This window comes from Phasianus colchicus, chromosome 6, assembly GCF_987193195.1.
Source record: "Phasianus colchicus chromosome 6, bPhaCol1.hap1.1, whole genome shotgun sequence".
NCBI lineage: Eukaryota > Metazoa > Chordata > Aves > Galliformes > Phasianidae > Phasianus > Phasianus colchicus.
This window is the reverse complement of record NC_143441.1, coordinates 3,315,379-3,459,557: the sequence shown is the minus strand read 5'-3', so window position 1 is coordinate 3,459,557 and position 144,179 is coordinate 3,315,379. Positions and strand designations below refer to the sequence as shown.

Sequence of the window (144,179 nt, the reverse complement as noted above, 5' to 3'; positions counted from 1 at the left end):
TTAGCCAAAACCAGCTTATTAAAAAAATAAGTCTACAAATTGTTTTTGAGTTCTCAGATTCATGAAACAGGGTATTTGCAATGCAAAGTCTTGTCTTCACTTACTGTATTGCAAAATAAATGTCTGGCAGGAAGTGAAATGAGCCGCCTATGGTTTCCAATCTCTACATGCCCAGTGTGCTACACCAGCTGATAACATTTGGACAGCTTCTTGGCCACTGCAGCTGGTTACTATGCTCTAAGCTATATGGAAAGTGTTTTACCTTTGGGTCAGCTCTATGCTGAGGGCTGCTTCTTCAAGACTATGTGTTGCAGCCAGGCAGCTGCAGCACTGCAGAGCAATGCCACTCACTCCCTGTCCTGGCAGAGCCTCGTGGAGGTGGTGAGGAGCATAATTGCATTTACTATAGCTTACAGCTGTGTCTTGCTTGGTGACTGTGGCACTTGCCTGCAAGATATGCTGTTCCCCTTCTCCTCCCATCCTGCTAGCTGTGGCCACAAGGGATTTTCTTGTACATAAAGATCTCAGATAGGCCTTGGAGGCTTTTTGCTCTGAGATGGTGTTACCGTAAAGTTGATACAAAGCACATTTAACTGTCAGGACTCTGTGCTTCACTTCTTAAAAAGGGCAACTATACAGTGGGATTTCTTTAGGCTCAAGTAACATTGTTTAAGGTAAGCAGACTCATGGAGGCAGTAATTTCACAGTGGTGACGAGTTGCTCCCTGCATTGCTAAACAACATTGGTCTGTACAAGAGAGAGTGTTGCCTGGCCTGGTTATGGGTAGCCATGCATTCCAGCTGCTGGTATTCGCGTGTCCCAGCCAGTGCCTCAAGGTATCTCTGCCCTGATTCTTACTTAACCCATGGGGTGGCAAAGTTCAGTGTTGCCTACGAAACTGAGAAGCTTGCAGCTGCCTTTTTGTTGCAGATGCACATGTTCAGGCAGCAGATTTTGGAAAGAAGGTGAAGAAAAAGTATTTCAAGTGCCTGCAAGGTGTACTGTAGCTTTGCTTAAGCCAGGTCAGGTTGAGGGTGGACTTCACAGTCATGGCTCATGCCAAGACTGTTTGTCATAATGATGGTGGAGGGAACAAGTACAGTGTTGTCAGTTATTTTAGGAATTTAATCAGTGGCCATATGCTGACTCAGTCATATGTGGATAACATAGATGTCTTCAGTTTTAATCTCACAGAAATTGCTCTCATTCCCTCTATCCTCATATTTTATTGTATATTCCTTTTATATGCATTTCTCTCTGTGCACTGATTGCATTCTAAAGGTTTTTTTTTTTTCTCCCTCCATGTTGTCTTGGTTCTCTCATTCTTATATGATCTCTCAATCATGATTAGAAATCAATAATTTTATTCAAAATAGTGGTGTCAGGGGGTTTGCAAAAACATCTATGGTGAATTCACACATCTCTTACTCAAAGAAAGAGATGTCAAATGCCAAAATTACATAATTTCTGGATTTCAGAAAACTTTAGCATTTCAGATTTCTGTATTTTAGTGGTCACCATCAGAGTAAGACAGCAATTAATGACCATAGAGGTTCTGTGAGTTGGCCTCAGGATCAACACTAGCAGCTGAAGTACACTTTATCCAGCTCCTCACTCCTTTGTCGTAATGGTGGACTACTTGGTATTTTCTTATAAAGCTTTATTTAACTTGCTGTTTAACTTGCATTGAGTTTCCAGTGCCAAAACCTCTGTTTTCAAAACATACATGGTAAGATAAACAGTATTTGTCTACTGAGGAAGGTGAAATCGCTTGTCGCTTGCTTTATGTCTTATCCATAGCTTAATATGAGATAGAGGCAGATTAACAGATTAGAAATATCACAAGTTTATTTTTGTGGAAGGCATATTGTTGGAATTTTAAAACAATAAATAGTCTAGGGTGAAGGCTGTTGATTTTTTTTTCTGTCTATTTCTCTGGCTTCCACCATGCTTTCTGTAAAAGTCTCTGAAAACAGACCCTGGGCTTCTGTTATATTGAGCCCATTCTCCCATGCACCAGACGTGTGCCCAACAGGCAAGAGACTCCTTATGAGGAGTTGTGATTTCATACGTCAGTACACTCTGATGAGCAGAAAACCAGTGTGGAGAGCTCTGCCACCATTATACAAAAGTGCAGTAAGCTGGAAAATCAGGTATATCTGGTGATTGTTTACTACGCATGTGTTCCCTGCTATAGAATCTCAGAATCGCCAAGGCTGGAAAAGACCTACAAGATCATCCAGTCCAACAGTCCACCCATCACCAATAGTTCTCACTAAACCACGTCCCTCAACATAATGTCCAAATGTTCCTTGAACACCTTCAGGGTTGGTGACTCCACCACCTCTCTGGGCAGCCCATTCCAGCACCTAATCACTCTTTCAGAGTAGTATTTCCTAACGTCCAGCCTGAATCTCCCCTGGCGCGGCTTGAAGCCATTCCCTCTAGTCCTATCACCAGTTACATGAGAGAACAGGCCGGCCCCCAGCTCACCACAACCTCCCTTCAGGTAGTTATATAGAGCAATAAGGTCTCCCCTGGGCCTCCTCTTCTCCAGGCTTAATCCCAGCTCCTTCAGCCGCTCCTCATAAGCCCTGTGCTCCAGACCTCTCGTCAGTTTCACTGCCCTTCTCTGAATCCACGCCAGGGCCTCAATGTCTTTCTTGCAGTGAGGGGCCCAAAACTGGACACAGCACTCGAGGTGCGGCCTCACCAGTGCTGAGTACAGGGGGACAGTCACTTCCCTGCTCCTGCTGGCAATACTGTTTTTGATGCATTGGCCTTCTTGGCCACCTGGGCACACTGCTGGCTCATGTTCAGCCGAGCATCAACCAATATGCCCAGGTCCATTTCCTCTATGCAGTCTTCCAGCCACTCCGCCCCAAGCCTGTAGCGTTGCCTGGGGTTGCTGTGGCCAAAGTACAGGACCCAGCATTTGGCCTTGTCAATCCTCATCCCATTGGCTTCAGCCCAGCTATCCAGCCTGTCCAGATCTCTCTGTAAGGCCTCGCTACATCCAGGCAGATTAACACTTCCAGCCAACTTTGTGTCATCTGCAAACTTACTGAGGGTGCACTCGATGCCCTCATCCAGGTCAACAGTAAATATATTGAAGAGGGCAGGCTCCAATACTGACCCCTGGAGAACACCACTCAGCTGGATTTAACTCCATTCACCACCACTCTCTGGGCCCAGCCCACCAGCCAGTTCTCAAGTGCCTCTCCAGAATGGTATTATATTAAAAAAAGATTTGTGTTGAATATTGCAAATCCAGGACATGCACTGTTGTGAAGTTTCTGTTTGGAATGGAGGGCTGGAACTTTTCATCCAGTGCAAAAGAAACTAGCATTTATGTTCACAAGACAGTATGCACCACCGTTTGGATTTTTTCATCTTTGTGAAACTGATAAACAAAATTAGTTCTGGAGGATACTGTGCACTTTCCTTGTTGAAAGGTACGACATGAGTACTATTGGGAAAACTGGGCCATCAAGTCCAACAGTGAATGGTTAAATTTCATTTAGAAAAAAACAACAACCGAAAAACAGCAACAACAAAAAGCAGAAAACATCACAACAAACAAAAAAAAATGAAAACACAAACAAAAGAGAACCATGCATCTCTCTGTTGATAATTGATCATTTCTAGTCTGCAGTTTCAAAACATTTAATAGAGCTTTGTCCTTACCCTGGCAAAAATCAAGTTTTTACTTTGTATATCTCACATTCATTTATTGCATTGCAACTATTGTAGCTTGGCATGTATGTAGCTGAAGGCCATGTTTAGAATTATAGTGTTTAAATGTTTTTGTTTTAGTTAATTTTTTGCTAAGATCATTTAGTATTATTTGGTCTGGATGCCTTTGTGACAAAAAAAAAAAACAAAAACAAAAAAAAAAAACAAAACAAAAAAAAAAAACCAACTCATTTGTCCTTGATATTTCCTGGTAAAAGAATAGTTAGATAAATAAGAAAACAATAACAGAAAAAAAAAAAAAGAAGAAGAAAAAAATCCAAGCACCAGCTAAGTTTTCATGCTGGTATTCCTTTCAAAGTTCTCATCACCTTCAGACATCCCCTCAAGCCCTACCATGGTATTATTGATTTTGTGTTATGAGAACAAGACAGGTGCCGGGAGGTGCTGCAGATACCATAGCTGGATTAAGGAAGCCTTCAAATTGTGGCAGTAATTTCCATTAAAGGGTTTTTAATTACCATATGGGTCATGCCAAGAAATGATTGCAAAATATGGGTAGTTGGATTTCTGCTTCATGTCTCCAGGGTCTGTTGTAAAATTAGATTCTAGACTTACTACCTTTGAAAAAGAGTAACTGTCATAGACTAACCATGGGCATTTGCAGTGCCAGGGGTATTTTATTTGGCCAAGAAATGGCTGTTGGGACCTTAAAAGAGTCTTATTCTCTTTCAGAATCCACATTTTGAAGTCTTCGCTGTAGCAAGCAACCTTTTTTTGAGGTGTCCACTGTATCACTGCTTCACTTTACAAGAAAAACGTAATACAGGACACTTTCAAGGGGAGTTGGTCTCCACCCTAGACTGAAGAACAGGCATATTAGCAGGGACGTGGCTGAGATTTCCCAGAAACCTATCCATATATATCATCTCCTCCTCCAGTATATGTGGGCAAATATGGCTGGGAAGTTGAGGCATTTTTTAAATTGCATCTTAAAAACTTTTATTGTTCAAAACGAGTTCATAGAGACATTTGCCTCACTGACCATTAGATGAGTCATGCTCTGTGTTTTTTTTTTCAGTGAGAGAATTTTGATTAATCAAGATTTTTTTATCCTGTTAGGATCTTTTGAAATGCTAGGGATGTAAATTTAGGGATTATGTTGTTAGGGTTTTGTCATTTAGCCTTAGGTTGGGTCCTGTTGAGAGATTTTAAATGTTTCACATCTGCTTTGCCACGGCAGAAGAAAACAGAACCATGCCTGGAGTATAAAGTGTGGTTACAGACAGAAATGTGACTGTGTGAAAATGGCATGTTCTTAGTCAACAGATCTGTTCCCTATGTGTATTACTACTTTCATATGTATGTTTCCCTTGCAAAAGTAAAGTCTGTCATTACTTTTCAGCCCTCTTGCTAGCGAAGTGCCATCGGGGCTATGGGAAGGCAAAATACACACTGTCCTGTCTCTCGTGTCAGAAATGGAGTTGTTAGTGAAATCCCCATTGTAAAATCTTTCTTGTGGGTGATGGAGAGAAGGCAGGAGTCAGCCTGACTACCAGAGGCATGGCCGACAGCGTAACACTGGTTAGTCTTGCTTCCGTCCATGTTCCATTGCACACACCCATAACAAAACAAAACAAACCCTAGCCCAAAACCAAGCATACGTACCAACTTTTTGGTTTCAAACCAAATAAATTTGATCTGGAAGTCATTGAAAACAGTAAACACGAAACCCTACTGTGACATATTTACGGAGTGATATATTCAGAAGATGACCGCACTTAAATAAAATAAGTTCAAAGACCAGTAATCAAAAACAAATTTGGTCAATCCATCTTCCGGGGAAAAAAGTAAAGATAGTTGAAACTTGCATTTTTGTAGGGTTAGATGGATACTGATATATAAGTGGTAGTGAACAGATGGCAAGGTGATATGAATGAGTATGAAACAGAAAAAAATAGTATTAGAAGAACAAAACCTTTACATGAGCAAAAAGCCCAAAGCAAAGTTTTTTCTTTCGGCATTCACTGTTCAAATTACTACTGTCTTGGGAAACTGAAGCAGAGAGGCTCTCCTCTCCTCTTTTCTTCTCCTTAGTCTGCTTTAGGAGTTCACAGCACAGTACTGAACAAATCATAACGCCAGAATTCAACACTAGTGTTTTCCACTGCTGCAAATGGCCAGCCAAGCTGATGTTGGAAACTACTTTTTCATAAGGCATTTTTCAGTCTACATATTTCTGACCTGCTCTGTCACACTGGGCAGGGTGCATGGGCACACGTTCCTGCAGTCCCAAAGGCAAGTAGATGTGCTCCATTTGGGGCTGTCTACAGTTACCAGTGTCAGGTCAGGGTTTGGTCCTACACCTTCCTGTGACATGTAGGAGGGTGAAAATTCTGTCTCTGGAAATTTGTAAGTGTATTTCCACATGTGGAAAGGCTGGAAGAAGCTGTAAAGTGGAGAAACTTGCATTCACCTAAACCCTTTTAAACTTTCTTCTAAATCAATTTCTGTATCCTATTAGGTGATAAAATTTGAAAGCCTGTTCCCTGTGATGCTATGCTACTAGTTTATCAACAAGTGTATTTTGGAGTGGATGAGGAACGAGACTAACTAGCAACTTTGATTAATAACTTTCATCTTTCTTGCTTTTGAAATTATTACTTTTCAGCTGCCATGTGTTCATTTCTACAGTATTTCACTTGCACTTATTCTGCTTTCTTCTTGGGATGGGAGACTCAGTGGGAACCACTATGTCATGTAAATAATATACACATGACAGTTTGTTATTTTGTACGGTTATTAATCTCCATGGAGTTGAGAGCTTTCTGGTTTGCCTTAATATCAAATCTGTAACCATGTTCACTTAGAAAAAGAAGTCCATATTTTTAAATCTACATTCATAAGGCTTAGAAAAGATCTCTCTTGAGATTGCCTATAAAGCTTGCTGATAACCTTTGAGATGCAGATTAAGATTCAGATGTGCAGGCTTATCTTTTTAACCCTCTGAGCAGTACTCAGAGATATTAAATCACGCATTAAACTGTGCTGTTTCTAAGCTGGTGTGTGTTAATGAAGGCTTGAAGAAATCAGCTTCAATTGGAGATGACCCCAAAACAATTGTCCTTCTCAACAACAGAGAAATATCAGGATGGGGAACTGGACTCATGCCATCTTGTACTACAAAGAAGGAGTTTCCAAGGCCTCAGATCTACTCATAGGTAATACTTATTTCCTGCCTCCTTTACCATATAGCCATACTAAATTCTTCACAAAGCTGCCAAATTAGAAATACACATGTGTGAGTGTGTGTGTGTACAGTCAGGGTTTATCTGGACTTGGAGTTTTCCTAAGAGGCCAAAGTGACACTTATTTTACTGTATATGCACAAAATAGGATTTTCAAATCATTGTGATTAGGCCAAATCAAACCAAAAAGTCATTGATCAGAGGACTTTGATGGGAACACCTTTCAGCTTAGGCTTCTATTTTCTAGCTGCTTCCAGAAAGCTTATGTTGTAAGACATAAATGAGTTTAGGATTTAGGTGAATTTATTTTTTTTTATCTTTCTTTTTGGGTGGATTTTTTTTTCTTTCCCCCTGTGCTTCCTCTCCCCTGCATTTACAATGGCTGAATCATTCAGGCTAAACATTTTTTCAGAGCCTCAGAAAACGTAACCCAAGTGATAGCTGTCTGAGAAATCTATCACTGACTGAAACAAGAAGCTGTGCCATTGACTTCAGTTATCAATCTTGAAACATTTTCCTTTTCTGCAGGAAAGAATCACAAAGTTTTCAACAAGGATTATTAGATAAGCTTGATAATATCTCAATGAAAGAGATAACTTGGAAGAAGGACAGTGAGGAGACTGAAAAACAGAAAACTACACAGACCACTTATGGTCACTGAAAAAACAGAGAATGACTGCCATAAAGTTGAACAGGGAAAGCCAGTGAGTATGCAGGGTGTGCAATTTTTCTACTTCTATCCTTAATTCTTATTTTGCGAACACAAAAGTGGAAAGTCTTGAGATCCCCTCTGTCTCTACAGTCCCATGCAGCCCTATGTTCCCTATAGCTAGGGAGGAGCAGAACGGATATGAAGTGCTCAGCCCACTGTTAAGCAGCCTTTTTGCTTTGACTCCAGTTAATTTGGATGAAATGGGCATCAGAGACCAACAACAACTCTTCTGTTCCCCCACAGATTATTCCTGGGGCAGTCACAGTCTCTCTTGTGGGTACCTGCCCAGTTCTCCTGTGTCCAACAGACAGGTAAATTGGCTCGGGGCTATTGTATCATCAGGACTTGACAAGCTCCCCTGAACATAGTTGGCAATCTGCTCCGTACCACTTCTACACCATGCTGAATACAGCCCAAGAAAATAAGCTGGGAAGTTGAGCACCAAACACATTCTCAGGACTGCAGGACCAGGGGCCAAACACCTGAGTGCAAGAAGCGTCTCATTTCCCAGAAATAAGAATGGGAAAGCCGTGTCCAGGCTGCTGGCCATGGTCTGTGTAAACACTGCATTTTGCATCCTTGGGTTTCACAAAGATCACACAGTAACCAACACCACAGTAAATCTTAAAGACCAAATAAATGTGCGGTTTACCTCCCAAGGTCTCTCTCCTAGTCTTATTATCACCAACAATGGGGCCAGTGTTACAAAAACAGTTGATGTTGGCTAAGTCACTTGAGTGCCATTAAGAAAAGTGTCTCCCTCCCTGGATTATAACTGAAAGAGTTTGGGAGATCTGAGTGTTCAGTTACTTTTATTAAAATTCTGATAAAATTATAAATGGCTTTTACAGTAGCAGTAGCCCCTATGTGAAAACAAATAAGCCACTAGCTGTGAACAAACAAAACGAGACCAAAAAAATTTTAGAATATTTTGTGTTCTTATCATCAGGCTTTTAAATGTTTGTTTGTTTTTCATTCACACTGTTTAACTTATCTTATGAGGGGGTAGATGGTTTGAAAATACCAGTGTAGCACTTGCTCTGAGATAAGTGTACGTCCCCTGCCCATGGACAAGTATTCACATTTCTATTGGCAAGAACAGCATGAATTCTGCACTGATCCTCTGGAATTTTGCAATTTTCTTGTTAGCAGCAGCATGAGATCTTCAGGAAAGCCCTGTTGGGGAATATTTTTCCCTTTTCTCCTTCCCTCTTTTTCTACTTCTGACACCATCTGGTAAATTGGATTTTGGTATTTTTGCATAGCCACTCCTCTCATACTCTTGCTTCATGCTCTCAGTTTTTTCATTCCAACATCCCCATGCTCACTGCTCTCCAATGCTCATGCAAACAGGCTGGAATTATTCTTTTTTTTATTGGGTTACTAAGCACACCACTGAGGATGTTTACCAAGGAAGAAAAGCCTGATGTGAACCTAACAGACAAAGAGAGAACTGGTCCCAGATTATTTAAGAGAGTCTGGAGGAGTTTATATGCCAGAATTTCATCTCTGGTGAACAGTGCACTGAACTTAATTGGTTCCTGCACAGTGTGTTAGGATTATGAAAAGGACACTTCCCAAAGAAAAGCTGCCATCACGGGTTTCACATACGTATGCACAAACAGCCTTGGAATTATTGCAGCGAGATTTCAGATCATGCCCCAATTCCATGTTGAACTCCAATTAACTCTTTTTACCAAATCCCGTCTCCCATGATACTCATTACATCAGTCAGCTACATCCTGATTAATATTCCTTACCACAAGCTGTATCTGAAACAGGTTCAAGTCTGAAGGTGTTTCAAAGTAATACTGAAATCCTTTATTAGTATCTTAAAACAAAATCATGGAAAGCTAACTTTTAGGGCTGCCTTCTTATTGAACCAGATAGCAAGGAATTACCTTATATTCACACTTATTTTTTATTTTGTTAGATGGGGACGAGGGCTTATTAAATGTGTTTCATTTCTGCTCTGTTACAGCTATGTACCCATAGGACTATGATCTGAGTAAAATGTATTACAGCATCTTCTGATTCACTCCCTCACTGTTCTAGATTTTTGATTTTTATTTTAATTTGCTTATCCTTGGGAGAAGACAAGAATTAAGTACATGGTCTGTCTGTATCTGTCAGTCTTCAAATTTCTCCACTTCTTGCTCCCCTATGCTTTATCTTTCCTGTACATCTGGCCAGACTGGGCAGGGAAATTGAGTTCTCAGAGATTGAACTGTCTATGCAGATTTGGGAGCATGATCAGCTGAGTTGAGCAGCCAGCCCTGAAGACAGGCACAATGAGGATGAAGCAGGAGGAGCAGGCACTGCAGGCCTGGACTACAGGGCTCTCAGGCCTTGCCAACATGCTGGACAGGCAGTAGGACATGACATCTCTGTCGGATGGGCTGCACCATCTGGGTTGGAAGAGAGAAAATGGGAGGGAAGTGGGTTAATGCAGTGAAGGAACTTACAGGGGACAAAAGGAGCACATCTGTAGTAAGCAGGATTCATTAGTTCAGATGCATGAGAACGACTTAAATGTACCTCTCAAACTGACTTCAGTCCTACATACTTCAAAGAAATCTTTTTCACAAGGCACTTAATTGCTGTTTATGTCTTGTGCACAGATTTTAATTAATTGTCATTTACCCAAATGGAAATTATTGGTCTTTTGCTCAGCATCTCCACCTCAGTCCTACATTTTGCTATTAACAGGAAAACTAGTAGAACTCAAAACAGATCAGGTTTTTCAGGATTACATTAAAAAAAAAAAAAAAAGATAAGCTTTTGAGTTTTAAGAGTGAAACACATTTGCCAAAATGCCATTTTAAAAGCAGCAAGTTGCTTTTGGTTTTGGGAAACAGGTCAGGTTGACAATTTTTGGAAAATAATTCTAAGCTTTAATCAGGCAGTTTTAACCCAGATGATTAGCATCCATATTCATGGAAATCCAAGCAGTAACCTGTCCTGTATCATTCATTCAGACCCTTCCTTTTCTGGTACCAAGAAAACAAAACAAAAAACAAAACAAAACAAGTAACACAGCCTTGTGATGTCAAGAGCACTGACATATTGTCATCTCAGGAACAATGTGATGAGCTATTTTCATAGCAATCAATCATCAATTGCCATTGGCCATTAGTTTTGTCAGTAAAACTGATTCAAATTTATTCCTACAGACAGAAATCTTTGCAACTGATTCTGTTAGTAATGTCTTTATTTACATCTCTTTCTAGGTCTTTATTCTTCAGAACCACAATAAAAGGAAGAGATTTTCATCCAGAACAATTTTTCATGTTTCCATTATACTTAAGTTAATGATTTTACACTCAGGACATGAGAAAGGTATTGTCAGTTATGAACCTGTCTCCTTGCGTAGTGACCAGTTGTTCAGCCAGTGCTAGTTTACAAGACTGGACCTGATGGAGCAGAGTGTGGTTAGTCAAGAATCTGGTGTTTGCTGTAATGCAGAAATTCATTTATCTACCTGAAACTTTCAGAGCTTCCTGACATTTCTAGCAATGATAAAATAGCATATGTTTTCTTCTTTCTTTTCTGGCAAAAATCTTAATGAATTTACTTCCTTGTACATTAGGAAGCACATTATGCAGTGAAAATACTTTTCAAAAAATAGCTCACACTTCATATTTGCTGCTTTCCTAATGTAGTCATGACATGATTTACTTCATTAAAAAAAAAAAAAAGAAAGAAAGAAAAAGAAAAAAAAAGAAATTCCTTAGCTGCAAGGGATCTTTTTGTTCTTTGTTTGTTTTTACTGACTCATTGTACAAGTTTTAAGATTCACTGATGAAGATACAAAAATCTTTGTGTTTCCAAGTGATTATAAGAAAGCAACTGAAGTTTTAAAAGCAGACCAGTTATGCGAAGACAGATATCGTATCTGTTGTACCAGTCCAAAGCATTCTCAAACAAACAGGCCTTTTTGGAAGGTACTGAAGTGTAGTACGGTGTTATTCTTTGCATTGTGATTGTGTGGTGTTTATTCAATCCCTGTGTGTCCACACGAGTTTGACGCTGATCAGGTGTAATTGCATAATTTCCCAATGGGTACCAAGAAATCCTCTACTGATCCTTTGCATTGCTGGGCTCTGCAGTTTCAGGCCATCACTCTTGCAGTCCTTAGCCTTTCACAATTCCATCAGTTTGGCAAATGCCCAAAAGGTATTTAGTCATGAACTCATTACTGATACAACAAGCAACACAGTGCATGAAGCACCATACTGCCCACAGAATTCCTAAATAATATGTTCTGGAATGCTTATCTTAAATTCCATCTTGTTATTACTTTGGCACATTAAATTAAGCGGACTTATCAACAAATAACAATCAGAAGCAACGGGCAATGTTTTGTTCAAGTTATGTCATGGCCCTCCGGATTTCATCGTCCATATGTGAAAAGCATTCCATTCTGTCAGAAATATGAAAGATGGGGGGGGGGAGAAGGCATTTTTATCGTATTTGACACCAATTCGTGTTTTTGATGACTAAGCAGCGATACCAATCTAACACAACAGGATTATTGTAGTCAAGACCAGTAGTTTCTACCCTATATATCACCCATGAATCACAGCCTGATCTTACCCAAGATGCTGCTTGCCACCATTTCCTTGACCCCAGCTTGTCAAAATCACTTGCAAAATCAGCAAGAAGTGGCCTGGCCCTCCACGATTTCAGAGGCAGACATTAAGAAGCAGTCATGAAAAATATGGTTATGACACCTCTGTGCTTTTTTGTATCCTTTCGTGAGACAGAGAAAAAAAAAATCTTCTGCCACCATTTTGAAACCTGCGTTGTTAATTGGAAATTACTTGAAGCGCAAGAACGAATGTTCTCCACCAATACATTGCTAAACAAGTTGAGTATTGAAGGAATGCTTATTCTCCTTCTGTGGGAAAAGCCGCAGACATATACATAGGTTGCTCCAAAAGTAATGCCTTTCTATTTAATTATGTGGAAACTACATCAGATACAGAGAGTGCATTAGCTCTGAGAGCAAATTCTCAGCTACAAAACACTGTTATTTAATGATCACCACCATGAGCAATGCATTTTCACCAGCAATGAACAAGAGCCTACCTGCTTTGCTACCTGAAATCTGACAGAGGTCAATGTTGCCACTGCTGAAATGCACCATCCACTGCCTCAGTGTGCTCACATCCACTCTCTGGTCTCCATTAATGTTCAGCAAGCATCAATGAATGTGAATAGATGCCATTATTAATGCATGGAGGAATTCATTGATATTGCTTCATAGCCCCGACTCCCATGTCAGACACCATTTTGTCAGATTGCCCCTCTGCTGCCATCTGTCACACAGCAACAAAATGTCAAGAAACATTTGTGGAAAAGTTCACCCCTTACTGCCATACCACCAACATTCACCTCTGATGGGAACATGATAAAAATAGGAGGCATTACTTTCGGAGCGCGCCTCGTGTGTTGCGAAATGTGATCATGACATTTTAATAGGATTTAGAGATGTAAAGATTTAAGTGAGATTAATGATCTAAGATTTAAAAAGAGCCTTCATAATATTTCATGCTTTAGGAAGCAGCTATTCCTGTCATACAATCTGTGTGTGGGAAGAGTGTGGGAGGGAAGTGTGCATAGCTGAGGGTCTTCTAAAAAGAGCAAGAGCTCTTCCCTGATTTACGGAGTTTTAAAGAATACAGCGTGGTTTTAAGGTTTTGCTTTTGAATTCAGGCAGAATCATCTATTCTGGGCAATAGGAAAGGCACGGGAAGAGTTAATTAAAAATGATGTTGAGAATGGTGTGGTGAAAGAGAAGGCATGAGTGGGTAGTAGATAAGGCAGAGGCAACATTACTGATTGTGTGATGTGGAGTGTCATCAGTTATAAAATAAATAAAGAAAGTGGGCAATCCGTGAGCTCTCCCTTTTGTTCTGTGTTTTGGAGTTATCTCCTAGTTCACGCATATTAGAAACAGGGACCATTTTGGTACATTCAAATAGATGCTGTATTCTGATATCTCCAAATACACTCTTCAGAAATAAAAGACAGCGTAATTAAATATTTTATTGCTAACATGGTGCTGTTGCTATTCACAGAGGCAATCACATGCTTTGTCTTGGACTGTAAGTATTCCTTTGTTGATGCACTTGAAGCTCTGCTTCCAAGTGATACCAATTTTGCTCCACTGAATCTCTATTTATGGCCAGTTCACTGCTGAAAGGAAGATTGACATTTTCAGTTATGCTGGGTATTTCCCATTGTAACAGCCTACTGTTTCCATAGAAATCCTTCAAAGTGTTTTAATAGAATGTGGGTAAAAAAGGAGTTTTGTTGACACATTTATTCTGCCAGGTTTTTAACAATCTGATTAACGTCTCATCAATATTCTCTTCTTAAAAAAAAAAAAAAAATGTGGAGCAAACATACATGCTGTTTCCAGGGCACTTTCACTGTCCATTTCCAGGACCCTTGAATTTATTTCTTCCCTCTCACTTTTCTCCTCTCCACCGCCCATCCCATCATTCTGTCCCTGAAAGCCCTTTTCTACAGAAAATTATTGCTACAGTGGTAACAGAAAGCCCTTAAATGAGATACTGAGCATTTTATGATTCATCAGAAAGTCTCCATGTCTCTGAATCAAGTTACTTACTAAATGGTGGCTGCATTATGGGCAGAGTGAGATGTGAGTAACCTGTGCCACGCATTGTCAGAACTTTTGGAGCCCGCTGGAGATACCCACGTTGAGCTGAATACATTTTGTTTTAAGGGGGTGTTGATTTAAATGTTGGATGATTCACTGCCTCCTGCTGTCTCCTGCAGTGTGGGCATAATACTTGTACATTTGAATGCAGTGCTTTTTAATCTGTTTCGTTTAATGTCCATCCTCCTCCTCTTTGCCACCGCACGCTATCAGTTACCCTGTGAAACGATCAAACAATTCTATCATCTCTTACTTCATCCTAATCAGGCTCCCAGGTTGTACTCCAGCCTTACCAAAGAGTCATAATTCTAGCCTTAAGCATCCTTGTAATTCTTGTAGGGTTATCATTACATATAGCTGTGTGAATCCCTCGCTTGCCTTGCCTGGGTTTGCTCAGTTCACCAACAAACAAACAACCAAACAGATTATTTGCTTGTCCCTGTTTGGTATGAACAGAAATAGATAATGCTGGCAATGTGACTTCTTAACTTATTCTATACTGACAACTTCTGACATTTGAAAAGATGTCTTTAGTGTATCCGATGAGACTTCCTTAAGAGCAACCATCAGAACAGGCCTGTTTTTTAACCAAAGCTACAAAACTACTGAGTTTGTTCATAAACCTGGAAGGTAATTCGAGTTCTCCTAGCTCAGAGTGAGTGGGCTCTCATTTTTTGTACCATTATGTAACTTGAGGGAATTCAAGCTGCTAAGCAGAAATTGCTTGGCCTGCCAGGCCCTACAGCGGTGAGCCCTACAGTCAGTGAAACAGGAGGAGATTCCTTATCTAAGCATGTCTTTGTTTGCCCTAAAACACCTTTTTTAACAAAACTTTTTCCTGATTTCTGACTGCCTTCAATCACTGCTTTCTGTGTGTTTAGGTATCTCCTGTAGGTCCTGTGTTATATCCCCCAGCTCACTGCAAATGTCTCAGGCAGCACAGTGTATCTAAAATGGCACTGAATGCCTTACACATCTGAATCCCATCCCTTAATACTCTTCAGTAAAATAAAGTTTCCCTCACTGAACACTTTCTAATTTAGATAAATACAGGACTCCACTGCAACTTCAAATGATTCATGGTATGAAGCTGCCTCTGGTACTCAGATTCCATTTCCCCCAGAGTGAATAAGGCCCTTTTTATAGCATGAATGTCACTGGATCACAAATGCTTTGGATCCTGAACACTTCTTTGACTATCCTGTATTATTTTCAATGTTATCAGAATGAATTGGTGCAATTAGAACATAAACCCTTCTGGCTAGGGAGATTGGCTTCTGCCTATCAGTTGCTAAATTCTGTACAGTGTATGTCAGAGACCAAAACTGCAGCTGACACACAGTGATGAGGAATACTCTCTGCTTGCCCCTGGAAAGAGAGGATTTTCATGTCTGTCTGTCACTTGGCTAAGGGGAAGCTATTGCCAGGGGAATTCCACAGCAGTAACAAGCAGGAAGATATGATGTGATCATTGTGCAAATAGCACCTTCATAGAACTCCTCTAGGGTTTTTTCCATGTGGCTTGCTTCAAGTGCTCAACAGCAGCAAGTAAATGTATGGACTGCTGTTTAATTGCAGGTAAACTAAACAGATAGATTTATGGGGTGGAAAAATAAGAGAAAGTGCAAAGTAGCAAAGCCTAAAAAGACGTGGAGGAAAACTGAGAGTGGAAATTCAATGGAGGAGACTAATGCAGTTCTGGAGAAGGAATAATTTGTTGTGATTTCTTACCAGGCCAATCCAGCAAAACTCTACAACTTTTACATTAAGGAGGAGAAAATTAGTAGGCAAATGATAGGCAACTAGAATATAGCATCTCTGTTCTTGTTAAAGTGATTGTTCCCCATTTAAGTAACAACCAGCACACTCTTGTCTGCTACAGGAACCCCAGCATGCAACCTTTTAAAGCTCTTACATCACATAAAATGATCAATGAATAGCAGCAAAATGAATGGTACAGTATGTATGGGTGTTTATGAGAGCTTTCAAAAGCCCTTCTAGGGTCTTCTGAGTTCCCTTACAGTTTATCTGCTGCCAAAATTCTTTGCTTAGGTGATAGAAACAGCTTGTTAAATCAAATGCAGCTTTGTCAAGATGTGACAGAGTATAATGAAGTTAATAGTGATTTGGATTAAGGAAATTTTGATACTGATATTTTTGCTCTGACTGTTGGCATATATTGAATGACTGGATAATTCCTTTGCAATGAATAATGGATCATTTTGTCTAGCATACTGTAACATTATGCAAATAGATCAAGTGCAGCAGCAGTACAAACTTTGCTATTCCTTCTTGTTACGTTGGGCCTGTGCTGAAGTGAAAAATGTTAAATTCAGGGATGAGAGAATAAGATTGCTTTGGGACAAGAATTTTTTAACAGCTTTGCCACTAAAAGCATATGCAGAAGTTGGATGACTTGTTAGATTTTCTACATTTAGTCAGAACAGCATGGTGTGCAAGTTTTGCTTGCCTTTCGTTGTTCAAGCAGAATTAAGCTCATGTTTTCATCATCAAAGGGCAAAGTTGGTTCAGCTGACCTACAAGCACAGTGAGAGATATGGAAGTCTAATGGCTCTTAACACAGACTGTAAATCTGAACATACCATTAATTTTGCTATGCCTCAGTTAATATCTCTGCAGAACTTACTCTATAGTGCTTACCAGCATGATTACTGAAAAGTGTTTTCATATTCTCAAGTGAAAACACACAGTGGCAATGTGGAGGATTGTTGAATTGTACAAAAACATTGGGAGAAGGGAACGTATTGATTTATCTGTGTTGCCTGAGGAAATATGATTTTGCACAATTTCAAAAGATCCATCCAGAAATGAATAGAAGGAAATAAAGACTGTCCTCAAAAAGCCTGCAGATGAAAGCTGTAATTCAGAAGCTCTGAAGAATGTCAGTAGTGAGTATACTGTGAAAGTGCAAAACTTTCAGGCCTCTTCCCTCCTATTCACAGTGTGGGAACTCAAGCTCAGTGGAAGCTATTCCCCACAGAAAGGAAGAAGAATGGATCCAACCACTAACTTGGATAATTAGATCCTTCCCTACACTGTTTTATTGACTTACACATTTGACTGACCACATAAGTAAATTTTGCCAAATATGAAAAAGTGGCTTTGCCTGTGAATTTGGTGGTAAGCTAAACTATGCTGACTTCAAGCTAAAAGCAGCATATACATTTTCCACTGCAAAATTCTGAGGGCTGTGCACAGAAGTACTTCAATGTGGGACACACAGCACCCTACCATCCCAATCAAGGTGCTAGATGTGTGGCACAATGAGCACAGGTATGTCAAGTATGTATGTGACCTTCAGCCTGTGCTAAGAATGGCAGTGGTAGCTGAGCTGAAGACTCAGCAGCTGGAAGAAATATAGCCAAAAAATCCTTTGGGGAAGGAGGAACAAGAGAAAGGACAAGAAGATGGGAGCCAGGAAATTGTACTGCTTTCTGGTGCAAAGGATATGCATGTTTGCATAGAGCAGGTATGATCATTCTCTGGCAGGAATCGATCATTCTCTGGTTCATCCTCAAGCAGCTCAGTAAAACTCAGTTTAATATTCACAACTGTAAGAGATGTGAATCCTGTACCCACTGCCCTGGGAATCATGAGTGTCTCTTCCTCTGGGAAGGGTACCAGAGGACAGGCAAGGGCAATCCATAGAAAGGGTCATTAGTTGTGCCCAAAGGCACCATCTCTTCAGAGGGGCTACCTGAGAGATCCTTCAAGGGCTTTATTCCTTTCAGACACTATTGTCCACAGGATCATAGAATCATTAAACTTGGAAAGACCACTAAGATCATCTAGTCCAACCATCAGCCCACACCTATGACAACTCTAGACTATGTCACTCAGTGTGACATCCGCCGTTTCCTTAAAAACCTCCAGGGATGGTGACTACACCATCTCCCATGGCAGCCTATTCCAATGCCTCACCACGCTTTTTGAGAATATTTTTTTCTTCTGAGAAGAAACTACCTTTCAGGTAGTTGTAGAGAATGATAAGGTCTCCCCCGAGCCTCCTCTTTTCCAGACTGAACAATCCCACTTCCCCTCAGCTGCCCTACTGTGGACACGCTCTGAGGCCTCTATGTCTTTCTTGTAGTAAAGGGCCCAAATCTGAACACAGTACTCAAGGTGTGGATGCCTCTAACCTCACTCTTTAGCACACCTCTGCCCCTTACAGACATGACTAAGTCCTCACCAGGTTTGTGTACTACAAGTTCATAGTACTTTTAGCTTTGAATCCCAGCTTCAGTCTGGATGCAGCAACTCCGTGGCTGTTTCTGAGTGCACACCAGCTTCATGCTCCCAACTCCTGTAATCATCTCTGAGATCAACACAGCCTACTACTAAGCATTGCTGCAAGCAGTTATTTAAAATTTGTCTGACATGGAGAGCAGCACAAAGTTATAGTAGATTATATTTTCCACATTTATTGTGGGTTACTGCAGATGGACTAGCTTTCCTCTCTTAGTACGAAATATATGCATGAGTTTTACTTGCAACTCGTTTTATTTCTTTTGCTTGCCTTAAAGTGAATGATTTGTGTGTTTGAAAATACTGTAGACAAATGCAGTGCCTGAGACCTTCAGCAGTACTTGTGAAACCCCTCCCAAGTCCATCTCTCCTTTGCAGTAGTTCCAAGCCACAAAAAGGGCTGTGTTTAAAAAAGGGTACGAGCTTGTGTGCAGATAAAAAAAATATATATAGTTTAATAATGTATGCTTGTATTCTAACCATGGAATTGTACTGGAAAATCCTCATTCTAAACATTCTTAAATTTCTCCCTAAAAATTAAAAATGAGGCTTCATGTGCGTGGTTTTGTGAAGAACATCTGAAGTGGATAGCTTGAGCGAATGCAGTGCTTCTTGAAATGAATTAATTTATGGGAAAGAAAGGAAAATAAACAAGGACTGAAAATTGGGCAACACCTCCTTTTTGTTTTGCATTAACTCATGATGTCAGAAAATCATAACAAGGGCTCCTTCTTACCCTCTCGACCTTCCTCTCCTCCCCCTCTATATGCGTCCCCTAAATATGCCACCTACAAAGGTTTTTAGGCATTTATAATTCAGCAAATGAGCAAATTCATCTTTACAATGTGACAGACTTGTTTGGAAAACAGGGAAAACTTATCACTTCGAAAATTCCTGGTTTCATACTAAAATTCGTAATTTCAGTAGCAAAGTCTCCTCAGTATTTCAAATATTTAAATCAGAGTTGCAACTGTGATTAAACATTTATGGAAAATGTGGTCCTTTTCCCTGCTGAAATTTTAATACTGATGAAAAGATTTACCACTTTTTATTCAGCAGACCTATTGCCATTTTATTCAAAATGAAATGAAACAGAAGATTCATGACTACTTGGTGGATGGTTAAAAATGATGGGCTATCTCAGCTAATCGGATTTTGAAGTTTGGATTTTTTTCTTCTGTATGCATATGCGTGCATGTGTTTTTTTGGTATCATCATATCAGACACCTATTAAGGCCTTGTGTTTCTACAACTAGTGGTGTTATGGGGATGGGATCTGTCATTGCTGTGGATGAGGCAGCATTCCTAAATACATTCGTCCATAACTAAGTTGAATTGTGTACTTGTATGATGCTACGAGTACTGCTCCAAAAGTAAAGCCTCCTATTTTATTGTGTTGGCTGGCAACCTCAGAAGCAGATGTTGGTAATATGGCAGTAGGTATTGCATCTTCCCACTAATATTCCATTACATTTTGTTTCTGCGTGACAGATGGCAGCAGAGGGACAGTGACAAAATGGCGTCTGACATGGAAGTGTGTATGAAGCAAAGAGGTGTCACTGCGTTCCTCCGTGCTGAAAAAATGGCAACCACTGGCATTCATTAACACTTGCTGAATATTTATGGAGACCAAAGAGTGGATGTGAGCACAGTGAGGTGATGGGTGCTTTGTATCAGCAGTGGTGACGGTGACATGAAAAACGAGCCATGTTCCAAACAGCCATGAATATTTTTACAGATGAGGCATGCAGGCTCTTGCTGATCACTGGCAAAAGACCATAGATAATGGTTGTGACTATGTTGATAAACAGTGTTTTGTAGCTGAGAATGTGCTGTATCAAATGATGTTAATGTGTTCATTGTATCCATTGTAGCTAACGTAGAATTAAATAGGAGGCATTACTTTTGGAGGCACCTACATATAATACTGGTTCTTTACCTACCACCTATGAAGTGACATTTCAGTACTTACATGTGCATTAGCTAACAGTTTGTTCCTCCTGTATGTTCAAAGATGTGATGTGTAAGGTTATCTGAGGCTTAAGTATTGATAAGAATTTAGAACAACTTAATTGAACTACTGTAATAAGTTTATGGGGACAGTTTCTTGATGTTTCTTTATGCCTAAATAGCATTTTACGAACTGTAGTCACGTTTCTCTCAAGATAAATGACAGAAAAGCAAATAAAAACATAAGGAATTTTGGTTTTTTTAAACAAGTCTTTGTAGTACTCTCTCTGTTCTGCAAATTTCTTGTTAAGGTGATTTAAGTGATACTTGTGGTTTCACTTTTTATCACACAGCGCTATAATTGAAGGACACTTGGAAATGTGGAGGGAGCATTACAAGAATTATATAAATAAGTAAAGAGATGAAGAGCAGAAAAATGTTAACAACACTTTAAAGTCTCCAAAGTGAAAAAAAAAATCTGCAGTCAGTCTGATTGCTAAGGTGAGATATTCATCTCTTCTTAATTTATCCACACTAATACAACCTTCTCTATTCAACTCATCATATCTTGATGAATAATACATGAATAAATATTGCTACATATATGCACTGTGCATGCAAAAGTAGTTTATAATTCCCCAGAAAGGTATATTAATAGTACAGTGTTAACCTCCTTGGTTTGAGTCATAGTTAATTGTTACTGTATATTTGTGAAACTCAGGGGAATGAAGACGAGAGGAGGCAGAAAATGGGGGGAAAAAAGAGGTAGTTGCATTAGAAGAATAAATTCCTCTTAGTCTGAGCAGGAAGCTGATAATACTTGCTAATGTAGTCATTCTTTAAAATAGTCTTTCATATGATTCAGTTAGATTCTTCATTGTGCTTTCGCTATTAACAGAAGCCACCTGAATTCCTGGATGAAAGTCCACTGTGTAGAGAGATATAATGTTGAGAAGCCTCTGTAATGGCATCCTAAGTTTACCACTGATAGGTTTCAACCCTCATATTCCCTTTTCATTTTTAAAATCTATTTACTGCTAGGGAGGGGTTAGGGAGTAGGTGGGTTTGACATATTACCCATTTGTTGCTTTACAACCTATTAAACACAAATATGTCACTTAGTTTAAAAAACCATAATCTCATCCATAACATCAAGTTGTGTGATGCACACCTCATTAACCTTCAGGCTGTCTCCAAAGAGCCTGCATAGAAACATGGGCACGGGAGGTCAGTAACAGGACCAGGAGTGAAACCTGAATCTGCAAAATACCACTCAGAGTCCCAGTATTCCTCCATCACAGCACAAACTCTGTGGGCAATAAAACCGAGGGGGAGCTCTGGCAGCAAAGCAAAGGGAATTCTCCTCTGAGGATAAAGCTGCATGGACTGGGCAGGGGAAAAATCTGGTGAACAGTGGAAAGCACCAGTAAATAAATACTAATGTAATGCTTGCTCTGAACTCTTCTGAACTCTGACAGTGGCAATTAATTCCCAAAGAATACCTATTTGTTATTCCACCCACTGCTGTGCTATAGCCGACACTGAAAACATATTAGGAAAGTGTATGTAATGTTCAAGGCATCTTCAGAAGTAGGAAAATCCAGACTGGGTTGCTCAACCACCTTTTCTACCAAAACACCAGCTGGAGAGGAGCTTCTATTTATTTGGAACTCAGTGTGCTAGTATGAGCTTGAACAGATGAAGACCACAGAGAGCCAAATTGCCCTTTCACACCACCTTTACACTTGTATAACATCACCAGCTTCCACACCATGACATGACAGATGAGTGGGTCTGCATTTCTGCACATAGGGAAATAAAAACTTTTCCACTGATACGTGGGAACTGCTGTGGGCAGGGGAAAAAAAGAGGAAACACAATGTACAAATAGTCTGGAAGCAAGCAAGCATCAGGAGAGGAGGCTTACAAGGGGGAAGGTTCTTATGTCAAGAGACCTCAGTTCTTGGTGTGCATTTCTTACATATTGTCATGTCTCTAGTATGCAACAAACATGCATTTGTAGTTGGTGATTTACCATTCCTGTGCTCTGTTATGTCCAGTTTAGGATGTGTGAGCACAAAAGCACAAGTTATTTGCTCATGATGCTGCAAAGGTTTTGGCAGTCATTTCAAAATTAACATAGATACTTGAAACTCATTTGGAGCTGGGCTTTTTTTGTGTGTGTGTGTGTGTGAATGGCACTTATGGTTATCTTTCAGTGTTGTGAAGTGATGTTTGCAAGTATTTTCATGGAGTCTACACAGGTTCATCCAAAAGTAATGCCTCCTACTTATCTCCACAAAATTTTCCACTAAACAGCAAGAGATACAGAGACCACAATAAAACTATTTGATAGAGGAAATTTTCAACTACTAAGCAGTATTTTTCAATATAAACAATGGGTGCAGTCCTTTCTACAAGGAGGAATTCAATTACACCCTTTAACTTCATATGAGCTCCCATGTCAGTCACCATTTGGTCAGACTGCCCCTCTGCTGCCATCTTTCACATGGCAACAACATGCAATGAGATATCGGCAGGGAGGCTCAACCCCTACTGCCATACCACCAAGATGCACCTCTGATGTCACAGGCCAACATAACAAAATAGGAGGCACTGCTTTCAGCAGCCCTTGTACTTATGGAAATAGGAAATAAGGAATGTATCTTTCACAAACAACGATACCACCACGTTCACTTTTCCTTTATGCACCTCTAGCACAGGACTGTCTGGATTGTACCACTTCACAAGATTCATTTTGCTCTCTAGGAAAATGTCAGTTAGAGGATATTTACATTACACCTTAAACTCCTGATAATGAAATTAGCACGGCCTATCAGCCTTCATATTTCCAGCCAGAAAAGCACACAGCATCAGACCACTTCACTAGCGAAACACGGTTATGAATTTCTGAAGCACAAATTAAATCTCTCCTTGCTGCCTTTACCTGGCCCTTCAAGCTACAGAGGAAACATTACTGAACTACTGCTTTGCTCTGCAGAGCAGCCCTGCTCTTTGGAAGATCTCCAGCAGATGCAGAATCAGGCTCCTGGGGGTGGCTCTGCAGCTCTTGCTGCTCTCCTCCAAGTGACGCAGTGGCAAAGCAGCGTGCCACATGTAGGCATGGCTGGGTTTACGTCTGTGCAAAGCCTTAAAGCTCCCCTGGGAGCTTCTCTTCTCTAAGATCCCTAAGAATGAAAGCCTCAGTTCAGTCATGGTTGTTAAATCCCTGCCCCACTAATGGAAAGCTGAAAGAATGGGCAGAATAAATAAATATTCATCAGCCTGTAATTTAGAATATAATCCCAGTGCTATAGCCTTGACAGCATTATTCAGTGCACTAGCTGACTTACATAGAAACAGTATAGACAACTCACTGAATACCCCATTCAGGGCTTAGATTTTCATCCGTTGGGAACTTATGGCCCCATACATGCCATGAAAAAGGTAATATTGTAAACAGGTCTACAAGGAAGCTTGTATTATCAAACAGACAATAGCATGTCATGTATTTCAGTTTGTAAAACTTGCATTTTTAGTAAAAGAAGTCACTTTAATTTAGAGCTTATGCAGAGGACATAGGCAAATATTTTCCAATTCATTAGGTCACAGGCCCAAAGCATGGAAATAAATTCTTCTGATGAGTCCTGTCACCACGTTGTTATTCCAACACTGCCATTTTTTTGAAATGAAGCAGACCTATGCCACCCTTTGCTCTGCCAGTGCAACTCCAAATGCTTCCTGAGACTTTCCCAGGGCTGTCTGCAAGGCTGCACCATGGTGGGAACCGTGGCACATGGGAGAATGCAAGGGGTGCTGTGCCCTGAGTATCCAGTGAGAGTTATGAGCTGATGAATCAGGAAAACAAGCTATTTTCAGTTCATGCCCTCTCCCTGGTTCTCTTCTTGATGGCCGCTCGGATAAATAGAATAATTCTGCTTTTATAGCTCTGGAAAAAGAGCAACGTTTGAAGATGTGAATATGAAATGTAAGTATCAAAAAAGAGGAAAATCACAAAATAAGTACTGCAGCTTCTGACTTTAGGAGGGAGGAGTTCTATCATGTGCTGCCTGTTGGAGGGGTTTCCCTTCCTCACTGTGCCAACTGGCAAACCTCTTACTGAAACTTCAGGGTCAGTTTTCAATATTACTACCAAAAATCAGTTGGCTGTGGTAATCCTTTTGTTTAGATAATTACAATCCACGGTAGAACAAAAGATTTACATCATCTGCCAAAGTGTGCCAGTTTGTAGAAAGTGCCCGGAGGTTGATTTTTTGCTGCTGTTGTTGACATTTTGCTTTCAGACATTCATTGCTATAAAGGAGCAAAATCTCATTATGAAGCTTACCTGGTGACTGCGTTCAAGTTGGACATTTAGAACCAAATATTGCTAAGCTCTAGCACAGTTGTTAATAGTAGCTGGGGGTTATCTGGTCACAGGGGTGGGTGCATACTTTCTGCATTTTTCCTCTGTTTTCATGAAACAATGCATTATGAATTTGAGAACAATTTGTTTAGCATAAATTGTGCAATAAACGGCTCGCCTAAGAGAATGGAGCACACAGCTTCAACCACAAAGATTAAGAATATTCTTGCTGTTTTTTAGGTCTGACTAATAATTACACAATGAATAGTGTCTTTGTTTCGGTCTCTCATAGATACAGTGTCTGCAGGCAGGTGTTTGGTAAAGTCAGAATTCTTGTTCTTTTATTTCTGCCCAGATATTAGATCAAAAGGGAAACCCATGCGATACAAAACTGTACACAGTAATCTTCCCTTCTGCTGTCCAGCTGCCTTGGCCTCAGTGTCAGTTCAGTCATTTTCTAGTAATGGTCTAGAAATGATCTTCATTTCATTTTAACAAAGCACTAAAATAAAGTGGAAATAAGAATCTTTGGTGCAACAAAGAAAGTGTCCTGGAGAGTGAATTTGGTAAACATGTACTGTGTCCATAAAAAGAAAACGCCATATACACACTTTTTTTTTTTTTCCTTTTTTTTTTTTTTTTCCAATTTAGTGTATTTTAGAGTTAATATTATAAAAAGATTTTGCAAAAACTCAGGTGCTTGTTGCATGTAATTTCTCTCCTCTCCTTAGGAAATGAACATAAGCTGATGTGTAGAAGTATTGTTTCCCACTATCATTTAATAATGCTGGTCAAAATTTGCAGACCAACAGTACTGTGAGTAGTTCTGTCTTTATTTCCCTTAAGGGAGGCTTTTTCTAAGGGCATGTTCCAAGATTTTTAAAATTCTCTCCTTGATTTCAGTGGTAGGACAATACAGACATAAGCAGCGAGGCTGTGTTGCAGTAGATACCTAGGCTGTATGAAATAATACAGTTATTATCCTCATAACTACTTTAACTTCTCTTCTGACAATACAGACCTAAGTATAAGCACAACCCCACTAGATCCTTCAGTATGTATTGAAAATACAATAAATCAGAATGCTTTGACTAGACCCCAGTAGAATAGCTACTGAACTTTACCTCAGTCAGTCCAGTATTCTTACTAGTTGCTTATTGATATAGAAACAATTCTCCTCTGCTTATCTTTAGATTTTGTGTTGTGCTTATTCAACACAAGAGAATTCTTCCCTATGACTTCTGGTTAGCAGGATTCATGTTTGCATCCTAACTCTTGTCATCTATATTCTCTTTACAATCTGTAAAAGTATACAAATACTTAAAGCTTTGCACATTGGATGCTGTGTCAGATCTGTACACTTCAAACCAATGAAATATTTTCACTGATGCTAGTAAGAAGTGGATGACAAAGTATGGCAATATGTATATTTTTCTAGGCAGTGATATGTTGGGGATCCAAATTTGTTTTAAATGTGTGTGACCTGAATATGCCTGTATTTTTGATTTTGTTCAACTCTTTTGCAAAATATATGGGTTAGCTGTGCTAATATATTTTTTGTGGAAACATTTTCAAGGAAGGAGATCTACTTTAATTGTTCCCTTTTAAAGCAGCAAATAGGTACTTGCATTTGGAGCAAGGAATGTCTGGTTTGGGTTGGTTATATTTTTCTGTCCTTTGGTCAACAAGCAACCTCAAATATGCATATGTATTATGTAGAGTCATTAGGGTTTACTTGGTAGAAAGCATGGTTGTATATTCAGTTTTGCCACAAAATACAACTCCTGTCTTTCAAAGGAATGTCCACATTTCTTCTGTGCTGATCTGGTTAAAAAGGCACATGATTTCCTGTAAATTATGCATTTTGTTGTTTCTTTTTCTTTCATCTTTCTTTGATAATTTGTTGGGGGACCTTTCCATTTTCTAATTTTAAATACTACTTGGGATAAACAAACGGGATGCAAAAAGGAAGTTTGTCTTTATTCAGTAGCCACAAATAAACATAACTGGAAGTTTGTGGAAGGACATCTTGTTGGTCTGAGTCTGGATCCAGAATTATAGTTGTCAGTGTGTCGGTGTTTCCTACAGTATAAAGAATGAAGCAGGTGATGTAGCTAATTGCCTTAGTGTTTATCACATCTTGCATGAGGGTTTTTATTATATCAAGACAGGATCATTATGAGTTTGGCAAGAGGGATTTGTGGGAAGAGCAGCCTATAAGGAATACCACTGTAATAAGCACAACACAAAATCTAAAGATAAGCAGAAGAGAGAGCTTACAATGTCAAAACATACTATTTGTTTCAGATTAAACTCCTGAACTTGTAGTTTGCAGAGCTGAGAGCAGTCATTACTACCTGTCTGGGATCTGCTTGGGTCAATGAAATCTTTTACCAACAGTTTAGTCCATGTGCAGACAAAATTGTCACTGCATTTCATCAAATAGGCAGCAGAACAGAAATTTTAGGCCACCACAGTTTAGTTGGCTTGGTTATATTCACTGAGGTGATCTTCCATCATGTGATGTGAAATGGCTGATAATTTCATCTACTTTTTACTCTCCTCTCATTAATACTAGTAAATGAAGAGATGATTCCCTCATTTTAAGGACTTAATCTTCAAAGATTTTTGCATATTTTGAAGTTGTTTCTCAGTTTTGTTTATATCTTTGCACAAGTGGCATAGAAGCATCCAACAAAAACTGCTTTTAGAAATCATCTTCAGGATGTTGCAGATGCATCTGGAAATCACCAGGGACACAAAATCTGGCAGAACCTAACAGTGGATCCTCCCCTCATGCCCAGATACCCATTCATGCACTTCCCATTAGCCTCCACCAAGTACCTGTTTGTTCCAGAGGCAACACATATTCATTCCACAGCTTCTGCTAGGAATGGACTGCTTAAACATTTTCTCAGATGGGTGGCCTACATTTTCCCATTTTTAGGGAAGTGATTTTTATACCATGGTTCTAAAGAAGATTGGACAAACAAAAAGTTTGGACTTTTTTTTTTAAAACATTCTTAATAAATTCTGCTTGAGCTCTTCACGAGCAACTCCTTCCTTACCCAGAAGATCTTAAACTGTGCTGAAATTATTTTTTTTTTAGCTTTATAGTCATCTGCTTCTTATAGTTGGCATTCTTACTCAAACACAGTACAATTTAGAGCAGTGAACACTCTCAGTTCCAATTATCATAAATCCTGCTTCTCAAGTACTTCTCAATCAGTTTTAAGGTTACATGACCAGTATGTGAACTGTCATACAGTTGGGCTGAATATCTTGTCCACTGAGCTGCTGGCTACCCACAAATACTTAGGATGTTTAGGTCTCTCTGCCCATCCACCTCTTCTCCCTCTTTACAGTCACCAACTCACCTCTTCTAGTTTCGTTTTTCACTAATCATTTCTCTGGAAGACCTAAGTTTCAACTCTGCTGTTGACACGTGTTCTATTTGTAGCCATCTACTTAACTTTATATTATTTTAATGAAACCATCTTGCACAGCTACACAAGGAATCTCCAGCATTTATAAAATTCTGACTTATGGAGATGATGAACAGTAACAGAGGCGGTAGAAGAATCACAGCCCGAAAGAAAACAATTGGAAATAGGAGTGAAAACACGTAGTGAGCTGACCATCTCCTCCACTCCCTGACCCAACCTGAGCACTTAGACAAGGAAAAGCAGAGCTAATTCAAAATTGCAGTTGAACAAATAAGCTGGGAAAGATAAAAAGCAGCCCTTTGAAGTTATAAAATATAACTTATGTTCTCTTGTTTTCCTTTTCTGGCTCTCTTGGAGACGGTTCTCTCTGTTCATTGGAAATGGCCAGTCTGCATTTTTTGGTATATGAATTACTGGCATGTACGTCCTACATAGTTATCTAATGGGAGGTAAAGGTTAACTGAGTAATAGAATGTAATAAAGCTCTTCAGTGACAGTAAACACAGTGGTCTATAGGCCCCACTTAAGAGGAAGAATCAACCTTAAAAACTATTTTACAGAATTGGCATGAACGCACAGTCTAGCAGACGTTGGGATTTGCTTCTTGTGGTCAGATGAGGAGAAACAGTGAAGTGTCTTGTTATCTGGTGTGAAGATTGTCTAATTCCATTTAACTCAGAAAAGCATGATTCTAGTGAACAGAAGTCAGGTCAGATCAATTTGAGATCAAAAATTGTTTCACAAGCCCACCGAAAAATGTTAAAGCTGCCTTGGCCCTCACAAGGGTATTTTGAGGATTAATGTCCTGTCAGCACTTTGAAAATGTAAAGTGCTAAGTATATATTATTATAACCTTTTCCATTTATTACTTTTATTGATGGTCTCTCGGTTTCCATGACGCTATGTTGATTTGCACGGGATTTTCCTGCAGTGTGCATTTCATCTCATGAAGAGTGAAAAAACAAATAGCTCTTTTTAGGCCCTGTGTCTTGTTGGATATCCTCCAGTTACTGGGGGACTTGTTTATGACCCACTATCTCTTTGCCGTGAAAGACTTAGTGCAATACATTATGCAGCTGTTTGTTTTCAACTTTGTTTTCTCAACTGTAGAAGCCTCTGCCGCTACTGAGAGCAGCATGCTGCTCCTGACTGACTCCTCGGAGGTGCCTTTGTAAGAAGCAGGCTTGTACCACTCACCAAACTCCCCACAGATTTACTGTAGGTGTCTTTTTCTGATAACTGCTTCAGTCAGTTCAAAGAGAGAGGCTGAAGCCAGGCTTGTCAATATCTGGCAATCAGGGAATGTCTTGCTTGCTGAAGTTCAGTCCAGTTTTTTCTGCCTCTTCTGGCACTGACCTCACAGTCAGACCTCCTGGTGGCCAAGCTTTTCTGAGGAAAATTCCAAACTTTATTTCAAAATTTTAGATTTACAGTTTGGCTCAGTAACATGTCTGTCTAATTCTCAGCCAAGTCTCCAGGCGGCATTTACTTTTGGAGAAGTTTGTCTCCTCAGCTCTTCTTTCCTGCAAGCTTTGGAGATCAAGTTAGTCCAAGAAAAGCCAAAGGCATATGAAACCACGTATGCCTTTCGCTTCCTTCTCTATTGAGACTCTCAGCAGGGAGGTCAGCCCTGGTCTGTCAACAGTGCTCTGTGCCAACAACCTCAGCCAGGTGGGTTTTCCTTGGCCTCCGTCCCCTGCTAAGAAAAGAACAAAGAGAGCTGGAAGCCATGGCTGCAGGACAGTCAGCCCCTCTCACACGGATGGTCACAGCAGGTTGTGCCCACATGCTTGGATGGATCACAGCACAGTGCGCAGACACCAAACTACCCTGTCATGTTTTCACACTTCAGACATCATCATTTGGGTCTTCATCAGCTGCTCTGCCTTTAAGCGTACCTCTCCCTGAGCTTGCTCTTGCAGGTCCAGTGTGTGTGGGGCTGGATACAGGCATAATATGTTGCAAGAGGCTTGGAGCTGCCATCTTTTGTAAGCATTCTTATCCCTGGCTGAGTCATATCCCAGAGTGACACCTCCACGGGAAACACAGACTCACCCATCTTTCATGAAATGCAGAGGTTTTCATGTCACAAAGAGCAGAGAATTAATGTAGGTTGGAAGGATCTCTGGAACATCATCTAGTCTGACCTCCTGCTCGAAGCAGGGCTACCGTGGGAGCTAGGTGTGATTGCTGAAGGCTGTCTCCAGGTAGCTGTTGAATATCCTCCAAGACAGAGTTTCCCTAGACTTTCTGAGCACCTGTTCAACCTTCACCTCATCACAATGAGGAATTCTTTTCTTACATCCAGGCCAAATTTCCCTGACTGGATTTTGCAGCTGCTGGCACTTGTCCTTTTGCTTTGCATCTCTGAGAAGCATCTAACTTCATCTTCTCTATAATCATCCACTAATTAGTATACAACCCTGTCTCTTACATCCCTTTAGAATTGTTGTTTCCACAGTTTATCCAAAAAAGTGCCCTGTGGAACACGCAACATAGGTTCTTTGCCATAAACCAATCCTTGGTATTTTTCTAGACCCTTTTCTCAGTTTAATTTTGGTTTCACGTTCAACCTGAAGTGGCAGAGAGGAGAAAAAAAAAATCCTGTTAATGATGCAGTCAACAATGTTTTGTTTACCACCTTCATGGAATGAAGCAGGAGAGATCAGTATTGAAACAGCAAGCCTACAAGTATGCTGATTCCTGTAGACACTCAGGTCTCCAGTTCTACCAAAGCAATTCCTTCTTTTAGTGGTAGAAAAAGCAATTGTCCAAACTGCAGATAAGAAAAAAAATATTCTAGCTTCTTAAAATGCTGGTAAAAATAGTCAAGTGGCAGAAGGCATGAACGTTAAGCAACTAACTGTAGAAGTCTGTAGTTGCTTCAGCTCTACAGGAAATAACAGTAGGGTTTCTCTGACACACCTGAAAGATTAAAAATGTCCCTGTTATGTGCCTAGTAGCTGTTGTTTGCCCTTCTGAAACTGTTATTTCATGTTACTCAGAACTTGTGCTCGCATTATTGGTCCCAGATTGCTGCCATAACCAGTTCCCGTAGCATGTCCCCCTCCTGCGCTCACTCCATATGCTGGTGATGTTAGGAGGGACAGAAACCCAAAGTGCAGGCAGAAAGAAGCCTCTTTGGCAGAGCTTTTTTGGTATCAGAAGGAGATGGCAGTCAGTGGCAGTGGCTGTTCAAAGTGATTCATTGTGATCCTTGGGCAGCATCCCATCCACAGAAATCTGGTATCATGTCAGGACATTCAGAGTGCCTGGCACAGTTCTCATCCCAAGCCAGACAACCACAATCAGTTTATCTTCAAGAGGAACTGCCCTGTTTTTGATGCAGAAAATGTCCTATCTCTGTGTGTGCTGTCTGTCACAAGTGAAGATAAGCACCAAGACTTATACAAAAGAATTGCATGCTTGCACAGCTTCATGGGCTGGTGATTGACCTCTTTGGTTAATAGGGTGGCTAACAATCATGCAACCTGTCTGCACCTTGTGACCTCAGATATGAGTTACTGAATGATGCAAACTTCAGGGAGTTTCTTGGTCTATGTTCATAGACAATGTTTTCCATCATTCCTCAGAATAATGCTGAAATTGGAAAGAAGCACAGAGACACAGATGCTGTGTATGCCATGCTGCCTCTGGTGATGTGACTCTCAGGTCAGATGAAAGAAATACAACTTAGAGGGCCAAATAAAAAAAAAAAGAAAACCCATATTCCCTTCAGGACCAGATAGACTTAACATTAATTTGTAAATGAATTAACTATTTCTCTATTGATTCCTAAAGAAAAATCAAGGAGTAGAAGGAGTTTTTGTCTTTGTTTTTGTGTTTGTTTTTGTTTTTGTGGGTTTTCTTGTTTGTCTGATTCTTAGGTTTTCCTTAGTTAGCATATTGGTGAAACCAAACTACTGGGATGAATTCTACATGAGCAAATACAAATTCTCAAACAGGAATCTCAAATCTCTGTAACAGTTCTGTTACCACGTTCAAGAAAAGTGAAATATCTACTACTTACAACATGAAAGGTGGTATCTTTATGACGTTGTGTGCATTATCAAATCCTGCTCTGTCAGAAAACAGCATTTTAAGTTTCTATACTACCTAGAGTTCTACCTCACAACAAATAATACTATATTTCTTGTGCTCTAAGAGCACCTTATCTAATAAGACTGTCATATACTTTTAATTCTGATGCCTTCACTTTCATAGCATTCATACATTAACTACAGATAGATATTTTTTGAATTTATTAGAATATCCAAATTCAGTGGATCACTGAACTGTAAATTTGAGGGCAGCTATGTCTGACAGCTTAGGATGTGATAGGTAGTCAGCTGTTCATCAGCACATTTAGTACTTTTAATACCACACAAAGGTCAAGACCACTTAAAATTTTTAACATTATTACTTGTTCATATATATTTTTTTCCTCTATAGATTTCCATATAATCTATCCTGCTTCAATATCTGCATATAAAAACTTTTCTCATTTCTATCCTAGCAATGTGTGAAAATACAATTGCTAAGATCTGTGCAACCTAGCAAAAAAGAGAATAGAATTATTTATCCATGCACATTTTAGCAGTCTGTTTTAAGAAAAAAGGTTCTCAAATCTTACCTTCTGCTGGAAACAAATATAATCCTAAATGGAAGTAGACATCGATGTTCAAGGGTTGAATTTTGTTCTGGAGCAGAAGGTAGCGCTTTGTGCTTTTTCCTTTTCTTGCTGAAGTATGGTTGACATGATTCATGATCTGAGAAAATATATCTGTTATCCCGACCGTGAGGATGACATCAACCAGGGGAAACTTTGGGAGGAAGGGAATACTCTGTGTCAGTGTCTGAAAGGTCAAATTTTGTGCCTACGCTTCTAGTGGGTTGAAAAAACCATTGGAAGGAACTTGTATGCCATATTATTTAACTGAAATACATTTCAATTCAATGACCAAACCATCATATGCAGTGTTACTTAGTTTGCTACTTCGTTCTCAAGGGAATCCAGGCAGTGCAGCAGTACACAATGTCAGATCTGGATTATAAGATAAAAGAAAGAAGGGTAACATTGGCCATTATTTCTGCTTCATTGTATTTGTCCAGTCTCTGGAAAGTGATCAGATCTCCTTCCAAATGTAAAATGTTTCAAATGAAATAGCTTCACCGTTTGTGCCTCTGCATGCCAAGATTGATCAAATGCTTTATGAAAGTGACGCAGAAGTTCAATATATCTTTCATTTTGCCTTATACTTTGGAATGGCCCCAAGTTATAGGATCATAGAGATGGAAAGGACCTATTAAATTATGCATTTCCTTGCCAATGAAAGTGTGCTCTCAGTGTATAGTATTTTCCATCTCAGGCTATTAGGCATCCATCCCTTCATTTGAGGACTCTATTTCATGGCAGAATAAAATCACTGTTAGGAGTTTTCCCTATTGTGCAGCCTAAAAATGGATTAGCTCATTTATACTGCCTTATTCACACCTGTAAGCCACCAATTTCTGTCCCCCCTCCTTCAAATTCTTGTTAATTGTCACCACATATAATCAAAGCTCTGCAAAGTCAACCAAGTGCCAAAGGAAAGTGGGACATCTGTTTCTAAGCTGAACTTACAAACAGCCTGTTACATTTACTAGAGGTGACTTTCTCATTGTGTCTGAAGTCTTCTTCTATGTGGAATGAATTCTTTTTGCAAAATTACTCAATTATATCAGTTCACAGCTGTTTGGCCCAGTTGTTATCTTTCTTACTGTTTTCCCCAACCCTTAGGTGACTCAGATGAGAAGGGCAATTTCACCAGTACAGTTCTTCTACACCTGAGTTTATTTCAATAAGATTGCATATTTGGCTTTAGAGATTACTCAAGAGGTGTGTTTCTTTCATGGAAGTATGCTACCTCATTTAACATCAGCTCCACTTCCTCTGCTCATGGGGGTGTAATTAACTTAGCAAGCAGGAGCACTAGTGATAGAGTTAAGCTGGAAGAAATGCCCCTACGACTCCATCTGGTATATGTAGTTTCATGGGCTTTATAATTTGTCTCTCAAATAGTGCCTTCACTCTCTTGTTCTTTCTTTTCATACTTGAATTTAATCTATACTTCCTTCTTACTTAATCTATACTTCTAGCTTTCCCTTAAGCTCTTCGTGGTAGGTAAAATGTACTGTAAGCAAGCAGTAAAAAAAGACATTTGAAAGGTGCAAAGAAGAGAGATGCAAGCGCTCTGAATCCCCTCACTGGAGAAGGGCTCTGCAGCTACTTTAAAAACAACAACAACAATAACAACAAAACAGAGAGGAAGCCACCACTCTTGCATGAGAACTTGTGGGATGACTGCCCATTGTTAAATTAAGTTCATCTATTCATTTCCAAGTATTTTCACCACACTACTTGCTCTACTTTTTGCAGTGGATACCAGCCAGGTTAAGGATTTACAGCCTCCTATGGCTGCTCTTGCCAACACATAGATCTTGAGGAGGTGTTCAGCACATATAATGACGCTTTAAAATAAAATTTGTTTGCTGTAGGCATTCACTGCTCTCTCTGGCTCTCTTTTCTCTCTCCCTGCTCCCTCCTCTGCTCCCCCCCACCTTAATTTGTCTACAGACTTGGCTTCTTTGTGCTTTCATGACTAATATTACCATCTGTGACATTACATATCAAGATAGCAATGCAACATATTAAGCACAGGAAAACCCGAAATGTTTGAGCTCCTCCAGGCATTTGTTGCTTAAAGCTCCAGTGTTATTTGTAGCCACCTGAAGCATCCCAAACTATCTGAAAACACACTGCAATTAATCAGTAGGTTGCTGTGTTGTTATTGAAAAGGAGATATAAGGCCTTAGTGGAGCTATCCTATTGAGAGCAGTCTCGGCAATTTGCTTGTAGTTTTATTTCTCACAAAGGGCTCATAAAACGAGCTTTCACATTTAGGGAGTTACCCTCACTGCCAATGAGAGTAGATCACTTCAGGAACTCCCCATTGCACTTTTCTGTCAAGATCTCAAATGCTACAGACAAAACTCCAGAGCTGTGACCAGTGCCCACGCAAACCCTTCATGCAAAGGGGCTCAGCCACCAGCCGGGATCATAAGCAAGTTCATTTCTTCCAGACTCTGCTCTTCTGAGAATGGGGAAGCAGGTGGGAAAAGAAATGCAACAAGTGAAAAACATCTTGAAACAGGCACATCCCAAAACACAGATCAAAATCAGAGCGGAGGTCTCCTTCTTTTGCTTCCTGTATAGCTCTAGACAGATACAAATCTTATTTGCCTAGAAATGATTGCAGTAACCACCAGGATCAGATATTCTGAGAGACAGTTCTTTCCCCTCCCTCTGCTGATTCTTCAGACAATTAGTTGCTTCACTGCTTATCTCAAAACCTACACTCATCTACAGACATCAACCTGTCCAGCTTTTCTGCATATTCATAATTTTCCATTTCAGTTTTTGCCATGGGCCTGCAATCAACCTTGTAGGGGTAAAGCATTTGCTAGTTGTGAAAGCACTGGCCTGTGTTTCACATGAGTACTGGGTCATTCATGACCACTGTGTTGACACATTGCATAGCATATGGTTCATCTCTATTGTAGGATAAATAGTCCTCCTCTAAAGACAAATTTAAGGATAAAAGACGTGTACATTAGACATGCACGCATGCACACTTGTAGGTATACTCAGCATTCACACGTGACATTATATAAGAAAATGTGTCCATAAAGAAACCAGTAGAGATGAAGCTGAAGCTGCCAACCTAAGCACGGTTCTCTTTTGAGTCTGTAGTGCACATATAGTTGTATATTGCATGTACATGTATTGAAATATGCCTGTAGTTTACTGTACTCCCTCTCACTGCTGTGAGAGAGGATGATGTAGGGAAGGGCTTCAATATTCAGTTTATTATATTTTTCACATCCTATTTGTTACTTGTAGCTGATGGTTTTAAAATTCGGCTGAAAGGAAAATGCTGATGGATGGTTAATGATGCACAGTTAACTTCTGGTACCTACCTGTGTGACCCCAATACAGCTTTGGGCACAGGCCCAAGGTTAAGGATGACGATGACTCCTATTTCCGTGCTGTCTTGGGTCAAGGTGCTGGGACCCCAGCAGCTGGGATCTCCCCAAGTAGAGGGGACTAGATGCTTTTCCTGACAGGGCTATCAGAGAACCCCAGCACCAACCCCTTTGTGCCACCTTCCCTTGGGCCCTTTTCCCCCTGTCCCACAGACACGGGTGCTGGGGGGCCCCTGGCAGGGGATGGCAGCAGAGCCCCGAGGGGTTGTGCTGGGCTGCACAGCTCCCGGGGCGAGGAGTCAGGCTGCGGAAGGCAGGTGCTGTTCCCACAGCCAGACCTAGATCCCGTGGGGAGAAAGTGGGGGTCAGGAAGTTAACAAAGGTCGGCCAAGTCCCTCTGGCTCTTCCTAATCCTCTTTTTCACTCACAGCCCCTTGAAACTCCCCTGATTCCTCCCAGAGCGGTGGCTGGGGGAGTTACTTTACTGCTGCAGAATTGAACTTATTTTGCTTGCTTCCAAAGTATGCTTCTGCAGAGTCTCTAGTCCGCTTTGTTTCAGCTGGTTTTGAGCAACGCACAGGAGAGATGTGGCTGTGTTACATTGGTTTGTTTTTCTTTTCTCTTTCCTTTTTCTCTTTCCTTTTCCCTTTTCCTTTTTCCCCTTTCCCTTTTCCCTTCTTTTCCCTTCCCTTTCTTTCCCTTTTCCCTTTTCCCTTTTCCCTTTTCCCTTTTCCCTTTTCCCTTTTCCCTTTTCCCTTTTCCTTTTTCCCTTTTCCCTTCCCTTCCCTTCCCTTCCCTTCCCTTCCCTTCCCTTCCCTTCCCTTCCCTTCCCTTCCCTTCCCTTCCCTTCCCTTCCCTTCCCTTCCCTTCCCTTCCCTTCCCTTCCCTTCCCTTCCCTTCCCTTCCCTTCCCTTCCCTTCCCTTCCCTTCCTTCCTCCTCCCCCTCCCCTTTCCCTTCCCCCTTCCTCTTCCCCTTCCCCTTTTTTTTCATTTTACTATTTTGACAGGAAATCTTGCTCCCTTTTCTCTTGCATAAGTATGAAGTATATCTGTGAAAACAAATAGGGTTACTTGTTGTTTACATGTGTAAAACTGAAACAACAATCTTGCTGATCAATTTAGTTATTTCTAATCAGAAGACTAGAGCTGTGTAAAGAATTTATTTATTTGTGTTTGCATGCAGGCCAAACCCAAAAATCAACAACAATAAAACGATTTCTTTTGGTCCACCCAGAGTGAAAATTTATCAGTTTTCTTGCCAAAACAGCAACAAACATACAAATTTGAAAGACATGTCATTTCAGGCCAGAAGACATTTCATTTGGGCTTTTTAACCTTCACTGAAACTGAATATAGGTAAATTTCGAAAGAAATCCTGATTGCAAAATGAGAAGTGGAAAGTTTGTTTTGAAAACATCAATATGATCCTTTTGGACATTCCATAATGTTTGTTTTGACCCCAGAATTTCATTCTGCTCTCACAAAGACTGTTCCACATAAGGAAATGAGGGTAGTCTTTTTGTCACTGGTGATACTTCTTTGCAGAGGACAGGAAAGGTTAAAAAGTGGTTAACAAGCAATCCTCTCAGATATAGCTGGAGAATGTAGTTCTTGTTTTTGGCTCTACACAAAGATCTAGGCATTAAACCAAATTAAAATACGTAGACTACAGTGTCAAGGGAAAATTTTATCCAAACAAAATTTAAATAAATACATGCATCTCACTAGGTTAAAAAATCAAATAAACAGATAATTTTGCACATATGTAATTGTCTCAACATTTTGTCATTTCTCTTCCGCTTTTAAAACAATAAAACCCAAATGTGGATAAAATCATCTTACTCTTCCCACTCAAAGTGAACAAGTTTTTCCAAGTTCTTATGCTGAAAAAATGTGTTTCTTAGGAATAAATGATTAAAACTATATAGAATAAGTGTTTTAGTGCTCTAGTTAAGGAAAAATAAACAACTGCATTAGCTAATCTGAGTTCAAATAAACAGATACATAAGCTGGGCTATTTCAAAGCAATGCAGGACTGAACAGAGACCATTAACACTCAAAACACTTCATAAGGTTGAGGCATGATTAACCTCTTCAAAACAAAATGTGCCCAGGTCTTGTATGGCTGCACAAAAGGAGTGAGGAGTAACACTCCCACATATTACAACTGCAGGCTCTCTGAGCACATACACCGGGACGGAAGGCAGCTCATATGAACCTCATTTGAAAGAGATGAAAAGAAAGAAAAATACGGTCTCATTTATTGCTCACTGACCGTTTACTGCAATGCTGACCAGACCTGGCATTGGCCAATGAACTTTGAGTCTTAACAAAGAATCTAAATGTCCAGCAGCTTTAGCTCGTATACGCCAGAGAAATCCCACAAGTTTCATGACAGTTGCTTATTTATGGTTGTGGTTAAGTGGTATGAAGATATTCATGGTTTGCAGGAAAATCTTGACTACGTAGACAGCTTGGTATCAGAAGGAAAAAGCACAAAATCTGCGCTTTGATGCATCATGGATTTTAAAGAAGATCTCTTCAGGTTGGCCCAGAGACTGTTTCCACAAGAAAATCACAAAATCTGAGGCTGGTATCCCAGTGGGTTTTGTTTTCTGTTTTTTTTTGCTTTTGTTTTTGATTTTGGAGGAGTTAAATTCAAGACCATTTGAATTAGCATAGGACTAAAAGTGTTGCACATAGGTCTGAGAACTTGCAACAAATAAAAGGGCTTCACTGGATGCACTGGAGTTGATATTCAGATAGGAAAACAAAGATTTGCCAAAATCTTCATTCAAACACTGTTTTGCAAATGTTTTAAATTCAAAACATGGATTACTTTGCATGTATTTTTAATGGAATCAGATTTCTTCATAGCTCTATAAAATAATTCAGACTCAAATTGTCCATCTTCTAAAATCTTAGTGTCCTGAAGTGTAGAGGGGAGACATTTAATACTTTCTGAAAAGCAACCAAATGAGAAATTTTTCCTCAAGAGTTCACCCTAGATCTTACTCAGAATTCAGGACAAGCCAAGGTAGGGTTTTGTTTCTTTAGTTAGAATTATGGGATTACACGTAGGAGTGTAGACAAGGTCAGTAATAGTTACAGAGGTCCCTATTTAAACCTTTACAATTGCCATTTACACGTAATTAACATTACCCTATGGTTTACAGTGTTCCCCATGCTATGAATGCTGCTGTGAAGATAATTAGGCAGAAGTTAAAATTGTAAGGATTTTAATGTGTGTATTCCTTAATATGGAGTCTCAGTGCTATTAAAGAATTCCCCATAACTGCAGAAGCAGCTGGGGGTTTTGCATGGGAAAGGAAGAGGAAGAATATTTCTTTTAAGAACTCCATAAAGCTTTGTTAAGCTGCAGAAATCCTCTGTAGTCTGATCTATTATAGCCTAAATGATCTACACTTATACTAGGTTTAACTTATGTTTTCTCTGTATAAAAATGGTTGTTCTTTGTTTAGAAGGATTCCACTTGGAAATTTCAATTTCATCCACGTATCAAGATAGCTGTAAGAAATCCTGGCGTTTCTGGAGTCAGAGGTGTTGAGCAGAGTTTTGCATTTGCCGTTTTTTACTGCTAGTTTTAAAACTATGGTCTTGTGTCAGAGAAATCAAGCTGTGCTGAAATCATAAACGTGAACTGGGAAGTCTCTGGCTGTGAACAACCTCTGCAGAAAACAACAGCAAGGTTTGGTTTTTTTCACTGCTCCCTGAGCCACTCCTGGAGGGTACAAACTTGGTCCCAAAGCACAGGACATGGATGCATCTCACAGCAAGGCTGTGATGCTGCGTTTCCATGTCACCCCACAGTCTGTGGCATAGTCAACTCCTTAGTGCATTTGAGCTGTATAAACATAACCACAAGCTAGATAGTCCCATTGTTCAGTAAAGATTTCCACTGTGCTTGGAAACCGAATTATAAAAGCCTTTCCATAAAAACTTCCTAGGGGTAATGGATGCCTAAAATACATCAGCTCCATTATCAAGGAGCAGATTATCCCAGCTGAACACACAGTATCGGAGTTCCCTGATTTGTATATAATCTACATTCTTGACATTCTCCTGGAGTGCTGTTAGTTTGGGCTAGAAGGACTTATTGTACTCTCAGCGTTGAAAGACGAATAGGCCTATCAGCTGAACTGCATAATAAATTTGTTAGGCTGCGTATGTTATGCTCCACCTCTCCCTCATTCTTCATCGTGTATAATGTAGCCTAATGCAATATGACAGCTGCTAGCAGAAAAATGGTGCAGCAGCCATAAAAAAGTGATTTATGCCTTATTACTGAAGCAGCTAAAATTAAGAAGCTGGTGTTTGGGAGAGCAGCAAATAAGTGAAATGTGAAACACAGCGTATATATATACTCGTGAAATATAGGAAGCTGTGAAATGCTTAGACTGACAGTGAAATTCTCCCTGGGTATCCACCGCAATGTCGACCTAATAAAGGGGGTAATTGGTGGTGATGTTTGTGGATGTTCAGAATTGCCTGCATGTCACAGCCGCTTATGCTGGAGTATCAGAAACGTGTTAAATGCATCTCCTGACTTGAACCCAAATATCCTTCCTACCAAAGGACGTACGAGAGCCTAATTTAAGGTGGCAGCTGGCAGAAAGAACAACATATCAAACAGGAAAGTTATTGTTAGCAGCCTCAACGCAGAGAGGAAACAGTGAGGTCAGAGAAATAATGTGGGCCTGATTCCCTGCTTCGCTCTTCTGCCCATGCAAATTCACCTGTTTAAGGCTACAGTTACAGATTAGGGATTTCTCCCTGGATGCCAAAGCTCTGAGCATGAGGAAAAATTCTGTATTTGGCTTACAACATACCAAGTAAGTAAATGTGATTGTGTAACATCTTCTGCCACTGAACGATGTAGCACATTACTCTGAGACACAAATGAGAGCCGTGTCAGATCCCTCATTGGTTTCTGTTCACCATACAGTGTGTATATACACTATAAACACACATATGTCTCTGTATGTACATACTCAGGCTGCTGTTAAGTGGGATGGTTTTGATTCAGTGGGTGGCAATCTTTTTCTGAGTCAGTGCTAAGCGAGTTCTTCCCCCATGGGGTTTGATGATTAGTGGAATATGGTCAGGTCAGGGAGGTTAATAGCCTGACTTTTGTGGAAAGTGCAGGGAATCTTAGCGAGAGTGAGAGTCTCCTGCTAAATACCATCTGAAAGGGAGCCTGTGCCCTGCTCAGAGTCAGGCTGGGGTGTTTCAGTAATGCAGAAATTTGGGGGAACTGTTAACTGACTGAGCTATCCTGCTCCCATATATATTTATTGGATGCAGTGAAACTGCTTATGCAGAATAACAAACTGATGACCAAAGACAGTGTGGCTGGAAGGATAATAGGGCCTATTTTGGGCATTTTGTTTTGAAGAAATATTAGAGAAGCTTTTACCTAGAAGTGTGTTCATGTTGTCAGCTAATCCAGGTTGGGATCTCTTAGCCCTCTTGTTATCTTATGGGTTGAATAAGGCAAAGCAAGTAACCATGCTTTGTGCTGTTGCCGGAGGCCTTGCCTTGGACAGCAATTGCACACTCCAGGGGATGGCCTATGGAGTTCTGGTTCTAATGCATTAGATGCCCTGAATGGTTTACTAGCCACTGGGTACTCAGGACAGAGGCTGTTTTAACAAGATTAAGTATGTCTGCATCTTTTCCATGGCAAAAGGAAACAAATAGGAGGCATTTTGTGAAGCTGTTGAGCTCTCTATTGCTACCACGAGTAACTAGAAGCTTAGAGGCTACATACTGGCAGAGGTATGAGCTGCCTCCTGTGAGATGACAACCACTAAAATTTAGCCATCCAAGAAGTTTGGATGACTACAGGATTAGGTTACAACTTTCGCAAATGCCAGCAATGCCTCCAGATTACACTAGAGAGGTATTTGTAACCACTGAATACTTCTGTACCTAAGACGCCCATTGGGTTTTTCATTTACAATTCAAACCACACTCAGGTCCTCCAGTAACCAGTTTCAAAGGGCATTTAGGACACACCATGCTCTTATGTGCTGCTGACCAGTTTTGTCAGGGTACAGTTTTGAGCGTGGCTCCTTTCTGTCTGGCATTTCTCTCCCTACAGAGGAGCCCAATCCCAGTTAGCCTACTGCTGGTGGCTTCTGCCTCCGAAACCACTTGGGGGTTAAAGTGCCATTCATCCCTTTTTACTGCAACCATTTTCATGAGCTACATGATTTGTGTAATTAGGACACTTTACTATGAAACATAAACTTTTTCATAGTTTTTCTGCTTTTTCTCTATTAGAAAATACAAAATACTGCATTTAGACTTTTGGTTAAAAAAAAATATGATATCATAAGTTCTCCTGTTAGACAGTACTGAAATAATATTATTACATTTGTCTTAAACAGTGTTCCCTCATTAGTTATCTCCTGCAAATTGATTGTTTCAGATGTCCAAACAAAATGTTCAGATTATTTCCAGGCATACAGTAGTTTGTCAGATAATAAGATCTTACATTTGCAAACCATGTTAGGAATCACTTCAGCTGTCATTGCTTAGTGGTACTTAAGGTGAAATGAGGCAACTTTTAAATAGCACAAAGAAAGATTGCATAATAATTTAGGTCAAAAAGTGAATAACATCACGTAACCAAGATGTTAGGTGAACAAATCTAGAACAGCAAATGCCATGCATTACTGTCATCATTCAAAATACTTTTAGTTTTGTTGCAGTCCAAGTAAAGTAAAATGTTAGCATTTCTACCAGCAAGGGCTTCTGCAAGGAGGGATTTTGATGGCTTCATACACTTCATATTTTGATGGGCACTGTTTAAAACACACTTAGAGATAAAAAGAGCGATGACTGTAGATGGATCGGAAAATTAAAGAACTATTTCATGAAGTGCAACAGCTTTAATAACTTCAGTAGAAAGAAGTGATTCTTGCCCACTGAAGGAAAATTTTAGCCCTATTAGAATAGGACATGATATTGAAGCAGGGCAGGTAACTGGAAGCAGGCTGTACTTCTTTGTCTTTTCTTTTCAGAACGGTTTTGAAGAATGCATGGATCAAAGCAAAGGCTCCTGTATGTGGCTGCAATCTCTGTCATTTCTTTTTGTTATGCCAGATCATGCACAAGTGTTCCAAAACCAAACAAATTCTGCCAAATACTCCTAATCGTAAGGAATTGTGGTGAACTTCTTATTCTATATAATGATTTTACCAAGTCATCTTTTTTTTTTTTTTTTTTAATTAAGTGGGTGCTACATACCAGCTTGGCCATGTGTGCTGCTGAAAGAGCACATGCCTACCTATCTCTTGCTTTTAGTGAGAATCTGTGCTTGGATTCTGTGTCCTTTCAGCCTTTCAACAACTGCCTTAGAGAATGCAAGGTGCCCTTTGAGGGAAGCACTGAAGCTGCCTTGTTTACAAAGACAGCTCATAGGACAACACATAATTTTGCATCTAGGCAGGTAATTTTATATGCAGCTTCAGTTCCAGTTCAGAATTGTTGCCACAGTCTTCAAAATCTTTATTTTTTTTCTTGCTGTATCTTACTTCTCCAGCCTCTTTCATGATGACTTTACATAAAAGTCTTACCAGGATCAGCCTGAGAAATAGCTTTAAGTGTTCCTTGACTCCCAAACTTTTCCTCAACATCCCCCTAACAGCCTTGCAGCATCTCAAAATTAGGGAATTTAATCAACAGACAGATCTGAGATGTAGTTCTCTGCTGACTGAAAGTACTCAGACTTTGGTTTGGACTCCAGAAAGCTTTTTGAAGTATGCCCCACCTGCACTCAGTTTGTGCCTGACTTCAGGTCCCCCACAGCAGAGCATATTTCTGCTTCTGGTTGTTCTGGGTTTGGTAGGTCCACATTTCAGTTGTACTTGCCTACATCAGAAGTGCTCCTCATGCAGTAATTCCAAATTGCCTCTGGTGTCCCTGAGATCAGGTCTGACTCAGTTCCATATGTAGCCTTTAAAATCAGATCTGTTCTTTTTCTCTTTAAAACTGTCATTGTGCTGCACTGTACTTTAAAAGCGTTGCATTACTTTGAAAAGGGAGCGTAAAAAAATGTCATTTCAGGGTTCTATATTTGTCTGACAGTTGTTTCTTGTTGCAGAAGTACTCATTTGCTAAGTTAAAAAGCTGTCTTTCCTAACACCCAGCACAAGGTGCTCGAGCTGCTGGCACACGCTGTGGGGTTCTACAGCTGTGAGGTGCTGTGAGGCCTCTGCCTGCCTTTGCCAACCTGTCTTCTGTCACTCGCGCCCTCGGTGACACCGCCAGGCTCTCTGTGTTGTGTGGGCTGAATTCATCCTGTGCAGGAGAAACAGGCTGACCAGTCCCAGGTCTCTCAGCCTTTTCTCATAAGGGAGATGCTCCAGGCCCCGATTACCTCTGTAGCTCTTCCCTGCACTCCCTCAGCAGGCACAGAGACACGCTGTGTGTTACTCTTTAGAGGCCGAGCACTTCTAACACAGAGATCTGCTCACCATTCTGTGAAACGCACCAGGAAAGTCTTAATTTGATCTCAAAGGAGCACCTAAGGAACTTAAGTACCTCTCAGCACTGGTGCTCACTCAGCTGCTGTGACAGGAAACTGTGGCTGAGGGTGCACAGGCAGCAGCTGGCCCAGGAAAGGGGTGGACTGAAATGGCGGATGTAGCACATTATGGCACCGAGCAAACTTCCACATCTTGCCGTCAAAGGTCTGTCTTTCATTTTCTTTTTCAAAATGTATCAAACTATTTGGCATAAAAAGTACAACTTTTGTCATATTGAGAATAACAACGTGTTACAAGACGAGGGAACAAAGGCTGGAAGTTGAGGGAAATTAAAAAAAGGGAAGAAACAAAGAAAAAATGAAGATGTGAAACAGTTGTGTTTAGTTTGGGGGAAAAAAAAAAAAAAAAAAGACTCCATCATTCCTCTCCCTTCTTGTCTTTTTTTTAATACTTCAAAACACAATATTTGGAAAAATCTGCATGAGTCTAAATTTAGGTTCTGTGTTACTTTACTCTGCATTTCTTTATCACACTTTAGTCATCGATATATCATTTTGTAGAAAGTGTATGTGACAGACTGGTGTATGCCTTATTTTAGAAGTATTTATTGCCCACTGGTGTGCTCCTATCTTTGAAGTTATGTCCTTTTTAGTCTATGGTCCCTCCTTTCCCCTCCTAAGAAAACTCTCGTCAAACAGTTGTGTTCATGTGGAAATAGTATGAAGACTATTCTAATGTTGTTTTTAGCTTCATTTTTATTTTACTTTCTCTTTCTGTCCCTCCACCTTACTTTTCTTTTTAGATGCGAATGATAACGTGAAAATTTGTATTGCTTCTGCACTGCATGCACAGGAGGGAAAACCTGGAGGTTCATAGCCCACCAGGCTGTCTCACAGGGTGCAGGAAGCTTGTGCAACTGAAGCAGACTGGAACTTGAAGGAAATAGTGACTGGCCCTTGAAGAAGGCTGAGGAATAATCATCACAGGCTGTAGCAGCTCATCCACGAGGATTATAACGCTTTGTGTTTTAACTGGAAATGAGCTTAAAAAAGATGGATTAAAGGAATCAAAACAACTGGCTGCACCAGAAGGATATCCGAGCTGTCTGATTTGCTGCAGCATAGTTGTATTTTTGTCTTGTGGTATTGGGTAACCTCTCTCTGCATACCCAGGATCAATGCCTGCTGTGACCTGATCCTCCAGAAGGAGCGTGGGATTATACTGAGGCAAAAGTGACAGAACTAATGGGGAGTCAACAACAAGCTTTTCCAATCAGCAACACAATGACATTCAAATAATGTCTTATTCTTCTCGCCTCACTCTGTCCCTGTGAGAGACATGTATGGGGAGACTTTGACTTCTTTCTCAGAGCTGGACTTTCTCAGCCTGGAAGAGAGAAGCCGAAAAGGAGGCCCAAACTGCTGCCTTCAGCAGTCTAATGGGAGTTCCTGTTTCACCCCAAAGCCTGACATTCTCTTTCAATACCCAAAACTATGCCTGCATTTTCCAGGTATACCAAGGATCTAATAAGCAACAAACCTTGTCTTGCCTAGTAATCCCTAGTGTTCACTTTACTTTCCTTACTGACGTTAAAACTGTGTTATAGCGCTCAAGTCCCCTTCCTGAGGGGCAGCTCACTTCTGTTCATGTAAAATCAGGACTGTTTCCTCCTGTATGTGTCATATGTTACCTGTGTTACTTTATATTCACCAATGCTGAATTCCAGCTGCTATTTCATTATTTTGTGAAGTTCTTCTGCAGTTCCTTTCAGTCAGCCATATTCTTTGCTATTTTGGTTAATTTCATATTGTCAGAAAACTTTGTCATTTGGCTTTTCATACTGATTTTCAGATTTTGAAGCTCATAGCACAGACCCAAATTCAGAGCCAGACACTGATGACATCTCTCCATTTCTTTCATCTCTTCTCATAAAAACCCTTTGTGGTATCTGTGTGGCCTTTTTAATCTCATGATGGGTTGGTTTACTCGGGGAAATACAAGTGGGAGTCTTTGTAAATTCTTCTTGTAAACTCCAAGCTGACTATATCAGTGTCATTTCCTTTCCATGAACTTGTTGATTTCTTCAAGGAAATAGAAACAGGTTTTCCATCTATAAAGCACACACTGCTTTTAACTCAGCTGATATGGATTTTGCAGAGTACTAGATTCTTTGCTAAATTTCTGTATTGTGCTTTTAGAATTAACTTACCAGTCCTTTTGTTCTTTTCTATTTTTCTCTCTTAAATGACTTTATCCTGCTTACTCATCGTACTGGATCTTTTTCCAGTGCCATGTCTCTAACACACAGTATCCTGAAACAGTCTGCAAGCAGCTTTTTCAGCCGCTCTTTTTAGATCCCTGCAGTTCTTCCAATCTTGTCCAGGAGCTTCAGACCTTCTTGGTAGTGGGCTGGGTGGCTGGCAGGGCAGGTCTTGTGTAGAGCTTCTCCTGTTTGGGCCTGGAGTTTCTTTCCATAGGGAATGTCTCTTACTGGTTGATGTAATTAACTTACTTATCAGATTCCTGTCCTTCCTGCCCAGACATGTGGGGGTGGTATAGAACTCCTGTGCCTGAGAGTATTTTCTTAGGCTATGGAAATATGAATGGAGAAGGGAAGCTTGAAGCCTAAGCCAAGAGCGAATTTCACCACAACAGCTGTGTACAAATGACCAGGCTGTCCACTGCAAGCGTGAGAAAGGAGTAGGATTTGCATTAAAAGGTATGCATTTGAAAACATGACAAATTTAAACCTGATTCATACCAAGGTAACTTGCCAGTGCTGAGACAGGCCTGATTTACTTCTGAGAGTTGTGTCATGTGGTAGAAAACGAAAAAAAAAAAAAAATTGAAATAGTTTGATTTATCACTTCTTAACCAATCTGTCTGCTAAGACTTTAGATAGACTTGTGACTGCTGTACAGTCCCAGACTGGAAAAAGGAGTGAGTGTCTGTCTGATGCCTGGCCCTGGTGCTGCAGCTTCTTGCTTCATTGCCCCATTTCTGAAGCTGGCATGTCCCCAGAAAAGATGGTATCAGTGAAGTGGAAGACACAATTCATTTGAGAAGAGAAGATTTAGACCTTAAAACGGGCTCCTTACGTATAAGGATGCTATAAAGCTAAATTCTGTAACTCGAAAATTTTCTACCAATTTAGGTTATCTTTAGAGTTTTCAAAGGCACGCAATTCTGATCACTCTCAAACACAATTTGTTAAAGTGCCAGCGTCATCTACCATGTTACTCTTTGCACTTTTATACTCAGTGATTTTTTTCTCAAACAATAAGACTTCATTTGACTTTCAGCTAAGCCATCCAGGTCTGTAATACCCTGCTGACTTCATTAAAATCATGCCAATGTCTATAAACTGCATCCTAATGCAGCAATAAGAGGCATTCTTGTGAATGCATAGCTTGTGGAGGAGCAGTCATCTCAAAAGCCCCTCTAGGGACCTCTGCTCTGCCAACTTTCCAACTTTTTTCCATTGAATGCTTTTCTTCTTTGAATAAACCTGCAATGTTGTTTTTGTCTTCTGTTATATGAAATTCTGGAGGTCATAACTCTGGTGATACACATTTCTGTCTTCTGAGGTAGAATGACTTTCTAATGCAGTAGAGACTGGATGATTCAGACATATAAAATAATTGTTATGCTGCTTCCTGATGTGGTGTTGTAATGCATGCATTAAATTTGCCACTGCAGCTATATGCTGCAGTGTCCCTCTTCAAAGATAAAATAAACCCATGCTCTCACAGCCCACACACAGAATCACAGAATGGTTGAAGTTGGAAGGGACCACTTGGGATCATCTAGTCCAACCACCTTGCATCAAGGAAGGTCACTTAGCACACATTGCCCAGGATCACATCCAGGTGGATTTTGAATATCTCCAGAGAAAGGAGATTCAGCAATGTCTGTGGGCAACCTGTTCCAGTGCTCAGTCACCCCCACACTGAAGAAGCTTTTTCTCATCCGCAGAAGCCATAAGAAAATGGTCATAAGAAAGTGATACATAGACAGCACCTATTCACGTGGAGTTTTCTTCTAACCCTTCCACTTCAGGTGTTTGGAGTTTCTGGTTGTCAGAAGGAAAAGGGAAACCTTGCCATTCACTTAGCTGTCTTACAGAAGTGATTTAAGATGTTCTAGCTGCTGGTGGTTTTCTGCACTTTTTTTCCAGCCAATGCAGTTCTAACAAAGATGATGAGAAGCAATGGTAGTCAGGAGAACAGTGATCAAGTGGTGACAGTGTGCGAGATAACCAGATAACTCTTTTGAAACCATGTTACACCCAGAGACAGAAGCTGGGCAGCAAATGTCTATGAGCCAACGGGTTCAATATCTGTGCAATGTTACTGTCAGCAGTATGAGAGAGGACAGAAACCCTGAGCAGTGGTTTAAGCCAGTCTGTGGTATTTCAGAGAGGCAGACAAAGTTAAGTAAAAAAGGGAGCACAGAGGGCAGCCTCTGATACTACCTGAAACACAGGCTCTGTTAGTCCTGTGAGAAGTATGGAGAAAAATTCTGATATACGGTGAAACTGGCACAGTGAATCAACAGCCCAAGTTGTAGCATGAAAATCTTCCTCTGTGGTAGGAAATCCACACTACCTATTCTGAGATTTTTTTGGTGTTATCTGCCTGTGTATTACTAGCATGGTCCAATTTCTTTGGGATAATTATTTCGGATTTAACAGATCGCTTGGTTTATGCAAAAGGCAGCTCTTAGCTCTCCACTGTTGTTTTTGAGCAGGGGCATTTCAACAAGCCCAAGCATTAGCAACAGTTTTCAATAGTATTCTTAAAATAAAAAGAATATCAAACAGCTGGAGAAAATGGAAAAAATCTGGATTACACCATCCAGTGCTATACTTTATGTTGTGCCAAAGAAAGGCTAACTCCCTGTTTTACACCTGAAGTGTAAGCCTCATTTATACAAGGTTAATATGATAGCAGTTTGAATCAAGTAGCCCACATGATTTTATTTTGCTTGTGCAACTTCCAAAGCCAGTTGGATTTATCCTTAACAGCAGTAGTAACGGTAGTGATCATAACAAAGGAAAGAAAGCAAATATTCAATCATATTTTAATTTTCTCTGAAACAAAGACGTTCTGTAACCGTGATTGCACTGATCTGTTGAAAACTTGTTCTCAGGAAGAGGAAGGAAACTCACTTCTCCAGCCTTTGCAAAACAACTTGCAGTGCGTGACTATTAAAAGGCCTGCTAATGGCTGTGGTGGCTTGTGTTTGAGCACCGTGCAAATAATCCATTTAAAGATCAACCTCAGAATTCTTGTTCCCTGATTCTCAGCCCACTGGAATGTAGCAGGAGTCCATTTATCACCCTAGGAATGCAGTGACTGGTAAAAATCCCTCATAAGTACACTTTACTTTCAAATACGGGGGTATTCAGATGATTTCTCACTCAGGCCAGAGATCGCTGCCTGTGAGCAGGCTTCTTTGATCACTTCATCTGCCTACTGATCAATTTATAAACTAGTGCATGTGAGCCGGTATCCTTGCAGTTTTGTCAAACACAGGTTCTCCTTTTATGTGTGTAAGCATCTAGTTCTGGCTTATTCAAGGGAATTGTGGTGATAGCTGAAGACCTAACAGCCCATGGGCAGAGGGAAGCTGTCACTGACTGTAGTTTTCATAGTGGCTGCATTTCATAAGAAATGAACAGCCTAAGATTGCATTACGTGTAGGACTAGAGTCTGAAGAGTTAGCATGGTCACACTGGAGACCAAGGCATTACACAGCTGCATCTGAAGAGGCACCCCTATGAGTCCCCTCTAAGGTTATATTTTTCTGGTATTTTTCAAACTCCCATGTATTTCCCAACCAGGAATGTGTATTAAGGGACGATTACACAACGGTTGGTGAAACTCCCTTTATTTATTTCACTTGTGTTGTTGCTGTCATTGTATAAGAAAGAGCAAAATAACAAAAAGAACCAAGTAAAATAGTAGCTGACCCAAACATTTTTAATACATTGAAATCCCATTCCAAATGCAAAGACTCTTTCTTTCCTTCTTTCTTTCTCACTTTCTCTCTGTCCTTTCTTTGCATTGATTTGCACAAGCGTTTTCTCGGTGAGCCAAAGACATCTCTGTTGTAACTTCACTGAAGTCACCGGACTTACACCAGAGGTGGTTTTGGTCCTCTGTCCTGGGTAAATACAGCAGGAATAAATTGGTCACGCAGGCAGGGTATCTGGCAGTAAGTGCACTGAGTGCTCCTGGCAAACCAATAAGAAAGATCTAAAATAAAAATCCCAAACAGGTCTTTTATTTAACATAGGGCCTAAAGATCTACCGGGAGCTGCTGAATACTGCCCACTAACTGTACAAAGGATAGGTAGCATGCCTTCCAAATATCAAAATACCAGACGGAATGCCGTGAAAATAAATAACTTCTAATATAAACAAATGAGAACATATCAAACTGTTACCTCTTTAAACATAATGTAAATAAAAAAAAATACCAGTCCTTCTACACAATAAATATTAAGAAACCATTGACATAGTTGAAATGTACTCATATAAATTAACAACTTTAATTACATTAGCCAAACAGACATTGGTTAAAGCACTGCATGTAGTATGCAAAATAATAATAATAACAATAATAATAATAATATCAACAACAAAACACAAAATGATAAAAACAAAATAGGCTTCATAATATCTTGGCTTTCATAATTTATATATATATATATGTATATACATATATATGGTTGTGTGTGTATATATATATTGTAGATATATATATATATTATATGTATATATACATACATACATATATATATCTTCAACCCATCGTCAATGTATTGTTTTTGAAAGTATTTAAATACAAAGAAACCCATTGATAATTAACACCGATTCACCGTATCTCAAAAAATAAATAGCTATATAACCCAGAAGTGTTGCTTGTTTCTGCCCATGATAATTATTCACGAAAGGTCAAATCATGATTTTCATTACTCAGACTGAAAACTTTTTTACTCCATGTGTAAGGCAGTGAGAGTAGGTTGGGAGTAAAGTTCATTCAGTGTCGGGAACGTGATTAGCATCTGATTCTTACACTGATGCATGGTATTGACATGAGGCTTAACTTAAGGAAATTACTAATTTCAGTCACATCTCTTCTACCTACACTCCAGAAATAGATTTCTCTCATGTTATTCATACTGACGGTAACTTTCTAGGGCAGGAGACACTCTGAAATCAACAGCATTACTTACAGAGTAAGGCACTATTCCACATAAGTAACGATAGTCCGTAAAAATTCTCCTTTTGCACACAGACATTACAGGTGCCTGAATTTCTCTAACTCAGAGATATTGCTGCTAGCCTCTGTGTGGCCTTGTGGTGTCACAGTTAAACGAACCTGATGGCTTGAACCTTAACTAAAGACAAAGAAGTAGGTATTTGTAACAGAGTCCTACTTTGCAGTGGTGGGATAAGGGACTGTTTCTATTAAAATCAATGACAAAACTCCCATTTCAATCAGTTCTGCAGTTTTGGGCCCTAGATCTGTATTCTGCTGTGACATGTAAGTGCAGAATAATCATAAGCTTCTGTAAACAACATTTCCTTTTGCTAAACCCCGAGAATACAAATACATTCATCCCTCCCAAAGAAATACCTTAATGTGTAATCCTGCTAGTTTTGTTGGCTTGTGTATACAGTGAGCATCTGACATGGAGAGGGGGGAAAGACCACCAAATGTCAGCCCTGGAGCAGGAAGATCGTGGAGGTACTAAACAAGTACATTCTGTGATCAAATATATACTGAAAATACATTTTCAGTATAAACAGGAAACGGGTTATACAGAAAGGAATGTGTTAGTAGTTAAAAGCCTTTTTTTTTTTTTTCCCTATAGTAATACCTGAAAGGAAAAGTAATTTTTGAGACTGCACCCCCCCTGGAAAACTGTTTAAATATGGTAACAATTTCTAATGCTGTTGTAAATACATGCAGATGTAATTAAACCAAATTATCGGGAGTAGGGAGTTTTGCTGGAATCAGTCAGTCTTGACTAACATCAAAATTTCTTATTTTATCATATAGTTTTTCATTCTCCTCTGCTTTAAACAACTTTGCTCACAAATCAAGACTCCGTGACTGAGATTGGAGGGAGAAACCTTTTCAATTTGTGAATAGTATACACACACAAACGAGAGCTAAAAAGCTGGGTTTAGGAATAGTTACTTTTTGCTTTGAAAAAGCTGCTTCTGATTTTGGTGTACCTATTATGAAATACACTCACCACATGTAAAATCCTCCTTTCTTTTCTCACATGGAAATTGTCTCAAGCCAGTTTTGTGCTTTCCAGGGCCAGCCCTAGCGCACCATACAGAAGGTATCAAACTCAGACTTCATTTTAAAGGCTCTGTCAGCTTTGGGTAAGAAGACAACAAGCCTCAACTTACTTTGTTTGCAGCCAATGGGAGTTTTGTCATAGTCCTTTTGGGGAAGGTGCTGGGGTTTCAGAACTCCGATGCTCTCTAACTAATCACGCTTGAGAATAATTTTTGCCAACATGAGCCATCTCATCTGCTTCCCTTGCCACTACATACAGAGAACAACCCATGATGCAAGCAGCATAGTTTTAACAGTTAGTTGAATTAAATGGTGTTGGATATGGTACCACTCATTCAAAATCCATTCTCTCCCTTCACACTGTTTACAGCACAAGGAATCCGTGGTTCAGCCTGGCTAACCTTTACTCATATAAGCAGCGTTACTGCTCTTGTAAGGAGATGTCAGTGAGCCTGTTGACATCAGTGAGTGTGGAGAGATGATCTGCACCTAATTTTAAGTCCTGGTCCAAAGCTCAGTGAAATAAAAGGTGCTCTCCTCAGATGTCACAGGCTACATCCCTGCTCCTGCTGTTCCAGAGCCTAGCTCTCCTTCTACAAAACAAAATAGCCATTCTGTTACTTACTTCAAATGAAACAGAGTCAGGAACTTGGTTTAAGTTATAAGGATAAATTAGTTGTGCATCTTTTTTTTTTTTTCCTACTCCCTCCCAGAAAGAAACCTCCTCAAAACAAACAACTAACCAAACCAGAAAAACCAAACCAAACAAAAATACACCTTCTGTAAATAATTTAAATCAGAAAGCCTTGATATTTTACAGAATAATTTAGTGACAAATTTAGTGTTTACCCAATTGTTACAATTTTTTTGAATTTTTTTTTGTATTTTTTGTATTTTTTTTTTGTATTTTTTTTGCAAACTGCGAATAGGTCTGTAAAAATGCACTGTATAAAAAGTACATACATGTATAATCGATTAGCTGAACTATGCAATCTAAATACTGTGGAATAAATTAGAAAACTTAGCTATAAGCATGTATGTTGATATCTATTCAACTGAGGAAAGGGCTTTTTTTTTTTTCTTTTCCTTTTTCTTTCGTTTTTTTCTTTTTTTTTCCTTTTTTTTTTAAGTTTCTATCAGTACATACAAACAGGGACACACACCCACACACCTACACACACACAGACATGGAGTGCACCCACACACCACACACACACACAAGCAGTTTTGGCTGACAACAAATGAAGGCCCTGATTATACTGCTTAGACATGGGTCCCTCCACGAAGGTGCTAACACACTATCCCTAGCCAATGTGACTGGGTTAAATTGTGCTATCTTTTTCTTTTTCCTTTTTTTTTTTTTTTTTTTTTTTAATATTTTTACAAACTCTGCTCTCAGCAATGAGGGGAGCCGTGTTAGAGCTGCTTTTGCTGGGAGGCCTTTGAAAGCCCATCCTATCAGAAGGCAGTGAACAGGGGCTTGGTCCTGCAAACCTGTAAGAGTCCAAAAGTTCAGGCTCAGGTTTATCAAATTCAGTGTAAACAGGGCCGAAAGGTTTCTCCCATTCCCTCTTCTCATCTCCCCTACTCAAAGACACAAGTTATAACTTCAACATTCTTTTAAATATGACAGCAATAGAATTCTTTTTAAACCTATCTACCTACAGGTTGGACCCTTCAGGTTAGGTGTTGATACTGAAAATTAAATTACATTTTACAGGCAATGCGCAAACCCATGAAGAGTTGTCGTGCTAGAGGGTGGTGGTTGAGACTGCCAGCCTTTTGCTGAAGACTGCATTTCAAGCAGAAATCCGATCACAACTGCCATTCTTTTTGTATTTGCAGGGGTGAAGGTGGGCAGGGCCCAAAGCTGCTTGCAGTTTTACATCAATACTTTCCAAGTGTACACCACCAATTTAGGTTCCTCTCACACAAATACCATTCTGAATGTGCTCCCTCCTGCTCGTTAGTAACAAACAAACAAGTTTGTAACATACTGTGCTTTGCACACAAACATTCATTGTTTTAAGAACGCTAAAGTGAAGCCAGAAGTGCTTATACCTTGTGTATACACACATATATACATATAGAAATATATACATATATATATGCATATCCCTTGTATAAAATTGTTTCCCGGTGATGCAGTTTCTGTGCATCAGGGATAAGTCTAAGTGTTGTACATGCAAAACAGGTATAATTAGGCTTAGACGGACTGTGGATCCAAGCGCCTTGCATCCAGAGCGCTTTTCTGAGCTTACTCCAAATTGCAGTTTCCTGTTTAGGGTAGAATTTTAATTTAACTGGTTAGCAGATGTACTACCCTGAATGTAATCAACCAACTGACCCCTAATTCAAACTGTAACTTATTACAGGTGAATGGTACCAACCACAAATAGACTTTTTAGAGGCTCGCACAAATGTCTTTGGTGTATATGTCTATTCACTTTAAGGTACAAAATAATAATAATAATTATAATAATAAAAATAGCTATTTTGTGTGCTGTAGCAGTTCTTGTATAGCTCACAATAAGTGCAGCTCTCAACCCCTCCCACACCCAACCACCCTCCCTTGCAAATGTTTGTTAAATAAGGATTAGACAGGTCAGACACCATTGTAGTGCAAATAGTAAACGATTAAAAATTTTTTTTACAAAATATAGAAATGTTTGGCTCCAGTAACTGGACAAACATATTCCTTTCAAGTATCTCTCACTGAAGAATGTTTTTTTTTTTTTTTTTTATAACAAGTTACTTCCATTTATAAAAAAGTCTTTCTGTTTTTTTTGTGGTTTTTTTTTTTTCTTTCTCTTGCAGGTAAACAGTTTCAAACCAACTAGGTTGCATAGTTCTAACATTGTAAGCACCTTTACAAAATGTAACTTTTATTCTTTCATTCATTCTTTTTAAATCTTTTTTCTTCATTTTTCTTTTTTCTTTTTTTCCTTTTTTCTCTTTTCTTTTTGTAAATGTAGTGCAGAAGATGAAGGTGTATACACCTGCACAATTTCGTCCCTTTATCAAAGTAAATATATGTAAGTGTGTAGTGTCTGTATGTATAAAGATATGTACATAAATACGTAGATACATATATATCCACACAAACACTACACACCTACTCAGTTCCTCGGTAAATTTGGGAGGAAAGTGCCAGTGAATGTAGTGTTCATACACATGGCTTTTCAAGGAATTTCAATGACGTTTTGGACTCAGTCCAAACTGCTGCAGGTTACATGAGCTGCTACCAAGGCTTGAACTGATGGGTAACCAGAAGAGGGAACACAACTCCTCTAGTAATAACTAATGCTTAATATGCTATCTAATAAGATAAGGAGCGTACTGAAAGGAAGGAGAAACTCCCCAACCCATACCGCCATTCAAACGTAGCTCATTCAAGCCTGGGTTCATGAAGCTTTCTTCCTCTTAATAGCTGTACTCCTTTTCTCTCCTCCGTAAGTCTTTTTTTTAAAAAAAAAAAATTCCCCCTCTTTTTTTTTTTTTTTTAAATTTTCTTTTCCTTTTCTTTTTTCTTTTTCTTTTTTTCTTTTTTTTTCTTTTCTTTTGTTTTGTATTTCAGATGATTGTTTCATTCAGAAAGGTTATAAATCATGCCAGGTCTTTTCTCTTCTTGGGCTTTTAAAACATTTTCTTCTCAACATAAAGAGAAGGGTCTTGTGCACACACGTGTCTATGAACAGCCACACTCCTCCACGATCATGTTCTGTATATCTTTCTTGATGATGTTCTGGCCGTCGTCGTAGTACAGCATGGACATGGGCCGCAGTTTGGTGGGCACACAACATGACTTGAGGTTGGCAAAGGGGCTATGGCCCCGCATGCGGTAATGGTTGATTACAGTGGAGTGGAAAGATAATGATGAACCAGATGTGCCTGCTATATGGCTGGGGCACTCTCCTTCACAGTAATTAGCGTGATAACCTGTAGGTGCAATGATCCAGTCACTCCATCCTATGTCCTTGAAGCTGACAAAGAACTGCTTCTTGCAGCAGATGTTAACCTTGCCATCACACTCCAGGCCTCGCCTCCGCCGCCTGTGCTGGCGGTCCTCTGAGTGCCGGGCAAGCATCATTAGGAAGGGCCTATGCGATTGCTCCTTCTCTTCTTCTCCTGTGAGTTCTCCAGCATCCTTTTCTTTCCCTTCCCCGTCATCTTCCTTTTTCTTTTTCTTGCCTAGTAACACCAGGCTGGCCCCGGTCTCTTGGCACAAGTCACAGGCAATCCGCACATCCAAGGAGCTCTTGCCTTGGTCCAGGAGTCGCTGGACACTGCTGGAGATGGGAAAGATGTGCCAAGTGCTCTTTCGAGTGTCTACTGCTTTTTCTGAAATCAGAGTTTCACTCCTTTCCCCTTTTAGCCCCCCCTCCTCCATATCTTCTGCTCCTTCAGAGTTGCCTTTCGGCTGCCGCTGCTGTTGAAACAGGCGGATGGTGACTTTTGTCCTGCTCCGGTTGGCCTTGGAGACCTTCAAGAAGAGCCATACTTCAGCATGCTCAACCACTGATAATTCGCTGCCTTCCTTGGAAATCTCAAAGTGCAACGTTTTCTTGGGCGTTCCTGATTTGGTAAATGAAAATAGACAGGAAGAGCTAGTTAGTATGTCGATTTACATTCTATTAGACTTCACTGTCACTGCAGGCATGGAGCTCCCTAGGTTTCCTATTTGACTCCACATCTTTATGATTCTTCTGTTCTAATCTTCCCTCACCTAATCCCCTCCTCAGTTTCTTTTGTGCAAATTCTCCCTTTAGAAAGCTATTAGTTTGTCTGTTGTTTCTCAGAATCATATTTTCACATTTCCAGTAGCATATTTTAAGCATTTTGTTTAGCAGCGAGATCTTTATGTTCATTTACACAAAGCATTTCATGGCAAATAAGATCCAGTAGCTGCTAAGAATTGCCTTTGTGATCACTGTTAGCTGAAAGGCAAAAACATATTTGTGATGACAGTCTATGACTATATGTACCATACACATACAAATCTGAGCCTAATTACTAAAGCTGGGGAGTGGGTTCCAGTCCTGCCAATTCTTTGACAATTCTTTTGAAAATGAGGTGGGAGTGAGGGCTGTCCTTTCTCCCTCTGTAAAACACCACCTTCATGTGCATCTTAAAATGAGTAGTAAATGTCAATTTTCTCAAAAACAAAGAAATACCAAAATATGAGCTTTGAGAGGTTAGCAGCTAAATTGTAAAGAATTACAGAATTGCAGCAGGCAGACTCTTCATCCTGTGAGATGTTAGCTGTGGTTTCTGTTCTTAATTTAACACACTGTACTTGCAGTGATTATAGTAATGGTGAATACACTGAAAAAAAATGAGCTAAAGAACTGTATAATTATGAGGATGGTTCTCTGGCATAATTGTATCAACTTGCTGAGATGTCATGATGATGATTATGATGGTGAGGGGGTGTTTCTCTGATACAGAGCTCATATCCTTGGCAGAACTTGGAATGAATAATGAAGGCTGTTTAATGATTTGATCACTAGAGCATAAGAAAGTTAAGAAAGAATGAATTTGCTGGGGGGAAGGGATATTATTTGTTAAGAGAGGAACTTCTCTGTTTTCGTAACAAAAGGAAAGGCCCTGATAGCATCTTCTGTTCTTTCTCTTTACAGAGGCCAGAGGTCCCAGATTTGAAATGCACAGATACCTCACCTTAGCTAGACAGAAGCAATATTCACAATTATCAGTTTTTCACTGATACTATTCTTGAACAACTCATGACTGTTGACCTGTTTCACTGTGCAATGGTTCTGCTTGTCTAGGAAGCAGAAGTTTGTACCTTGCAAAGGAAAAGTAGTGAACAAAGAAGTGGTTGGAAGCATAAAGTAAAAACTGCTCCTGTGGCAGCAGGGCTCTGCTCCTCATTTCCCATTGCCTCTGAACTCCTCCAGTATGAGCTCCCTGACTATTCTGGTTTCTGAAGTGTGTATGTAGGCTGTACTGCCCCTTGAGCTACCTGTTGCTTTCCTCCACTGTGAAGTCCTGGCACTGACACGTTCAGCTTTCCCTGGTGGCATTCCCAGGTCAAAGAGACAGACGTGTCTGAATTAGAATGGCCAAAGGGCGGGCACAGTGTTTTGTTTGTGTTTTCCCTCTAGATGAGAGTGTGAAATTGTAGACTCTGTTCTGTCAACGAGATAGGAAAACACATGGTTTGTGTTAACTGCTTCTCACACATCAGACTTTGCTGATGTACATCTCCAAAGTTAGCTCCATTAACTTCCAAGGCAGATAGGTGATCCCATGAGACTGTGACTTAGAAAAGGAAATAGAGTGTAGAAAAGACAGAGTAAATTCTGGAGAGTATTGGAGATACTATTTTTGTAGTATTTTTTTAAATGAGATTTGTTCAGTAATGACTGAAATTTCATTAGTTAGCTATCGGAGGGTAACACTAGTTTTTCCATTCTGAATATGCAACTGTGGCAAAGCTGCCAGCTGCACTGGATTAAAGGTTAGCTGATTAGACACTAATCCCCACCCGCCTGGGTTCAGGAGCATGTGGAGGTGTATAGTGACATTCCGCCAGTCCAAAGCAAACCTGCTCCTAGAGATTGGCTGCATTCTACATAGGGATGTTATACTTCTGTATAACATGTGGGCTATCAGAATGGACACTTCTAAAGCCTGTGAGGGCCGCTTATCCAGCCTGCATCTTCAGCTCACAGAGCAAGCTGCTGCTTTCAAGCACATCTCTTTCCTTAACACAGTGCGAATGAACCCTTTCTGAGGGGAGCGGGCTACTCCAGGAGTTCCTCTTTCCCTAGAGCAAATCAGACCAGGGCACCAAAGAGCTATATACACAAACACGGCCACAATGAGAAATGCAAAACTTACTTTTATATTCCTGGGGTGCCACAATGAGCACAGACAGCAGTTCTGGTGCTAGGAGGCATCCTGGACACAAGTAGACCAGCTGTACTGGACATGGACACCAATAATGGGCCCTCTCATGTGCTGGGACAAGGGCAGCTGGGCTGTGCATGCTGGCTTGACTGGGGAAGAAGCTGCATCGCCCAGGAGACCAGAAAAGCTGGAGAGCCCCGTGTTACTGAATAACTTAATGCTGTTAAGCGTTAATGCATGGAATTTCATATTTTGTAATTTCCATTCTAGTGGGAACTGAAAATAGTTACAAAGTGACATATCTTCAACAGTAAAGATTCCTATTAACTTAGGCAGTGGTCCAGAAGTGTACCAATGCAATCATTCTTTCTGACAGATGTTACATGAAAAAAAAAACACCAAGATTCCTATGTTCCTGTACGTGTGAAAGTTGTTTTTTTCTCATTACTAAAGATGTTAGAAAGTGAAGGCATGGGAGCATATTTGCAACACTTATTTTTTCACTGCAGGGAAGTAACCTAGAGCAAGGGAGCATATGACCTGTCCTTATTCAGGGATAACAGCCTCCCTGTAGGTTGTTACCTACAATAATGGATTCCCTGGATGTGGTTAGCTGCATTTTCACACACAAATGGTTGATTCAGCTCCTGAATAGAGAAGTTCCAGGAAGCTGATATGAACCTAGTATTACTGCATGGTATGAAATACTCTGTCCTCACACCTGCATAGCTAATGAAAGGTTTAATAACAATTTAAAATATCATTCCTTTTCTCAGATCTTTTTACAAGGAGACTGGGAATGGTCCAGAGCTGGGGACAGGAAGCATGCTTTCACATCAGGAAAAAAACCTCAGCTTTTCTGAGTTCTCTCCACATTCAGTATTAGTGTATTGCAATCACACAGCACAAATGTATGAATCCTGCAGTCTTTGCAAGGTTACTGAAGCTCAGACAGCTCATTTTGAAGTCCAGGTTTGATCTGTAGTAGAATTGAATGGAGATCTACAAATCTGGCTTACTATGATTATATACTCGCTTTATAACAGGATCTTTATATTTCCAAAAGGTTCTGTACTACAATAAACTATATTCTTCAGGTGTTCCAAGACCAAAAATCTGCTGAATTTCATTTTATCCACATTTTGCATAGGGATTTATCAGTCTTTTCCTTCTGGTCTGAGTTAACAACCCTGTTCAAACCATTAGAGATATATACTGTTCATTTACCTGAAAGGAAAAAGGAGACCCTCCTGAAAATTGGGTTTGGTATCACTTTCATAATTATACTTGTTTTATCCTTTTGTCCTGACTTTTCATCTGCCACAGCTGATTTACAGGGGTGTTTTTCCATTTGTAATCATCCTGCTCTTCCTGCCTTACTCCTGCAGAAAGACCCCTAGACCAACAGCGGTAATGCCTTCAACACTTCAGCACTCCTATAAACAGCAGAGTGAACAGGCTGGACTGTTACTGCTGAAGAAAGCAGCTGAAAAAGGAAACGAGGGATTACATTGGGCCCCCTGTGATTGCTTTTCTTCATCTCCGCTTCCCAATGTCCTGGAGAGAACACTGGGCTAAAGTGTCTTCCAGGAGGAAGGCTGGGATACTGATGGAACCACCCAGCAGCACCAGGAACACGGCAAAAGCCGTGAAAAATGGTTAAAAACACAAGCCCTATGACATAGTGCATTTATGGTAAAAGGTTTAATGGAAGGAGTTACTGAATGGAAAGAGTGCCGCATCACTATATAAGCATGAGGGTTTGCTCGTATGTGTGTTTCTCTTCAGTGCTCACACATCATTTTAGGACCCAAACGTGGTGCCTGCGCAGGTACTTCACTCACAAGAGCCTCCAGGAGGGCTGTCAGGGCCCAAGCCAGAGGCTTGGCCTGCTCGCAGGCACAGCCAAGTGTGGGTATGGCACAGGGCAGCGTGGAGGGCCTGAGGCCAGGCCCAGCAAGCAGGGCTCAGTCTTTGGAGCTAAGGATCCCTCCTGCAGGACCACTGGGTGTAAACATGTAGTCAAAACCACTGATTTGCAGTTTGAAACCTGCCTCAAGGTCATGCCTGCTTAGCTTGAGCTATGTGTTCAAGGGAGGGCCTGAGCTATACAATTAAGAGGTTTTTGTTTGTTTGAATAAAATGCTGATACTTTAAATTACTTTTTCCCCCAGAACTGCATGCTGTTAAATGATTAAGGCTGATTTTTTTTCAGAATGAAAGTGATTGTGCTTCCCAACGCTGTCATGTGACTTATTCTTAATTTCTCTTAATATGCAGCATTTAAATTTTCCATTGAAAAATGCTGTGAGGAAGAAGGTGCTGCTGTTACTTTAAATTTCCATTCTTCACCACTGCTTAATTTTGAACCATTTTTATATTTATACTGTATGTGAGCTGTTTTTCCATACAAAGCAAGCTTTTTTTTTCCTTTTTTAGTTGCTAACTTTACTACTGCCTATGTTTAGATTTGGGGGAATTTGTGCTGCGTACCAATGTGTAATTACATTCAAAAGCATCCTTCTCTTCACTTCTCATTTCCGTTCCCCAGGAGACAGAAAAAAAAAATAGGTTACTAGAAAGGTTCCTCTAAAGAGAGTGAAGAGAGGAGCACGGTTATTGAGAGATAATTGCTCAAAATGTTTACTAATGAGTGACCACTGGAGTTGGATGAATTGTTCACGGTACAGAATTTATTCAGTGAATTTAGCACTGTTATCGTCTGACAGGAGATAATCCTGGGCAGGCTGATTATTACGAATGTGTTATTACTGTGATTAGGCTGTGGCTGTTTCTATGAATGCATTTCAGCCTATGGATCACTGACAAATGATTTATTCTAACTATTCAACACCTCGGGTATGTGACTGGTCATCTGGGTTGCGCAGTTTTGTTTCTGCTCCCTGTCCGGGTGACTGTTGCCTCTAGAAAAGGGAGGGGGAATTATGACACAAATAAACACTTTAGCGTTATGTTCACATACTCTTGTCTGCAAGCAAAATGGGATTTTTGTTGTGAGAAAAAAAAAACAGAAGAAACAAGAAGAAGAACTTATTTCCCAAGTATTTGTGGAAGAAAAAACAGCAGCAACCTTATTTAAATAACTTTTCTTGAAAAATTAACCCAAAGGGGCACTGACAAGGTCATTCAGAATGTGAAATAATTCAGTTCTGGTGAACCTTGACTCTCCTTTGCTATTTTGTCAAGAGGGAAACACTTTACATCCACAGTCTAAAGCACCTTCCAAATTGAAAGCCCTTCCCCCAAATGGTCTTCAATGTTTAGAAATAAAAAAGGTGCTTGTTCGGTTGAGATTTTTTGTTATTTAATTTTTACATTTACATCTAAAATAGCCAAAGGAAAGTTTAGGGTCACTTGCACCAATAACATATTTCAAGATACAAATAATTCCTTTCAGAAAAGAGAGATTTTTTTTTTTTTTTTTGTACACACTTGTAGTGCTTTGTTTTAAATTCTAAGATGAAATGCATCAGAAGCCTCTCTTTTCATTAGAATGCTTAATTTCTGTGTGCTAAGGTCTGAGTCATGAGGTCACTGAAATGAATAGCAAAATTTCCAACTACTTTCAGTATACGAAGGCTCACTTCTGAATTACATCTTGCAGAACTCTGCTGCATGGCAGGAGATTGTTTTTTCATATTCATATCGATATAACTGCTCAGCATAAATTCACAGGTGTGCACTGTAGGTATATCCTGCATTCAGGAGGTCACATCAATGCACATACTTGTATGTAGGAATCTATTCCCATTCCAGTGGTGCAGGTTCAGCTACATAGGTATGTAAGTGTGTCTTCTCTGGCATATTCATGCCACACAAATACAAGCAAATACATACTCATGTATTTCCAGCTACATTTGTGTACCAGACACTATGCATGGCTAACCACAGACAGGGACCCATGCAGAACTTTCATTCTCTCTCCCTTTCTCAGGTATCTTTTTATAAACTGGTTCCCACCTTCTCAGATTCATCCATGCTTTCTCAAATTGTTCTCAAGCTCACCGGCCTCCCTGAATTCTCACATTTTCTTACAATGAAGCAGATTAATACAGAATGGCATTCTTCTTCTGGAAGTAACTTGCTTTCATTTGCTAAACTTGAAATCTTTGACAAAGTATGCTAAAGGAGGAAAAAAAAATCAACTGAAGGGAAAGAGACTTGTTTTCTAAAAGCTACTTTAAAAAAAGATATGAGAAAATCAGCTCAGATGATGATTCACGGTCACATTTCACAGAATCTGGTAAAAAATAATAATGAACATTTCTGATCTTTTCAGATTTGCAGAACTTCTAGCTTCCATCATTTAATCAGTTTTATCTTTTTCCTCCAGTGCATTATTTTACTTGCAGTCTTCCACTGCAGTGAATCTCTGCCTTATAAATAACCGAGAAGAGAGAAACAAGAGCTCCACTCAGAGAAGCTACACATAAGCATAAAGATCTCTGGGATTCAGGATTCAGTTAGGTACAATAGGAGTTTGCAGGAAGGTTGCCTACACGGAGCAAAAAGCCTTTGGATTGTGCCCTCTCGTGGCCATTCCTTATTCAGCACAGATAGCCATACCGTTAAATATACTGCCTTCCAAACGCAAACTGATGAAATGATTTAAAGAGTCATGAGAGGCCCATCCTTTTCCTCCTCCTGATCTGCCAGCCTGGCTTTATAGGAGTAGGCATCTTCCTAGGAAAAGCTGTGAGTGTGTGCACCTACGCATAGCTGAAAATAAAAGTAGGTATTACATGATCAAGGCAGTTCACCTGCAACTGTGTGAAGGGGTACAAAAAAGCAGAAGCAATGTAAATAGCTGTCACACTTTTCTTTCTTTTCTTTTTTTTATTTCATCCTAGATCACAGTTCACCTAATGATAAGCCTTTGGATTTCCATGTTTCTACACAGTAACTCCATCAACTTTTCAGGGGCTGACGTTAGCAACCCATTTCATTGGCAGTTCAGTTGCCAGGATCAAATTTACTTGGAAAAATCCCAGGTCTGCTTAATCAGCTATCTATTTAAAATAATGAAGGATTTAGTAGACAACCATATTTTATGAGTGTAGGCTATCTCAGTTATAGAACCTGTTGGATTGTTTGTCGCTAATACAGATGACTCCTCTCCTCAAAATAATGTTTAAGTCCTTGAAGGAACCCACAGAGCTCTGGCACAGCGACCCTCAAAGCAGAACTAATCGAGGTTAGTAATTGTAGTTTGATATGCAAGTAGAAAATCATTTTTCATGTTTAACTTGTAAGAGTGCCAAAGGACAGTAGGGTGCATTTGCAAACTTTTGCCCAATACAGTCATTAGTTTTGCAAAGATTTGCCTGGATTTGTTAGCTGTGAAAACTACCTGCCAACTATTTTGCTGATTTCCTGGCCGTAAGTACACCTGTGCTTCAGACAAGCTCACTGCACATAGTTTCTCCCCTAATTGTCTGTAGCCTATGCTCACCTGAATTTTAGTCTCTTTTATAAAATAGCCAGAGCCACATGCACAAGGTATTGTCTCTTCATTCACTCAATTTCATTGTATGTCTGAGGATACAGCTGATGAAGGATAGAAATACTTTTTTATTAAGGCAAGCAGTAAACATGGCTTCTGAAAAGTAAGGGGAATGGCTGGTCTATGTCAAGTTATACCTAAAGGAGCAAAAAGCCTCAAGTCTCACTTCTCTTTCCGTAGACACTTATTTGATATAAGGCGATGTGCTTCCATTCATTGTCATTGATTTCCTATCCCCTCGCTGGAGACAGAGCAAGTTTCATATTAAAAGCAGGAAAAACTTTAATCTACCTGTGAGAGTAACACGCTCAGTTTTCCTCCTTGGTGCTTTCAACTTATTCCAGTTTCTACAGAATGAACACTGGTAACTGCTCATGTGGCTGTATTATGTTCCTGTTTTTTTTTCCTAATAATTCCTATCTGACACACCACTTGCCATCTTCTTGCCTCAATTTCCTCAAAAGAATAAATAATATTGCTTTAATATTTGAGACACAATACCGCTGGTGGGGAAGTGAAAGAAAGCCCAGGAAAAGTTTGCTCAAGTTATTGCAGCACTGGAACCTGCAAGGCACGGTGGGTTGACCAGTTCTAGTGGGGCTCCAACTACAAACAGCTACCGATGAAAAGTAATGTTTCAACAGTCTGAAGACTCTCTACAGACTGGAGTTAACATTTCCGTGAAACCTAGAAACTCAGTTTCTAGATTGTTTCTTCCAGATAAAAGCTTAGCAGGTATGGGATGCGGGGCTGGAGTAGCCTTCCAGGACAGGTTTGGAGGGGAGCTGGAGAGGACAGCAAGGAAGGAAAGGCATAGGAACATAGCATATGTCCCAGACATGCTCCATAACATAAGTCTTCTTAAATGAATTTGGCTAGCAGTGATGGGACAATACTATGTAAATCAAATTCAGTGACGCACTGGTGTGGGGTTGTTGCAGCAGGGGGATCAGTGGCTGAACTATTGGCCAGCCTGTGGGCTTGGGCATGATTTTCACTGCTCACGTGGCCCTGAGAGCCAATGGCTTCAAGAGCCGCCGTTGGAGGGTGTCGTACTGAGTGGGCATATATCAAATTCCAAATTCCTTTGTGTGAGAGCTCAGGAGAGACAATAATGTGTTTACAAATGATTGGGACTCACACAGGGAAGAGAAACCACTGCTCATGCCATATGTGTTTCAGAACGAGCTGCTGAATACCAGGTGGGGAATCTGACTCGTAGGGATTTCATTGCTTTTAAAAGCTCATTTCTAAACTAAGGTTGAGCCACCCCTGCTTCTAGGGACCACTAGGCACTGATGTCTGCCTGCTTTCTGAAGTGGAGGGGATGGAAAAAAAAAAAAAAAAGCCCCCCAAAAGGCCTGAACTTGCATGCTGAAGGAACTGATAATGTGTGTATTGACAAGGACGCCAAAGGCGAGGGCTCCCTGTACAGTTGGAAATTGGACAGGCAGCAGGAATGTCTGCTCTTAAAAGCATGCACACTTCTTATGCATGGCTTCCCTGCAAACAGAACATCTGAGTCAACAGGTTTTCAGGACTGGAAACTCTGAGTGTTGTCTTAATTGTTTATACTGCTGCAGCAAACTTTTAAACAAAAATGCTTGGTGTTCCTTTGCATACTTTGCCTACCATATGCTGTACCAAACAAAACAATGACATTCTTTTAAAACTGTCTTGGCAACAGGAAAAATGCTTTGGCTAGACAGCATCATAAAAAGTTGCTGTTAGTTAGATGATAGAGTTATTGCAGGATAATGACATTGTTGCATGTATAAACATACATATGCAAACAGATACATATGCACATACACTGATTTAAAATGAGTTTTTGTCCTATTCATGTAGGAACAAGACAGTAAACTACAACTTTAAAGCTGCTTCCGATAGTTGATGTGAGCCTTAGCCATTAGTTAGTAAATATCTACATTCTTAGCCCTTGCTATATAAGAGTTAGGGAAAAACAGAACTGTGAAAAAGTTCAAAATATAACCTATCAAGGTTGCTTTTTTTTTTTTTTTTTTTTTTTTTTTTTTTGGCAAAAACAGTTTAGGAGCAGAATTTTTTTTTTTACAGCGTGCAGAAGTCTGCATTACAAATTGGATCAGCTACAGCAACTTGTCCAATTCTATTGAAGTCATCTGACAGTCCCTGCAACTCTTTATTGCCGAAGATGCTGTGTTAAATTAGAAAACAAAAATGCCCTAAAAGTTAAAGCTGTTTCATCTGATTTTATAACTTCCACTATAATTTTTAAAAGAAAGGGCAGCTTTTCAAGTAGTTTGCAGTTCACTTTTCTGTCCTTAGAAAATCCCCAAATGCCTTGAGCCCTTTTTCTTTCACCATCAGCACTGCAATCCAGTACTTTAGTGCAAGTACTTTGGTTTCAGAAGCAGTTTGGAGCACCCCTTTGCAGCCTGACTTTCTGCTTGAGATTGGTTAAAGAGCTTCTTCCCTGTGTGTCTGCCTGTGCCTAGCAAGTGTAATGTGTAGGCAAGACTAAATCAGAAAAATCAAATTCCTCCAGAGTGCCCCCCACCCCCCCCACCCCATCCCATCCGTCCTTCTCCCTTCCCCCAGGTCTCATCTCACAACCTCGCAGAAAGCAGTACTGCTGCAGAGGAGAAAAGAAGTTAATTGCAGTTCTGGCAAATAGGCTATTTTACAGCTTTGTTTTTAAGCACTCACCTGATTCTGCAAAAGTGATGATTTCAGAGGTTTGCTCCACAACTTCATTCATTTCTGCTCTTCTTCCAACATCATCCTCTATTTCCACATAGCCATCGTCTCCCACCTTTCCCACGTGGAGTTTCTTGATGGCATTTAAAAGTGCTGCCTTGGGCACAGGCTGGGTGATGTTAGGTCTGTCCCTCAAGTGCAACATGTTCAGTATGTGCTTCTTTACTGCTTCCACCATCTCAGGCTGTGAGCTGGGCACATCCTTCGAGAGCGTGGTGAGGGCACATGATGGACAGTCAGTGACTGAACTGTGCCCCTCGGATCCTGGGGTTGGGGAACTCCTCACTATAATCCAGCAAATCACCAACAAAAATCCTCTCTTCCAAAGCAAAGGCATCCTGGCAGCAAAAGTTGTTGTGATTCCCTTTTTAAAAGGCCCTGCTTTTCCTCCCCCTTCACGCACAGTTTTTTTGGGGGCTGGTTTGTGTTGTTTGTTTGTTTGTTTGTTTTTCTTTCTCTTCAGCAAATTCTCTGGAACAAGAACCAAAAGTTTTCTGTGAAGTTTTGTTTGCAGGTTCCCTCTCTGAATGCAATAAGTGCTGTAGATGTTAGTGGCTGTCAGGGAGAAGAGTTCTGACTCTGTCTCAGAGTAGGAGAGAGACACAGAGAGAGGGAGAGAGAGGGAGAGGACGGATTGGCCTAAAGTGAGTGAGTGAATGGGAGAGGGAGGGAGTTTTGTCTGTGAGTAAAGGCTATGATTAGGAAGGGGGAGGAACAGGCAGGCTGGCTTCCTTATGCTCATTGCTCCCCTAACACACACCTCTCTTCAAATATCACTACTCAGGCTTTCTGCCCTCCTCTCTAAAATCTCTCTTAATTCCTGTAAATTTACTCTTCTTTTTTTTCCCAGTTTGACCCTTCTGGCTCCCTCCTGGCTGTCATATCCCCCTCCTTTTTGCTGTTTTTTTCTTTTTCTTTTTCTTTTTCTTTTTTTTTTCCTCATTTGTTTTATTCCTACAACAGTATCACTGGCTTAACTAAACAGAGGAAACATGAATGAATGAAGAGTGAAACCTTTTATTAATGAGCACCTTGCTCTTGTTCTGTCCGGTACTGTTAGGGTTAGCAGGAGATCTTAAATAGCTTGTGAACAAGATGGGGATGACGGCAGGGGCTGAAAGTATTTTGGGCAGTACGCTGTTCTGCCTTGAGTGGAAGAGAAAAGATCTTTTCTGCTCACTTGTAAATGCTGGAGGTTATCAACACTGGCAGGAGATCTGACAGAAGCAAAATAATCCTGTTGTTTGGAGGGCTCTATTATACTTGATACGCTCTCCAGCTGCAGAATGCAAGCTAGGCACTGAGAGCATGAGCAGGAGGAGCTGGTAGGGCACAGGTCTGTGACATGCAAAGGTACTACTTGGGAACCAGAAACATCCCTGCTGCTATGCTGGTCTGTGCCTAGAAGTTCCTATTTAGGTTTGGGATTAATCAAGTAATGTCTGAAAAATGCTTTGAAGACGGAACATATTACATGTCATCTGGCCAAATCGTACTTGCTCCTGACTCAAGCAAATCCCTCATCAGTGCCAATAATTCTGTCTGAGTGAAGACTGAGTAAGATCTTCTACATTTGGCCCATTGTTATTCGAAGGAACTTTTTGTTTCATTCATTTAAACCACAGAATCATAATATTAGAATAAGACATAATGAGTGAAAAGCAATCTTAAAGCACTGCTAGGAGCCAGAGTTCCAGTCCATGTCAGCAGAACCTTAGCAGTTTATTCCAATGAGGCTTCTGCCTTGCAATGGGAAGTTTCTCTTAGAGCTTCATACTGCCTTTAACTTCAGCAGCATCTCTGTGCTGCACCTTACTTAGCAAGGGCGAAGCTAGCAAACTCCCTCACATTTGGACTTCGTAACAGAAACAGAGAAAACTACAGTGATGGAGTTTAACTTCTGAGGTTCTTTCACACTGGACTTAAACTTGTACTGATTTTCTCAAAGCTTCTGCTTCTTTGGCATTTACCTTCTTTCATCCTCTCTCTCTCACACACACACCTCTGTCTTCTTCTCAGGTGTGCTTACCTCCTTCCAAGCAAACATTTCACTTTCAGTATATTACCATCAAGCATTGTATTTTAGTGGGAAAGAATAATTTATAAAGATAAGCATTGTAAGGTCAGTCGTTTCTGTGAGATAGCTACAGGCACGCGGGCAGAGAGACAGGCAAGGGATTATAGTCAGAGTAAGCGAAACATACAGAAGTAATTGAAAAATTTACAAATGTTATATATTGCAAGTCCTTTTCAATTAAGGTATTTTATAAGTCTTTCACTGTTAGAAGGCATTCACAGTACACCCTCATCTGCGTTTTACTGACCTCAGTTGCTATACTGTTATATACTGTTACACTTACAGGTCTGTCAGCATTATAAACCCTGCAGCCATTCTTATAAACACATCTTTGTAACACAAACCTCGCTATAATACATCTAAATTTCTTGGATCTTGTGAACAGCCCAAAGTCTGTTGTAATTATATGAAGTCTGAAAGTCAGCTTGAAATAGAACTAAAAGTTTAATTGGACATAGAAAAAAAAAAAAAATCAGATGAAAATACGCATTCATGATAAAATGTACTAACAGATGACATAATTAAAGGAGTTATTTATAGTTCTAATACAGTATCTATCCCAAAAGTGTCTGATGAAAAGTAAGGGATAGGCATCTTTCAGTTTAAAAGACAGACAGAGCACTTGAGTTCTTGCTGTGCGGCGCGCGTTGCTTGCCTATGTAACAGGTACATCTATTACACACAGGTATAGTGTAGCATACCTGCATGCCATGGTGATGACAGATTTAATGTTAAAGCATAACTTTCTAAAAGCATTGTTTCCTGAAGGCGATTTTGCTGGTACCACTGATAGAGAGTTCATTCATACTTCCAAATATGCATGCACACATACATATATGTTCATGTCTAAAAATACAGTGTTTGAATAAATACAGAAACGATGGTTCAGAATCTTTCCATAAAATTACCTGAGCTGCAAAGCTCTGCATATACATTCATCCAGCATCGCCCTAGCAATATGCAACAGCATGCACATGAATTAAAAAGTTTTAGTTTTAAAAGAAAAAAAAAAAAAGCTGGTTTAAAGTTTTACCTCTCTAGTCCTCACTCTGAGAAGGAGACTGCTGTATTGTGCATTAAGAACTGCTGAAGTTCCTCTTTGTGGTACTTATAATGCGAAGCTTTATACTGTACTTCTCGTGTGTACACTCACATATAGTGTCTGTCAAAAGTAAGTGGGCCGGATCAGTGTGCTGGATTGGTTAATCCTGTTACATCAGCAATTGACTGTTTTTCCTGTATGAGACATACTTCTGGTAATTATCTAATGGAAACTCCTAATTGTCTAGCATGACAAAATATCGTGGATTCAACTTGTAGTGGTGATCTCTGTATCCATTTAAAGAATAGAACTTAAAATCAGACTGAATGCAAACACTATGAGTCAGGAAGACACTCTCCAACTTGTTTTATTGCATAGCTAGATATAGATATTATTAGATGTAGATAACACTGATTTAGTTCAAATGCAGTATTTGCCAGATATTTAATTACTAGTTAGCAAATTGTTTTAGTCTGCTATCGTGCTAAGGATATACCAGATAATCTATCTGCAAATTTGGATTATTTTCAAATTCAGGAAAATGCATCTGGTTAAGAATCCTTTTGCAGAGGATATAATTTTTAGTTCACTCTTTGTACAAATATGTCCTTCTGTTAACTTAGGCATACTTTTAAAGTTCTTCAAAAATGAATCATATTGCTCATGTCCAAGTCTCACGGCTTCTTGACGTGCAGATTACATCACTATTAAAAACTATTTAGACATCTAAAAATAAGCTGCAATGAATTACAGGTGAAATAAAATCAACTTCAATTTTCATTTCAGGTTACATTAGTGAAACTCAAAAATTACCGTATGCCAATTAGGCAGTACAAAATTAATATATATACATAAGGTCAAAAGTAAATTGAAAATCAATCTCCTTTCTTAAACACACATAATAACTGGTTTTATGTGGTACCGTTTATGACAAATGGCATGATCATGCAGTCTTTACTCATTCAAAACACCCACTGATTACCAGAAAATCCCCATCCTTCAGATTTTTTTTTTTTTTTTGGCCTGAATCGTACTTACAATTGTATTTTTATGTCCTGTTGGTAATGTGAATTTAATCTGTCTCAGAATATGACTGCTGTGGATCAGGCAAGACAGATTTAAAATTTTCAACTCCCTGATACCAGGGAGAACTCAGAGCAGCACTGATTCCAAGCGAAGTATGTGCTCTATTCACACAACAGCTTTAGTAGAATGAGCAAAAAATCGGGAGTTAATGGGAAACATATGACCAGATAGGTTGTTTTGTTTCCCAGTTTTAACATGCATATAATAAGTTTTCAGGCTGTAACGTGCTGTGGATTGAAGCCTCTTGAAACAGGTCTCATTCGTTTTCCTGCAGTCTGACACTGAGGGTTCCAGTTGTTGCAAAGAACATTTTATTTTTATTTTTCCTCCTTGAAGGACAGCGAGAGAGACACGCTTGAAGAAACAAATCGTGAGCATGCACGTACCTACTTCTGTGCAGGACAGTCACTTTTGTGGGGATCCTAAAGCCAAGCTTTGACAGAGGGCTCAGCACTCTGTTTTTCTCAGGACCAAACTGAATTTGGTTCTAACCGGCGTCCTCAACCCCTCTGAAATTAGTTACATACTGGTGGCACAGTGACTGCTGTCATTTGGCAGCAGACGGGCGCTCAGCAAGAGATCTTGTACTGCCTTGGTTTTATAGAGAGTGGAAAATCTGCCCCACGAGCACCAGAGCTCTGTACCCAAGCATCAGGCTGGGGGCTGCCGAGGGCTGGGGTCCGGGGAGGGTGTGTGGTCTGTGGCAGAACCAGAGGGCTACAACGCAGAGCACAGCAACCGTGTGCGTGATTTATAGCCAGGATAATTTCTGAGAGGAGATTAGGAGAAGTGAAAAGCATTATTCATTTCAGAGCATGCTCCTTGTTGCCTCGGGGAATTCGTGTATAGCTTTACCAAAGGCCTAATGAAAGCTTTACTCAGTGACTAATTTTTTTTTCACACCTATTTCTCTCTTTATAAATATTTTTCTCCCCACCCCTCCACTTCTTCTCATTTTGTTGAACACAGCAACACCTGCTGGCAGCGGTCCGGGAGTACTGCTGGAAAGGCCCACTGATCTGGCTCTTCAGACCAGCTGCCATTAAGCACTGCCAAGCCATATTAATGAGCTGCCTCTATTTTTACCCCTTCCTGCCAGAAAGGGCAATTGCTCTTGGGAAAGACTTTAGCTGGTTTTTTTTTTTTTCTTTTTTTTTTTTTTTTTGTCTGCCTTTTTTTTTTTCTTTCCTAGCAGATTCAGAATCCAGATAATCACTGTTCATTTAGTGAAGCTGGGATTTCTAATGTCAGTTCTGATGCCGCCAGTTGAGACCACATACAGCATCAGAGTGAGACCAAGCCTATCTAGCTGGCTTGTAGGCATGCTTCTGTTCCTTGCTGAATCAGAAATAACTAAAGGAGTGGGACAGAGAGAAAGGTTAGCGTAGCAGCAACCTGCTTCTTATTTCCTAATTGTGGATTTTATCCTACATACCATTAAAAAGGATGGCCCAGTGCCACTTCATTATTCACCTAGTGGAGGTTGTGTGATTTACTGGCTATTTTGGAATTCCAAATTGCACACAATAGCATTTGTGTGCCTCCATTCCTGCTTTGAAGAGCAGTCACTAGAAAACACTTTGGCACAGATTTCTGTGCAAATCAGCTGGAATTTCACTCTGGTGTACCTTATTTTACTGTAATAGCAACAAAAGATGTGCCAGAAACTTATATTTAGAAGTTTTATGTTTCCACTTTTATGTATAAAGACCAATTAAGCCTTGTCTTTTTGCTGCAAACTCTAATACTTATGTGCTGTTTGGAGGGGCCAGTGTTTTCAATCATAATTAGTGAGCTGGTCAAAAAATAAAGTTCATTTGAGGATAAGAACTCAATCTAGAGGGTGGGGTAAATAATAGCTTTCAACTTCTTGCCCTTTTTTTTTTGTACTAATGGATGACACTTTTCTCAGGGGGGCAGAATAAGTAAAAATGTTCTGATTGAAGTGATTCTTGTATAAAGTCAGTCTGGCTGACAAAAGCAAGTATGTTTTCTTTCTGTCTGAACTATACCTACATCTTCTGCTATGCAATTCACTGATCTTTCTTTCCAATCCCTGAACAGTGAGTTATTTCTTTAAAAGGGATATTTTATGTCTGTGTTATTTTAGCATATGTGTAGCCATTTCACACTTAAAAACAAAAAGCAGGAGATACATAATATATAATACATAATACATAAGCCAGATGATGATATTGGTATGAGATGATATAATACAAATTGTGTGTTCCGTGACCAGTGCTTGTTTAAAGCATTTCATGTGAGGTAAAATCTATGCACAAAGAGAATTTTCTCAAATCTACACAGAAAATGGAGTTATAATGGAGACTATAATGTGTCTTGAGTGATACTGTCTTTGAAGTTATTTCCAGAGGATGTGATTAGAGTCACGTCAGTGATTTAAATCACACAGGGAGGAAGCCCCAGATGCCCCATCGTGTTTGGTATCAAGGTGGGTGAAAAATCTATGGCTAAAATTGAAGCAGCATTTAACATTTATAGGTAAGTTAAAGCTAATAATGAAAAGTAGATTGCACTAAATTAAGTTGCACAATGAATAATACAGCACAATCATTCCTAATAACAATTGTTCTTAGACCAGCAGAGTTTTGTCAAGAATAATGGATGTCTATTTCTCTCACAAGCTCTGAATTCTCTGTTCTGTATTCTTTTTACTGCAGCTAATCACAGCACATTGAATGCAAACTCTTATCTTTCAGCTTTTAGAGCCAGTTCTCAATGCCACTGTCTATGGGACCAGAAGTCAGCTGAATTGAACTTTGACTTTGAAGATTAATATTAACCATTGAGAGATGGAAAGAGAGACTAGAAATCAAGGCTTAGACAAAACCTTTTCAGCTGATGTGCTTCTTAAAGTAATATTGCCTGTGGGTTTCAGAAAAACTTGCAACTTTTTATATAAAAGGAGGGCTTTTAGTTAATGTAGGCTACATTAACTACATTAACTAACATTACATTAATGCTTAGTTAATGTAAATTGGAGTAGCCCTCCTCAGAGGGCTTCAGAGACAGAAAATCTGAAGTCTTTTTTTTGTTTAACTTCCACGTATTAATGTGTATTTTTTGGCTTGTTCTTTAAAACATAGATCCCAATGGTTGTATTGTAAGAAAGGTACGATTTCATCTCGCTTTAGCTCCCTATACGACAGGGATGCATTTTTTACTGTTTAGTGTGCTTCTAAATCTGCAGATGAGTGGGAGAGAGAATTGAAGGAAGCTCATGAGCTGGCCATTTGCTTTGAGTTGAACTCAACAAGAGATTACTGTGGCAAATCTTCCAAAGTAGTCATCATGCACAGGCCATTGGGAAAAGTCGTAGTGTCCCACATTGATGGATATTCCCTCTTCGTGAGAGTGACAGGTAGAGAACTGGCATAAGTGAAACACTGAGAACACCAATACATGCCTTGAAGAGGACATGCTGATCTTGTGCATCACTGCAGCTTTTCCCACTGTGAATCCCCTGTAGAACAGATCACCACGGAAAAGTCAACATATCCAGAAGTGAAAATGGTAAGGGGAAGCCTGACTGCTTACAACTTTTCTGAGCAGAGTATTAGATGGGGACCTGGGAAGTCTGGATTCTCTAGCTCTGCTCTTAATTGCTGGGCCTTCAGGACAAGTCCCTTAGAACAAGTCCATAACTTCCCCATCTGCAAAATGGAAACAAAATGATGGGGAGTGCTGAGATCAGTGGATCAGAAATAGCAAAAAAATCATTGCAGTTGTTTGGTTTTTCAAAGAGTTTTGGGATCTGAAGGAAGGAAACTGCAGATGGAAGCAGGGTGTGGATAAGTGCACAAGCTCAGCTGATGTCAAGTGAAGTGCAGTCAGTGCTCCCAGGTGTTTTGCACTTCCTTGGTATGTTTGGAAGTATCCACCAGTGCTGCTTTCTCAGGCAGCAGTGACCTTCTAAGGGAGGCAGTTTCAAGCCCTGTGAGCCTGCAATGCTTTCACAGAGCAAGAACGCACAAATACCTGTTTATCTATTGGGAATCTCAATTTGCCATTAACCACCAAATTCAGAAGCTCCCTAACTTGAAATGATGTTCAGCTAAAGCACATAATATGCAGTGAGCAATGCTGTGCTGTATCCTTACTACCAGCACCAGATTCAATTTTGGTAATTTAAGATCACTTTCAGACTCACGTCCAGCACAGGCATGTAACCTCTGAGGGATGGGATTCAGTGATTATTTTCATTAGAAATTAGGAAATTTCTGAGAGTGTTTCACATATGCCAAGTGAGAGGAGTAAAATAAACACACATCGCTTGCTAATGTAATTAAGTTGCCCCCCTTCCCTGTAAGTACACATACCTTTTATAAGTCAGAATTTCCACATTAAGATGAAAATTTAAGTTCTGAGAACTTATTTCAGAATTTTCCCCATATCTAGGAGTAATAACACTTGAGATTTGCCTTGGTAGCACTAAGGCTAATCCTTTGGAGTGGATGCAGTGTCCCCAGATCTTAATTCCCTACTCCACTTCCACTAACTTTTCTCATGTGATTTCATGTTTTGTAGTTGAACCACTATGCTTGTATTTCAGTGCAGGTGGGAGGGATAGCATCTAATTCAGCACCTGCTTGCCCAGCGTCCTTGTCTACAAACTACAGTGTGCACACAAAACATGGGGCAAGCATGTTTATCAGAGCACACAAAATTGTACCTGCCAAGCTCAGAGATCTCTTACAACTGCTTTTAAAATGGGCTTTAAAATCATCCTGTAATCACTGGGAGAACAACGGGCTGATATGCAGCAGTGATGGCCAGTTGCCTAGAATATCATTTCCTCTTCAATAACTTTCGTATGCCAACGATGAACTTATAAACAGTTATTTTCTTTATTCATTGTCTGCTTATTGGTGTCATGCCCTCGTGATGACTCCTGCTAAAAGGGGTGACATAAGGTAGCTCAGAATAAAGTTTTTGTGTGCAAACAGGGCTCATCTGTGTGTCCATGCACACATTTTTTAATTGCTCCTTTGAAGCTGTCCATTCAGAGGCAGTAACCAAGCATCTAGGAAGTATAAAAACAACAAAGAAGTGTTCAGATATTTCTCATGAAGCGGATTTTTTAGTTAGTTCTCATTCTTTTTTTCTTCCCGCTTAAACTGAATTTAGCTCCTCTGATCAGAGCCAAATTGACAGCTTTGAATACTAAAGTAATCTGCTTGCTCACGGGAGAATTACAGCAGGGAGAGCCACAGGACAGCTTTCCTCACCCACTCGAAGAAGCTAGTTCATCCCCACGGTCCAGCAAGCTAATGCGACACTCAGCAGAGCTGCCTGATGCTGTGACTTGTTCCGAGTGGGGACTGATGTGAGAGAAAGGAATCCTTTCATACCAGTCAGCACATAGTCTGGAAGTGACGCTCAGGTGTGGAGAGTAAGACAGAAGGCACTATTTTGCATTGGTACATACAGCCTTGGTGCACCTCTGACACAGATGTTGTGTGCAGTTCTGCTTTCCCCATCTCAAGAAGAACATAGTGGAGTTAGCAAAGAGACATTAAAATGATAATGGTTGTGGAGCAGCTGCCTAATTAAAAAGAGTAAAAGGCAGAAGCTCTTCAGTTTGGAGAGAAGGCTGAGGAAGGCATGCTTGGGATTTAGAAAGTCATGAAGATGGCAGATAAGGTGAATGTAGAACTGTTATCCACCAAACCCTGCAGTGCTAGAACCAGGGGGAACTCGTTGAAACTAGCAGGAAAAGATTTAAAACAGATACAGTGCTTACACAATGGAGACTGAACTTCTGGGATTTGTTGCCACAGGAGGCTGTGGGGCAGACAGTATCAGCAGACTCAAAAAGGTCCATAAATAACTACCAGAGGGAATAGGCAGGGACATATCCTTTAACATCCTTAATACAACAATTGCAGATGCTGGGGAGTTTGAAGAGAAAGACCCACAGAAAGTGGCCAGGCTCACATTCTCTCTGCACAGAGCATTTGTTGTTGGCGTGAGAAAAAGAGGGTTAGATGGACTACTGGCAGGACCATGCAAGAAGCTTCCTCATGTGGGACTGAGGCTCCTGTCTCCATACCAGGAGAAGAGAAGAACGCTCCTGAAGGTGATTCAGAGCAGAACCTACCTTTTCCTGCCCTGAATCATCTGTTAGAAAAGCCTATCTCTCACCATCAATTTCACAGGAAATCTACCCTAGACAAAAGTTAGTCCTGTGAATAACCATCTTAGTCACATCTGACACAGGTTGAATTTGAACTGCTAATCTGGAACTGAAAAAAGTGTCATATACCAAACACCAGTTGTTCCACACACCCCCACCTCTGGTCAGTTCGTTGAGGGTTTTTAAGAGGAAAAAAAAGTATCAGAGTTCAGTACTATTCGAAAGATTATTGGTTGACTGTGATCACATGCAATTGGAAGCATTTCCTCAGCCAGTGATGCTGAAACAGTACGTCAAACTCTGATTAAGATGAAAAGTTAAAAAAACATCTTTTGTATATGTTAGACTGCTTTCTCATAGTCTCAAATCTGAATCACTGGGAAAGACTGCTTCTGCTGTCTAGCTGTGAAGCTATTCTGAATTGCCCAGGTATGGCTGGATGTCTCAATGTTTATGGGAAGCCTGCTGCATGTCACCATCTGGAAACAGAAACAGGAGGTGAGGCTGGAATTGCAGTAGGACATCTGAATCAGAATAGGGAGGTGAAAGTCAGGAGGTGAGTGTTCCACACAAAGCTACTTCAGTAGCTTTCTTTGACCACTCCATCTCATAAAAATGAAATATCTGCTTGTACAACAGTTTGGTATCTCATTACAAAATATCCACACAGAATAAGCTGCTTCAACAATCAAACACAGACATTTTTGTATTACTGCAGTTGGAGATGCTGGGAGACATTTTTAGTCATCAGCTGAAAAGGAAAAGGAAAGTCCCAAGGCATATTCTGGGATTCAGAAACAGACTAAAATACAATAATAAAATTTAAACTTGTCTTTTAAAATATGTTTGAACTTCAAAGTATCAGAGCCTCTGGTAGCATGAATTCCTGGTACTCAGATAGTACATGATAGGCAAAAATCTTTTCAGAAATCTACTGATTAATCTCCGGTATAGGTAAGTGTTGAAATTGGTATTTGTTGTCTATCTTTTTTAACTTGGAAGATACAAAGTGGAAGTTTGCTCATAGCATTTGGTTGGCTGCCCAGGGCTTCCAAAGAAATCCATGGTTGGAAGGACGGAAATGGGAACCTGCCATGGTTTCCAAGCTTTTCTTCCTGCTGGCTAAAATACGTTGCTACCTGCTTAGGAACTGAAAAACCACTCCATGCTGTGCAAAACCTCCAACAGAAAATGTTTAGAATATGGTTAACTGTTTTATGATAGAACATTTCTGGAACCTGGAGAAGCCTCCGTGGTAACCTGACAGCAGCTTTCAGTATCTAAAGAGGGGCTACAAGAAAGAAGGGGACAGACTATATAGCAGGGTCTGCGGTGACAGGACAAGGGGAAAGAGTTTCAAATTGAGAGGAGATTTAGGTTGGATATAAGGAAGAAGTTTTTATAATAAGGGTAGTGAGGCACTGGCACTGGTTGCCCAGAGAGGTGGTGCATGCTCCATCTCTGGAGATGCTCAAGGTCAGGATGGAGGTGGCTCAGAGCAACTGTCTGAGCTGTAGGTGTCTCTGTCCACTGCAGGGGAGTTGAACTAGATGGCCTTTAAGGGTCCCTTCCAACTCAAACAGTTCTATGATTCTATGATTTCAATATCTACATACTTTGCATCTCAGTTTCTGGCTGAGCCTGCACATATTACTATTGGGACCATTATTCACTGTTTAGTTCAGAAAATTCCTTTTGTTTCTCTCACAAGATGTCTATGTGAAAATGAGAAGCACGGTGTTATTAGTGTTTGGACAAATAAATTGTTGGCTTGCACACTCCATCTTTTGTTTATTTCTTTTTGTTGTTCAGAAAGGGTGTTTGAATAGTATCAGCTCAGGAAGGTTTTAGCAATATGTTGTCAAACCTCTAGCTCCTGTTTGGAACTGTTTTCTTAGTGCACGCAACACAGAAGTTGAAAGCGGTGTCATATGCCTTTTATATTGTCAGTGCAAACGCTGTTCACCTCATGTGAAAAAGTTAACATGATAGAAAGAGTCCAAAGTATCTGACCTTCTCTCAGAGTACCTCACAGTTACATTCAGGGCTGCACAATGCAAGTGCTGTTACTTTACAGGGGTAAGAATTCAATTTACACTGGCAGTGCTTTCACAAGAGTATTTCAGTTCAGTTAGTAAATATTTCCAGGTGGCCAGGTCTAATTTTAGGGAGGGCAAATTTACAAAGGCTAAGTGGTGGGCAGGGTTTCTATAAGTCTCTATCAGTTTGGAAAAAGAAAATGTAATTAAACACAGCATTCTTCACAAGATTAATTTGATGCTCAGCATTCTACATTTCATGTCTAAACTTTTTATGCTGTTGCTGTTAAAATCCATGCTCCAAGAACGTATAAGTTCCTCTTATAATGACATTCTGGAATTAGTAATGAAAAAAAAAGTTGTTACATGTCAGCAGACAAGGTAGAAGATGGAGACCATGCATACAGATCTATGTTGGAAAGGCAGAGGGGTAGTTTTTGAGTTTGCTTGTGAGTACAGTTAATGAACAGAGAAAGTTAAGAGCTTGCTGGCAGGTCAGCCAAAAAGTCTTTCACCTGTAAAATGAAGCAGAAAAGCAAAATGGTGGTTGTCATTGCAAAGCTCCACCAGAAGCTTCCTTTCAGTTCCAAGGGCTCTTTGTGCCCTGGGATGCTGTTAGCCCCTTGTTAGTCATTGCTAGCAAAAAAACTCAACGACACACAACTAAGTTTGGTCAGTTTGCTCAGCTGCTGTTGATGTCACTCCTTGCCCACTAAGAGTAAGTTACTGTAATAATCCTCCCTGTTTATTAATCATAGCTCTGGAGAAAGCAAAAGTTGGCTGACATCACTTCTCAAGAGGACTGGCTAACTCATGCTCAGCTTTAGTCAGCTTTGCTATAGCATCTCTTGCATGTCATATGAAAATAATTACCACCTCACACTTTCCATGTCTGACCAATCATCCTCTTTTTTTCCTCTTTATGAGGTTACAGGCCTTTGCCTATTTCAAACACCTGCTGAAGGTGTCATCTATTTAGAGATGAAGGAGGACTTTTTTAACTGGAAGCAGAGACATTCCAGGAGATCCTCACAGTATGACGCCACTTGCCATATAAAACATTAGTGACATATATTATAGTGAAAACATCATCTTCCAAAGTATATTAAAATGCTTCAGACATAGGCCATCATAGTCTGAATTCAGAGTATTCATTACGCTAGGCAATTTGCGCTCTACTTTTGCTTTGCATAGCATAAAATGTTTGCCTGCCTGCCTATGTATCTTTATAAGAAGGCTGATAAGCCAAATTTCAAGGGTAATTTCTTCATTGTTGATTTTCTGAAGGATATTTAATTAGCGATTTGCTAAGAAGCCAATGTCCTTCTGTCTTGCTGACCTTGCTGTATGCCACCCAACATTGAGGAAGAGATAGAGTCTAACCTTGGCTTTTAACTCCATATTTCAGTGATTTGGAGGCCAAAATATACCTTCCCACCTCAAAAGAAGTTAAGTAGGGAAGAAGTTCTTAGCCAGAAAGGGAGAGTTGTTTCACTACAGCAAGTGACTCTTTCTCACTGGGGAAGGAAATACAGATAAGACATTGAGTTAAACAACTGTCATCTGTTATGGGTCAGGGAAAAAGGCAAAAAGGGACAGTCATTTTTATCTCAACAAGTTACTTGTCTCTCTTGAACTTTTCAGAAGTGTTTCAGCTTATGTGAAATAACAATGGTGCTGGTCTGTCTGGAAATTTCTTAAAGAAAGCATCACATCATGATACAATTGCAGAAGAACAGATTTAACCTTATATGATACAGTTTCATCTCTTATATGATAAAAGATGCAGAATTTCAGTCACCGATACCTATGTTCCCATCTTTCCTATGAGACTTCTACAAATATGTCCACTCACTTACAAGGATCCTAAAGACCAGATTCAATAGCATTAAAAAGTTCCTAAATTCTCAGCAGAATTATTTGTTGAATCTGATTAAAAGAAATGGAAAATCAGGTAGTTTTCTTGGTAAATTACTTGGACTTCATTTGTAGGTAAATGCACCTCAGGCCCAAATTACATTTAGCTAATGTCAGCTTCCAGGCACTGTATGTTTTCATGAATTTGTCTTCTTATTAGATGTGTCATTACTGTCTGATAACCTATTCTTCCTATAAGGATTGTGAAACCGTCATTAAAATAGCATCTTAATATTCTCTTTGGAAGGTTGATAAGTTTGAGCTTCTTAAGATTACTGATTAAAGAATGTCAGTCTTCTATTTTTCCTGAAACTTTTCTGATTTCATGCTCTTGCTTCAAAAATGCTTCTTTTTTCTTTTTTCTTCTTTCCTTTTTCTTTTTTCCTCTTTCTTTTTTCTTTTTCTTTTTTTCCTTTTCCTTTTTTGTGTGTGTGTGCATAGTGCCATAGGTTGAGGAAACACTGGTTTCTTACTGCTTTGCAGCACAGTATAAAAAGCTTTGCTCATTTCCTCTATTTACTGTAACCTCTGAATTTGTTCCACTGCAGTAAAATGCCACATCCTGTGAGTATGGTATGTACTCTTTGTTGAAAGGTGTACAGTATTGCTCTCCATAATACTAATACACCTGTTATGTGCTTTAACAGAACATAGGAGCTGTGGCAGCCTGTAGGATGGGTCACTTGTATAGAACATTGTCATCTGAGCACTCTGCCTAAGTGATCTGCTGATATTGTTATTTACTGCACCAAACTTTCATTATTTCTAGCTGTGGCCAGTAGTGATTTCATTTTTATATTCTGTATTGTGTATCCAAATCACTGTACTGAATAACACTGAGCCTTCCTGAGATCCAGTGGAATTGAAATTCCACTAATGCCCTACTCTGTGCAATTCTTCATGAATAGTTCTGTTTCTCAACTGTTAGATATAAACCCACTTAATGTCTCCTCTGTTGATTTTAGCACACTGATTTTGCATTCCAAATATTAATCAGTATTCCACGAAATCATGCAGATTGGTGTTTCATACTGGTTTTGTGTGTGTTTTGTTGTTGTTTTTGTTCTTTAACTTAAGAAATCCGGAATCGGTTATTTTGCCTTGTGCAGTGCCAAAGTGTCCAATGTGCAGTGACAATTTTCATCCCATGTACTTGTTTAAAACTGGACAAACCTAGCATGAATTAGGCAGATCTTTAAGAAGGAGACAGACTGCAATGAATCTAAGCTTTTTTTTTTCCTAAAAAAACTGAATATTCTCTTTATTTTACAAATATACACACACTAAGTGAAAAATGAGCACTGGATCCAACTCCTTTAAAATTGCTGGGAAGAAAATGCATTTGACTGGAAATGTTAACACAAATAGATCATGGAGAACAACTTCTGTAGTTATCGCTGAAATACAAAGTTGTCCATTACGACATAGGCATGCAGTCTCCCATTTTCTTTTTATGGAAAAATAAAGGACAGAAATATTTGTCATGCACATCTGCCCTTTTATTATTGCTGACAGAAAAACATTCTTAACAGAATTTGAACTGCTGTATTGCAGGTGTTCCATTTTTGCCTGATTTACATACTACTTGGGACAAGAAGTATATATTGTTGCAATTAACACTTACTGATCATGATGTTTCATTAATACTTTTACCTTTCTTTATTAATTATTTGCATTTCTTTTTTTCTAATTTATTTTCATGGAAATAGCATGCTGCTTCATATTTCAATATATCAGGTTTTAATAGATAATAAGGGCTTCTGGGGGGGGAGGAGTGAAACTTATGACTAAAGAACACCTATAAAATACAGCAATTTAGAGGAATGCACATTACTATAGATAAGGGCCACTTAATATCATGTCAAGCTGATCATACCTAATCTACAGTCTGCTTAGGTTAACCAAAGGCTGCCACAATGCTTAAATGTCAATCTTGTTCAAGGCCATTTGAATAATATTTAACATCAAGTTATTTGTCATATATACAGGAATTTGCCTAATATTCTAGTCCAGTTTGTCTTAAAATACACATAAAATATTGAACAAGGGTGAGCTGGTAAGCCTGCCCCAGTATTACCTTGCATCTTCCTCATGGTGGTAATAAAAGAACAGAGCAATAAGCAAAGAAACATCGTGTTGTAGTGTCTTGGTAGATGAGGCAGTATTGATTTGTTTCATTTAGCCACCTGGTATAATTACAGAATATCAAGACTGCCTTTTTAATTAAGATGCACAAGGCTAGTAACAGCAGCCATCAGTTTGTACAGTGTCTTGTTGGACATTCCATGGTCACACATTTGTTTTAAGCATCCCCTTGCCTAGGGCCTTGTGTCTCCTGTTAGTTTCATCCTGTGACATCCATTCTTAGATCACTTTTGAGGGAGCAGCCCTTGTGGAGCATCTTCACCTGAGACCCTTCTTTCTAACACAGGTCAAGGCAGGGCTCCTCTATGTCTACCAGAAGTACTGGTGCTAAAGTGCAGACTGCCACTTTGGGTCTCTGAGATGAGCCAGCTGTGCTCAGATACCCCACATTTCCATTCCAGTGGCTGCATGCTCATTGCCTTTCAATATGGTGTGCTTCAAACACAGCAATGGATGGATGGCTCCTCTACCTGCTAAAGTACTATTTCAGTCCTCTCTCTTTCAGGGCTCTCTAACTTTGCCAAGCAAGTTATCACTCCTACTCAGCATCTTTGTTCTTGGTTATTTCTTCTTAATAAGACCTAAAGTTTCTTCTGATGACAGATCAAATTGCTGGTAATAAAAATATAATTTAAAAATAAAGTAAAAATATTGCAGACATCATCTCTGGCCTTTGTAGATGCCTTTCAAAGGATTTTTATTTTTTCTTTCTAGTTTTTAGTTCCTTTTTCAGTCCTAACTATTCACAGGTCCCATTTTCACCCATCTTTTTATCATATTCTCTTGGAGTTCCTGAAGACTTTCAGTAAGATGTCTTATTCTCCAGCTTTTGTTGAGAAAGAAGCTTTTGTAGAAGGGAGAAGTTCTCCTCATTAGAGAGGATAAGATTTGAAAATAACAAGAAACTCCCCGTACTTTGTTTTGGGGCAACACTGATCCTTAGAGTTCCTAGCAGTTTCTGTTGTAGCATCATAACAAATGTTTTACTGCAACACAAACTGTCTAATCCTTCTTAGGAAAATTGTGTTAATATGAAACAAAGATATGTAGGTATTCTGGCACAGAGTACCTCCAGTGAAACCCTGTGTGCTTTTTACCTGTTTTGTATGCAAATGCATGTAGCTGTGTAATCTCACTTGTTCCTTTTTCAAAATACTCCTGAAACCAGCCAGAAGCCTTTTTTTTTTGCCTGAATCACATTTGCTTCCATTATTTATGGCTGCCGTATTCAAAAATTGCCAGTAATTGAGTGCTCTCACAGCCTGACAGATTTACTAACAGGCTGGTACCAGGCTTACTATTTAATGGGACAATTCTATAAAATCTTTGGCAGGGCAGCTACCATATGATTCGAGCATGTTTAGCAATTTTAGTTTTGCTTTTATTTCACATACGTCCATTCCATTTCCAAATTTTCCTTTACTTTCATTCTATAACCTTTGTTTCTACACTTAACTGCTGTATCTTAACTGAAAATGGAGGCAACATATTCACTTCATCCTGGGGGTTATTTCTCAAGTCCTATCCCACCCTTCTGCACAACAATAATTCTTGCTGTTTTGTTATTTCTGTTGTACAAAGGATCTTTTGTTGTTTGTTTTCAAAAAAGTCAGGAAATTCACAGTCTGTGTGGCTCAATCTAACTTTTAACAATTTTCACACTCTTCTTGACCTCTGAAATGCAGTTCTACTCATGTATACTTAGTTCCTCCTATATCAATCAATCTCTGCAAAATCCTAGTTTTCTCCTGACATCCTTGTCCACCCAGTCAGACCTGGTGCCTTTTTCAGATGTCTTTTCATATTTTATGGAATACAAGTCTGCAGTTAAAGAAAAGTAAGTTTTGTGTGCATTGGAGTCCTCAGGTTTGACAGAAGATGTATGGCATGAAAGCCTTTTTTGTTGTTTTTGTTGTTGTTTTAATCCCAAGCTGTAAGAGAATAAGCAATCAAACTGAAAGTCAAAAAAAAAATTTTTTTTTTTAAAAAAAAGGATAAAATATACAGTTTGGGTATTCTCTATCTATTTCAGCCATTTTCATTTTTTCTAAATGTTCATACCAGTATTATTTGTGAATGTCATTTGGAATGTGTCTTAAACCTCATTTCCAAATGACTGACACTTTTACCAGGGCAGAAACTGCCTGTATTTTTCCTGGTTTTGTTTTCCAGTACAGAAATTCAGCAAAACTGCCCTACTAATCTTCACTTTATACAAACAAACAAACAAACAAGGAAAAAAAAAACCAAGAAAAAAACCCCACAAACTTGCCTATGATCAAATTTTTTTCATCCAAATAATTTCTCCTGAATTTTATTCCCCGGAGCTACATTATAATGCAGTGTCATATTATGCCAGTACCTTCTGTCACTTGGCTGTCCCTTTCACTTGACATAATGCAAGTTCGTTATACACTGCAGTGTTCTGATTCTAAAAGACTTAATCATATAAGCCAAGGTATAAGGAGTGTAGCAGTTTGGCTTCCGGCAGCCCCACCATTCTGCATTGTATCCTGCTAAAGTGATGTGGATGGCTCAGCATTAGATGAAAGGTAATGTAATGTGAATGGAGGAGGACAGAGAAAAATAGTTTCTTTCTCTTGCAAGACAGTATGTACCTGTGTGTCAGCTGCTGCAAGGATTAATACTGAGATCGAGGTAATGTATTTGGATGAAAAGCAAGACCAAATTTCTAGCTAGTTGTAGTCATTAAGGTTCCCAGCTCAAAGGCAATTTCTACAAATGATCATCTTCAGTCTTTCTGCTTTGATCAGTTCTAACGTAGCAGTTGTATTCCATTGAATTAACTTTCCATCATAGTTCTTCCTGCATGGTCCTCTTCCCAAAGCCCTTCTGCACAGCAAAGGTGTGATGGTTAGAATTTGACATCCTTCACTTCAGAGCTAAAAGAACCCAACCAATGTGAAAAAGATTGTGCAGTCAGTGATATGCATAAGAGTCCGTTTCATTTGAGGCTGTAGAAGACTCAAAACATTCTTACAAACTTTGAGTATGAGTTCTTAATGCCTAATTTTAGTGCATGGATTTTTAACAGTTTCTTAGTTTTCTGGGTTATTTTTACACCGCAGTGGGGAAAAAAATAAAAGTGCAATTCAAAGTGAAATTTAAAATACATCCATTTTCCGTGGAACATGCGATCAACACAGTACAGAAGTTCTTCCATATACGATCAACATGCCTTATTGGTTGTGAGCCTAGCACACTGTGCAACGTAAAGTCCTGCCAGACCTTCTCAATGGAAGCTGTAAGTGTTCTGAGAATAGTGGCTTAGCAAATGGAGTACTTGCCTTTTTACTACTGTAAATAAAGTTTACCCCTAAAAAAAATCAATTTATAGATTTTGCTTCCTGTCAGACAGTAATATATACCTTGAGACCTAAGACTGATAACTCATAATTTACACCACTTGGCCATTCCTGATCAGAAAAGTCTTAAGCATGAAGTCACACAGAGGCTGAATTATCTCTGGCCTCACAAGTAGTTCCACCAGATCATGGCTGTGGCCATTACTAAACTGTCTTCTAAAAGCTTGTCAGTATTCAGAGCATATTGTTTGCTTGTTCTTGGGGGATTTAACCCTGCAGTGTGCTGTGCACTTCTGACAGTTACTAAGCACCACCACTAAGCACCACTGAATTGTTCAATTTGGATTTTAATAGCTCTTTCTAAATCAGTAAAAATAAATTATTTAAATCTCATTTAGTACAGATGTAATTAAAATGTACTTTGTATGAAAGACAGCACATGCAGAAATTGTTGGCTCTCTCGTGTACTTCAGGGGAAAAAAAGACACTGGGCTTAGGAGCTCTTATAAAAAGTCTAGTGAGAGCTTAACGTTTCTGTGCACTCCTTGAAATCAGAGATAACCAAATGATGAGATAAGTGGATAGCTCTTTTTTTCCTGTTGTTTTTAATTCAGTGAAGGCCTCCCGTTGCATATTCCTGTTGAAGTTGATGAATAGCTCCTCTGGGATGCTGTAGGCTCCACTCAATGTATTTATGGAATACCTTCCATTTACAGAGGCCACATATTTCTTCATCAGCCCATGAGGATCAAGGGAAACTAAAAGATGTGGTAAGCTCTTTTTTTTTTTTTTCACTTCTGCACAGTTGTTTTATATTCTGTTTTATGACTGTGGCTAACTGAAACCCCTCAGATTCAGCCTGGCCCTAGTGCTAGAAGATAACAGCACCTCAAACCCTAAAGCCATCTAATAAAAAGGTCCATTAGCCATTATTTTTCCTTTTTAGATTAAGCAGTCACACCATACAAGGAAGACTTACTCAGAATGAATAGAAAGAAAGGCTATCTTTCAGACCAATACAAAAAACTACAGTATTTTTGATGCATTTTTTCATCTATAGATTTAATATAACCTCAAATGATGCTTGTTTTCCTTACAAGGCCATTGGCAGCAGACCAGTGCACTGCAAAGACACCCCTAAATCTTTATAGAACAGAATCAGACCATGAAAATTAGCCAGGAGTTGCACTTCTGCGTGGACATCTGTAGATTTTTCTAACCTACCTAATGGCTGAAGAGCAGTGGATGTATGGTGAAAGCCATCTATAGCTGGTGAGAAGGGGATGTAGGCTGGAGTTGCTAAACTGAAGGCACCTTTTCTTGCCCTGTCTTCACATTCTCCACTGACCATACCACTGCCCCGGGTGGATGCTTATCATCAGAAGTCAAATGACCTATGGGATCAGATGCTGTAGATCTTCATAGACTTTATGCCCACAGAAAGATATCTCCCTGGAAAGTATCACAAGATCAAACTACATAGCATTTGCTATTTGTAAAGTTAGAGGAGAAGGGAAAAATGTTGTCTGTTCTTCACCCAATTGGTATTCAGTAAACCACAGTAATACTGAAAATCAAGATACATTTCCTGTAAAAATGTTCTCAGCAACTATCATAACACTGCATTGTCCTGCACAGGAGATGCACAGTGTCTGTCAAAATGTATTCACAAGGAACAATTCCTAGAATGTTTCATGTGGCTTCAGAGTAATTTGTAAACATTTTGTCTCAGATTTAATTTAATAGTGGCATGCCATTTTACAGGAGACATGTATTCATAGAGGTCTGCATACATTGTAATAGAGCTAGCTAACCAAGTGCACGTAAGTCAGCAGTACTTACTACTGTGTTAGAACATCAGAGTATGTTGCTCAGATTAGAGTGTGGTACTACCAGTGGGGGAAAATGAAAATGAGATGAACATACACTTCCATCATGAACTCCACTCCAGCAAGTGAGTGGGAGGCGAATCTGGGTCACATAGTCCAAGCTAAGTGGATTGCAAGGTTTGAGGTAATGAAGAAATCTCCCGGGTCACAGTAACGGAAGCTGTTTTGGTTTTATTTTTGCCTCCTTACAGCAAAACTCACACTTTATCTCTTAAGATCATTCTACCCCCAAATTATATATTCTCCGGTTCTCAGAAGTTGATGGGGCTTGATGCTGTGTTCTTTTTATGGCACATTACAGTTCTGGATGTTCATTATTAATCATCATCTTTCTTAATTGTGTTACACGCGAATTGTTTTATGGCCCGTGTCATGTGGAGAAGATGTTCTATGCACTGTTTGTGATTAAATGTCTAATTTATAGTAGCCCACAGTGCTAGGAACGGCTTACAGATGGTTCCAGATGGTCCTTTCCAGTTCTGTGTTCTAACATTTCTATTAGAGTTGATGGGTATCAGCAGCAAAAGGTAACTGACAATCTCTATAATAACATCTCTTCTGTCAATTAACAATGCTCTTTGATATCCATTTCCTTTGAAAGAAAGGGGGGAAAATATGTTATTTGAAATCAAATGCAGAAATGAAGAGTAAAACACAAAGTCAAAAAGAAGTAGTGGGAGAAAGAAGGAAATTATTTTGTCATAGTCGGTTAGAAGGTTCTCACCATTGTATTTTTATCATTTTGCTTTGAATAGCAGTACTTTGTTCTGGATACCAGACCAAGAGCTCACCAAATGTTTTCAAACATAATCTAAGAACAATATCTCACCTTCTCTCTGATATTAATAGGTTTAAATTTCATTACCCCATGCATAGGAAAGTGCCAACATTTTCCAAGATTATACACATGTGCATCAATATCTGTCTTTATCAGTATCTACATCTAATTAATGACTTGCATATGAAACATTCCATATCTTGCAAAACAGACACAACATTTTTGTTGCTGCATAAATACTCCACATTAATGCTCTTACGTGCTTTATGTATCACATGCGTGTCCTCTGACGCAGAGAAATGAAGCAACCTGTTAGGAGGAAGCTTCAGACCAAAGGGGCTCACTGAAATGCAGAAGTGAAAGAACACCAGATCTGCTCCAGGAAAGATTCCAGGCCTTCTCTGCAAAAATTAACTCATGAATAATTAACAACATTAATTGATTATGCTGAATGTACAGTTTGTCCACATTGGACAGACACACAAAAAATATCCTGGTTAACAAGGCTAAGGTAATACTGAAGAGTTCATTTTCCACACAGTGCATAGCACTGAGTTTCATTTAGTTGTTAGTTATGGGGATAAGGATATAATTAAGCCCATGCAAGTTTAAATCTCTCACTTGGGAAAGGCAGTCTGTGTTTCTGTGAATATGGTTCTGTAGTTAATACTCTTCATACTAGAACTGAGGTTTGACACAACTCTAACTCTGGGATTCGGGAGCTGCAGGGTGGACTCTGGACTCAGGCTCATCTTTGCTCTAAAAGTTTGTATGGTTGTGGGTGAATTATGTTCCTTATTCATGTCAGTGCACATGACTGTAAGAGTTTGAAACAAGAGCCAAGGAGGCAACAGGACCCATTTTGTGCCACTGCCAGATCAGAATTTCCTTTTGTTCAAAACTCTGCAAGTGTCACTCCAGCATATTTAAAGAAAATTATTTCCTGTGTGCCAGTATTTACAAAGAAAATCTCTATCCAGAAGGTTAAGAATTAAAGCTAGCCTTGTAATTTCTCAGTTTCAACTAAGCCACTGTCTCAGAGCTGATAAAGAAAGGGCAAATCATGAGACATTTATCTTCTGACACTCCAACAATATGTAGCAAGAGTGCAGTCAAGTTTAACTGAGTTTCCTCTGAAGAAACTCCTCAAAGTATCTCAGGAAAGCTAGATTTGAACTTGCTGTACGTAAACTTATTCTCCCTGTTTCAGTGTGCAAGAGTATTTGACTGGAGGTAAAGGGCTGGATTTTTTTCCCCATTTGAATAAGTGGTGAGGAAAGAAGCTTTAATCTTGCATCTTTTTCTGTCATGGTTTTCATGCATTGGATTTTTTATTTTCTTCTCAGTCTGTCAAGGTCTCAAAAGTGACCTTGACAAGTGAAATCTCCCACTTCTTCTGAGTGTGAATAAGCCCAGTTATTTCTATGTTGATGGTTTGTTTTTATTATGGATTTCCTTGAGCCTAAGAAGCTTGAAATAGCAGCTTTTATCTTAAGATGTTTAAACTTGATTGAGTCACAATAAGTCTGCAGCTGTCTGGATATGTAGATACATATCTGTTCTTGGCACTTATGTGGCCATCACTGGTGCTGTTTTTAAGCATCTTGCAATCCTTACAGGGCTTTACTCACAGTGCCCCTGCCCAGCAGGGAAGCTTTAGCTGCATTTTGCAGACAGGAGACTGAAGTACAGCACAGGGTGAGTGGCCTGTTCAAGGACTCCCGGGAAGTCCAAAGTGCAAGTTCACAGCAATGTCCACCAGGTCAAGCTTATGTCTCCTCACACCATATAATCAGAGCGGTTGCAGGAACAAAGAAAAATGACCTTGCTTATAATATGTTAACCCACTTTTAAGTTAAGTTTGGCCCCTTGGTGATGACTTACAAAAAAAAAAAAAAAAGGATTAAACAAGGAGAATGATCTTCTTGAAAAAATACACCTCTACAATCAATTTGTTAGCTAAGGGCAATTCCTCTTACCAAGCTGTTTTAAAAGCAGGCTGATTAAGCCTCAGGGACTTGAATAAAGCCGTTCTGTATTTACAGTGGTGGAGTGACTGACACAGTAGATTCACATCAGTGAGCGGCTGCAGTGCGAAACAGTGGCAATCTTTCACCTGCAAGAACTGAAAGAAAATTTCTTAGTTCAAATGAGACATATTTCTACTGGCTCATCAATCAATGCCATGTTATCCTATGAAATGGATATACACCATCAGTTAAGTTGTTGATGTTCACATGTGCAGTGAATCCAGGAGAGTGACCCATATAAAGTCTGATAAAACCGATTTGTTTACAGAGTTATTAGAAGATGGAGCAGGATTGATGAGACAGCATGAGGAGAAAGGCAGTGACCTGCTGGAGCCTCAGCCTGCTGGTCCTGTTACAGGTGGCTCCATCTGAAACCAAATGATTTGGTAAACATGAAGTTACCTGTCTATATATTTTTCTTCTGTGCTGTGTAATGAAGGTAAGGGTGCTTTATTCATACTTACATAGCATTTCAGGCAAGGAACCTTTTGGTTTAGAAGCAGCTCTGGAGGCCACTGCCCGATGTTGTGTGCAGAGCAGGGCCCACTTCGAAGTCAGACCCAGCTTCAGGGGTCGACTGTGTTGCCCAGGGTATCTGTGGCCACTGGATGGGAAATGATCATAGAATCATCGAATCACAGAATGGCCTGGGTTGAAAAGGCCCACAGTGCTCATCCAGTTCCAACCCCCTGCTATGTGCAGGGTCACCAACCAGAGGACCAGGCTGCCCAGAGCCACATCCAGCCTGGCCTTGAATGCCTGCAGGGATGGGGCAGCCACAGCCTCCTTGTCCTAAGCAATCCCTGCTGCAAGTCCTCATGCTTCAGCGTTGGGACAGGGGAGGAGGACAGGGGTGCCTGTGGGGCTGGGTCTTCTGACGTTAGTCCTGCTGTAGGCGTTAGGGGGAAGACAGATATTTCCTTTCGGCAAAGAACTAGGCCTGCACGGTCACAAATGAACGGTAAAAGGGAAGCTTGTACAACCAGAGCTCAAACTCCCAGCTCTCTGCCCGGCAGCCGCCCACCCGCCGACCGCAGCAGGCCGCCCCGCGCAGCCCCAGCGAGCGGGAAAGGGCCGAGCGCCGGCTCCCCGCCGTTAGCCGGTGCTGGAGCGCCCTCTGCTGGGCTGGGGATCCCCGCTGCTGAGGAACGGGGTGGAGAGCCCAGCTCGTGGGTCCGAAGGCACAGACGTTGCCCCACGTACCGCCCCCAGACTCCCCAAAAATCCCTTTCGCCGTGTTGCGCACTACCTGGGGAAGAGGTGGAGTTATCTTGCACCTCCTCCACCTCTGGCTGCTCTGATGGTGTGTGTTAGTCTGGATTCGCCTCCTCGGTCTTGCTAAATCTCCGTGCCTGTGAGGAGCGCGTAGTTTGGAACCGTCAGTTCTTATCTCTTCCAAACACCTGATTCTAACAGTCTGCGGTGTTTCAGAGATGCCCCACACCAGTTAAGAAGAGGAATTTGATTCTGGTTACATACATGGAGATTGTTCTAGAGTAGCGTTATTGCTGATGTCTCGGCCAAGTGTGTGTCTCAGCTTTGACATCATGTTTGTTATAAGAGGATGCATAATGCAGAAGGACACCGTAGCTAAAATAAAGACCTTGTACAACAGTCAGGGCATAAGTACTATTTTCATTCATTTGAATACCTGTCATGGGCTGTAGGGCTCAATGAAACTCAACGATCAGGTGGAGACTTTTTTCCTTGAAAACATTCTACGAGGGATTATTCAACCTCTTGTGGGATGAATTCCAGCAAGATAGGAAGTGTGTAAAGAACCACAGTCATTTGCTACAGGGACCAATGAGGAGTGAATGCATTAGCAAAGTGAGAAATTGCTCTCTTCCTGGGCACACTTTGCTGTCACATATGCAGGAGGTTTGGGAAAGCTGGATCATCAGGGCAGGAAAGCTCTTCAGAGTCAGAGCAGCCTGCACACTCTCATTCAAATGTCTCAGATCAAATGATCTGTCTGTTACTACCTCAAGTCTGGCTCCCAACATTGTTTTGCTCTCCCAGAGATCCAGGGAGAAGTCAGTGATTGTGTAAGGCTGGAGATGCCATGTGGTATGCAAGAGAGTGGGAAAAAAAGGAAACCTTTGGCTTACAGGCCACAGAGTTGACATAGACTGAGGTTGTGGGCCAGCCACAATTATCTTGGGACTGTTGTTCTCTTCTGCTGGCACGTCATCTGCCTCCAACTATGTGCTGACTGAGCTTGCTTGTCTATTGTAGTGCTTACTCTACCACTCCTTTGCCCTGTAGAGCATTTTTGCATTTCAGTTGTGGATCAGAACTGCTAGTCTTTTTGTCCCTCTTCACTCAAGTCAGGAAAAGAAGAAAAGAGATTTTCTTGCAAGTGCAAATACCACCCCAGGGTGTGGCTATGTGCTCTTTGGATCCCTTGCTGCTTTTACCAACCTGTGTCTCCTTTTCGTTTCTAGGAAGTTCCTGTCAGTAGAGTATTTAAGCTCTGGTTGTGGTATTTAATAGCACAGGGGAGAGTCACCCAAACAGCTCTCCTCTCCCAGCCACCAGACTGCACTACATGTACTGCAGTGCTATGGGTAGTACCCAACATGCCCTATAAACTCACAGATGGTGAGAATAGTGTGTCTTCTCATCAGAAATGGTAAGGAGATGTCAAAGATTTGCATGTTTTATTCAGAGACTTGGAAATGACAAGGAAGAGGCTTCCTTTGAGAATGGCTCCAAAGCGCTTGTGGGACTGGCAAGTAGATCTAGTAACCAAAATGCCTATGGGAAAAAATGTGTAACACAAGAAAAATAAAAAGAATAGCTTAGAAGAATTAAAGCTTTGGCTTCTCTTTCTGTGCTTACTTAGGAAAGGATATAAACTACTAGCAAAATGTTCTCAGCATCAGCAAAATCTCCAGTGCTCTCAAAAAGATCTGAGATGTGTTAAACTTCTGCAGATGCAAACTGAAATGGTATCAGATCTGATTGCTCAAGGATGGATGTGCTCTGAAATTTCACATGACACAATACCCAGCAGCCTGCAGAATCATCATCAGGATGCAAGTTTATTGCTTATGGTCCTAAATGTGTGGGGTCTGTAAGTATTCTTCTTTCAAAAGTAATTTTCTTGTCACTGTAGTGAGCATGATCAGTCTTATGCTGACAGCATGGGATAGTAAAGTCTAACAGTGTATGCAACCCCTTGAAGGACCTGTGGGAATAGCTGGTCCCACTGTATAACATAACTGTACCCAAATACTGTAAATTAGCCAAGCTACGATTCACAGCTTACAGCCAAGAAGAAGCAGAGAGGACTAGAGGCACCTCTTCTGGAGAGATAGTCATTCAAAAAGACCGAGAGACTAACAGACTGTTTTTCCACCCTAGTTTAATTTAAATGGCATTTCTGTCCAGCTTGCTCAAAATAGGTTTATCACACAGCTATGGCTTTTGTTATCTTTGGCTTAGAGAAAGCTAAACCAAGTTCAGCTGTGTACTCAAAGAGCAAATTTTGTTCTCCAAGAGTAAGTTGTGCTTAATGTACATTTTCCCTCATCATCCCTCTGTTGCTTCTCCAACCTGCCTTGGTAGAGAATTATGTGAAGGTCACCTTAGATCATTTTAGTGTCTATTAAATACTTGGCCTCCCCCACTAAGTACAGAAAATATGATATTATTTGCAGTGGTCTTTTTTTTTTTTTTTTTTTTTTTTTTTTTTTTTTTTTTTTTTTGTGGAGATTTCTGTGCTGCAGGAACAGTGCAGCAATCAATAAACTCATTCTACTCCTATCAGGATACAGAAAACAGATAACGACTTCAAGTCATTAGTGTAATGTTTGACACCATGTACTTTATTACACTGTCATAGCAATTACTTATTGAAACACCTGAGACTGATTTTTCATCAAAGGGACAATTTGGAGGTGTGAGCAGGAAAATCCCCCAAAAAGAACCACATTGCAATGAACAAGCTTGTTCTTCCTGGCATTTTGCTTCTTCCACACACAGAGTGGAGAATATAAATCAAAACTTAAAGAAGTAAATTAAAGGAATTTTTCAGACCTCAATATTTCTGTTTGAGAGTTTGGTAAAGATGTGAAACAATCTTATTTATTTGATCTGTTTCCTCCACTGCTAGTAAACATAGCCTCTTCATAGTTGCCACCATCCCATCTTCTCCTCAGAGACTCAGTTGGATATGTGAGACAGTGTGAGCATGAGAGTACAAATGTGTCTGTGGTTCCAGATCTCTCATCCTCTTACCTGTTAAAGCTGTTATCTCCTGTTTTATAACAGCAAATCTTCTCAGCAAAGCTCAGCTTTACATTAATGCTTCTGTTAAAATAGGAATGATCTCTATTCTATCTACTGAACTGTGCTTTAGTACCCTCCTATGTTGTGGTGAGAGACCAATTCCCACACCTCACTTTACTCTGGTTGCCATCCTGGGTATCACTGGTATCCCACACAGATGACTGGCTATGTCTGCCATCTAAGGCTGTGAGCATAACTTCACTGTGTCATTTCATCCTGGCTTGAGACACCTTTGATCTGCTTCCAGGTGGATGGTCCAAGGGGACTCTCAGGCTGGAGGATCACAGAATAATTCAGGTTGGAAGGGACCCTTAAGATCACCTAGTTCCAACCCCCTGCTTATAGGCAGGGACACCTCTCACTAGACCAGGTTGCTCATTTCATCCAGCCTGGCCTTGAATGCTTCAGTGTGAGGGCATCCACAGCCTCTCTGGGCAGTCTGTTCCAATGTCTCACCACCTTCACAGTAAATAATTTCTTCCTAATACCTAATCTAAATCTACCCTCTTCCAGTTTAAAGCCATTTCCCCTTGTCCTGTCAATACATGCACTTATAAAAAGTCCCTCTCCAGCTTTCCTGTAGACCCCCTTCAGGTACTGGAAGACCACTATAAAGTCCCTCTGCAGCCTTCTCTTCTCTAGGCTGAAAAGCCCCAAATCTCTCAGCTGGAGGTGCTCCAGCTTTCTGATTATCTTCATGGCCTTCCTCTGGACCTGTTCCAACAACTTGGTGTCCTTCTTGTGTTGTGGGACCCAGAACTGGACACAGTACTCCAGGTAGAGTCTCATGAGAGCTGAGTAAAAAGGCAGAATCACCTCACTTGACCTGCTGGTCACGCTTCTCTTAATGCAACCCAAAATATGGTTGGCCTTCTGGACTGCAAGTGCACACTGCCATCTCATGTTGAGTCTTTCATCAACCAGCACCCCCAAATCCTTCTCCTCAGGGCTGCTCTCAAGCCACTGTCCACCCAACCTGTATTTGTCCTTGGGATGCCCCAACCCAGGTGCAAGATCTTGTACTTGAATTTCATGAGGTTGGCATGAGCCCACATCTCAAGCCTGTCCAGGTCCCTCTGGATGGCATCCCTTCCCTCTACAGTGTCATTTGCACCACTCAGCTTTGTCATCTGCAAACTTGCTGGGCTTACACTCGATCCCATGTTCTGTGTCACACCTATGAAGGTTTTAAATAGCACCAATCCCATCACCAATCCCCAAGGAATGCCATTTGTCACTGGTCTCTAATTGGACACTGAGCCGCCTACCCAGCAAGTGGTCCATCCATCAGATCCATTTTCATTCATTCTGGCAACCAAGATACTGTGCGGAATAGTGTCAAATTCTTTGCACAAATCCAAGGTAAATGAAATCAGCTGCTCTCCCTTTACCCACTGATGCTGTAACTCCATCATAAAAAAACACCAAGTTTATCAGGCATGATTTGCCCTTGGTGAGGGCATGTTGGTTACCACAATCACCTAAGTTTTATTTTGATTTTCTATGTGTCATTCCTCACAGATTTTTTTTCCTTTGCTGCATAAAACAACTGTGAATGTGCTATTTACATCAGTTTGCAGAATTGTGACCTGAAGAGCAATTCACACATTCATACTGGCATCAACACTGAAGAAGCCCCTGCTCTTCAGCAGCGTACTCTGGAGATCCAGCCACACAGCTTTGCTGGCCTTTTGTGCCGTGTTTAAGGAATTAAATTGCTGAGGGCTTTCTCAGCCATCTCCTCGTCCTGTGAATGTTTTGAGCAATTGATATACCTCACTGGGTGTTCAGCCAGTAACTTGAACTGCTGATATTCTTCGCCTTGCACATAATGATTTGATATGAATAAACATCGACACTGTAATAATTGTTTATTAGTTTTGGCTTTTCTTTGAATTTTAGAGTAGGAATTATATTCTAAGAAATAGGTTTTTAGGTCAAATTCTCTCCTGCTTTTCCCATAGTTTGTCATTTCATAAACTGAATCAGTTTTTTTTGCATTTGTGTTCTTTGGAACTATCACATCTTTTATCTAGGCATGTGTCCCAGGCCAAAACAAAACTTGTCTTGCCATTTTCTGCTATTGCTATTTTTTTTCAATACCTATATGATACCGTTTTTCCTAAACTGCTGAAATCATCATATTTCTCTTCTGAGGCTACAAGGTTATATTCATTTCTGTCTTTTTAAAAGCCTGAGGTTGTGGTGATTTAAATGCTCTTTGCTTACAACGTCCTTATAAAACAGTGGATGTCAAGTAATGCAAAACTAAAGGGGAGCACTGTATCTGTGGTAGCTTTCTGACCCTGCAGAAAGGCTGCAGGGAGTGTGCTTTATTTTTTGTGGGTCTAATCCATCCTAAAACCAGCTTATCTTCCATTTCTAACTTCTAGTTGCAGATAGAAACAAAAATAAAAATAAAGTAATGTAAAATTTCAGTTAGAAAGCAATCAGTTTATATAGGTAAAATGTTATGTTACGTAATACCTTATGCTGCATCAGAAATAGTGTGGCCAACAGGACAAAAGAAGTGATTGTTCCCTCATATGTGGCACTGGTGAGACCACACCATAAATCTTTTGTTCAGTTTTGTGCCCCTCACTACAAGAAGGTTGCTTGAGCATGTGCAAAGGGCAACAAAGCTGGTGAAGGAGACAGAAAGCAAAGGTTATGAAGAGTGGTTGAGGGAACTGGTGCTGTTTAGTCCGGAGAAGAGAAGGCTGAGGGAACGTCTCATTGCTTTTTACAACTACCTGATCCACAAACATCATCGAGTTCAACTCCTGGCTCCACACAGAACCACTTAAAAATCATAGAATCACAGAATGGTCTGGGTTGGGAAGGGCCTTTAGGACATGTAGGTCCAATCTCTCTGCTATAGGCAGCGACACCTCCCTCTAGACTAGGTTGCTCACAGCCCCATCCAGCCTGGCCTTATATGCTTCCAGGGAAGGGGCATCCACAACAGTTTGGTGCCATGCCCACTCTCCTGGAAGCCATTCCATGTCCATCACCCTCTGGTGAAAAACCTTTCCCTAACTCCCCCGACACAGCTCCATGCCATTCCCTCAGCCCTGTCGCTGTCACACAGAGCAGAGCTCAGCACTGCCCTCCGCTCCCTGTGAGGAGCTGCAGCCGCCACCAGGACTCCCCTCAGCTCCTCTGCTCTGGGCTGAACAACCCAAAGGATTTCATCGGCCCTCTACACCCTTCCCCATCTTCATATCCCTCCTTTGGGCATTCTCTAACAGTTTTATGCCTTTTTATTGTGGCATTCAAACCTGCACACAGTGCTCGAGGTGCAGCCACACAGCACAAAGCACAGTGAGACAACCCCTTTCCCTTGCCTGGCTGTCAGCATGGCCTGATGCACCTTAGGGTACAATTGGCCCTTTGGGCTGCCAGAACGAGCTACTGACTCAGACTCAGCTTGCCATCAACCAGAACCTCCAGATCCCTTCACATGGGGATCTCCAGCTGCTCATCCCCGTCTGTACATATATCCATGGTTGCTTTGGTCCAAGTACAAAATCCAGCACTTGCTCTTGCTGAACTTCATGCAATTGGCAAATGCCCAGCCCTTTTTCGTCAAGATCTCTCTGCAGTACTTCTCTAGCCTTGAGGGAGTCAGCAGTTCCTCCTAGTTCAATGTCCTGTGCAAACTTACTTAGTATACTTTCAAGAGCTGTATCCAAGTCATTGATTAAAACATTAAAGAGAACCGGCATACAAAGAAGTAATGAGATGGTTGTCAGTTTCTTTTCTCAGGTAACAAGTGATGAGACACAAGGAAACAGACTCTAGTTGTGTCATGCAAAGTTAAGGTTGATATTAGGAAGGTGATCAAGAGTTGAAGTGGGCTTCCCAAGGAAGTGCTGGAATCCCATCCTTGGAGATATTTAAGAGTTGTCAGACTTGGTGATTTTGAAGGTGTTTTCCAACCTAGATGATTCTACATTTCTACATTGGTAAAGTCTGAAACAGAGTTCTCTCTATCAGTACAGGCACAATACTTGTGTCCCAGTTAGGAACAAACAGTGTCTGCTGTGTTGTTGAGAGGTGTCCCTACTCTTCCTGCACCAAATACCTCTTCCTTTTAGAGGTGCTTCAACAGGAAAGTAACTTCATAAAAAGTATTTTAAAATAAATTAACAGAATTCTTATATCTGAAATGCTTGTTTGTATGCATCTCTTAATGCTACACAAATACTGCTTTACAGGAATATAATTCAGTGAGAATTACTGTAATTTTCAAAGTGCTGTATTAGCTTCAGTACTTCTACCATACCAAAATGTGCTACATGTTGCAGGTCAGAGAGTGCTAGTCAGTGGCTTGTGGGCATTTCAAGGATGGCTTCCAAAAATGGCCTCATTCTCTTGCCAGGATGTGGGCACAGGACGAGCAATAGAGGATAGGGCAAAATGACTGCAGGAGAAAATGCCTCAGCAAGGACTGTTGAGGCCAGAGTCATTGTATCACCATACAGAGAGAGCTGAACCGAGGGCTACCTGAGCTAGTAAAAGAAACTCCTGCAGTAAATCATGTCTCTCTGCTTGGTATCAGTTGTATGGACCATTTGCCCAGTTCCTTGGGCAGATGGTCTATATAATTCAAGTTCAGTATAATTTCTCCATTATACAGGAAAAAAATGTCACTGTGTTTCAAGTGATCAACCCCTTTTGCAAATTAAATCATCTAGCAATTATAAATCCATTGCTTTCTTCATTCCTCTGGTACTGATTTTTAGAGTATGTTAGGGAAAGATTAGTATAGATTTAACTCAGCAAGCTTTATTTTCAGTATCTATGATTTCCAAGAATGTAGATAATTGTTGAAGAGATTTAATCAGTGAGTTTTTAAAAATACCTACAGCAGGTCACTCAGAGCACATAAATGCTCTGTTTCATAATGGTGGGATGGAACATGCATACCATTCCTTTTCTTCAATAACTTGTGCAACATGTATTGCTCTTTTATCATTTGGACTGCAAGAAGAGGTTTATGAATCTGTGGCTACTTCTGGTGTTAGGCATCATCCCTATAGTCAAAATGAAGTGTCACATTCACTGTTTAGCTGGTGGCTTTTCTTTTGGCAGATAGATCGTTAGAGTTATTGCACCTCTTTTCCTGGCATTTTTCTCCAGATAATGTAGATCTGAGGGTTGCACTGATTAATCTCTCCATATGTGATCTATGACATCTATAGCAAGAGTCTCTTTAGCTAATTTCAAAGCTGAGCAAGTATTAATCCTAACATCAGAGATACAGCTGCATTTCTGACCTTGAGGGCTATTGCTTCATTAGGCCTGATTAACTACAGTGTTATTTCAATTTCGCTCTGGTGTGGATTTATATCAGTATACAGCTTTGGTAATGTGATAAATTAAATCCAGTACACCAAAACCTGATTCAGCTGAAGTTAATAGCAGCGGTACTGTTGACCTCACATAGCAGCATGACCTGTCTGAAAGCAGTTGTGGTGTCCTCATATCTCAACTTCCTCATGACTTTTTGGGACTGAAGATGGAAAAAAAGCCCCAAACACTTGGGTTTAGCTTTGTGCATGCTTTCAGCAACATGCTATCACGCTGCTTTTGCAAAGCACGGTGTATATCTGTTACAGGGTCTGGTTCAAAGGACACAGCTCTGCTACCATTTCATTTTAGTTATTGTTTGTTCTGCATCTGCTCAGCCTACAAAAACATCTGAATTACTATCATACTGTTACCCAACCGTGGAACATTCTTCTGATGTTAACTGACTTATTCTTAAGGATGGTTTCCATTTGAATTTTAAAGCATAATTGATCAAATGAAGGGAAATTTACTGGCCCATAAGCTTGACCCTTTGTTAATCAATTGAGCTTTTCTTACTCTGTAAACCATTTGTTCTTGTTGAACTTGCTCGCTGGTGTTTCATACTTTAAAGTATTTTTTGGATGATGCAACATGGACTGTCCCATGTGGGGATTTCACACCATTTACCTCTGACAGTTTTACCAGCTGAGGATTTGGCCCTGATCTCTGCTTCTTTAATTTCACATAGGCTCTCTTCCAGCATCTCTGGTCAAGGTTAAATCAGCTTTTCACAGCAGTCAGATAGAACATAGTTGATGCATCCTATATTCTACAGATGAGGCTTTATTTTGTTCCTGTCTCTTCAGAGATGTCTGTGTCAAGTGCCAAGCAGCTATCTAAACAGTAAATACCTCCTTGTAATAGAGTTACATGATTCCCTGAAAATCATATTCAGACTCCAAGTTTTAGGCAGTAACGTGAATCAGCTGTATCACAGCACCCATGGTGGCAAATGAAAGAGAGAGGTGACAAACGTGTGGCATGCTTCCTGAGATTATGCTGTCACGGACATGTTTCATAACTTTGGTCATCTGATCTTTATCCTTTCTTTGTGTGAAAGTGCTGGAGCAGAGACATCACGGGAAGAAATGTCACGATGTATGGGTGAGGAGCCTTCCATGTGAATAAAGGTGTATCAGCTGTCACAGTAAATCATTCCCATTTCCCTGCTCTGGCTGTTTCTAACTGTGGTGGATTTTGACTAAGTGACTATCTCTAGCCTTGTATGAATAAAATACTCTCATAAAAGTAAACAGTGCTGTGTGTCTGAAACCACATCTTATTTGTTTAGGGGATAAGCATTAGACCAACCTGCTGGGCACCTGCCATTTGGGCATCCTTAGGAATTCATCCTGAAACTTTTGTCATCAATTTCATAGCATAACAATTCCCATTCTGGTATCATGGTATTTATTTTTACAGTGTTCACACCAAGTAACGTACATGATCTTCAGAGACATCTTCTGAATATGGGAAACGCAGTTAACTCCAGCTGTTGTTATTGCTTTTTTAATTGCTTTAACCCAGTGAGCTTGGGTGAATTATTCCCACTGTTTCCTGTGCTGTGATAGTGCAGTGCATAGTTTTGTGTGACATCTCAATTTTACTATAACTAATACGGAATCCATAATATAGCAAAAGGTTTGGATCTGACATAGGAAAGAATATGAGGATAAAGAAGAGTGGAGAGTGAATGTTAAACATTTTAGAGATTCTGAGATTCTTTGGCAGTAGTACTTGTAGACTTCTACTCAGATCAACGCCACATGAAAATGAAATTGGCCTCATGCTTACCCCAGCTTGCCTTCACTGAAATGAATCTCCAGCTAACTCCCACTGGTAAATCCACACCAGGGAAATATTTGGGTATTTTTCTAAACCATTTCTGCAATACCTTTGTGCCAACAGAGTGATTAAAAAAAAACAACAACCACAGCTTCGGCCAAGATTTGAACTTACTTTCCAGTTTCCCATATGGGAAACTTTATAGTATGTGAAAAATAGAAAGGACACCTGCTTCAATACAAGTCATGTTAAAGTTCTGCTGGGCTTATGTGAAAAACAAAAATGTGCACTATTCTATCCAGGACCAGTCGAAAGGTTGTACTTTTATGTCCTAGGGCACAGTGGAAATGATAATCCAAACACATTGCTTTGGATTATTGTTGCTTCATTCCCCACCTGCCTTAAAGTAGCTTTGTTGCACACCAGCATCTCAGCAAGTGTCAAATCCCAGCAGCTCTATCTGCCAGTTTCCTGCCGTACCCATTAAACCACACGTGAAGTGCTCCCCGCAGTACTTGATCAACTCATCTGTCCTGGGAAAACAGCAACAACAATAACAACAACAAACCTGTTTGTTTGCACTGGATCATCTTTAGATAAAGATGCTTGTGTTGCTAAGAATCAAAGAGGAATTTGTAAAGAGGAAGAGTATATGTGTCACTCTGCTTAAATCTCATGAATACATCAAGGGCATGTTGTCTCTCTGCAGAGAGGCAAGGCAAATCTTCCTGCTTTGGTAGGACAGGAGAAAGAATTAAGAGTCTTTAAACTATGGTCTTGTTTGTTTCTTCCTTTGCCAACCTGTTATTTTTTAGCACTACTCAGCACTACTAACTTCCAGCTCAAACTGATCACAGTAGTTTCATAATTCTGTGTTCATACTTCTGTGTGACACCTGTCCCTCAGAGATGAGGCTGTGCTGCATGGCCTCAGCTTTCCCTGATGACAGCTCTCAGAACAGAGGATGAGGGGTCTGTCACTGGGACTGGTTCTGAAAGAGCAGTCAACAGCAGGAAGGACTTTTTCTGCTCACAGTAGAAGTGGGCAGTCTGTCTCCCAGACCTGTCATTCTGCAGAGTCTTAGGGGTAGCCTGCTGGATTAACTGTTCTGCACCAACTGTAATTTCTCTCTTTTTGTCCCAATAGCAGTCTTCAGCTGCAACTTTTTCCATTGCAGAATGACTACTTTAAACCCACTTAATCTGAAGCAAGCTGTGGAAATCTGAATAATGGAGGTCACTGGAGCCTCTGAAAGGAAAAGTAAATTTAGGATAACTTCACAAATGCTCAGTGTATTTGCTGTTCTGTGTTGTTTATCCATATCAAGTTTCAATTTTTATAAAATTGTACTCTGCAGAAAAGCATGGGACAAATTTGTTCTGTGAGTTTGTATACTCTTGGTTCCAAAGTTCCTGAACTTCGATTGCTGGGAGCATCAAAGTCTGAGCCAAGCTGAAGGTCAGCCCATTTCTGTAGCAGTCAGCAAAACCCTTGATCTCAAATGTCTTGACTCATCCAGAATCCAAACCCTGGATCACACTTCACAGCTTTAGCCTATCTCTCATAGTGACAGTTATATTCTGCTTTTATCCAGTCTGTGTTATCAAGAAACCACTTGCAATGTCACTGATGCCAAGTCTGATCTTTAGTTGGAACAGAAAGTTGGTGTTGCCAGGCATAAGCAGAAGATATCAGCAAGAATATTCTGGTAGAGTTCATTGTGTTTTTGGCTAGACTCAACTTTGAAGCTCAGCTCCTTATCTCTGCTACTGCCAGAAGCTGCAGGGCTGGCTCTTAGCACAGAAGAGATATGCTGCACTACCTTGCTGCTGAGCACAGAAAGAGGTTAACTTTTCATCTGTCTGCTCTTCTGTATCTGGATGTATCTGCTCTTGCTGTTGAACTGGATGGCTGTTGTGGTAAGACCACTGATTTTCTTCCCATGTTCTTTTACTGTAGTCACACGTGGCCAAGCTAACCCCCACTGTGCGACTGTTTTTTCCTATTTACACATGTTACTAAGAAACATCAGCTAAGGATATGTTATTACAAGTTTGGGAATGACCCTATTCTTGGCATAGGGCCAAGCCAAACACTTTATTTCATTAAAAAAAGCAAAATGTGATAGAGTCAGTAGTTATAATGATGATTGGCAAGCAGAGGTGGAGTGCTACTACAAAAAAGAAAGATGGGAAATTCCAATAATCCTAATTAATAAGCATGGTCATTAATTCCGTGAGTGGGATTATAAAAGAAATGTCATTCTGCCTTAAGAGCACTATGGGTAGGAAAGAGCACAGGAGGCAGAATGTGATTAAGGCATCTTGATGTGATAAATCTGTTAACATTTAGATATATATATATAATTTTTATTAAGATTGATTTTGTGAGATTCATTAAGCTTCATTTTATAATAAAAAAGGGGAGAATTTAAGAAACAGAAATATGATTTAAGTAGCAATGAAACAGACCTAGAGGGGGAAAAATGACTAGGTACTCTTATGAAATAGACAAAGAAGACTCTAAAAAACATTTATTTGTCTCTAAGTACAACACAGAATGCCTTCTCTTTGTCACAGCAGTACTATTGTAACCAATTTCTTGGTCCGTCCCTTCTCCTCTTTACATACACAAGAGGGAATATGCAGCTTTCTCTTTGACAGTCTTGTTAGAACATATGAACCACAACATTCTAGTAACAAAATTACCCTGTCTTTGCGGTTATTTTCTGAAAAGGGGCAGTAATTCAGAAATGACTATTTTCCTCTCTTTGTACTGACTAGTTCATTGTGGACTGTAAATGCTGGCGTGAGACACGCTGACTGAGCTGGACTTGAATTTGGAGGAGATGTTACTGGCGAACCCACTTGCACTGTTCTGCTTGAGAGTTTGTCAGCGTTTCAATTGCAAAGCACTCCTTGTGGAGATTTATAACTAGGTTATAGAAGTTCCCTCCCAGCTAAAATTTGCACTTCTTTTAACTTTTATGACACAAACACAAAATAGAAATCAGATTTTTTTCAAGGGATATATTTCATCATAGCTCACAGAGATTTACGCATTTAAATCTCATCCTTTTTTGAGGGAGTTACGCATTCAGATTCCATCTGCATGTGTAAACATAAGGACGTAGGGAGAAATCTTCACCTGGTGGCTTGTCCCTAACCTCAGTGGAGCCCAAAGATTAGTGCTGAATTAGTGCCAACCTAGCTCATAGCCGGTGTCCTTCTTTTGCTGCCTGTGACTAAGCTGGTTTTTTTCCAGTCTTTTGATCAATATAATTTCAGTATCCTTCCTAAACCAGTGATGGAGGAGAGGAAGAATACATTTCAATGGATTTCTGAAACTGAAGTCAAAGCAATACATAATAGAGATTAGAGTCTGAAATATGTGTGAATTTTTTTTCCTTTATCAGAGCGAGAAAACTAGCAGCCTGAATCCAAACTGATCAAGACTAATGATGTCCATCAGCCATCTCCATCTCTGTGAAGAACTGCATAAAACAACAGCTGGGAAAGTGCTGAGCCCACAGTATCCATAACTGACTTTCACAAAATGATCTCCATTGTTCTGCCGTGTACAAGGCGTATTACGCATTATAACAAACTGACATTTCACTTGTTTGTGAGTCCTATTTCCTGTTGGATACAAGGATTTAAGCGCTTTTTTCCTGTTGCTGTTGGTGAACGAAAGCTGTATTTCAGTTCAGAACTGTTTACAAGCACACTGCATACAGCTAGCTATAAGAGAAGTGTATAAGCTGTTATGTTAAAAATTCACTTCCTTCCTGAAGCTTTAGCAGATCTATCAAAGATTTATATTTTTTCCCCAAAGTACTGATTTTTCTACCACAGTTGCCCTAATCTCTAGGAAGATCTTCCTAAGCAGCCAGAAGCCAGATCCTAAGGTAGTTATGGAAAGAGCTGTGGGCTACACAATTAAAGGATAGTGCAGTTGAAATAGTGTCAAATCTATCCGAAGCACAGGCTTTTTGCAAAAACACCACAAAAACACTTAGGCTGCCATTGCACATTTCTAATAACGCTGTTGCTGTTTTACCAATGCAGTTTTCAGGGATTTAGTTCTCTTTTTAGACAGAGCCATGCTGTATTTCCTTAGCCAATAACTAGGGCCATGTGAAATACTCTCTGTCAAATCCCAAACCACCGAACACTGGCCAGGTTTCAGTTTTCATTATGAACTCAAAATTCAGACCAGGATGGCCTGCTGAGGAAATGGTCTGTTAAGGTTCACAAACCTTGCAAACAAACTTTGGCCCAGTTTTGATTAACCCCACCTTTAACTGGAGGAAATAGGTTTTCCCAGGCCTTTGGCTAAGCCAACCAGGCAGATCAAGCCACCACATAGCCACTGCTTCTTAGCAAAATTTGTAGCATAGTCTGGCACTTTACATCTGAGATGGTTAACCTGTGGTAGAGAAAAGCACCAGAAGAACCATTTAAAATGGTTTTGAAACATGCTTCATTCTGAGCATGGAAATGGAACTAGCTAATCAGAGCTGTGCAGATAGAGTGTTCAGGCTTCTTGGTCCCCATCCAACAGTACTCAGAGTTTGAGGTTTTAAGTTACTCCTTGGTTATTTATATATTCAAAATAGAATGGCAATTTTAACTTCTAACTAAACAGATAAAAAAAATGAAGACTCCCCTCACCTCCAATTTGAACGCTCTCACTGTTACAACATGCAGTGTGGGGGGGTGTAGGCATGACACACACACTTTTACTTTTGTTTTTTTGTCTGGCCCGGTGTTATATTCCCGAGACATTGTTTTATCACCAGATGAAAGCCTTGGCACTAAAATATTGCAGTGTGGCTTACATTAGTGGTAGTAGTAGTCTGATCCAGAATTACCCGCCCAACATGCCTTTGAATTTGATTGAACTGACCTGTCGAGATCTCAGACATGGCTAATCTTTGCTCTCTGGCAGACTGCCTTCATTAGGAGATGGCAGGATCCTGCAGAAGCAGCATTCTGCCGGGATGGTGTCATTTTGCTGTGTGCAGAGACTGTAGTCAGTAGGTTTGTTTGGTATCTGGCAAAGTGAAAAGAGTGTTGGACTGTTTTGGTTGGTTTATATTATGTGAGGTTTTTTTTTTCCCCATTTTTTGTATATTTGTTGGTTTTATTTCCCCCCAGACATATGCTAACTCCAAAGCTGGAGTTCCTCACACCAAGTAGCTCTACACACAACACCAAAACTGGCAGACTCTATGGGAAGGGAAACTCTGAGAGAGACCCAATATTAGTTGTGGCATTGCTGAAGCTAATTATAGCTGGTAAGTATGAATGAAACTGAGTATTTTTGCAGTCTGTCACCTCTCACACTAGTTAATATCACAGTACTCACAAGGCATCCCATGTAAAAATAAAACCTATCTGAAAAAGTGTTGGAAGCTGATATGAGGTGACTTGCTTGATTTGAAATATAGAGTTATCAAAGAAATGAGTCCTGTTCACTTCAGCTGTATCCATAGAGCTGCACTAGTTTCTATGATTGCTGTGGGTTTGTAAATTTTCCATGAAAAATATTTTCCTCTCTTTCTCTCACAATATCCTAGTTTATCTCTATACTCAGAAGAATTCCAAGTTTCTGCTCATGATGTTCTGTTCAAGTTTATTTCACTGTAGTGAGTCACGTAAGAGAAGTACAACAACTTTTTCCTGTGTGGCAGAATGGTTGAGCTGTTCCCATCTTAGTGAAAGAGAGGAGGAAGAATGGAAAGATGTAGAGGACTTGATGCACATATTTCTAACACCAAACATCAGAATATTATCAGTATATTGGGAAGTATATTAAACATATTAAAAACAAAACAAAACAGAACAAAGCATTTAGAATTTATTAAAATAAAACCTTTGATCTCAAATATATAAACTGATTTGTCACAATCACCATCAGAAGCTGTTCTTCAAATTAAGACTACCTGGAGAAAGGGGGAATATGTCAGGTAGAGGAAGGATTCAGAGAGCAGGATCCACCAGGATAAAAAAAGGGAACTGACAGTGGATCATGCAGTGGAATAATAATAAAAAGTGCCAGCTGGGAAATGTAAACAGGATCAGAAAATAGCTGGGCAGGGGAAGGATGAGAGGGAGGGAAAAGTGTGCTAAAGGAGAAACTGAGATCAGAGAGCAGGGGAAAACTGGAAGTAGCTGGCTGGGTAAAGATCTGAGGGCATACAGCTGATGAGAAGATAAGTCTGAAAACTGCTTGTATCCTATGTGTGGGAACGCAGGAAAGGGAATGCAGGAACATCAGCAAAATTTATCACAGAGTGGCAAGAATGAGTAGATAAGAAACTACAAAATAGAATGTGAATTCAGGTAGTCTGGACAATGAGACTGACTGAGGAAAAGTAACTCTATGTATAGAAGGACTGAGAACCCAGATGTGTTAGACAAGGAGAGAAACATGCTGGGATCAGTTTCTTGAGAAACATGAAATTGGGATGCTGAGTCAACAGGAGGGAAGCGGTAAGTAAGGCAAATCTGTTGGGGAGGGTGAGACAGGAGGAGTAATGCTGACATGAGATAGATGAATAGCCAAGGAATATGGAATAGTACATGTGATATTTAGATCTCATGGTTCCTCTGCTGTCAACAAATATTTGCTTGTATGCTAGCAGAGAGTGTGTCACTCTAGATCAGTGTTGCCAGTAGGGAGGTCAACAACTTATGAGCTATCCCATTAAACTAAATTTCTTAGATCTGTGTGGAAAATTCATATGGTCATCAGTGTAGTGCTTTTCAAGTAGTTACATGATGGAACTCTGTTATTTCACTTTGCTTACTACAAATATTTTTTTAAAGCTAAGTCTCACAAAAAATTGTACATTGAGAGTTCTATTCATGTAAGCATCTAATAGTTTCAAAATTTCCAAACCCTTCTGAACCCTTCAATCGTGATTACATTTCCCTATCCTATCCCATAAATTTGTTCTCTGATACCATCTTTAATTGCAGGAATATGTATTAATTTTTTTGTTTTTTCCCACGGGGCACCTACTCCCTGACCTTCTTTGGGAGTGACTCAGAAATGAGTACTGGTGCAAGGTACTGTCTTTATTATTTGTTCTTCATCTGTTACAAAAACTGTGAGATGTATAGTGATGGAACAAGGGGATTGTAGGCTGAAAAATGCCAACCCATACATTCTGTGATGGTTGAATACTGGCGCATACATATAGATTTTTTTTATCTTTCCCTCTACCATTCGGTCTCTGTGCTTTGCCAGGGATCACACTTTTCCACAGGTGGTCACTAACTGTGCATTCCTCATTTCTGGGGTCCTGACAGGAGACTCTAGGGTCTGGTTTGCAGTAATGCTGAGCATTCACAGCTGCAAGTTAGTGATACTGGTGATTTAAATGCATAAAGGACTGTGTAATGTTACGTACTCTGAAATGTCGATATGATAAATTTTAAAGGAAATGATTCGTGAATTCAATTGTCATGAAGGATGCAAGGATTTGAATGTGGAGAAAGTTTGGGATTTCTCCAGTCAAAAGCATAAAAATATCTGTATCTTGGATCACAACAAGGAGGGGGCAAAAGTTTTACCAAAAAAGGCCCCAGCCCTAACTGGATGAAAAAACTTCTCAAAGGGGATATTAAGAGTATGCAGGGAGCTTACAAGTGGTGGAAAAAAATGATCAGCCAGCAAAGAAAGCCGTGTTTTGGAAGTCAGGAAGTTTAGAGACAAAGTAAGAATTGCCAAGAGTCAGGCTGAGTTGTACCTTCAAAAGAAAATCAAAACAAGCAGCAAGAAGTTCTGCAGTCATAGACATAAAAAAGACCAAGGGAAAAAAAAAAAAAAAAGAAGAGAGTGGGGAAAAAAGCTGGAATGCTATGTGAAGCAAAGTTATGGCGGGGATTTTATTTCCAAAGTGTAACCCCAAAAAAACCAAATAAATACATGACATCCATTTTCAAATAAAAGTGCTGGTGGTCACGATGACAAATAGGAATGAGGATTTGGAAAAATCAAAATGAAGTGAAGCAAAATTCAAAATACTTATTATTTTATAAATGAAGAGAATGAATATCTCCACTTTTGAGTGTTGAAAGTACAGGCACATGAATTTGCAGGTCATGTGCGAAGTAATTTCATAAAATCATAGAACCACAAAATGATTTGGGTTGGAAGGGACCTTAAAGACCTTATAGTTTCACACTTTCTTACATGGGCATGGACAATTCCCACTAGAACAAATTGCCTGAGGTCCCATCCAACCTGGCCTTTAACACCTCAGGGATGGGGCATTCACAGCTTCTTTTGGCAGCCTGTTTCAGTGCCTCATCACCCTTTGAATAAAGATTTTTTTCTTTATATCTAGTCTAATTCTTCCTTCAGTTTAAGGCCATTATCCTTTTTGTTATCACTACATGCCCTTGTAAAAAGTTCCCCCCCATCTTTTCTTTAGGCCCCTTTAATTACTGTCTTCTCAGATCCTCCTCCTGTGTAGACAGAACAAACCCAGTCCTCCCAGCCTGTCTCCATAGGAGAGGTGCTGCAGCCCTCCAGTCACCCTCTTGGCCTCCTCTGAACCTGCTCCAACAGGTCCATGTCCTTCTTGTGCTGGGAGCCTCAGAACTGAATGCAGTGCTGCAGAAAGGATCTCAGAGAATCAGAGCAAAAAGACAGAATCACCTCTCTCACTCTGCTGCTCATACTTCTTTTCAAGTAGCCCAGGATATTCCGGGTTTTCTGGACTGGAAGTGCACACTGCTGTCTCGTACTGAGCTTCTCATCAATTAGCATCCCCAGGTCCTTCTTCTGAGGACTGCTCTCTTATCCATTTGTCACCCAGCTTGTATTTGTGCTTGGGATTGCCCTGATCCAGGTGCAGCATCTTGCATTTGGTCTTGTTGATCTTGATGAAGTTTACACAGGCCCACCTATCAAGTCTGTCCAGGTACCTCTGGATGGCATCACCTCCCTCCTGCATGCTGACCACACCATATGACCTGGTGTCATTTGCAAACTTGCTGGGTGTGCACTCAATCCCACTGTCTATGTCACCAACAAAGATGTTAATAAGTTTGACAAAATGTAGTAAATCTTTAAAAAAGCTAGTGCCAGGCAGTCAACAACAATAAATGACACATTACTCTGAAATTGTATTTAATATTTCTAGTAAATTGAAAGCACATGTTTAATGCTCCTGAAAGAGAGGAAATTTGGTTTGGGGTGTTTACGTACCTTTTAGGCTCACCTTTATAATATGCAGCATTTATGTTATATATTTTAAAGATAAGGACAATTGTAAATGGTGGGGAAAATAACTAAATTGAAGCTAAGGTGTATCAAATTTTGCCATGCCGGGATAAACTGATACCTATATTTTATAATCTGTGGATAGTTCACATGTACTTCACTGCAAATCTCTTGCAGATTATGTGAAGATAAGTAGCAAAGAGGCAACAGACGACTTAATACTGAATCTTCAAAGTGAGTAAAGGGTGTATAGGGATGGCCAGTACTGACGAGTAAAGAACAGCTGGTGAGAGAACACAAGTAGATGTCTGCAAAGTATTTGTACCTCCTAGACTGTTGTTGTTAATGATGCTGTCTCAGTTTAGCAGCATGGTAATGAAATTTGCTCTTGACTTCAAGACGGGAAGTGCTGCCGAAAGAAGGAGAAACTTAGATATCATATGGAATTTGTATGACTCTGAGAGCTGGGCTATTTGTGAAGTGAAGCACCTAAAGAGCTGAAGCTAGAAATTTCTGCTCTAGGCTGGGTTCTCGCTGATTTTTCTGTGAGTGAGGAGGAAAAAGGCCTGGGATTTGGGTTTACATTGTGAAAATAAGTGTTCGTGTCATCTGAAGGAGCCCAGGAGGTAAGAAACAAGTTTAAACTACATCAGAAAACTACTGTAAAGATGGAGAAGTTCTAGTATTATTTTAAAAGGCACAGATGAGATCCAGAAGGGTAAACCAGGTACAGTTCTGGCCTTGGTGAAGAATGATGAATTTAAACTAGAACTCATTTCTATCTTAAAAGACAAAATAAATGCAGGAAATTAGCAGCAAAAGAAAGCACAGACAGAAGGCATTAGACTAGGTACTGGAATGAGCCTTGTGAGTATCAGAATGGTACTGAAAACTTTATAGTAGGAAAGGGAAAAAACTGCTGTGCTGCAGCTAGCATTCCCCAGCACATACTGACTGCTCCCTCTATCCCTGACTGACAGCACCCTGGATTCTTCCCTTCAAGCTCCACACAGGTTGCTACATGTTCTCTTTTAAATACGTTTGTTGTTGCCTTGTCCTTTGTGCCAGTACTTAACGATTTTCTGAGGCTAGACATTGCAAGTACATAAGTCACAGAAGAGACAAGGAGTCTTGTCTTGCCAGCCCATTACAGCCTTGTAAGTCTCACAGATGTTCAAATATACCAGTTTTGAAATGAAACTCCCACTCCTTTATTGTTCAGTGGTGCTTTCATGGCTGCATGATTGGCATATCTTATTTCCAGTAATGGGTAATGCTCTGTCAGATTTCCTAAATTCTGGGCTTGATTCCACTTATGGAACACATGGAGTTTCTTCACTTATTCCACAGGAATAAGATACATCCCAGAGTTCTGAGGAAATTGGCTGATGTAGTCACCAAGCCACTCGTAATGATATTTGAAGAGTCATGGCAGTCAGATGAAGTCCCTGGTGACTGGAAAAAAGGCAATATCACACCCATTTTTAAGAAGGATAAAAGGATAACCCCAGGAACTACCTAACCTGTCAATCTCACCTCTGTGCTGGGAAAGATCATGGAACAGATCCTCCTGCAAGCTATGTTAAGGCCCATGGAAGGCAGAGAGGTGATACAAGAGAACCAGCATGGCTTCACCATGGGAAAATCCTGTTTGGCCAACCTAGTGGACTTCTGTGATGATGTAACTGCATCAGTGGACAAGAGAAGAGCCACTGATGTCATCCATCTGGAATTCAGTAAGGCCTTTGAAACAGTACAACAATTAAAACAAACCAAGTGTACCCTCAGTAAATCTGTGTATGATGCCAAGTTGTAGGGTACAGTTGACATGCCCAAGGGACAGGATGCCATCCAGAGGGACCTAGACAGGCTTGAGCAGCGGGCCCAGGAGAGCCTCTTGAGGTTCAACAAATACAAGTGCAAGGTCTTGGACCTGGGTTGAGGCAACCCCCACTACCAATACAAGCAGAGTGTTGAAAGGCACTGCCCCTCTACTCTGCCTTGGTGAGACCTCACCTGGAGTACTGCATCCAGGTGTAGAGTCATCAGTTCAAAAGAGACATAAACTTGTTGAAGCACGTTCAGAGAAGGGCCTCAAAAAATGATCCAAGGGATGGAACACCTCTCCCATGAAGACAGGCTGAAAGAGCTGTTCAGCCTGGAGAAGAGAAGGCACCAAGGTGACCTGACAGTGGCCTTTCAGTATCTAAAGGAGAGCTACAGGAAAGAAGGGGATGGACTCTTCAACAAGATTTGTGGTGACAGGACAAGGGGAAACGGTTTCAAACTTAAAGAGGGTAAATTTAGGTTGAATATAAGAAAAAAGGTTTTTACTGTGAGGGTGGACAGGCACTGGAACAGGTTGCCCAGAAATGTGGTGAATGCCTTGTTCCTGAGGGCATTCGAGATCAGGATGGACGGAGCTCTAATCAACCTGATTTAGCTGTAGATGTCCCTGTTCGTTGCAGGGTGGTTGGACTAGATGACCTTTAAAGGTTCTTTCCAACTCTAAGGGTTCTATGATTCTATGACTCTAATCACATTTTTCTTTACCTCTGTCTTATATTTGCTGTTACCACACAACCATGGGCTGAGTTAAGCTTGAAGTTCCATCCCTAACCAAGTATCTCATTTTGTAGGATAGCCAGGGCCAGATGACTTAAGAAGGGTGTGGGAAGAAAGCAGAAGTAGTGAGACTTCCTCAAAACACTCTTCAGCCTCCAGGAATCTGTGGCTCTGGTAATTCCCGAGCCAGAGATGAGGCTTTTGTTTTTAATGGCTCTGATGGATTTTTCTTCTGTGAATTCGTTCATGAATTTTTAAATGCAAGTTAACTTGTGGTATCCCACAACATCCTGTGGCTAGGGGTTAGCTGACTTTACTATGAGTTAAGAAAGGGGAAAGCTACCTTTTCATTTGTTTGCAGAATGCTTCCTGTTTTTTCATTTGATGCCTTCTTGCTTGTATACAAAAACAAATCATATGTAGTTATTTCCTATCTACTGTGTTCATGACACTTGCAATTTTAAAGGCATCTATCATGTTATCCCTTAGGCTGAAGAGTCTTTGTTTAATTACTCCACATACGGAAGCTAGTTAGTACATTTTATCAACCATGTCATCCTTCCCTGGGGTTTTACCATCTTTACTGATTGTTTAGATGTAGTGGACAGTAGTTTCCTCCTGTGGTGATTTGTACTGGGATTTCATGTCCAGCCTGTACTAAAAAGTGAATTGATGGCACCTTTGAATTCCCAAGAGCTCAGTCAGCTAGTGTTTAGGTTTTGAAGACTTTAATGTGTCTCTGTCCACTCCTCAAAGCAGTTCTCTGAGCTGCCAGTTTTGAATCATCTTTCTCGATTTGCTTCCTTCCTTACTTCTGTCTGCCTCTCCCTTTCTCTGCATGCATTCATCCTCTCTGGCCTTCTGCATATCCTCCCTTTAATGTCACATTGAATCCTTGCATCCAAAGTATAACACATGCATCTCCAAAAAATAAATCTCTTTCTGACAAGTATAGCATTTTCAAATGCTATCAGGTTAAGTCTTGTCTAGTCTATCTCTCCCCAAGCCTTGCATGCTGGTTCCTGGTTTACTGTCACATCGTATCCTGTTTCTCTGTATTTCTACTCCCAAAGTCCCAGAATTTCTCATCCTTGTTGTCACCAGCTTTACACTCTCTATGTGTGCTAAGTACCCTTCTGTACCTATCATGACTTTGATGGGATTGATGCCCCATGTCTTTCAGTGTTCAAGAGACATCTGGATGATGCCATTAAGAATATGCTTTAACTTCTGGCTAGCTCTGAAGTAGTCAGGAAGTTGGACCCAATGAACTCTATAGATTCCTTCCAACTCCTCTCCTCAACTATTCCTCTGAGAATACCCCAGAGCAGTCTTCCTGAAGCTGATGATCTTGAATTCACCCCAAAGGTGAAAACGTATCTGTGCCACCAGCAAAGGAGGCACAGCTCACGCCTTCAGCCCAACTTACCTCACCAACGCACAGGGAATGAAAAGCATGGAAAGAAGTAGGCAGCCATCCAGTAGCTGTATTGAGAGATCTTCACCCTAGCCACAGTTTTTGATCCTGGTCCTGTTGGCCTCTTACCTGTGTGCCATCTCTGGCTCATGGTGAAAACACTCATCCTCAAGTGCCTGTCAGAGAAGGGGAGCAAGCTTACAAGGAGGAGGAAAAGGAAAAGGAAAAGGAAAAGGAAAAGGAAAAGGAAAAGGAAAAGGAAAAGGAAAAGGAAAAGGAAAAGGAAAAGGAGAAGGAGAAGGAGAAGGAGAAGGAGAAGGAGAAGGAAAAGGAGATGCTTTGCTCAGTTACTTCTTTCCCTGCTATTTCTTGCAGTTGTCTTGAGGTCACGGAAGTGAGCTACTCCACCTGAGAGCCACTGCCTTCTTGGCCCCACAGACTGAGGAACTCTGGCACAGTCCTACTCTTTTCAGGGTCCATTCAAGACCACTCCTGTGTGGTATAATTTCATGTTAAGTGCCTAAAGCTAAGAGCTAGGGGGAAGTCGAGCTGAGAAAATCAGCTGACTATGAATGTAAATCAGTGGTTTCCTTCTTTCATCCCCTGGTCTAGTCTTTGTCTTTGCTTTTATCCCTCTGTTTCTCAGACCTGACCAGTACCTCTCAGAGATCAAAAGATGTCTGGCTTCATCTTCTCTGCATTCAGATATATTCCACTCCTAGTACTTGCTTGGGAAATGGTTGTGATTGTTACTGTGTAATTAACTGGATAGCCAGTTCATGTTATCTTTGGCTATTGCAATAGTGCTGTGGTGAACTACACACTTAGTGCCTCTGAATCCCTCAAGTCAGTGAGAGGCTTAGTACTTACTTACCAAAAATCTTGGATAGCTAGGTTCATGACAGTAATGTTTATACGTAGGGTTAAATGCCAAATGCAATGACAGTCAGGTGACTGGCAACAGTTCCAGTGACACAATCTGTTATTGGCACCAAGAACACAGCATTTTGGCCCAAAACAATTTTGATAGTAACCACCCTGTTACTGGGGGTGCAAATCTTTTCAGCATCCTGCTATTAGCATCCTTCCTGCTTTCAAGTCTTACTTGTGATGACTAGAGTGGAATTTTATTCTGTGCTGAATTCTGTCTGTAATGGTTATTGTAGACTACAGTCAGTGAATTTATCATGGCTGCATTTTGAGCTGCATATGGAGAGTCATTTCTGGCTTCAGCTTGTTTTGTGTGATCTTAAAATGTGCTTTTATATGCTTGAGATTATTGAACAGGGCCATTATTCTTGTTCCTGTCTCATGCTGAGAAAAAAATCTGATTAGCTGTGTGATTTTCACTGACCTGCTGCTATTGGTGGTGTGGTGTGTCAGTGACATCAGATTTTGCACGCTGATACGTTTTTGTGTATGCATAGGTGTGCATGTATGTGTATGGGATTTTTTCATTCTCAGAGTTTGCACCGCATCTGTTACTTCTGAATAATAATTAGTGAATAGACAAATTAATCCAGTCCTACATTACTTGCTTAGCAATGTTACATTACTAGCGGAATGCAAATCACTTTCTTATTTTCTACCAAATATTTGTCCAAATATTTCTTAAGGCCAAGACTGGCATCTGTGCGAACCGTTTGCTACATTATTCCCATGTCCTAGTCATCCCTAACTGTCCCGAACCACAAATCATTTGCTCATTCCTGTTCAAGCCATCAGTCTAGCCCTCTGGGCTTTGCAGAATCTAGCAATAAATCTAGCTCTGATGACCCAGATCTTCTGAACCCTGACCTTAAAATTAAAGTTAATGGTCCAGAGACCCCTAACAGCAAGAGAATTAATCATAAGCCATTTGTCTCTGATAGCCCAGTTTCTAGTCCTACAGGTCATGCATTACCCAACAATAAAACTGTCTCAGCCCTCGCTGTCTCAGAACTAATCTGAAGCCAAACTCTAACTTTCAGCCGAATCTCAAAACCAGTATCTGATTGAATTAAGTACAAATCTTTGGTCTGTGGCACAATGAAGAAATTCTTAGTTAGTCTTGGCATTGATGACCAGAAACAGAAAAAATATAATTGGGGCTAGCTGCTAAGAATACTAGCTGCTAGCCCATGGACTCATAAGAGCAAGCCTGAATGAGTAAGGACTTCTGCTTGTTATTATGGTTAGAAATGCTACTGAAACTAGCTGGCAGAAATGCTTTGTTTTGTGGCTGTGATAAGTTGGCAGGTTATAATTAGGAGCAGGTTTGAGTAAAGAAAATGAGGAACCGATAAATTAGCTTTACAGCTGGATCATTTCCTCTCCAGTGAGGCAAGAAGGAAAGTCTGGAGCGAAAATCTTTTAGTGCTGGAAACAAAGAAAAGAACTATGTGCACTAAGGAAAATGCTACCATGTTCCCCAGATCCCAAAATTAACTGAAAATCTAAATACTTAATGTTGACCTGAGCCTTATTCCAGTACCTACAGAAAAACAGTCTTCTGCTCTGCAAGCTACAGGAACATTAGAGCTGATATACATCCAAGATCTATCTGAGCTGTCTATCACCCTTTTCCTGCAGAATTTGAAGAATGAAAAAAGAAAACTGTCCCTCTATGTCTCCTGCTTGAAATCTTATCCTGTTCTAAATGCTACTGATGACTTAATGCTAATATAAAACAGATAAAGACCCTTCTTGTTCCTTCTCTATCACTTGGTCTTTGACCACAACAAATCTGCAGTCCTGTAATAGCTACCTAAAATACTCAATCTGTGCTGTACTGAATATATATTGTGAGTATATACTGTGCTATAGCCTTACCCAACAGGTTTCCTGTGCTAGCAAGAAGATATGACGTCCGATTTTGATTTGAATATGATTTATTCAGAACGTTAGCGTTTAGTTTAGGTTTACAGGGAGCATCAGGAAGTAAGAAACTGTTTCTTAGTCCACAGAAAAATTCTACTGGTCTACATCTTGAAAGCCAAAGGATGTCTAAGGGTGCAGGCAAATTGCTTATCGTTAGTTTAAGCCTGGTGTTACAAATCTTTCTTCAGATTGAGCAAGGTTTGGGATCAAAGAATCCTGGCTTTAGATTTATTACTGAAACTCAGAGCTTGCAGTGAAGGAAGACAAAGGATGTAGCTTCCAGAAGCAGAAGTCTTAATGTGAGTCTGATTTCTGTTAAGACATTCAGACATCTCCTTCAGGGTAGGGTTTAGGAAGCAAAAACTGCAAAACTAAATCTATTTCTGAATCATACAGACACTGAGAGGGTAAGATGTTGGATGAAGTTAGTAAGGAAGAAGAATTTATGACTAATTTCTTATCCCTCATCAGTCGTGACTATATTAAAACGGAGTAGGACTAAACAACCTGCAACTTATAAGAACCATAAAATTAATCATAAACTATTTGGCCTGCAGGCTACTTACCTCATGTTGGCCATGTTGGTAAGTTCCCAGAATAAGAAAAGTCCCCGAAGTTCTAGACTTCCTCTTCTTCATCTTAGTTCTGCTTTGAAAGACAAGTTCTTAAAATGCTGAAATTACTCATCAGTTATTTTTTCTTGCTAACTGGGTCCCTCATCTTACCTGTTATTACTTGCTAAGCACAAGCATAAAAGCATTCAGACTTTCAGCCCCCTTAGCTGCAACTCTGAAAGGGAGCTTTGCCTCTTTACAGAAGCCTTAATCATTTCTGTCAAACAAATACATGACTCTGACACAAATATTCAGGAGTAATATTAGGGTTACTCTTTCTTTTCTGAAAGAAAGTCTATCTGTACACCTAATCATGTTACTAACCATAATCCAAAGCAAAAATCACAGTTACAGCAAAAATGCAGTTAATTGTGAACTAAGTCTTACTGCTAACTTCATCTCTCCTCTTTATCACAGCAAGACTTACGTGTCTTAGAAATAAATATACTTTTACATTTCTCTACTCCCTGTTCTACAAACCCTGAGCATCTGAAAGAGATGCTTACACTCCAGTAGAGTTGATTTGAAGTTTCAAGGTTTTATATTAGAACCAATGCTGTCATTTTTTTCTTAAAACCTTATCCTAACTGTAGTATCAATTCTGAGCTGAGTCAGAGGCTAGAGAGAAAAAAAAATCAGTTACACACTACTTCCTTCTCCTTCCTCTACCAGTGCCTGGAAGATTCAAGCCTGTGTCTTGGATTTCCTTATGCTAAGATGCAACCTGTGAGCTGACCCCTACTCCAGCCTGAAGGCAAAGTAACCACAGACATTTTACAGTACAAACATCTTATATTTTCCATTGCAAACTCCCATTTTTAAGCTCCTTCAGCTACACATTTGAAATTCCAAGATTCATGAAGGAAAGCAGCTCCTTGCTTCCGAATCCCAGCCCTTGCCAGAAGAAGTTTGCAGTGCTGCTGTGCTACCCTGTTTCCCTCAGGGAAACCAGTGAGTGCTGGCAAAGTAGCAGGTGAGCAACTGTGGGAAGATGTGAAGTTTTCTAAAGCAACTCATGTGCATATGGCTGGCAAAGTTGAAGTGCCTGCCAGGGTTCATAGAGACACATCTAATCGGCTGCTGCAGCTCTCCTTGAGCATTCAGCGTGCGATGAAATGTCCTTCCTGGCTCTTGCTGTTTCACCTGCTGAAGTTTTAATGGGAGACATTTTTTCTTCAAGTAATGGTAAATCAACTACTCCACCAAGGCAAGTTTCCTTGATCTCTTTATTGTTCTTCATTGCAAGACCATATCTTAGAAGCTCACTATAGACTATAGGCAGTGTTGTACTTCACAGAATCTAGCAGTAGCATGCTATCCTCTTCTTTTAAAGCAAACCCAATATAACTCTTGTACTTTTTTGAAAGGTGAAGGTGAGGGCCATGTGAGTAGATCAGACACTTTTATTTTACAGAGCAAATCCCAGGGGAGGTTTACAATGAAGGTTTATAAAATCATTTACAGAATGGAGGGAATTGATAGGACTAATTTTCCCACTGTCCTTTCCAGTATAAAAGCTACAGTAATCAAATGAGCTTATAATGAGAGATGTTTAAAAATGCTGAGTAACTTGATTCTTTGCAGGTCATACATCTCAGGCACAGAATTCCTAAGCTGTGGATACTGAGTGTTTACATGGACTTAAAATGAGACTGCACAAGGTCGTGAAAATGAAACCAAGTCTGAATATTGAGGGTATATTATCAGGCTTTCTCTTTTTTATACTTCAGGCATTTCTTTATGATCGTTCCCAGAGCCATACAGACTTTTGCTTTGACTCTCTGTGACCAATCCTATGTTCTTAATGTTCAAGGCTTATGTGGCTGAAAGCAGTTTTTCTGTCTCAATAGACTGAACGCTGGGACAGATTTCTTACACTCTCTGTACTTGTATTCAGTGGCTGAGAATGTTAATTTTTGCCTTTCTTGTTCTTCCCACAGAACGTACACTGAGCCATGATTTTCAGTCTGGCTGTGTCCTGAGTCATTGGCTTCTCTATCATGTATTTACGTGCTTGTTCTGCACACTAATGGCAGTCACTGTTTTGATTTTTTCATAGAGTCACAGAATGGCCTGGGTTGAAAAGGACCATAATGATCTTCTAGTTTCAACCTCCCTGCTATGTGCAGGGTCGCCAGCCACCAGACCAGGCTGCCCAGAGCTGTCTTTTCCTTGGACAGCTCCTGGATGTTGACCTTTGTATGTGTTTCCCCAGTGTTGGGGACATTTCTCTTGACATATTCTCAAGCAAACTGAAATCACGTCTCAAAACACGATGCACTTTCTGATTAGAGAATCTTCTTCATCTCTGTAGTTACTTGTGGATACCAGAGTTCTCCACTCCGTACCTCACATCTCTGAGTAACCTTCTCTGAGTAACCTTCTTCCTTATTTCAAGTAAAAATAAAGTACTTTCCCCACCTCCATCTCAACTCCAATTCCTGTTCACAGTATTCTGCCTAAAATTCTGTGTAATTTTCAATTATTCCTGTATTTCCCAGCCAAAACACTAGTTATGAGGTAAGGACAAACTCTTGTGTTATTAATTCTTATGGCCAGTTCTGTACTCAGAATCTATTTTTCTCACGCACAATGTCTGTGATTATGCAATGCTATTTGTCTAGAAATTGAGCTTTTCCGTGGAGTTGTATTGCTTCTCTCCATAGATTTTGCTTTGTGCTCTTCTTAAACATGCACCATTTCTCAGCGTGTGTCACTCCCTCATCACTTCTACCTTAGGTAATGAAATGGCAGGATTTAATTATCCTTCAGTTAAAGAAGCTCATTATTAGAAGTCTGTTCACAGATGTTGTGTGTCAAATCCAGCTAGCATGATGACTACATTATGCAAACAGACTGTTGCCTCCTCCAGACTTTCTTCTCTAGTTTGCGCTCCATGCATATTGCCACATCTCCAGAGAATGACTGAAGCAATCTACCCAATTACTGGTACACTCTGCACCCTTTTGAGACAGTCTTAAGCAAAGACCTCAGCTAGAAGAAATTTGCTTACATGTCTCTTTTTGGTGATAGGGTTACAGGGCTACGTTTCATCGTAACCTAGCTGAGCAGAAGACATTTTCAGCTAGCTTTTCAGCAACAAGATGGCATGCAGCTGAGTTCTCTGATTCAACTTGGGATGTGGGGGTACACGCAAGGGTAGGGGAAAGTAAAGCATGGTGGAGCTGGTAGACTGTGTGTTTCTAGACTGGTCCTGATTTGGATTTGATTTCTGCTGATATCTGATCGTTGATCCAAACAATACTACACCCGAGGGGAGTTGCAGGCTGTCTATTTAATACATGGATTGTATCTTTTGGTTCCTTTGAAAGCAGCAATTTTGTAGTGATGTATTTAGCTTGATGTTTCTTTCATGGCTTGATGTTATTCTCAATTCAGTGGTCCTTGAACTGTGTTGTTTTACAGAGAGAGGTTTATTTCATGCAATCTGTGCAGAGTTCATGTAATGTGCCCTCCAATCTCTCCTTCCTCCAATCACTTCCAGCAATTTGGCATTACTAAGAAGAGGGGGACATATTTTGTTTCATTTCAAACCCACTCACACACTTCTGAAATGAGGAACAGAACTCCAAAAGGATTAGATTTGTTTTCCTTTTAAAGGGGGCAAAATGCCAATTTGGGCTGCTGTGAAGAGAAGGAAGTCCTGAATTAACAACGTACAAGTTCCTGGCGGTGGCCAGACTCTCTTCCTATGGAGAGGGGAAAAGTCTCATGTTTTCAAAGAATCCCACTTCTTACAGCCACACTCTGTGACTTCTGGAAAGCTCTCCCATTTTCCCAGTCTCTTAGGAAGCAGTTCTGCTTGGGACATAAATTGCAGTCCTTTGCCCTCATTCACACATAATCCCTGCTGTGGATCTATACTTGCATTTTTTCGTTTTTGGAAGAGGGAAGTAATGGCAGTTTGTCGAATCTGTCAGTTGCTGCATTTCTCTGCTTTGAGAGGTCTGTTTTTATAAATCATTAGCTCCCTGTCATTATCATTTTGGGTCAGGGAAACCTGGAGCAGAGCAAAGGCAGCTCAAGTGGGAGAAACTGAGCAAGAGAAATATGGCCCCGTCTGGTCTGCTGCTGCTACCACTGCAACCCTTAATATAGGCTGGAAGCAGGGTACGTGGAGCTGGAGGGAGTATGGATGACAAAACACTCAGCTGCAGCTCTGGACAAAATCTTTCTGGCCACACCAGTAAGTAAAGGTAAAACTTGTTTCTTAGGCTCCTTAGGGAAGTTGTGTCCTTCAAATAAGGGGCTTGGTTGTGTTGGAGCAAAGACAATCTGGATTTGTTTATGGTGGTATACCTTGAGTTTTGCTGTCTTTGCACTTTGGTCTGTTTCTTCACTTTTGCTGCATTTCAGAATGGATAGCAGAGTTTTTCTTCTCTGTGTGAGTAAAGAACCACTTAACATACCAAACCACTGCCTTCCCAACAGGTGAAGAGGGCTGGAGCACCTCTCCTATGAGGAAAGGCTGATGGAACTGGGCTTGTTTAGCTTGGAGAAGAGAAGGCTGCAGGGAGACCTCACTGTGGCCTTCCAGTACTTGAAAGGAGTGTATAAACTGAGACAGAAGAGGTTTAGGCTGGATATTAGGAGGAAGTTTTTCAGCCAGAGGGTGGTGAGGCACTGGAACAGGTTGCCCAAGGAGGCTGTGGATGCCCCATCCCTGCAGGCATTCAAGGCCAGGCTGGATGTGGCTCTGGGCAGCCTGGGCTGCTGGTTGGTGACCTGCACACAGCAGGGGGTTGGAACTGGATGAGCAGTGTGAGCCTTTTCAACCCAGGCCATTCTGTGATTCTATGATTCTATGACAACAGCAAGGGCCTTGCAGCTGAAAGGTGAAACTAGGTAGTGGTGGGTGAGGATGGAGCAGCTAGATATCTGTGGAGAGCAGGAACTCTCCACTCCCAGCTGCCAGCATAGTTTCTGCTCTCCTGCAATTGTTTTGTTTTTTTTTTCAGAAAGCTGAGCAGCATCTCAGGGGCAGATGTTCTAGAATCAAAGAATCATAGAATTGCTCAGGTTGGAAAACACCTTAAAGATCGTGGAGTCCAACCACAACCTCATCATACTACCATAGGTAGCATCATAGTTTCTTGCAGATTTGTGGTGCAAGCAGCAATGCAAACCTCTTGATCTGGGAAGTCACAGCTCAAGACAGCTTCTTTCAGCAGCCTTGGCAGCTGGATTTTGTTTTATCTTCTTTATCTTTTATTTCTTGTTCCTAAAAGAAACGGAAGATTTATACATGATATGCCAGTTGCAGCAGCCAGGTCCTTGAGAAGAAAGCACCAGCTATCACTTTGTGTGCAATAGAAAGCAAGAGCCTTAAAAACCTTGGCATCTGCCAACAATTCTCCCTGCTTAGCTGGAGGAAGAGCTTTCCCTTAGGGCTGTTCAGATGTGGGACAGGCAATGTGCTTGCCTCAGTGTCCTCTAAGGTGGCTGAGGTTCAGAGGTATGGGAGGAACACAAGTGTTTTCATTCCCCTTGTCGCGTGACCGACATCACCATGACCATTTTTCCAACAGAAGTGGTGGAGTAAGAACATAACAGGAGATTGAGGAGTTTTCCGACTCTCTCCATCTTTTTTTCAATGCCTGGGATTTTATAAAACTCTAACTCTGAAACATATTAAGAGACTGAGCTGCTTACAAAACCGCCAGCTCCACAGGGTTTGCTTATCCCTGGTAATTATCACTTAATATTTGGCCCAGTGCAGCTATCTTTCAGTCTTATAAGGATAAATGTATTTGTTTCACTGCTATCTGAGCTCTTTCTCAACATAAGACTGAAACCTATAGTTTATTATTCCTGGACAGAGGCCTACACACACTATGTGTTACTTCTGTAGTTCCCTCAGTCAGTGAGAAATGTTTTAGTATTATTATCACTAAATATTTTGCCAGACGTTGCGGTCTTCGAGCTTTCACAAAGATAGGGAGGGAAAGGATGTGTGGCTAAAGTGCAGGCTTAAGAGATGGGAGACAGGAGGCCCTTTTTCCTTATCAGTGCCAAACTGCTCAGGGAGAAAATTCCTCTAGTAACGAGAAAGTCTGTAAGGCCCTTAACAAGCTGCTATCTTCTTGTACTCATATTTCTCATCCCATCAACTGAAATGAAGCGTTTCATTACCACAGGTGCATTTAGCAGTAGGACTCAGGTCTGAATAACCTGTGCAATACTACTGTTTCTTGAGCACAGCTTTCAGCATTTTTTCTTGGTGCTCTTGGAGCTGTACAGACCTAAGTTGTATTTTTATGGCAGAAGTTAGAGGATCCTCCATGTTAACTCCATGATTTCACTGTGTTTAGTAGCTTCTCAGTCACTGTATTTTATTTTTCCTTGTTTACATGTATTTAGTCTCTAGACCTGGAACTATGTACAATGGAGCTTACATGCATAGGAGATCAATACCAATTTACTTAGTAATGCTGTGAAAGATACAAACTAAGAAGCAGAGTCATTTCAGACTGACATCTCCCAAGGTTTCCAATGGTTTCCAGTGGAAATGATAAGCACTAGGTGCATTAAGACCTACAAAATCTTTAATTTATGCAACATTGACAATTTTATTATATTCATATTACATTATTATATTAATATCGCACCATGTTAAACTAAGAGTATGGTGTCAGAGCTGGATGAGGCACAATATCAGGACAAAGTATATTTGAAAGCTGAAATAAGCTGATTTCAAACTTTGGAATTCCCTAGTGCCATCACACTGCTCTCCTGATTTGTCATTCCCAAATCTTGCAGTAGAGTTTATGAGACTTTCCTTAACAGCTGCCTGAAAATATCACATGCTGGTCACCTCATATGAGAATACATGTCCATAATTTCTTAAAAAATGCTTCACTGTTCACAGAGCAGGAAGCTCATAGGCAGCACCAGTGGCAAAAGAGCAAGAGGACACATTTGCAAAGAGCTGGCTCAGCAATCAGGGGCCTCTATCTCCCTCAGCTGTGGTCTTACCATGAAAGGAAGAGGGTTGAATCTGCTCAACTCACTGAATTGCTGCTTTTCGTATCTCAGACGTTCTGTTAGAACGACCTGCAGTCCTCTGACCTCAGCAGGAGCTGCTCGTCTTCAAAACACAAGCCTTTTAGGGTACAATTGAAGCATAGTGGTTTTAGAGCTGAACTCGGGGGAATTCCATCCTACTATATTACCCATCCACCTGACCTCTGGGAGATGTAACTGGACCAGGAAAAGAGCAGAGCTCGCATTTTGGCAGAGAGGTGGGACACAGGTGGATGTGGAAGAGCTGTGCTGCCAAGTGCAATAGGACGCTGACCCTGTCCGCCCACTTGGCAGCTGCTTGCCTCTCCCAGCAGCAGGGGCCATAAGGACCCATACCTCTGCTGGTGGTGAGCAACTTAATAGTTCTCCTAATGGCCTGCATGCTCTGCGTGCATCCCATGAAATGAGTATGAAAATGGTTCATTACCTGCCAGTGACATGGGGTCAGGTTTTTCAAAGGTTTTTAGGTACATAAAGTTGCAGGTGGACAGCTAATGATGTTTACAAAAGCACTCGTGTGCCAGATTCTCATGGATTTCAGCGTGGGTTAGGCACATGGAGATAGAGTGTCTTTTAAGCATCCAAGTCCTTTGAGAAGTGAAGTATTTTGCATTTACTGTAGTGTCCTGCAGGGTGCATAAGGCTTATTACTACAGAGCAGCTTGTGTGCTGTAAATCCAGCATACTGGCTTACCCTGCAGTGACTTGTTCGTCTTCCCATAGCTGGTGGAACAAAATCTGCTGTGTACATCCCACATATCTACCATCTGGGGAACAATGCCTATTTGTTTTCTGGAAGCCTTCTCTTGAGTTTACTTTTCTTATTAAGAAGGGAAAAAGAGAGAGAGAGAGAAGGAGAGAGAGAGAAAGAGAGAAAGAGGCATCAGTGTCCAGCACACAGCACATTACCAACTACACTGCCAATTAACGTGCCAGAATTCCCTTGCTCACACATGTTATGTTGTTTTGATGTAACTAAACGACAGTTGCATTCAGCTGCTTCTTTCTATGGAAAAAACATCTTCAAAAGAGCAGATGAGCATGACCCTCTTTTTCGTTTTGTTTCCCATTACTTTAATTGTGTATATATTGAACATATCATCTATCGTGGAAAATTGCTTTCGTCTCTCTAACATCTGCAGGACACTACTATGGCAGAGACTAGTGCATCTGCTCGCACAGCTTTTGCACTCCCCGTTTGTTATTCCATTTCATACTCACAAATTTCAAACCTGTGTTCCTAAAGTTAGCCTGTAAAAACCCACTGAACTCATTGGAAAGTGCAGGTGCTCAGCAACACAACAGATCAGGCCATTTTTGTCTAGGTGTCTAAATATGCTTTTACTGGCTTAGACATTTGAACTCAGTGTTTTTGCTCTGGGAGCATTAATCTTGCATCTCAAGTGTACACTAAATTCCAGTTTGCTTCCTCTGTCTCAGTCTGTTAAAAATTTTGTTCCATGTTTTTATTAATACCATTCAGCAGTTTTTCCTTGGTTCTTCAGCCACAACTGCTTGCTCATTGGTGAGCCCAACGTGATCTACAAATAGTGCCCTGTCTGTGTTATTAGATGAATATAACCCCGATGCCGAGGCCAATATTTATTTTAATCCCTTTGCATACCATCTTCTGCTCCTTGTAATCCTCGCCAACTAGAAGAGATCCTGGTGTGACAGAAGCATTGGAAGGTTTTGTGCAATTAAGGCTGAGGAGAATGTATGCTGCGAGTGGCCCTGCTTAATCCTGTGACTGTCTGTGTGCAGCGCATGCATATCATCTCCGGATGCCGTGGTGCACATGTTAACAATGGGAAAAGTGCTCAGTGGAAGAATGTAACTTTCTAACTCAGCTGCTGCAGTTGGCAGAGGCTGTTCCTCCCTCAGTCCACAATTTGTCTTGGTCTTGTGACTGCTTGTGGAAATGCCCCAAATTGTTTTTCTTACATTTTTTTTTACCTGCAGGGCTTTAAATTAGAGACAGGAAAAGCATTTCAGCAGTATTTAAATAATGTTTTTCTAATTGCACAATTTGCTTTAAAAAAAAAAAAAAAAAAGAGTTTTTCAAAACATTGGTTTAAAGATAAAAATATGCTAGATGGGGAAAAGAAGGAGGAAGGAAACTGCAGAGTTCCATGTGCTGAGATCTTTTTAATCCACTTCCTAGGTGAGGGAGAGCTGGTTTTAGGGGAGTGAGAACAGATTTGAATGTGCCTCCCTTCAAGTGAGCTGCCTGTTAATCTAACAAGTGGGAGCCTTTCTGAGAGCCATTGACATCCTGGAATATCTGCCATGGACAAAGACATTCATGGCAGGGTTTGACCAGTGGTTGAATCAGGGGTTAATCTGGGAAAGGACCATGAATAAAGCTTCTAGCTGGTATATTTTCAAATCTGAATAAGTAATTCTGTATAAATGCCCAAATGTCTGAAATCTCACATGTAACATATTCAGAAGAATCTGAATATCTCTCTTTCCCAGAGGTAAGTTCCTACGTTCTCATGACTTTGTACTGGAATTAGGCTTGCTAGATACTCTAAAAAACAATAAGGAGGAAAAAAAAGAAAAAAGATGCTTCAGAATCAATTTTGTTAATTAGCAAATCACATATATTTTTTTCCCATAAACTAGATGTCCAAAAAAAAAAAAAAAAAATCTGAAGTGCCGGAACAATGAAATGTTATGTAACAATCAGCTGAGTCCTTATTTTAAGCACAAAATCTTATATTTTCACCTGAAAACCAGTGTTCTGGCTTTTGTTGTTGTTAGTTTGTTACTTGGTTTCAGTTATTTGTTGATGTCTATTTGGGGATTTTGTTTTGTTTTTATTGTTGTTAAGCAGATTTTCATTTTTCTTCCTTGCTTGGTAGAAATGGCTTCGTTTGGATCACAAACTGAATATCCCTTCAGCCACCAAGGAACTCAAACCCTTGGTAAAACCAACTCCTTGCTAAATTCATCACAAGCCACAGGTAAGAGGGCAGGAGCTTGCAGTAGTGTAAACATAAACATCGATTTTGTATTTGTACATGCCTAAGTCATTTACACATTTGCGCCTCGATCCTGTGTGCAAACTAGAAGAAGGATAAAATGTGCCGAAAGGTGTGGAAATTGAATTGGGAGAGTCCTTGCAGATTTATTAAAAAAAAAAAAGCAACACCTCTCTAAGTTTTTCCACCCCTGGCTGCATTGTGCATGTCGGGTCAATCCTCTGCTGAAGTCAGTGGGAGCTTTGCCTGGTTTCAATGGAAATAGGTTTCGGTCCCTCTGCTGAAAATCCCCTGTTAAAGAGAATCCTACTGATCAGAAGTGACTCATTCAGAAACAGAACTTGTGATCTGTTTGAAAAAAAATCCTTTTCCATATTTAGTACTGCTTAAAATATGTTACTTTAAAAATAGTATAACAAATTATCTCATGAAATACAACTGAAAAGTTCCCTTTTCTTTTTTTTTCAAACGCAGCCTCTTCCTCCCTGCCCAGCTCCTCCTACTCAAAAAAAAAAAAGTGAAGTATACAATAATGCCAGTAATTACGTGTTACGAGATTTTTATTGCCTTGCAATTTATTACAAATGTTTTTGTGGGTGGTACAAAGTATTTGAACAGGTTTTCAAACTAGTCAGAAACGTATTAAATATTGGTGATTGTTATTACAGGTTGTGTTTTATGGTCCTATGGTTGATTTATAGGTACAAAAACAAAAAGTCAACGCAGCGTGGCTCTCGCAGCAATCTTCTCGTGGCAGCACTTCACAACACACAGCAAGGCTCTCCCAGCTGAAGAACAAAAACTTATCGTTACAGAAGCAGAAACAAAGCATTGTGCATACCTTGCTGCTTCCGTTGCCTCAGGTAGGATTTGTAGATAGCATTTCCACAGAGCTGTTTTCATACTTTCCACGGATCTAAATATGAATAAGAAACCTGTACTGTGGATTTTGGATTCGGGATGTTTTGCTCAGCTAGATGTTGGAGATCACTTGTAAAGCAGATGTGGAAATATCTTCCATAAGAGAAAATTACTACTGGTTGGATATATATAAGATTAAAAATCTGTATGATATATCCAGGGAAAGGCACCAGGCACATCGTGCATAGCAACTAGAACATAAGGTTACCCAGATTATTTCATGACACAGAGCTCTTAAACTGTACAGCAATGACTACTAATCAAAAAAGGACTCGTGGATATATTTGCCCTACAGATGTCCTGCAGATATCAGGCTAGCTAGCTGATTTTCTCAGAAGTGCTGGTACAACCTCCATATCCTATACCATTTCAAAAATAGATTGTAACATCAACCACACTGTGCCCAGGAACCCCATTCACATTCTCTCCTCATTTATTTTATTTTCACCATTGATCACTCACCAGAAATTGTTCCTGTCCTGACTGCTTTGAGAACAGATAAAAATGAACTGCATCTAACCACAGAAAATCTTAAATGTGAACAGGATGTTTTCAGATGAATAAGAAACATGCTTCTGCCTGGAGGAAAAAGAAAAAAAGAAAAAGAAGAAAAAGAAAAAAAGAAAAAAAGAAAAGGAAATTCAAGTGCTATAGCTGTTTATGTATGTAAAGATTTTCCTGACCCTTGTTTCTCTACAGCTGAGAGGAAACTGTATATCCCTGATAAATTTGAATCGGGTACTTTCTCCACCCTGTTTTCTGATGGAAAGTCTTGAGGGAAGAGGCCATGGCTGTTGCACACACAGAATTGGTATCACCTTTACTGCACAGCTTGGTGTGGCTGAGCATACAGAGCTTACAGATAACCCACTCACTGTCCCAGAGACTGGGCACTGGTTTGTCTTCAGCTGCCAGAGGTAGTCGTGACTGGGAAATGAGTCACATCTCCCTCTGCTTCTGTTGTTGAAGCAGAGGGATTACCAAACTAATGAGCTGTATGGCTGTCTAGGTTTTCCAAAATGTAAGGTCCCAAATTTAAAAAAATAAAAAAAAAATTCATGGCCTGGGCTTTGGGCCATCTCTATGTACTTGCATTTCAGCCAGCAGCAAAAGGTTTCTGCTTCATTTCAGCCTTCAAAACCCATAGGATTTTTTTTCTCACATTCTCAGAAGCCGTGAATAAGATTGGTATTGCTAAGCACAAAGAAAGAGGTCCAAATGACCCTCTGGACTGACAGGAGAGAGGAAAAATCCCAAGTAGAAATATATTCAAATCCATGGTGGGCTGATGAAGAATAGTCTCATTTTTTATCTGAGTTTCATTCTGGCCCTGAAAGCAAATCCTGTCTAGACCAAGCAAGGATCCTCATGGACTTTTTCTTCTCAGCCCCTTCCTTCCACCATGCTGTGCCTGTCAGTGAAATCCCAGACTTTGCCTAAATGAGAAGATGATGCTGCACTCCAGCTCTGCCCCAGGTTGCAGGCAAGAGAAGTATCCTATATCTTAAGCTATCTTTGGAAAGCATAAAAGGATTATACCACTGAAAAAAGGAAGTGCCATCCTGAATGACAATAGAGGCTTTTATTTATTCATCAGTTGTCGGAGATTTTGGTTGAATAATTCTGTTAGCTGTAAATCTTTGGCACAAGTTTGGAGTCTCTGCAGAATCCATTAAGGCACGAGGCTGTAGCAAAGAGGCAGTTCACTCCTTCTTTAGGCATTTAGTTCCCATTTACATCAATGGAAATTAGATAATTCACACATCTGTTTCTTCAACCGTGTGCTGAACTTCAGCGCTGAAAAGGGCTGATTTATATGGCTAAGCAACTCACCTTCAGAAGTGAGGTGCTATTACAGTGAATAAAATCTGGCAGTCCAAGTAGAGGCACCTTAAGATCCCTAATTGTTTTTGATCTACTTTGTATCTCAATTTGCTTCTCTGTAGATAGAGACGCCCCCCCAAAATGTATTACTTCTCTAGGAAAGTTTGCATCTTCCATCTTCTTAACTTCAGATTTAGGATGCATTGATAAATACTCCTTCTCTTAACTTTGAGAAGGGTTTGATTTCCTTCACTATTCCTTGATCTCTTCTAAATGTTTCTTTTCATTCTTGCTATTTGCATTTTTCATATTTAGTAGTGGAAATATATGTGCCCATACACAACCATATGCACCCATAATTATGGCATGGATGATTACACTTACGGGCTATGAATTTTTTGCTTGACATGGTAAAAAAATACACTTGAAAATACAGTTGTCTTATGTAATATTGATAACATACATTTCAACATCATATAGGCATTACAGAGGTATGTTTAAATGCAACACAACTTAAAAGGCAAACAGCTGTTTGAGAACATATTCTGTTAAAGAACGTATTCTTTTGTGACTGGGTGAGCCACTTGCACTGAAATTTCTCATCAGAAATCACTCTTTCTTGTCTTTTAATAGTTACGTTGTTGGTTGTTTTGTTTGTTGTTTTGTTCTGTTTGTTTGTCTAGATCACTTTCAGGCAGTTAACTGCAAGGTTTTAGAAATAAATACAATAATTCAGGTGGTGTCAAAGCAGCCTGAGCATCCCTGTCCTGCTCTTACAAGGTGCAAGTGCTCTGGGGGCAATCTAGAATGCACGTTTATCTGCATGCACAGCCAGTGTCATTTGCAGCCTCTGACTCTTAACTCTGACAAAGAGAAGTCAGTCCTATCTTCCTTAGGGTTCTGTGATGTTAGGGCCTCACAGCACCAATCTCTAATCAACACTGTGGTGGGGAAGGAGGATCTTTATCTGCACCGATATTCCTCAGTCATATCACAGCACACAGCCCTGCCCCAGCAGTGAACCTTCTCCTTAGGTGCTCAGTGTGTATTTGGGGCAGGGAGTGTGGCCCTATTTTGTCTTTTCGTGGACACATATGTAGACATCATCAAGGCAACTTGCTGGGTTGGCTCTTCCTCAGAAATGTGCTCAGCAACCTTTCCAGGCACTAGCTAGGAGAAGCCATCATGATGCTAAATGAGGACTCCATATGCTGAGTACGGGAAGCTACCTAGTATCCTTCAGCTACTGGCCTTTCTCGTGGGATGTGGCTTTTTACTAAGAAAGGCAGAAAGAAAGCAGCCAAGAGGTCCTGATTGGGATGCTGCAAAGGGGAGAAGCTGAGCAGTCATCAGTCCTGCCTGAGAATGTGTGGAAAAGAGAATAGGCTCACCTGCTCACCCCAGCCCTTGTGTTCACACGAGGGGTGACTAAGTGAGGACTCCATCCTGTTTCAGAAAGGTTGTGCTTTTCAAATCCTTTTAAGTGTATCCACATTTGTGATCAGACATTCTTCTGTTGAAATGTTGCTTCTTGTTCCATCATGTTGTTAAACTGGAGGTATGGAAATGCCCCTGAAGCCCCAGGGCTGTGCGTGAGACCCACTCAGCGTGGCAGGGATGAATGTCTGTTGAGGTTCACCACCCTGGAAAGAGGTCAGAGGTGGCCCTGGGTCATGAGAAGCACAAAGAGAGACTATTTGACTTGAATGTCGGGGTTGGAAGTAAGTGGGATGCCATGGATGGAGCCCACTCACAGCAGACTGGTGACCTTACACGATGGGACTGAGCCAGGTTGTGACAGATGGTATCCCTGGATCTGAGATTGGATCCTGGCTCTAATTGTTTAGTTAATTAATTGTGAGGCACATACAAATTAACTTGGTAAATTTTGAATACGGTATAAAAGCCTCTGGTTTTGTAGATAGCTTAAATCTGATACTGATGTAGAATGATGAGTATAATGTAAGTTAATATTAAATGTTAGAGTTTTTCTCCTGGCCCTTGCCAATTGCTTTGCAGAAGTAATTCTGAAAGGACACTGCTAAAAGATCTATAACAAAAGTGGTGAGTTTTGTTAGTTAGGCAAAACTGATGGGATGGTGATGTTACTGGCACTACTAAGTATCTCAGTAAGGTTCAGCTCTAGCTGCTCCTCTGAGTAGAACTGGCTTGGTGAAGTATATTTTTCCATAGCAGTCATTAAAGTGTTCTATCTTGTGTCAGTGAGGCTAAAGGTCCAATTTCTGAGGCTGCTCCCTGAACTGCTGTGCACAGTTAAGACAGAAAGGAAAAAAGACAGGAATGCCCACACAGCCCCATGGTGATGGACTTCTCTGCAACAGTGGGAGCAGCGGGTCATCTGGGTTCATTGCTGTGCTGGAGGTGCAGGCTGCAGCTTGGGGAAGGGCTTTGATTGCCGGATGTGAGACAGCATTTTGTGAAGTGACTGGAGCAAGGGGAAACTTTGGCTAGGAAGACTTTCCTTGCAGACACACCCTCCGTGCCAGCCACTTGCAGGGAGTCAATTGTCCCAGCTAACCCTCCAGAGGAATTGCCTCCCCTTTGGTGAGTTTCCAGATACTGCACACACTTTGAAGTGTTGGTTGGTTGGTTGGTTGGTTTTTTATCCAGGCAGCACAACAAAAGGAGTTGCCACAGCCCAGTCTCAGGGCAAGAGCCCCATCCTATTCCATCACTGCTTTCAAGATGTGAGTGAGCCTTCTGCTCCCAGGCTGCCTATTTTACCTCCATGGTGGCTTTTTCCAGCAGGTTTCCAGGAATGGGAACAGCTGGAGAAACTGAATGTTATGCTTCATTGATTGGGGAAATTCGCTGTACTGCAATATTAGTACTCACTGCCTGCTGTGGTCACCAAGCACTGTCATCAAAGAGGTTTCAAAAGGCTGGTAAGGAAGTGGGATGCACTGAAGCTCTCACACTTGAGCAATACAAGTCCAAAGGGTAATGTGGGGAGTATGTTTATCATGTAAACAGTGAACTGTCTGTGAAAAGGGAAGTTTTAAGCAGTGATGGGGATGTGGGAAATGAGAAACCATGAATTAATGAGAAACTCTGTTGAGGTCAAAGTCATTTACAGATTAATCTTGATTTCACTTCTTTTGGTAAGAGGGAAGGGGGACACTCAGGCAAATAAAGATGACGTAGCATTGCATATAAATCTTTTATTGACACGGGTTTGAGATTATTCATAAATTCCAGTGGGAATTTTGATGTTTCTCCTGGACAGCTGTTTCAAACACATTTTCTGAAAATGGAAATCCTCTCCTCTATGTTTACCTGTAAATCTTCAGTAGAATGTTTATGCTTCAGGGGGATTTTGAAGAATTAAAAAAGTCACTAAAAATACCTGTGCAGTGATGTGACTAGAAGCAACACAAATTTCCAGTCTGATTTCTTGGGACCTTCCAAGCATAGTAACAGGTTTCTGTAGAAAATCAGGAATCTCCCCTTTCTATTCTGCCAACAAACAGTCCTCAAGGCCATGTAGAAAATTACTTCCTTCTGATATCAGCATTTAATCTGATTGCTCTTTTTTTTTTTTCTTCCAGACAGAATTTCCGGGGAGCATTTCACTGATTTGTGGAAACAATAACATCAAGATGACAGAAAATGGCTTTAGTTTCAGGAACATAAGATATAATTCTACAAGCATTTTTTAGTGAACCTTCTGGAAACTGACAGTTGATATGACAAAATGTCCATCACAGACTATACAGATTTTGGGGTTACAACTTGTAGTCCAGATATGTGCCATTTAAGAAAAAAGAAGAGAGTGAGAGAGCGAGTTAGAAAGAAAGAGAAAAGGAGAAATATAGAGAAAGAAAGAGAAAATGAGAGAAAGAGAGAAGGAAGGGAGGAAGAGAGGGACGAAGGAGGGAAGAAGGGAAGAATGAGGGAGGGAGGGAGGGAGGGAGGGAGGGAGGAAGGGAGGAAGGGAGGAAGGGAGGAAGGGAGGAAGGGAGGAAGGGAGGAAGGAAGGAAGGAAGGAAGGAAGGAAGGAAGGAAGGAAGGAAGGAAGGAAGGAAGGAAGGAAGGAAGGAAGGAGATCCATTACCTAGAAAGAAATTGGTGCTTTATACGAAAGAGAAACTCGGAACTTTCCCCACCATGGTTTCCAATTGGAAGCATCTTTGTGCTCTAATCCTGACACACTGGAAGATGCCAGACTGTTACCATTCCAGTGCTGTTTTGACACATCACTTGAGCTAACTGGCCTTCTGATTTAAAAGAATTCATTCATTATATATGTCAAACTTCACTCTCTAAGTTTGCCAAGAATAATCAGTTTTCTAGGTATACCAAGATATTTACATGAACAATTTTAAATAGAAGGAGCTACATCTCATAAACTACTGCAAGTTGCATCTGTATTCAGAACAGGATTTCATATAAATTCACTTCCACATGCTTTACCTGCCGTGTTTTCTCATGTTTCTTTCTTATTCTTGTTCATTTTTTTGCTCAGCATAAGAGCAGGATGCTTAAATAAATGCTTTCTGTTATATCATCTATATAATTAAATTAGCATACAATATTGGGCCCTGTGATTTCATGGGCCATGATTTCAGTAGACCTCATGGAAAGATGGGTTAGAAGAATTATCTGACTGTTTGACCAACTAATTCAAAAAAGAAAAAAGGAAAAAACAGGAGAAAACTTCTGTCTGTAGATCATCTTGATGAACTCCAGGATAAAGGAGAACTAGGGAAGAAATTTTCTCAGAATTATTTCCCTGATCTTGCCTGAGTGAGAGGTAGGAAAGCTTCCACATAGAGAACAGGAAAGAGGGGAAGTACAAAAACCAGCAACAGTCTCAAGTCTTCCAGATTTCTGTAGGTGAACAGAATAACAGCCACTGTAGTAATGGTACAAGGCAGGTTGAGTCATGATGGCAGAGCACAGCTGATACCAGATTCTGCATCCCACAAGATATCTTAGGGCCTTCTGACTGCTCTGTGCTTAAGCCAGTACTATTATGATGCTAAATTAAAAGTTAATCTAGCAGCTTCATCTTCCAAAGACAATTCTCCATTTAAAGATTTGGCCTTCCAGATGAGAGTAAGGCAATATCTCCATATGTGCAGGTAGATTTATTTATTCTGCTGCATGCTCTTGGAGAAATCAGGGCACGTTTAGCTCGTGTGTAATTGCCATGCATACATTGTTTTTAGAGCACAGCTCAACACATGGGAAAAAGAAATATTTTGTTGCATCTGTCCCTCTGGATTTGGTTTAGCTGCTTTTACTTAAGGTAACTTAAGGTAAGTTTTGCAGTATTACTGTAAAAATCAGGGTACAAGAAATGAGAAAACTTAGGGAGGCAGGGAGTGTTGTATCATGAATGTTGTTCCTGTAGTATAGCTTGTACTTCATGACTAAATGATTAATTCCTTGAAGTTAGCCATTTCACTGTGATCTAATTGTGCAAAGGTAGTGCATTAAAAAGGTAGAAGCACATGAGAGGCGGTATTCACCTCCAGATTGCATCACATGAGATAAAAGTAGCCATTTGAGAAATAAGTTTTTTCCTACACAGAAGGAGTAACAAGGCAATGTTAGAAACTAAAAGTCTACACAGTTTAATATACTTTTGAAACTATTCTGAACACTAATAGATGAGACGTGCCCACAGCGTTGATCATTCCTATCAAACTCTACATCCAAATATTTTTAACTTCCCAGGTGATACAGATTGCCTGGCCAAGTTCCAGAGCATCAGAGCTCACAGCGCTTCACATCTACTAGTGCAGTTGTGATGCTGTGTGTGTAAGCCAAGAGAGCAATTTTTGGATGTAAATCCTGCTTAGGTCAAGATCCTGTCTGAGTTCAGAGACTAAAATTTCAGTCCAGATTTGTTTACTTTGAAATCTTGCCGGATCTCTATTGTTTGTTATATTCTCTATGCCTTTTAATGCAAGAGCTTAGTGACTGTAAGAGATTCACAGGAGACCACAAGGAGCTTCTTGCTAATTTTTCACCACCTAATTGAAAATAAAGTTGAGAGGTTTCTTGTATTTTCGTGATGCTGATGGAGAAGTGGTATCCCTGAGACTCATAAAAATGTTCTATCTGTATCACGTCTTGTAACAATAAAAATTCTGATGGAGAAAACCCATCTCCATGTTCCAGCCCCTCCCTGCTAATGACTCCCATTAGGTGATGCTGTCATTAGACTTACTGGGTCATGTTAATGTGAAAGCTCTGATAATCCTTCTGTCTAGTACAAGAAAGACCTAACTACTTCTCAGTACTTCCAAAGATAAATTTAGATGACTTAAGTAGAACTGTGAAAATATCTAACCATTCTTCATGGCAGGTCTTTTGTAGTTCACTAAAAAATGATGAGCAGTGTGATGGTAACAATATAAAAACTTCGTTTCTATTGATTTTTCTACCATCAGATCAAAGCATTGCAATATTTCTCCTGGTATCAAATTGGAAGGAGATTCTGTTTCCATTAGGGGCTGAGAACTAAAAATACATAGAGCCTAAACCTAGCAGTCCCACTCAGCTTTTGCAATTTGCGTGGTTCCTTCACTACAGAGTGCTACTGGGTTCTTATTATCATCTTGATAGTCACAGACACTCATGGACGTGTCTTCAATACTACTTTTCATACAATAATTCTCCTCCACATGAGCAATCTGACAGAGTGAGGGTCCTTTGCTCTAGTTCATATGTTCTTGAAATCCAGGGGGGGGGGTCTGATTTCATGGGTCCAACAGAGGTTTCTCACAAAAAAAATAGAAGCATTTTCAAGATATTCAGAACCACAAATCCAGCCCCCATTGAATTTTGGTTTCCCTTACAGGTCGTTATTGTTTTCAACACTTTATGGCAGTGCTGGCCAAAATCAATCTTTTACAACTTCACTTCCTACTTATACTAAAAGAAAAAGGTTGGGGCACTTAATTAGAGCTATTTATATTTTCAAAATGAGGAAGACATTCTGAAAAAGAAATTGTTTTTGCAGCCAATTCAGGGACCTTCTGTCTACAAAATCTGCTCTGGACACTTTCCCACCGCAACTTTCTTTCCATTATTAGGAACTTACACCATGTTGTATTTGACTTGGTATTTTGCCAGAAAATGTTCTTTAGGTCTCTATAGTACAAAATCTGACAGAAAGCATAACACAAGGAAAAAAAAAGGTATTTTTAAGTCCCTACTTTTTTCCATTTTCCCATCAGAAATTTTTTTTTTTAAATATATTAGTAATATAAATCCGTCTCTGTTCCAGTTTTTGCTGTAGTTATTTATACCCTTTAAATATGATCCATGTAGAGAAGTCCAAAGTTATTAAATTTGTTCAGATAGTCCTTCAATCTATTCAGGAGCTGAGTGTACCTGGCACAAGCACCGAGTATTTCCTTTTGGTTTCTGAGCTAGAAGCAAGACTTGAGGTAAATGATTTTCTGCTATGATAATGATGATACTACCAGACGTCCTGAGTGGAAAAGGCCAGGGAGGTTCCGATTCTGACTCACGTTCTGATATTGTCTCTTTATTTTTTAACCTAGGAAAACTCAGCTCAGATTCCGTCTGTGGTTTTCAGCAAGAATACTGCTTTTCCCTTCTTCCCGCACAACTTTCCAGCCAGATTGACTGAACTGCAGAAAGGTCAAATGACTTGCTTGGAGGGTAAGCTATGAGTCAGGAGCACAGCTAGCATTGAATCAAATCCTTTCCTGTCTTCCAGTCCAGCCACTAGACAACACACAATTGCTTTCATTGACCAGAGAGCTCTAATGAAGTCAGCATTAGTCTCTGAACAGTGTTAGTGTTAGGAGGAGTCCCTGAAAATCAGTCACCTTCCATTGGCAATCAATTTGGTATGTGACAGAGAGCAAACCTTCTGTCCCTTTCTCAACATGCCTTGTGTCCTGTCTGTGCATATGGCCATTTGCACACTTACGTCATGCAGCTGTGCACCCATCTGTATCAGGAGCTGTTGTACACAGCTCCATTTGGGGGCTGAACTACAGCCTTTATTCTCAATCTTCTGGTTTTGGGATCTTCAGTGAGAGCTGAACTGCCCCTCCTTTCCAGCTGAGAAGAAGGGAAAAGGCCTATTATTCTTTTTTGTTATGAGATCACATTTGGGAAACTGTTCAGAAATGCTGGACAAGATAAGCTGAATATTCTGTTTTGACCTTATACTCTACCAATGTTTGGATTTAGCTGACCTAATATGCATCTGCACAAATGTTGGTTGTCTAGAAAATTTCCAAGAAAAATAACCAGAAATTATGGCTGGAAAGGAGCTTGAGCAAGCATTTATTTTATCCTCACCTACACCAGGGTAGGCTTTATCTACATCTTTCCTAGCAGGTCATTCAGCTGCAGTGACCTCCCAGAGCTACCTGTGATATCACTCACATTGTTAGGCTAGACATTAAGGAAACCCTTATTGCTTTATTGCTCTCCTTTTTTGAAATGAGAGTGTGACACTTTCACGTACACAACGTAAATCAACCAAAAAATAGAGCCCAGGCCATTTGGAATGGCATTACAGAGTCAGTGAAAGTTACTTACAGGAGTAAATGTGTCTTCAGCAAGAATTTCCTTGCTCTTGTTGTGCTTCTTCTCTTTGTGCTTAATAATGCCCGTTTCTGCCTTTCACCTATTAAGGTCCTATTTTCAAAGATTTTCTAAGTGTTATTCTATGAAACTGCCTGCATATGTAAAGCAAAAGTAATAGGAAAAAGAAACAGTTATCAAATGAGACTGAAGATCTGGCTTTTCAATTTTCCAAAGGCAGGAAATTCGTACTGAATCATCTGACTCAATTTGCTGTGCTGTGCTTCAGTGTTGTAGCTCATAAAACACACAAGATAACCACTGGTCAGAGATCTTACAGTAACTCAGCAAAATGTGATGAATGGAGGATGACGTTCCTGCTATAAATCATCAGCCCTATATGTGTTTATGTGTAATAGACAAGACTTGCAACGCAGGAAAATATAGAACTATTACAGAATACCAGAAGAACTTTTTAGAAAAATGTCTTTTCTACTGATAACTGGCTAGCATCTCAAGAAATAAAATAATAATAATAATAATAAAACAATAATAATAAAAACCACCTTTCATATAAAGTCACCACGTAAATTAGAAATGAAAACAACTAATATTAGATCATCTTTTCCATCTCCCCAACACTGTGGAATTGTTCCCTACAGCGTGTTCCTGAGTGTTTTGTCCAGTCTTCTCTGAAGTATCTTAAGCAACAGTGTTTCCATTGCTTTTCCTTGGAATCCTACCCGACGCTGTAGTAGATCTCACTAATAGGAAATGTTGCTGTAAAGCATAAATTTTCCTGCTCTCAGTATCATCTCATTAATCCCACTTACACCTCCTTCTCCAGCCCTAATCAATTCCTTTGCCTTTAAGTGTTTATATCCTCTGAAGACTTACGAGGAATTATCATATCCCACTTAGATATCATCCAGCCAAGATACTGCAAAGCCCATTCCCTTCATTTTCCTTCAGCCCACATCTAAGCCTTGGATCATTTTTTCCCCTCTCTGAAGTCCCTTCAGATTGTCATCGAGTTGCCCTCAATTTGAGCTGAAGAGAGGTCTGGTCCCTATACTGCAGCGGAGACACAGAGATCGGGTTTCCAGAACGCTAGCAATCCCCAGCTTGCCGCAAAGTCAGATGGAGACGAGTGGCCACGGAGACCACGCAGGAAGAAAAAGGAAATAAAGAAGAGCGACAGTTTGCAGGGAAACAGTCATGTGAAATATCAGCAGAGCAGCATCAGTGGGGAAAAGCCCCACTACAGAAGTGCGCCCAAATCGTCACACGCCGATGTCTGTGACCTCATGAGCAGCAGCGGCTCAGCTTAAGCGTGTGCTCAGCAGATGGACAAAGCCCAGTCTGTGTACAGGTTTTTTCCTTGTGGCTGTAAAATTCAGAGGTGGGAGAGAAACCTGGGCTGTATCATAGACTGCCGGTGGTCCGCCCCCTCCACCCAGCCCTGCAGACCGTCCAAAACATTGTCATTGCACCCCAGAAGGCAAGCAGGCCTGGGATAGATCCAGAACGGATTACAACATAATCCAATTCACAGGGAGGGGTATTTTTGAAAGAGGATTATGTGTGGGGGTTTTTTTTTTTTTTTTGGTTCTTTTTTTTTTTTTTTTTTTTCTGGCTGCCTGCCAGAAAATAAATAAATGCTGTAACTCTCATGTAATGTTTTTCGAAGGCATGGCGATGGAAAGAGAAGGCTCTTTTCCATGTCCGTGTTAGAGAGCGGGAGGAAGAAAGCTGATTTTTGCAGCAGTGTGCCAAGCAACCTCAGGGTATGCAAGTTAGAAATGCTGGTGTTTCCCACTGCGCATTCAAGAACAGTATGAATCTGAAGAAAACGGTGCTCCATTTCTAAT

General features: G+C 40.3%; 2 protein-coding genes and 1 long non-coding RNA gene across 16 annotated transcripts; 1 reads left to right on the top strand and 2 right to left on the bottom strand.

Moving 5' to 3' along the window:
- Positions 1-43,881: 43,881 nt before the first annotated feature.
- Positions 43,882-143,891, top strand: LOC149917364 (uncharacterized). 9 transcript variants are annotated; one of them, XR_016467594.1, is made up of 5 exons: positions 43,882-45,114; positions 130,903-131,004; positions 131,724-131,885; positions 136,537-136,673; positions 137,337-137,683. XR_016467594.1 is itself a non-coding variant. In XM_090142207.1 (5 exons), the coding sequence occupies exons 1-4, from the start codon at positions 45,078-45,080 to the stop codon at positions 141,395-141,397; spliced, it is 390 nt and encodes a 129-aa protein (XP_089998333.1). In that variant the 5' UTR covers positions 43,882-45,077; the 3' UTR covers positions 141,398-141,429; positions 143,322-143,891. The 9 variants fall into 9 exon arrangements, 3 of the variants coding, with proteins under 3 accessions (XP_089998333.1, XP_089998334.1, XP_089998335.1); XR_016467593.1 differs by having other exon boundaries at positions 136,534-136,673; XM_090142207.1 differs by lacking the exons at positions 136,537-136,673; positions 137,337-137,683 and adding exons at positions 141,309-141,429; positions 143,322-143,891.
- INHBA (inhibin subunit beta A) lies at positions 54,571-71,861 on the bottom strand. 3 transcript variants are annotated; one of them, XM_090142206.1, is made up of 3 exons: positions 71,482-71,861; positions 68,321-68,842; positions 54,571-57,810 (listed from the first exon to the last, which is right to left on the bottom strand). In XM_090142206.1, exons 2-3 carry the CDS (start codon positions 68,706-68,708, stop codon positions 56,924-56,926), a joined length of 1,275 nt encoding a protein of 424 aa, XP_089998332.1. In that variant the 5' UTR covers positions 68,709-68,842; positions 71,482-71,861; the 3' UTR covers positions 54,571-56,923. The 3 variants fall into 3 exon arrangements, with proteins under 3 accessions (XP_089998332.1, XP_089998331.1, XP_031455248.1); XM_090142205.1 differs by lacking the exon at positions 71,482-71,861 and adding an exon at positions 71,357-71,421; XM_031599388.2 differs by lacking the exon at positions 71,482-71,861 and having other exon boundaries at positions 68,321-69,750.
- LOC116232786 (uncharacterized) lies at positions 88,939-94,809 on the bottom strand. 4 transcript variants are annotated; one of them, XR_016467600.1, is made up of 5 exons: positions 94,107-94,809; positions 93,322-93,461; positions 92,807-92,952; positions 91,087-91,241; positions 88,939-90,641 (listed from the first exon to the last, which is right to left on the bottom strand). It is a non-coding gene; the product is annotated as an uncharacterized LOC116232786 (long non-coding RNA). The 4 variants fall into 4 exon arrangements; XR_004167761.2 differs by having other exon boundaries at positions 91,087-91,228; XR_016467599.1 differs by having other exon boundaries at positions 91,087-93,225.
- Positions 143,892-144,179: the final 288 nt, after the last annotated feature.

Excerpts from the sequence above, each read along its gene's own strand:
- LOC149917364 (XM_090142207.1), top strand. The coding sequence starts at position 45,078 with ATGGCACCGAGCAAACTTCCACATCTTGCCGTCAAAG. Across the intron at positions 45,115-130,902 it reads TCCACATCTTGCCGTCAAAG|AAATGGCTTCGTTTGGATCA; the intron begins GTCTGTCTTTCA and ends CTTGCTTGGTAG. Across the intron at positions 131,005-131,723 it reads AAATTCATCACAAGCCACAG|GTACAAAAACAAAAAGTCAA; the intron begins GTAAGAGGGCAG and ends GTTGATTTATAG.
- INHBA (XM_031599388.2), bottom strand. The coding sequence starts at position 69,113 with ATGAGCATAAGGAAGCCAGCCTGCCTGTTCCTCCCCCTTCCTAATCAT. Across the intron at positions 57,811-68,320 it reads CATCACTTTTGCAGAATCAG|GAACGCCCAAGAAAACGTTG; the intron begins GTGAGTGCTTAA and ends TTACCAAATCAG.